Source organism: Nycticebus coucang, chromosome 11 (genome assembly GCF_027406575.1).
Source record: "Nycticebus coucang isolate mNycCou1 chromosome 11, mNycCou1.pri, whole genome shotgun sequence".
In the NCBI taxonomy this organism is placed as follows: Eukaryota; Metazoa; Chordata; class Mammalia; order Primates; family Lorisidae; genus Nycticebus; species Nycticebus coucang.
The window spans coordinates 108,993,118-109,137,296 of NC_069790.1; the positions used below are offsets into that span (position 1 = coordinate 108,993,118).

The window sequence follows — 144,179 nt, forward strand, 5'->3', positions numbered from 1 at the left end:
TGCAGCTCAATTTTCAATCGCCAAAATGTGGAAACAGCCTAAATGCCCACCAACCCAAGAATGGATTAACAAGCTGTGGTATATGTATACCATGGAATACTATTCAGCTATTTAAAAAAATGGAGACTTTACATCCTTCGTATTAACCTGGATGGAAGTGGAAGACATTATTCTTAGTAAAGCATCACAAGAATGGAGAAGCATGAATCCTATGTACTCAATTTTGATATGAGGACAATTAATGACAATTAAGGTTATGGGGGGGATGAAAAGGAGAAAGAGAGATGGAGGGAGGGGGTGGGGCCTTGGTGTGTGTCATACTTTGTGGGGGCAAGACATGATTGCAAGAGGGACTTTGCCTAACAAATGCAATCAGTGTAATCTGGCTTATTGTACCCTCAATGAATCCCCAACAATAAAAAAAAAAAAAAGTCTAAGGCATAATTAAAACACAGCCTATCTCTTCCTAATGCTCTGGATAATATCCCTCAAGCCCCATGGCTCTTCACCTCTGGGTTCAGAACCTGCCACCCTAACTGTGACCTGGAAAGCTGGGGAAGATTTGCAGAAATGCCTAGCTCATGTAAGCATGCATAACCACCCTTGACTCTCCTCACTGTGATAAATTCTCCTATCCTTGAAAAAAAAAAAAATGGGCAAAAGATTTGAACAAGCATTTCACCAAGAGGATGTATACATGTACACAGCAAATAAGTATAAGAAAAGGTGTTCTGGACTTGGCGCCTATAGCTCAAGCGGCTAAGGCACCAGCCACATACACCACAACTGGAGGGTTCAAATTCAGCATGGACCTGCCTAAACACCAATGTCAACTACAACCAAAAAATAGCCAGGCATTGTGGTGGTCACCTATAGTCCCAGCTACTTAGGAGGCTTAGGCAAGAGAATCACTTAAGCTCAGGAGTTGGAGATTGCTGTGAGCTGTGATGCCACAGCACTTTACCCAGGATGACAGCTTGAGGCTCTGTCTCAAAAAGAAAAGAAAAAGTGTTCTTCATTATTAACCACATGGGAAATACAAATGTAAATAGCAAGGAGATACCACAACAAATCTATTATTAATAGTATGGCTAAAATTAAAAATGTCAACAATACTAAGTGCTGGTAAAGATGCAGAAAACCGCAACTCACATGCATTGCTAGTGGGAGTGCAGACGGGGTCTAACAACTAAGTTCTTGAACTTGCCACCGTGCAAATTGGCAGTATTTGCAAACAAGTCAGTAAGGTTTCACATCTTCGATATATCAGAGTGTCAGAGCTCTGTTTGTGATGACGTGTGGCAGCGTCTTTCTGAGTGGCATTCATTATTGTTGTTGCTTGTTTTTGTGTGCTGTCTCAAGAATGTTGCCAAAACTTGGCAAGAGTGGAAATGAAATCAGAGACATGTTAGTTCAGGTCTATGGGGAGGATACACGAAGAAAACAGCAGTGCGCAAATGGATTAAACGTTTTTCTGAAGGGAAAGAAATCGCCACTGATGAAGAGAGGGCAGGGTGGCCAGTAATGACTAGAGATGATGAAAACATTGAAAAAATTCACCAAACTGTGAGCCTCCATGCCTGGCCCTGGAAATTTTCCATTTTGATGTTAAAATTCAACAAGTATGGGCAGTTCTGTAGAAATATGATTGGATAAAAAAAGACAAGCTCTAATGTTATGAATTGAGTGGGGAAACTGAGTGGGGCCTGTCTGTGTGGTTGGCCTTTCTGACCATCCATTCCTTCTTTTTGGCTGTGAGGCAGGACTCTTTATAGAAGGGGGTCTCATGACCTGCATTCAAACAAGGTAGGTCAGATAAATTTTCCATGGATAGTTTTTACACGAAAAGAGAGGGAGAAAATTAGGGTAAAATTTTTAGGTTTTATGGCTTATTTGACAGAAAAAGAGCTCCTGTTTTCATGACGTACCTGAGGGAAGCGCAATTCTAGTTTCTGTGGCTAGCCTTTGGGGAGAATAGGACTGAGAGATGAGAGGGCAAGGGAAGATCAGAAAAAACTCCTGAGTCGCAGCATAGTATTGGGTCTTCAGTCTGAAGGCTCCCATGTATCCATATATCCAGGTTAAATAAATTTGTATGCCTTTTCTCCAGTTAATCTGCCTTTTACTTATTTTATTTATTTATTTATTTTGAGACAGAGTCTCAAGCTGTCTCCCTGGGTAGAGTGCCATGGCATCACAGCTCACAGCAACCTCAAACTCTTGGGCTTAAGCAATTCTCTTGCCTCAGTCTCCCAAGTAGCTGGGACTACAGACATCCACCACAACACCCGGCTATTTTTTTGTTGCAGTTATCATTGTTGTTTAGCAGGCCCGGGCTGGGTTCAAACCCACCACCCTCGGTGTATGTGGCTGGCGCCCTACCTTCTGAGCTACAGGCACTGCCTACTTACTTATTTGTTTATTTATTTTGGCATATACTCTGACACTGTTGCCCAGGCTAGCATGCAATAGTTTCATTGTGTTACCTGCATAGACGTTCTTGCTAATATTCCAGAAGGGAATTTTAGGATGTGCACACAACTGAGCGATAGTGGCTAGTTTATTGAGTGAAAGTGGACAGGCTTAGGAACGGCTTGTGCAGAAGTCAGAGTACATGACTTAGGAAGGACTTGTGCAGAAGTCTCAGCTGCATGTGGTGGCTCAGGCCTGTAACCCTGCACTCTGGGAGGCCCTGGTGGGAGGATCCCCTTAGCTTAGGAGTTCAAGACAAGCCTGAGCAAAAGTGAGACCCCGTCTCTACTAAAAATAGACAAAATTGGTTGGACATTGTAGTAGATGCCTGTAAGTAACAGCTACTCAGGTGGCTGAGGCAGGAGGATCGTATAAGCCCAGAAATTTGAGGTTGTTGTGAGCTAGGCTGAGTCTCATGAAAAAAAGTGCATTCTCAAAAAGGAAGCAGAAAGCCATGAACTCCCAAGCAGTTGCTATTTTTTGTTTGTTGAAGTTGAAGAAAGTTGTGTGGTGAATGTTATACAAGGTGTCCCAAAAGTCACCATATATAGGGGGACTAGGAAATTGTAGCTAAATGTACCTTCATTTATAAAATATTCATTTCAAAATATTACCTATGTGTTTGCCACTTCTTCATAAAGTTTTGTAATGAATATCTTGTAAATTAAGGTACTTTAGCTACGACTTCCTTTTTTCCTGTACGTGGCAACTTTTGAGTAACTTTATACATGTGCAACACTGGGAAATTGATTACTCTTTTCCTCTCCTGAGGTCTGTTTGTTGAACTGCTGTTTGTTCAAGCCAGTTAAGTAACTTTTCCATTCCTTCGTCCCTTGCTCAGACCTAAGTGACTACCTATGCTAACAACAATCATAGCTGCAACCTCCTGGGCTCAAAGGACTCTCCCACCTCAGCCACCTGAGTAGCTAGAACTATAGGTGCATGCCATTATATCTAGCTAATTTTTTTTTTTTTTTTTAGAGATGGGTTCTCACTATGTTGACCAGGCTGGTCTTGAAATCCTGGCCTCAAGTGATCTTCCCACTTTAACCTCCCAAAGTTCTGAAGTTATAGGTATAAGTGAATACTCCCGACCTAATCTGTTTTTTTCAAGTTAATTTTTCCACAAACACTTGAAGGATCTTCCCTTTACCCCTACACTTATACATCATCTTGAGGTTCCAGAAAAATGGGAACTTCGGTCCTGACAAAAGAGATTATAAGAGGAAGGAAAAGAAGAAATCTATTGAGGGGCAATAAATGATTACAAGGGAGAAATTAGTAGGCTTGAAGGACATACAATGAGTGAGTGGTCTGGGACACAGTCCATTGGGCTTGCAGACCAGACAAGTGCTTGTGACAGAAGTCTGGGTTTGTTGATAGACTCTAGTCTTCTTTCCTGAGATATGTGTTCAATTAATGAAAGTTCTAGAAAGAGACCAGAAGTAATTGTTTTCTTCTCTGGTAAGTCTGGAATTAGGCAGATATGCCAAGTTCAGAGTCCTGTACCACCATATTGGGGGAGGTGTATTTGAGCCCCAATCCCAATAAAAACATAATGATAGAAGCTAGGTAGATGTGTTTCCTTTTGACTTCTTTTTTTTTGAGACAGAGTCTCACTATGTCACCCTCGGTAGAGTGCTGTGACGTCACAGCTCACAGCAACCTCTAACTCTGAGGCTTAGGTGATTCTCTTGCCTCAGCCTCCCAAGTAGCTGGAACTACAGGCACCCTTCATAATGCCCAGCTATTTTTTTGTTGCAGCTGTCATTGTTCAGCTGGCCCAGGCTGGGTTCAAACCCACCAGCCTCGGTGTATGTGGCTGGCATCATAAACACTGTGCTACGGGTGCTGAGCCTCCTTTTGATTTTTAATACTTGCAGAGAAGTGAATCTCTGGTGAAGTTCAATGGACAACTGTGCTTAGGATTTCTTGGAAAAAATCCATGCTTAGAATTTTTTTTCTGGGATAAAATAAATCCAGGTTGAGAAATAGATCTGTTAATCTCTTTTCTTTCATTTGGCCCCTCCTCTGGTCCTCCTTTCTTTGATTAAATAGGCTCTAGGACACCTTTTCAGAAAGACTCCCTGCTGTGTTCAGAATCATTCCTAGAAAATTGAAACCTCAGATTCTGTCTCCAAGATGTACCTCAGTGCTGTAAGTCACCGCATACCTTTAAGTGATGGAAATAGCATTCCCATTATTGGACTTGGTACTTACTCAAAACCGAACTCGGTAAGTTTTCCTCTATCAATAGCTATCTCTCTCTGTTTTGCTTTAACACTTGCCTAAAGCATAATCTGCAATTCATTTAAATTGGATCTCATAATAACGAAAACAACTGTTGAGGATGGCCATTTGCCTGATGGTATTGAGCCGAAGGTTAAATTAAATCGGTTAATGGTTAAAAATTTGTTTGCATTAGAGAATGAGATCTTTCTGTGTCCTTTAGTGAAGTTACTCCAGAGCCAGTTACTAAAGTGAAGCCTGTGAAATTTGTGTGTTTGTGGCTTCTTTTTTTTTTTTTTACCTTGGAGCATTTTTAGTTCAATCTAATAAACACTTAATAAATCCCTGCCATGCCTTAAATTATTAGACTACAGAAGCTTCAAATATAAAGAGAATAGTATCTGTATTATTTAGGGATTGAAAGAGGGCCAGCACTCTGGGAGGCTGAGGCGGGTGGATTGCCTGAATGCGCAGGTTCAAAACCAGCCTAAGGCAGAGCAACTCCTCGTCTCTAAGGCAAGAGAATCACTTGAGCCCAAGAGTTGGAGGTTGCTGTGAGCTGTGACACCACTGCACTCTACCCAGGGCAACAGAGTGAGACTCTATCTCAAAAAAAGAAAAAAAAAAGAAAATTGAATGGAGAAGGCAGACTCTTCAACAACTAATTGTAGAGCAATGACAATAAGGATGGATGGTATCCTAGAACTATAAAAGTATCGCTCTGAAAACATAGGAAAGAGAACAATTAAAATTGGCCATAGGACTGATGCTGTGGTTCACACCTGTAATCCAGGCATCTGTAATCTGCCTAGAGGCCCAGGAGGCAGGATCACTTGAGCTCAGGACTTTGAGACCAGCCTGAGCAAGAGTGAGACCCCTCTCTACTGAAAAAATAGAAAATTCAGCCTAGGCACCATACGGTGGGGGCCTGAAGTCCCAGCTCCTCAGGAGGAAGATCACCTGAACTCTGGAGTTTGGGGTTGCTGTGAGCTAGGCAGATGCCACAGCATTCTAGCCTGGAATGACTGAGGGAGACTCTGCCTCCAAAAAAAAAAAAAAAAAAAGACCATAAAGATTGAAATAGGCTTCCTTTATAACTTGGTAAAGTTTTAATTTATTAGAAGAATATCTTTCCTCATTTCATGCTGCTGATGAGAATAAACAGTGGCATGTGTGGAAATGCTACAGAAATTTGAGTGATCATGTATGAGGAAACTCTCTACAGCTAAGTATGAATTAGCCAGGCAGAGAAGTGAAGTCGAGGCAGGACGGATTAGGAGGAGGTGAAGTTTATATGCTATGTGCAGGGAAGGCCAGTCCCATAGTGGCTGACACGTGGAGTCAAGGGTGAGAGCACCTGATCTGAAAAAGCAAACTGAAAGTGGATCACCTCAGACCTTGAATACTTTACTAAGGAGTTGGGTTCATTCCATTGAAGTGAGAAATCATCTAAAGTTTAGAAGCAAAGAAATAATATCACCAGGACTGTGGTTTGACAGATAACTCCGGGGGAAGCATAGAGAATGGAAGGCAGAGGAAGAGAAATAAACTACCAATACCAAGAGTAATTACCACTTGTATCACAATCCTACAAGGTACTGTACTTGTCCACTGCTGTCGTTTTTGATAACGCAACTCTTGGGAAAGTTGTATGAGTCTGTGTCATTAGCCCCTTTCTCTTCTTCCTTTGTATACTGTCTGTATGACTTCATTCTCAATCTTGGCTCCAACCAAAGGTTTAATAACCAGAATCCACAGAGAACTCAAACATATAAGCAAGAAAAGAACAAGTGATCCCATCGCAGGCTGGGCAAGGGACTTGAAGAGAAACTTCTCTGAAGAAGACAGGTGCACGGCCTACAGACATATGAAAAAATACTCATCATCTTTAATCATCAGAGAAATGCAAATCAAAACTACTTTGAGATATCATCTAACTCCAGTGAGATTAGCCCATATCACAAAATCCCAAGACCAGAGATGTTGGTGTGGATGTGGAGAAAAGGGAACACTTCTACACTGCTGGTGGGAATGCAAATTAATACATCCCTTTTGGAAAGATGTTTGGAGAACACTTAGAGATCTGTTTTTAGATCTCTAAGTATAATTCCTCTACTAGTCATATACCCAGAAGACCAAAAATCACATCATAACAAAGGTATTTGTACCAGAATGTTTATTGCAGCCCTATTCATAATTGCTAAGTCATGGAAAAAGCCCAAGTGCCCATCAATCCACGAATGGATTAATAAATTGTGGTATATGTACACCATGGAATATTATGCAGACTTAAAGAAAGATGGAGACTTTACCTCTTTCATGTTTACATGGATGGAGCTGGAACATATTCTTCTTAGTAAAGTATCTCAAGAATGGAAGAAAAAGTATCCAATGTACTCAGCCCTACTATGAAACTAATTTATGGCTTTCACATGAAAGCTATAACCCAGTTACAACCTAAGAATAGGGGGGAGGTGGGCATAGGGAGGGAGATTGGTGGGATCTTACAAGGGTATATGTGAAACTTAGTAAATGTAGAGTGTAAATGTCTTAGCAGAATAACTAAGAAAATGTCAGGAAGGCTATGTTAGCCAGTGTGATGAAAATGTGTCAAAAGGTCTATGAAACCAGGGTATGGTGCCCTGTGATCGCATTAATGTACACAGCTATGATTTAATAAAAAAAAAAAAAAAGAACAGCAGAAAATTGGAGACAAGGCACACAAATATATTTAACATGTGCACAGAAAGAATCAGAATGATTGCCCATCTCCTAGTGGGGTTCAGAAGCTTATATACTATTGGGGTTCAAAGATCAATACTCCAAAATATGGTGTATTTCCATGCTGAGCTGAAGAAGACTCAAAGTTCCTCTGACCTTCCCCGTAAGCTCCCCCATTGTCTCTCCCAAATCACAGGATGACGTTGTTCTCTTGAGCTTAACAGATTCTCTTTCCTCAGCCTCCCAAGTAGCTGGGACTACAGGCACCCATCATAATGCTCAGCTATTTTTTTGTTGCAGTTGTCATTGTTGTTTAGCTGGCCTGGGCTGGGTTTGAACCTACCAGGTTTGGTGTATGTGGCTTCCGCTATAACCACTGTGCTACGGACAGCCTAATCTGCCTTTTCTGATGTGCTTTTTTAGTGAAACGTCAAAGGACTGAAAGTAAGTTTCCCTTGGACCCTACTGTACTATCCTGGCAAAACCGGTTATGGGAGGTAGCAAAAGAGAAATTCTGTTGAGGGGCATTAAAGGATTACTAGAGAGAATGAATGAATCCAGGAACAGAGATTCAGTTGCAACCAGATCTCTTTGACAGTGAAAGGCTCTAATAAGATGTGGTTACATTCCTGGTCCTGGAGGGGAGGACAATGGTTCTCCTTGGTGGGTGTGGATCTTAGACAGATAAAGGCTTTGGGAAGGTCTCAGAGAACTAGGTCCTTAGTTAGTTCAAAATGCCATATTTTCAGGTTTCTTAGCCCCAACCCTATGTTGTAATAATTGCTTCTCTGTGATCTTTCTCACTGGACTGTGACATCCATTAGGAAAGAGACCCAGGACAGTAGTATGTCAGGGGTGTCCTGCTAATGCTTGTCAAGTTAATAAATGATTTTGTAAGAGGATTTGTATATGCATGTGTGTATCAGAGGGCATGTAGTTGTAAATGGTTACAAAACAACAGCTAGAATTTTCTGAACACGTAATCCTATGCCAGAACCTCTTTTTTTTATTTTATTTTATTTTATTTTTTATTAAATCATAGCTGTGTACATTAGTATGATCATGGGGCACCATACTCTTGGTTCATAGAACCTCTTTTAAGTTTTACATTACATGCATTTTCTAATTTGAAATAGATAGCAGTTAACTCCATTAACAGATCAGAAAACTGAAGCATAGAGATTAAATAAATTCCTCCAAGAATTTAGCATTCCTATAATACTAAAGGACAGAGCTGGAATTTGAATGCTTTAAATTCCAGGCTATCTTGCTTTTTATGAGTATATCTTATGTCAATGAAGCTACATATTTTTAGCCATGATTTTCTATGTATATTTCTATTTCTTTTTTTTTTTTTTTTTTGTAGAGACAGAGTCTCACTTTATGGCCCTTGGTAGAGTGCCATGGCCTCACACAGCTCACAGCAACCTCCAACTCCTGGGCTTAAGCGATTCTCTTGCCTCAGCCTCCCAAGTAGCTGGGACTACAGGCGCCCGCCACAACACCCGGCTATTTGATTTTCTATGTATATTTCTGTATATGAAAGTATGTAAGAATGTGTGTGTCTGGGTAGACATAGATATATTCTGAAATTCTGTGAGGCTCAAGGGTCTGTGTCTACCAATAAGTATTATAAAGCACCTGTTATGTGCCTAGTAATATTAAATGCTATGGGTTGGAGATATTCAAAAGCAGTCACATGTCATTTCCCACAAAGAATTGTCATCTCCCACTTCAGAAGATAAGACATGCCACACTTAGAGAATTTGATGTAAGAGGAACACTATCAGAAAAGATCATACACACACCAACCACATTTGTGACCAGAAATATCACCAACTGTAAAGTATTACATGGGGTTTATGAGTATGTCTCATAAAGTCAGAAACTCTAATGTGAAGAAAAATATGTAACATGTTTCTGGAAGATTTGGGGTAGGGAAGGGGTAGAGCTGGAGTTTAGGGGAGTGGGGAGATGGAAGCATCTGAGAACAGATGCAAGGCTTTCTGTCCTAGGCCTCATGATTCACAAACTCTTTAGTCATCTGTGTCAGGGCTGGTGGGGCAGAGGATAGGATTGGTCATGCCCAATTCTACCACCCTGAAATAAAAGTACTAAGTTAGACTTAACTTCACAACCTTAGTCCTAGAGGTGGGGTCAGGTGCCTGAATTTGGCCCTCTCCACTTAGCACACTGAGATTGTTTTCAAAACCTTTCATCCCACAAGAGGTAGAAGGTCAATGACAGATTCATGTAAACTTTTTTTTAAAATTTCAGTTTAATATGAGGCAAGTGATTAGGTTACCTTGGTTGAGTTTGTCAGGCAAAGTCCAAGTTGTAATTTAACTCTTCACCCAGGAGGTATGCCAAAAGCCCTTACCTTCTGCCCCTTGGGTGAGAACACACCAATCCCCCCCTCCTATCCCCTATCCTTCCTTGAATTAAATTGTGTTTTTATTTTGTGTAGGCATGGAGTTGTTTCTCTATTGGTTTCATGTTAGATTCAGGTAGCTCTTTAACACATTTTGTTCATAGAGCCAAGTCTGTCAATATTTGAGATCCGTTTAGTTTGGATGTGGCAATTAGAGAGCAGCAGGGTGCATGTTCTGGGGGGCAGTATGGCTACTGGAGCAGAAGCTGGAGGGTCCCTCAGATTCCACCTTGTCGCTCTTCCACTAGAACATGTGGAGGCGGGAACTGTGGGAAAGAGCTTGGAAGAGCCATGTGAGGCCAACCAGACCAGCTTCTCCTGACTTAAAAAGATTTTTTTTTCCTCCAAATATGCTACTTTCTCATAAAGGTGCTTCGTGCCTGAGGATTCAGTGAGTTTGAGATGGAACCAACTTTTAGTGGCCCCAAGCGCTCTGTATTACCTTATTTGATCACTGAGGAAAACGAAAATGTTCAAATTGCCTGTGTGACTTTTCCCTATGAGAGCTTGCACACAGGATGGAATAGTCCTTAACAGCTATCCAGCAGGTATCCCTTCTTTCTGTCCCTCTCTTGATAGCTCCAACCGGGTGGGTCTGAGGGTGAGAAATTTGGGTCCTGTTTTATCCTTTCTTTTCTGCTTTGATAGAAATAAATTCAGTTAATGTCCCTGCATTTAATCAAAAAACTTCAGGTGGAACTCAAGAATGTTGCCTAGCAGGGAGATGACACAAATTCAAGACCAATGGTAACTATTTCGGATAACTGGCAATAGTTTAATACATATTTATCATGTGCTTACCATATGCAAGGATCAACACAATGAGCTGGATGCAAGGGACTTAATATCTATAAGAGGGGAGCTGGAATGCAGAAAAAAATAAATGCACAGATAACTAATGTATAAAGGGGAACTCAAGGGCCTTAAAAGAGATAATGCTTGCTCAAAGATAAAGGAAACAAAGAGCAAATCTAGTTAAGGGTACATCAAAGTGACTTCAAGCTACAGGGAAGAAGTGGCCTAGCAAGGTAGGATGGGGCATATTCCTTCTTGAGTGGCCCTCGCTGAGATTTCTGCAGCTGCATCAAGTTGTCAGAATTGGAGAGTGAACCAAAGGCTTTGCACTAGGGGCAAATGAGAAGTGAAGTCCAGGCTCTTAAGTAGCCACGAAGAGCATGAAACATCCAGGCGATTTTGCCCTGTAATGAATGCCAGTGCTCTCATTTGGCCGGACAGGACAGAAACTCAGGCATGGAGGGCAGGAGGAGCAAGGGTGACAAGTCTGCCCCGGCTCCTGGTGGCCGGGGAGCGAAGTTACACTTCGCAATCTGTGATCTACAATCTGCACAGAGGAAAGGGCTGGGCACCTTTACACCCCGGGGGACAAAAGTGGCAAAATGTCAAGCAGCAGTGACTAAACATGACTTCACTGTACACTGTTAAGTCTGTCTAGGTCAAGCGCAAGGCGCCTTCCGCAAGGCCATGGCAAAGAAAGCCCAAACACTTTTTCCTGTCCCTACAGGGGTGCATTGACTACCACACTATAAAAACCAATTTTTTTCCATAGGGCCATCATGTTTTATTAGGTCAAGATAAGTCAAGAGACCTGGGAGTTATAAATGCTTCCCAAGGCCCAGAGCTCAAAACTAGCCTAAGTTCAATACAGCTCCCATGGCAATTAATGTGTTACAACATGCCTCACTTTTTCCCAGCCTGTGGCTAATGCCCCTCCCCTTCCCAGCCAGGAGACCTTGTTCCACCTGGGGAAGGCAAAGCCTTGCTCTTATACCAAGTAATTTTTTCATATCTGTTTTTAAGCTGAAGACATGGTAAGGGTGGTCTCACCAGCATTACCCGAACAGGCCAGGCTGGAAGCATAAATAAATGGTCCTGGAGCTGAGCCTACAATTTATTCCATGTTCCCATTCTGATGTTTTATTTTCTTTCCTTCAAGAAGAGAGAAAAATGCAATCAACACTTTGGGGACTATTACAGAAGATACAGAAATTAGAGCTTCAGACATCTCACACACCATTCCACAGAGGGTGGCAGCTTCTCCATTGCAGCCAATTGTCATGTATAACCAAGGGTCCAGGGGTGACCTGATCTTCTAACATTTTTCAGAGAACATTGTAAAGTCATCATTAATTTTTAAGCCTGACAATTCATTCACATTTTGGATAATATCTGGATGGCATGTTGTCTTGTCCAGCTTGTGTTCAATCACAAATGTACCAAGCACGTTTTACAATGGATTTCCACTGACCCACCCAAATTTATGTCACCTAGCTCATGATGGGCAGCTCTGGCCACATGGGCACATCATGTCCCACAGTGAGATACACTATTTCTACAGGGCTGAGTAGCAATGTCATCAATGTAGATGGTATGACATTGCAATTCCCCCACCCCCCCACCAGGGCCTTCTGGGTCATATGGCCTAAGTGACATGGATGCTTATGGTAACACCTAGACCTTCTGCTTAGCCCTTTTCCACTCTAGGCTTCCTCAAACCTGGCAGTATTCATGCCACTCAGTAAATGGGTAGAAATAGTACCACGAGTGTGGAATATGTTGCATCTAGAATCTGAAAAAGCCTTCTGAGTATTGTGCTTTCTTAATGCTTTTACCAGTGTCTTGAAAGAACTTACATCAGGCTTCCAATAGTTCATTCCTGAATGCTTTGGTTTGTGTAAATTAAGCACTGCCCTTGTTGGCTGCCCATTTAATGTGCCCTTAGGATTGTCAGATTTAGCAAATAAAAATATGAGATAGCCAAGTAAATTTGAATTTTCAGATAGACAGTGAATGACTTTAAGATATAAAAATGTCCAATTTAATATTTGGAGTGTATTTATGCTAAAAGCTATTTCTTGCTCATCTGAAATTCCAATTTAACTGGGCATCCAATATTTTACCTGGTAGCCCTACCCTAGAGATTTCTTGTCTTTTCAACTGTCTCCAAAGCTCCCTGTAAGCTTTGGTCCCTGAGACCACTCGTTAAGAAAATTGTGCCCATCTCACATCCGAGGTTAAGTACTACCATGTGACCTCTATTATTTCAAATTCCTTAGTTCCTAATTTAATAATAAACCCAGTTTTACAGCACATCCCACAATCTGCTTTGGTCTACAGAGGACAGATGCAACTGAGCTCAACACTTCTGGTGATTGTGCTACTGAAGCATTCCTATCTCTTTGGCAAAGGGAGTGTCCTCTGGGCCCCGCTGCAAAACGTCCACCATTGGTGGGTTTTCTGGCATTACATGATGTGTCCTCTCTAGTCTGTCCTCTAGTCGGAGCTTGCTGACCATCTGCCATAGTATTTCTGGAATGTCTACTTTAGTGTGAATTATTTATTACGTTTTCCTGGCTTTCAAGAGCTATGCTGGTAGAACATTAGCATTTTTTTTCCTGAGGTGTTATATCATGAATCAGAAGATAGGTTCCCAAATCTACAAATTCTTTTACCCAGTCTGCATCCAACCTCTTTCTTGGTGCAGCACTCCCAAGGTCTACCCCACCTGTCCTCTCCTCCTCCCATTGCACATGTTGTCTGGTCTGCAGTTCCTTAAAGGTTTCATCCTCTTTCTGCGAAACCATCACCGCAGTGAAGATAATGAACACAGATGTCAACTCCAAAGTATTCCTCAAGCCACAAAGTACTTGTTCTTTTGAGCCAGTATTTACTTCTTTCACTCAGTATAATTCTTTCAGGATTCATTCACATCGTGGGTATCAATAGTTCATTCATTCCTTTTTATCACTTGGTCATATTCCATTCCATGGATAGACATCAGATTGTTTACCTAAACTTTTGTCTTATAATTTAGCTTGTGTCCTTCTTTGACAAGGCTTCTGTGAAATCTCCTGTCACAAGTAAAATTGACCAAATCACCCGAAGCCATAAAAGCAAGGGCAGACCTAGAATGAATAGAGTCTCCTTCTGGAAGAGGGAAGGCTCCACAGAGGCCAGTTTCTCCTGAAGATGGGATATCATCTTCCCATCCCAACAACATGAACTGGAAATGGCATCATCATAGCTCACTGCAACCTCCAATTCCTGAGAGCTCAAGTGATCCTCCTCCTGCCTCAGCCTCCCAAGTACCTGGGACCAGAGGCTCACACCACTATGCCCAGCTAATTTTTCTATTTTTTGTACAGACAGGGTCTCACTCTTGCTCAGGCTGGTCTCAAACCCCTGGCCTCAGGTGATCCTATCACCTCGGCCGACCAAAGTGCTGGGATTACGGGCATGAGGCACTATTCCCAGCAAAATGTGTTATTTTAGCTATAAAACAAAGTATGTGCATTTTTAATAATGATGATTAAAAGAAAGACCCACTTCTCTTTTCTCCAACCTCAACCTCCTTGTCATTTCAGACCCCTAAGGGGACCTGTGCAACATCAGTGAAAGTTGCCATCGATGTGGGGTACAGACACATTGATGGGGCCTACATCTACAGAAACGAGCATGAAGTCGGAGAAGCCATCCGGGAGAAGATAGCAGAAGGAAAGGTGCGGAGGGAGGACATTTTCTACTGCGGAAAGGTGAGATCTTACCTTGTACTTTCTGTCTCCTTATCTTAAAACCCTTCCTGATCCTATGTTGGACAAAAACAAACAAGAAAAGCTTTAATTATTTTATGTAACCTAAAATAGACAATGAAATCATCAGGAGAGTTTGTATTTCTGTTTTTGTCTTTTAAAACTGTAGAATGATTACAAATAATCCACCAACCTCTTTCCTGCCCCAAATAAAGAAGAGCTGGGGAGTATGCGGGTGGCAGAAAAATTTGATTGAAAATTAATGATGCACACCAATTGTCATTAATTGTCCTCATATCAAAATTGAGTACATAGGATTCATGCTTCTCCATTCTTGTGATGCTTTACTAAGAATAATGTCTTCCACGTCCATCCAGGTTAAATACGAAGGATGTAAAGTCTCCATTTTTTTTAATGGCTGAATAGTATTCCATGGTACACATATACCACAGCTTGTTAATCCATTCCTGGGTTGGTGGGCATTTAGGCTGTTTCCACATTTTGGCGATTGTAAATTGAGCTGCAATAAACAGTCTAGTACAAGTGTCCTTATGATAAAAGGATTTCTTTCCTTCTGGGTAGATGCCCAGTAATGGGATTGCAGGATCAAATGGGAGGTCTAGCTTGAGTGCTTTGAGGTTTCTCCATACTTCCTTCCAGAAAGGTTGTACTAGTTTGCAGTCCCACCAGCAGTGTAAAAGTGTTCCCTTCTCTCCACATCCACGCCAGGATCTGCAGTTTTGAGATTTTGTGATGTGGGCCATTCTCACTGGGGTTAGATGATATCTCAGGGTTGTTTTGATTTGCATTTCTCTAATATATAGAGATGATGAACATTTTTTCATGTGTTTGTTAGACACTTTATGGGGGCAAGACATGATTGCAAGAGGGACTTTACCTAACAATTGCAATCAGTGTAACCTGGCTTATTGTACCCTCAATGAATCCCCAACAATAAAAAAAAAAAAAAAAAAAAAAAGAAAGGAAAAGAAAATTAATGATGCATCTGGGGTCACTTTTCTGTAAAAGAACATTGGACAAAGCAAGAAGGGGAGACATCTCTCCTCTCCTTCTCAACTTGCAGATCCCGAACTCTTGCAAGAAACTCAGGGACTAATTAGCCCCCTGAGGGTTAGGGCAAAGCTTCTTCATTCATGGCATTTATTTAAGACAACTTAATGTGGGAAAAGCCCAATCTACAAAGCAAAAAAGATTGAGACATGGCAGGAAAGGAGGAGGTGGCTCATATTACATAAGCATTTGCCAAAGCTTTCTTTAAAATAAAAAAAATAATAATAACCTTTTTGCTTTGTGTGGGCCAATGTGTCCATAGATCACTCTTTTTTCCCACCTATCACAAAGTGCACCATTTTAAATCAGGGGTTTTTAGTGTGTGTGTGATACACATATATGCATTTTCAAAATCTCTTATATATATATTTATGCATATATATAAACTATTACCATTTTTATCACCTCGAAAAGAAACTTCAGGCTGGGCCTGGTGGTTTATGCCTGTAATCCTAGCACTCTGGGAGGCCAAGGCAGATGGATTGCTCAAGCTCAGGAATTTGAGACAAGCCTGAGCAAGAGCAAGACCTCATCTCCTAAAAATAGAAAAATTAGCCGGGTGCTATGGTGGGTCCCTGTAGTCCCAGCTACGTGGGAGGCTGAGGCAGGAGGATCACTTGAACCCAGGGGTCTGAAGTTGCTGTGAGGTAGGATAATGCTATTGCACTCTACTGAGAGCAATAGAATGAGACTCTGTCAAGGAAGAAGGAAGGAAGGAAGGAAGGAAGGAAGGAAGGAAGGAAGGAAGGAAGGAAGGAAGGAAGGAAGGAAGGAAGGAAGGAAGGAAGGAAGGAAGGAAGGAAGGAAGGAAGGAAGGAAGGAAGGAAGGAAGGAAGGAAGGAAGGAAGGAAGGAAGGAAGGAAGGAAGGAAGGAAGGAAGGAAGGAAGGAAGGAAGGAAGGAAGGAAGGAAGATCTCATCCCCATTAGTAATCATTTCCCATTTCTTCTTCTCCCCTAGTCTCTGATAACCACTGATCCATTCATTAACTCTATAGTTTTCCTACTTTGGGCATTTTATGCCAACGGAATCATACAATTAATGTTCTTTTGTGTTTAGCTTATTTGACTTGGTGCAATGTTTCTAAGATTCACCCATGTGAAGCTAAAAGCATGCATACTTAATAACCATATATTCCAGAAAACTTGTTTCATGTGACCAATATCACTCTTAACTAGACCACCATTGTTTGTGACAGATCAAAATTAAGAAGAACTCAAGGCCCATCAACACTGTATGGGCAAATGAATGGTGACATAGTCAAACATAACACATGAGTAACAATGAGTAAACACAGCTAAACACACTAGTGGGAATAAATTTCAACAACATGATCGTGAGGGGAAAAAAGCAAGTTATCAGTAGGATTCCATTTAGATAGAGATCAAAAACAGATATATTTAGGGATACATTATTTAGAGATAGATTTATAGATAGTAAAAACTATAAAGCCAAGCAAGGCAAAGATAAACATGAATTTCAAAATAATACGTACTGTTTACAAGCCCCCATAGTGGGCTTTTTGGAGAAGTAAGGCTTTGTTTCTTGACTTTGTTGAAGGAAATGGGGATTCCAGTAATAATTTATTATTTGTCTTCCATTTTTGTGTGTGTCTGTGCACTCATATAATTGCACTAGAGGATGGTGTTTTTAATAACAGTTTGTGTTTGTTTGTTTGTTTCTTTCTTTCTTTAAAAGAAAAGTGTTAAGATGACACCAAAATCATACAAATTAGGATGTTTAGCATTTTCATATTATTGGTTATTCATTACCTTGGCAGAAGTCATAGTAAGCAGAGTAGCATTTGGGGGAGAGAAAAGGGGTTAATAAAAAGTATTTCAGTACATGTAATTAACTCAGAAATGGTAATAATTTTTAGAACCAATATATTTTATTTAATAAAAGCAAACAAGCATAAATCAAAAAGACAAGTTCATAATGTCACAAATTTGGGGCAGGCACACCATGCAAGCCATTACATCTGATTGAGTCATAAAAATAAAGTAGTCAAAACATCCTTTAAATCCTATAAATTGTCCAAAAACCACAGTTGTGCATACAACCATTGCAGTTCAGCCAGAGCTTGAGAGGCAGTGTGGTTTAGTGGTTAAACTGACAGACTCTGGTGCTAGATCACCCAGGTCAGAACCCCAGATGTCCCTACTAGCTGTGAGTTAAGTGATTCTGTAAAATGAGGATAATAATGTTAATTTTAATGTCAACCATGTCTTTTTTTTTTTAGACAGAGTCTCACTCTGTTGCCCAGGCTAGAGTGCCATGGTATCAGCCTCATTTACAGCAACTTTGAACTTGTGGATTCAAGTGATCTTTCTCCTTTAGCCTCCTGAGTAGCTGAGACTACAGGTGCTTTCCACCATGCCTGGCTAAATTTTTTTTTTCTATTTTTAGTACAGATGTGGTCTTGCTTTTGCTTAGCCTGGTGTCAAACTCCTGAACTCAAGGGATTTTCCCACCTTGGCTTTCCAGAGTGCTAGGATTATAGGCATGACCCGTCATGCCTGGCCAACTATTTCTTAGTTACTTTGAGTTCACATTTACAAAGCACTTAAATACTATCTGGCACAAATCTAATACTATATGTTCTTATTTAATAAAAGTGAATTAAAATATAAAACAGAAGTTCCACATAGATGGGATGGCAGCAAAAACACCAAAGGGGCTCCCAGTAACAATTAAAACACATTTAATACATTTTCCCGCATCTCTCTCCATATTAAGTTTTCTCTGTGCTTTTAAGGCAAAAAAAAAAAAGAAAGAAAGAAATTCATTGTCTGACAGAGGAAAATATCAGACTTTTGCTTGCCCTTTCTGTGACAAAGAATACAAACATTCAAATATTCAAACATTTAAAACTTTTTCTCCAAGTGAATGACATGGTTGCTCCAAGGAGATGTACTAATTTGTCCCACAGGTCTTGGGATCCCTGGGGACCAGGTTTTACATACCTAAGGGTACACACGCTCCAGTATGAGAAACCAAGCCTTAATCCTTCATTATGTAATATTCTAGTGCTGTGGTCCCCAATCCCCAGGCCATGGGCTAGTACCAATCTGTGATCTGTAAGGAACCAGGTTGCACAGCATCCCCACCTGAGCTCTGCCTCCTGTATCACCATCCCCTGCCCCATTCACAGAAAAACTGTCTACCATAAAACCATTCCTTGGTGCTAAAAAGGTTTTGTTCTATGGCCTGTTATGACTGGGCAACACAGCAGGCAATGAAGGAGCTGGGAAGATGCTTCATCTGTATTTCATGAATACAAGGGATGAATACATCCCTTGAATCACCACCTGAGCTCCACCTCCTGCCCCATCCTGTCCTCCCACTCCCATCCATGAAAAACTTGTCTTTCATGAAACCAACCCCTGGTGCCAAAATTGCTGGGGACTGCTGCTCTAGAGATCAAGTAATTTCCTAGCAGAAATTGGCAGATTGTCCTGGGGTCTGGGTAGGACCAAATGAGAATAAAATAGTGTAAAAGAGAATCTAAATTTAGGCAAATTTAAAATTTTGCCAGGCACCACCTGCCACAATATGAAGGATTCATGGAAGCCCTACATATAACTAGAATCCTCATTCATTTAAACACACTTTCCATCAAAATGGCATAAAAATAAAGTGTCAGGCTAGGTGAGAACCAGTGGTTCTCAACCTTCTTAATGCAGCGATCCTTTAATGCAGTTCCTCGTGTTGTAGTGACCCCCAACCATCACTACAACACGAGGAACTGTATTAAAGGGACACAACATTAGGAAGGTTGAGAACCACTCTTCTAGAACATCATGTAAGTAAACCCACTTACACAATGAAGAAAGCTGAGAGCATTGAGGGTTCATTAGGAAATTTCCCAGGAAGATAGAAGACTTCATCACCAAATTAGGTACCCCGTGGTCAAGTAGATCTGTAAATCTCCTGTATTACATTCAAATAAAGTTATGCTCTGCCTGTAAAGAGTTTTATCAACTCATCCTATACTCAGATAACACTGCATCATCAACATATTTTCATGAAATGAAATGAAATGAGTGAATAAAATGTGTGAGTGCTTTGCAAGGAATAAAGGGCTGCCTTATTATAAAACTAGTGTTACGTGTAGCCCACCTCTCCCAAGTCATCAGGTGAGAGGAAGAGGGATCTGGACCTTTCTCACATGTGGATTATTGGTGTGGACGGACAGCTGGAGACGCTAAGTGAATTGGCAGATTGCTGTATATGAGGGGTAATTTAAAACCACAGACTCTGTTGTAGAGATTTTTCCCTGCTTGGCCATGCTGGCTGGCAGGACCCTCCCTTATGGAGGACAGCAGCTTGCAAATACTGGCAAAACCCAATTGACAAAAACTTATTCCTGAGCTGAGGGTGGCACCTGAAAGGAGAGCCACTCAAAACCACGGGGAGCTGGGCAACCCGATGGAAAATTGAAGGGAAGGGATCCCACCCAGGAAACAGACATTTTGAACTATCTGAAATGGCGGATGCCTTCCCCCAGAACAACAGGAGTGATTAAATAGACTGGAGCATTCCCAGTGGGGAATGTTGGAGGGGGCTGGCAGTTTAGGCTGCGTGGCGAACTGGCAGGTCCCAATTCAAAAGGGAAACTCAGAACCACAAAACTGAGAATAAGGTCCCTGAGCACTCCAGCGGCAGGAACCAGCTACAGCCATGGGACCCTTCAGCAGCCGTGGGACCTCCAGCAGCCACGCGAGCCGGCAGCAGCACCCTCCCCCACAGCCGATTGCAGTCGCCAGTCTGCAAGAGAACGTGGGAGCAGAGTGGAAAGATTTGTGAAACGTGGACACCTGCACTGAGTGGGGAGGTTGGATAGGACTTCCATCTGGAACAGAGCAGCTGAGGTTGCACAATAGTTAGGTGACAAACTTTTACAAAAACTCCAAAATGGCAATCGGCCAGGTAGGGTGGTTACCATGGTAACAGTATAAACTGTGAATCAGGTATGAGCCTAGGAACCACTCACAGTGCCACCTGGTGTCCAGAAAGTATACTGCATTATAAATATATTCCTACAAAAGTTGATCCCTACATCATACATATAGATGTATATTTCTTTTTTTTTGCCTCCTTCAACTTTATTTTTTTTATTTTTATTTTTTTATTAAATCACAGCTGTGTACATTAATATGATCATGGGGCACCATACACTTGGTTCATAGACCATTTGACACATTTTCATCACACTAGTTAACATAGCCTTTGTGGCATTTTCTTAGTTATTTTGCTAAGATATTTACATTCCACATTTACTAAGTTTCACATATACCCTTGTAAGATGCACCGCAGGTGTAATCCTATCAATCCCCCTCCGTCTACCCACCTCCCCCCTCCCTCCCCACCCTTTCCGCCTTCCCCCTATTCTTAGATCGTAACTGGGTTATAGCTTTCATGTGAAGGTCCTAAATTAGTTTCATAGTAGGGGTGAGTACATTGGGTACTTTTTCTTCCATTCTTGAGACACTTTACTAAAAAGAATATGTTCCAGCTCCATCCACGTAAACATGAAAGAGGTAAAGTCTCCATCTTTCTTTAAGGCTGCATAGTATTCCATGGTGTACATATACCACAATTTATTAATCCGTTTTGGATCGATGGGCATTTGGGCTTTTTCCATGACTTAGCAATTATGAATAGGGCTGCAATAAACATTCTGGTACAAATATCTTTGTTATGATGTGATTTTTGGTCTTCTGGATATATGCCCAGTAGAGGAATTATAGGATTTAATGGCAGGTCTATTTTTAGATCTCTAAGTGTTCTCCATATATCTTTCCAAAAGGAATGTATTAATTTGCACTCCCACCAGCAGTGCAAAAGAGTTCCCTTTTCTCCACATCCATGCCAACATCTCTGATCTTGGGATTTTGTGGTATAGGCTAGTCTCACTAGAGTTAGATGATATCTCAAAGTAGTTTTGATTTGCAATTATCTGAAGATTAAAGATGATGAGCATTTTTTCATGTGTCTGAAGACCGTGCACCTGTCTTCTTCAGAGAAGTTTCTCTTCAAGTCCTTTGCCAGCCTGCGATGGGATCCCTTGTTCTTTTCTTCTTGCTAATGCATTTGAGTTCTCTGTGGATTCTAGTTATTAAACCTTTGTCAGAGACATAACCTGCAAATATCTTCTCCCATTATGAGGGCTATTTGCTTGCTTTACTTACCGTGTTCTTGGCTATGCAGAAGCTTTTTAGTTTGATCAAGTCCCAATAGTGTATTTTTGAAGCTGCTTCAAATGCCTGGGGGGTCTTCCTCATAAAATGCTCTCCCAGACTGATTTCTTCAAGGGTTTTCCCTGCACTCTCTTCTAGTATTTTTATACTTTCATGTCTTAAGTTTAAATCTTTAATCCAGTGAGAGTCTATCCTAGTTAATGGTGAAAGGTGTGGGTCCAGTTTCAGTCTTCTGCAGGTTGCCAGCCAGTTCACCCAGCACCATTTGTTAAATAGGGAATCTTTTCCCCATTGAATGTTTTTAATTGGCTTGTCAAAGATTAAATAACGGTAAGTAGCTGGATTCATCTCTTGGTTATCTATTCTGCTCCAGACATCTTCTTCTCTGTTTTTGTGCCAGTACCTGTTTTGATCACTATCGATTTGTAGTATAGTCTGAGATCTGTAGCGTGATTCCTCCTACTTTGTTTTTATTTTTGAGTAATGCCTTGGCTATTCAAGGTTTTTTCTGATTCCATATAAAACAAAGTATTGTTTTTTCCAGATCTTTAAAGTATGACAGTGGAGTTTTAATGGGGATTGCGTTGAAATTATATATTGCTTTGGGTAGTATGGACATTTTAACAATGTTGATTCTTCCCAGCCATGAGCATGGTATGTTTTTCCATTTCTTAACATTCTCAGCTATCTCTTTTCTTAGAGTTTCATAGTTCTCTTTATAGAGATCTTTCACATCCTTTGTTAGATAAACTCCCAAATATTTCATCTTCTTTAGCACTACTGTGAATGGGATAGAGTCCTTAACTGTTTCTTCAACTTGACTATTGTTGGAATATATAAAGGCTACCAATTTATGGATGTTGATTTTGTAAACTGACGCTGCTGTATTCCTTGATCACTTCTAAGAGATTTGTAGTAGAGTCCCTAGTGTTTTCCAGATATACAATCATATCATCTGCGAAGAGTGAAAGTTTGATCTCTTCTGATCCTATGTGGATACCCTTGATTGCCTTTTCTTCCCATTAAACTTCCATTACAATGTTAAAGAGCAGTGGAGACAATGGGCAGCCTTGTCTGGTTCCTGATCTGAGTGGAAATGATTCAAATGTAACTCCATTCAATATGATATTGGCTGTGGGTTTGCTGTAGATGGCCTCTATCAGTTTAAGAAATGTCCCTTCTAGACCAATTTTCTTAAGTGTTCTGATCATGAACGGATGCTGCATATTATCAAAAGCTTTTTCCACATCAATTGAGAGAATCATATGGTCTTTGTTTTTAATTTGTTTATGTGCTGAATTACATTTACAGATTTACATATATTGAACCAGTCTCAAGACCCTGGGATAAAACCGACTTGGTCATGATGTATAATTTGTTTGATGTGTTGCTGGATTCTGTTTGTTAGGATCTTGTTGAATATTTTTGCATCTATATTCATTAGTGATATTGGTCTATAATTTTCTTTTCTTGTTGGGTCTTTTCATTTTTTGGGGATCAGGGTGATATTTGCTTCATAGAATGTGTTGGGTAGTCTTCCTTCTTTTTCTACCTTTTGGAACAGGTTGAGTAATATAGGTACTAATTCCTCTTTAAAGATTTGGTAGAATTCTGACATGAAACCATCTGGTCCCGGGCTTTTCTTTTTGGGGGAGGTTTTGTATGGTTGATGTTATTTCTGAACTTGATATGAGCCTGTTCAACATTTCCATTTGATTCTGGTTAAGTCTTGGAAGGTGACGTGCTTCCAAATGTTGGTGAATTTCCTTCAGATTTTCATATTTCTGAGAGTAAAGTTTCTTGTAATATTCATTAAGAATTTTTTGTATTTCTAAGGAGTCTGTTGTTATTTCATCTTTGTCATTTCTGATTGATGAGATTAGAGATTTTACTCTTTTTTTCTTGATTAGGTTGGCCAAAGGTTTATCTATTTTGTTGACCTTTTCAAAAAACCAGCTTTTTGATTTATTGATCTGTTGTATTATTCTTTTGTTTTCAATTTCATTAATTCTGTTCTGATTTTGGTTATTTCTTCTTTTCTACTGGGTTTGGGTTTGGAGTGTTCTTCTATTTCCAGTTGCTTGAGATGTCCCATTAAATTGTTAACTTCCTCTCTTTCCGTTCTCCTGAGGAAGGCTTGCAGTGCTATAAATTTCCCTCTTAGAACTGCTTTTGCGGTTTCCCAGAGGTTCTGATATTTCGTGTCTTCATTGTTGTTTTGTTCCAAAAATTTGGCAATTTCCTTCTTGATCTCATCTCTGACCTAGCTATCATTCAGCATAAGGTTATTTAACTTTCATGTTTTTGTATGAGTATGCAGATTCCTGTTGTTACTCAGCTGAAGTTTTATTCCATGGTGGTCCGAGAAGATGCATGGAATAATTTCTGTTCCTTTAAATTTACTGAGGTTAGACTTGTCACCTAAGGTGTGAATGATTTTGGATTAAGTCCCATGGGCTGATGAGAAGTATGTGTATTTGGTGTTGTGGGGATGAAATGTTCTGTACATGTCTGCTAAATCTAAATGCTGGATGGTTAGATTTAAATCTAGAATTTCTTAACGCAACTTTTTGTTGGAGGATTGATCTACCACAGCCAAAGGAGTGTTAAAATCTCTGACTATTATGGAGCTGGAAGAAATCAAGTTACTCATGTCTGTTAGAGTTTCTCTTATAAATTGAGGTGCATTCTGGTTGGGTGCATAGATATTAATAATTGAGATCTCATCATATTGAGCATTACCCTTAACAAATATGAAGTGACCATTCTTGTCCTTCCTTACTTTTGTTGGTTTAAAGCCTATTGTATCTGCAAATAAAATTGCAACACCTGCTTTTTTCTGGTTGCCATTTCCCTGGAATATGGATGACCATCCTTTCACCCTTAGTCTGTATTTGTCTTTTAAGTTAAGATGTGACTCTTGTATGCAACAGATATCTGGCCTGAGTTTTTGTATCCAGTCAGCTAACCTATGTCTCTTTAGAGGACAGTTTAAGCCATTCACATTAATGGAGAATATTGATAAGTTTGGTGAAATTTGGGGTATCAAGTTTTTCAAAAGTCCAGTGGACATTTTTAATCCTTTCACCATTGTGGAAGTTGGAGTTTGATCAGAAGTTTATGAGTGAGTTTACTTTTGTACTAGAGAATTGGGTTGGTCATTATGGAGGATAGGTCTGAGAACAACGTGAAGAGCTGGTTTGGTTATGGCAAATTTCTTCAACATACGAATGTCATTAAAGTATTTAATTTCTCCATCATAGATGAAACTCAGTTTAGCTGGATACAAGATAAGGGGTTGAAAGTTTTTTTGCTTTAGGAGATTAAAAGTCGATGACCACCCTCTTCTGGCTTGAAAAGTTTCAGCAGAGAGATCTGCAGTCATTCTAATGTTCTTGCCTTTGAAGGTAATAGTTTTCTTTTGCCTGGCTGCTTTGAGAATTTTCTCCTTCATATTAACTTTAGTGAAGTTAATTTTGATATGCCTGGGGGATGTCTTATTGGGGTTGAGTCGTGCTGGGGTTCTGAAGCTGTCTCCTATCTGAATTTCAGATTCTCTAGGCATGTCTGGAAAATTCTCTTTCATAATTTCCTGTAGAAGGGCCTCTGTGCCCATCGAGGTCACCTCATTGGTTTCTGGAATCCCAATTATTCATATATTGCCCTTCTTCTAATTATCCCAGAGCTCTCTGAGAGAATGATCTGTTTTTGCTCTCCATTTCTCTTCCTCTTTGAGAGTTTGGACCTTTCAAAGGCTTTATCTTCAATGTCAGAAATCCTTTCCTCTGCTTGCTTCATTCTGTTGCTGAGGGATTCCACTGTATTTTTCATATCTTTGAGGGCTGCAAATTCTTGCTTCAGTGTGTATAAGTCTTTGGTGGTTTTGTCTTTAAATTCATTACATTCTTGAGACAACTTTTGAATTTCTCCTTGGATTCCTAATTCTATTTCATTAATCTTGTCTGTAATCCAATTCTGAATTTGATTTCTGACATGTCAGCCAGTTGTTTATGAATGCGATCTTCAATTACTTCCGCCATATCTTTCCTTGGAGGGGGGTTGATCTATTCTGGTTATTCATGTTACCAGAGTTTTTCTGCTGATTCTGCCCCATGGTTGTTTTACTCCCTTTGATTTTTCCCCTGGGACTTTGTTGAGGGCCCGTGCAGTGTTGTGGCCTGAGAGACCAGGGCCCTGTCTGGTGTGGTTGGGCTAAGTGGTTCTGTCTTATTTTCAGCTGGTTTCTGTTTGACCCCAGTGAAGCATTTACTCTGGGTCGAAGTATCAGCTCTCTGAGTCAACACCACCCTGGAAGCTTCCCAGGTCTGTGAGTCACTTCAGGCAAATCCTTTACTCATGGGTGGTCTCCTATGGTTGCCCAGGGAGACAGTGGGTGTGGCTCCAGCTGCCTCAGGAAACTGCCACTCTGGTGTGGGTCTCTCCCAGCCTCACTCCTGCGCCCCAGTGTCAGCACTGACCAGCTGTAGATTGGGCACTGTCCACGCCCCAATAAGTCCCCCAAGAATCTGGACTCCTGGGGGACAGGCCTCCAGATTTCATTGGGAGGGCAGAGGGGAGCGCTGGGAGCCCAGATCCACCGGTAGCGAGCACACTCAGTTCCACTCAGTTTTTGCCTGACCACACTGCTGCCGCTCAGGCCTCCAGTTCACAGAGTGAGGGCAGGGGGTGGAGCACTGGGACCCCAGATCCACCAGTAGCGAGCACAGTCAGTTCCACTCAGTTTCTTGTCTGGCCGCACTGCCGTCGCTCAGGCCTCCAGTTTACAGAGGGAGGGAGGTGGAGAACTGGGAGCCCAGAGCCACCGGTAGTGAGCACACTCAGTTCCACTCAGTATTTTGCCCAGCCACACTGCCACTGCTCAGGCCTCCAGTTTATAGAGGGAGTGTGGAGGGTGGAGCACTGGGAGCCCAAAGCCACCGGCAGCGAGCTCACACAGTTCCACTCAGTTTTATGCCTGGTTATATTGCTGCCCAAGGAGGACTGGGAGTTCAGAGTTGTGGGCAAAGGCTATTTACAGATTTATACAGTTTTATACCTGGCAGGAGAACGCCTTGGCACCCTAGTATGGGAGATAGGTCCAGATTTCAGTAGGTCTCTCCCGTGGAGTGTAGTGGGAGGGCCTTTGATTTCTGCCCATTTGTTTGTGGGGCTCTTAAGCAGATCGGATGGGGGAGGGGGGACTTCAGTCCATCCACTTGGTGATGGGTTTTGTACCTTATTTATTTATTTATTTATTTATTTATTTATTTTAGAGACAAAGTCTCACTTCATGGCCCTCGGTAGAGTGCCATGGCATCACATAGCTCACAGCAACCTCCAACTCCTGGGCTTAAGTGATTCTTTTGCCTCAGCCTCCCAAGTAGCTGGGACTACAGGCGCCTGCCACAATGCCCAGCTATTATTTGGTTGCAGTTCAGCCGGGTCCAGGTTTGAACCCACAAGGGCTGGCGCCTTACCGACTGAGCCACAGGTGCTGCCTGGGTTTTGTACCTTTTGTTTGCATCCTGGTGGTTGCAGCTCTCCTCAGCAGGGTTGATGTGCGTTCATCTTTCTCTCTTGGTGCTGCTCAAATCCATCAGGTTACTTGCTAAATTTTCATCCCTTAACTCTCCTTCAGGATGGCAGCCTCTGTGCAAAGCTGGCTTCAGTCCGCCATCTGTCCCTTCCCCCCCCGCCCTTGTCCCCTCCAGCCCTACCTGTCCCCGCCCCCCCCCCACTGTATATTTCTACATATATACAAGAATAATATTTTTGTGGTTGGTGCCTTTTTTATTCTTTTCTCCATCTCTTTTATATTTTTTGCCATTTGAAAGCTTTACAGATTACTTAATTTCTCTAATCAAATTAGATCTAATTTTTATTTATTTATTTATTTATTTCATTAAATCATAGCCGTGTACATTAATGTGATCGTGGGGCACCATACACTAGTTTCATAGACCGTTTCACACATTTTCATCACACTGGTTAACATAGCCTTCCTGGCATTTTCTTAGTTATTCTGCTAAGATATTTACAATCCACATTTAATAAGTTTCACACATAACATTGTAAGATTCACCGCAGGTATAATCCCACCAATCCCCCTCCCGCTGCCCACCTCCCCCTTTCCCCCTCCCTCCCCTCCCTTTTCCCTTTCCCTGTATTCTTAGGTGTAATTTGATTATAGCTTTCATGTGAAAGCCATAAATTAGTTTCATAGTAAGGTTGAGTACATTGGATACTTTTTCTTCCATTCTTGGGATACTTTACTAAGAAGAATATGTTCCAGCTCCATCCATGTAAACATGAAAGAGGTAAAGTCTCCATCTTTCTTTAAGGCTGAATAATATTCCATGGTGTACATATACCACAATTTATTAATCCATTTGTGGATTGATGGGCACTTGGACTTTTTCCATGACTTAGCAATTATGAATTGGGCTGCAATAAACATTCTGGTACAAATATGTTTGTTGTGATGTGATTTTTGGTCTTCTGGGTATATGACTAGTAGAGGAAATATGGGATTGAATGGCAGATCTATTTTTAGATCTCTAAGTGTTCTCCATATCTCTTTCCAAAAGGAATGAATTAATTTGCATTCCCACCAGCAGTGTAGAAGTGTTTCCTTTTCTCCACATCCACGCCAACATCTCTGGTCTTGGGATTTTGTGATATAGGCTAGTCTCACTGGAGTTAGATGATATCTCAAAGTAGTTCTGATTTACATTTCTCTGATGATTAAAGATGATGAGTATTTTTTCATATGTCTGTAGGCGTGCGCCTGTCTTCTTCAGAGAAGTTTCTCTTGAAGTCCCTTTCTCAGCCTGAGATGGGATCCCTTGTTCTTTTCTTGTTTATACGTTTGAGTTCTCTGTGGATTCTGGTTATTAAACCTTTGTTGGAGACATAACCTGCAAATATCTTCTCCCATTCTGAGGGTTATTTGCTTGCTTTACTTACTGTGTTCTTGGCTGCGCAGAAGATTTGTAGTTTGATCAGGTCCAAGTAGTGCATTTTTGAAGCTGCTTCAATTGTCCAGAGGGTCCTCCAAATAAAAGACTTGCCCAGGCCAATTTTTCAAGGGTTTTCCCTTCACTCTCTTCTAGTACTTTTATAGTTTCACGTCTTAAGTTTAAATCTTTAATCCAGTGAGAGTCTATCTTAGTTAATGGTGAAAGGTGTGGGTCCAGTTTCAGTCTTCTACAGGTTGCCAGCCAGTTCACCCAGCACCATTTGTTAAATAGGGAATCTTTTCCCCATTGAATGTTTTTAATTGGCTTGTCAAAGATCAAATAACGGTAAGTAGCTGGGTTCATCTCTTGGTTCTCTATTCTGCTCCAGACATCTACTTCCCTGTTTTTGTGCGAATATCATGCTGTTTTGATCCCTATTGATTTGTAGTATAGTCTGAGGTCTGGTAGCGTGATTCCTCCTACTTTGTTTTTATTTCTGAGTAATGTCTTGGCTATTCGAGGTTTTTTTCTGATTCCATATAAAACAAAGTATTATTTTGTCAAGATCTTTAAAATATGACAGTGGAGCTTTAATAGGGATTGCATTGAAATTATATATTGCTTTGGGTAGTATGGATATTTTAACAATGTTGATTCTTCCCATCCATGAGCATGGTATGTTTTTCCATTTCTTAATATTCTCAGCTATCTCTTTTCTTAGAGTTTCATAGTTCTCTTTATATAGATCTTTCACATCCTTTGTTAGATAAACTCCCAAATATTTCATCTTCTTTGGCACTACTGTGAATGGGATAGAGTCCTTAATTCTTTTTTCAACTTGATTATTGTTGGTATGTATAAAGGCTACCAATTTATGGATGTTGATTTTGTAACCTGAGACGCTGCTGTATTCCTTGATCACTTCTAAGAGTTTTGTAGGAGAATCCCTGGTGTTTTCCAGATATACAATCATATCATCTGTGAAGAGTGAAAGTTTGATCTCTTCTGACCCTATATGGATACCCTTGATCACCTTTTCTTCCCTAATTGCGGTGGCTAAAATTTCCATTACAATGTTAAAAAGCAATGGAGACAATGGGCAGCCTTGTCTGGTTCCTGATCTGAGTGGAAATGAGTTCAATTTAACTCCATTCAATATGATATTGGCTGTGGATTTGCTGTACATGGTCTCTATCAGTTTAAGAAATGTCCCTTCTATACCAATTTCCTTAAGTGTTCTGATCATGAAGGGATGCTGCATATTATCAAAAGCTTTTTCCACATCAATTGAGAGAATCATATGGTCTTTGTTTTTAATTTGTTTATGTGCTGGATTACATTTATAGATTTACGTATATTGAACCAGCCTTGAGACCCTGGGATAAAACTGACTTGGTCATGATGTATAATTTGTTTGATGTGTTGCTGGATTCTGTTTGTTAGGATCTTGTTGAATATTTTTGCATCTATATTCATTAGTGATATCGGTCTATAATTTTCTTTTCTTGTTGGGTCTTTTCCTGGTTTGGGGATCAGGGTGATGTTTGCTTCATAGAACGTGTTGGGTAGTCTTCCTTCTTTTTCTACCTTTTGGAACAGGTTGAGTAATATAGGTACTAATTCCTCTTTAAAGGTTTGGTAGAATTATGACGTGAAACCATCTGGTCCTGGGCTTTTCTTTTTAGGGAGGTTTTGTAGGTTTGATGCTATTTCTGAACTTGATATGGGCCTGTTCAACATTTCCACTTGATTCTGGCTATGTCTTGGAAGGTGACGTGCTTCCAAGTATTGGTGAATTTCCTTCAGATTTTCATATTTCTGAGAATAAAGTTTCTTGTAATATTCATTAAGGATTTTTTGAATTTCTGAGGAGTCTGTTGTTATTTCGTCTTTGTCATTTCTGATAGATGAGATTAGAGATTTTACTCTTTTTTTTCCTGATTAGGTTGGCCAAAGGTTTATCTATTTTATTGACCTTTTCAAAAAGCAAACTTTTTGATTTATTGATCTGTTGTATAATTCTTTTGTTTTCAATTTCATTTAATTCTGCTGTAATTTTGGTTATTTCTTTTCTTCTACTGGGTTTGGGGTTGGAATGTTCTTCCTTTTCCAGCTGCTTGAGATGTCCCATTAAGTTGTTAACTTCCTCTCTTTCCGTTCTCTTCAGGAAGGCTTGCAGTGTTATAAACTTCCCTCTTAGGACTGCCTTTGCGGTATCCCAGAGGTTCTGATAATTTGTGTCTTCATTGTCATTTTGTTCCAAAAATTTGGCAATTTCCTTCTTAAGCTTATCTCTGACCCAGCTATCATTCAGCGTAAGGTTATTTAACTTCCATGTGTTTGTATGAGTATGCAGATTCCTGTTGTTACTGAGATCAACTTTTATTCCATGGTGTTCCAAGAAGATGCAAGGAATAATTTCTATTCCTTCAAATTTATTGAGGTTAGACTTGTGACCTAAGATGTGATCGATTTTGGAGTATGTTCCATGGGCTGATGAGAAGTATGCATATTCAGTACTCTTGGGATGAAATGTTCTGTAGATGTCTACTAAATCCAAATGTTGGATGGTTAGGTTTAAAATAAAATTTCTTTGCTCAGCTTCTTATTGGAGGATTGATCCAACACTGCCAAAGAGTGTTGAAATCTCCAACCATTATGGAGCTGGAGGAAATCAAGTTGCTCATGTCTGTTAGAGTTTCTCTTATAAATTGAGGTGCATTCTGGTTGGGTGCATAAATAGTAATAATTGAAATCTCATCATATTGAGTATTACCCTTGACAAATATGAAGTCACCATTCTTATCCTTCCTTACTTTTGTTTGTTTAAAGCCTATTGTATCTGCAAATAAAATCGCAACATCTGCTTTTTTATGATTACCATTTGCCTGAAATATGGATGACCATCCTTTCACCCTGATTCTATATTTGTCTTTTAAGGTAAGCTGTGACTCTTATATGCACAAAATATTTGGCCTGAGTTTTTGTATCCAGTCCTCTAACTTATGCCTCTTTAGAGGACAGTTTAAGCTGTTCACATTAATGGAGAATATTGATAAGTCTGGTAAAATTTTGGGTATCAAGTTTTTCAAAAGTCCAGTGGACATTTTTAATCCTTTTGCCAGTGTGGAAGTTGGAGTTTGATCAAAAGTTTCTGAGTGAGTTTACTTTTGTGGTAGAGAATTGGGTTGGTCATTATGGAGGATAGGTTTGAGAATATCCTGAAGAGCTCGTTTGGTTATGGCAAATTTCTTCAATATATGAATGTCATTAAAGTATTTAATTTCTCCATCATAGATGAAACTCAGTTTAGCTGGATACAGGATCCGGGGTTGAAAGTTATTTTGGTTTAGGAGATTAAAATTCGGTGACCACCCTCTTTTGGCTTGAAAAGTTTCAGCAGAGAGATCTGCAGCCATTCTAATATTATTCCCTTTGTAGGTAATGGATTTCTTATGTCTGGCTGCTTTGAGAATTTTCTTCTTCATATTAACTTTAGTGAAGTTAATTATGATATGCCTGGGGGATATCTTATTGGGGTTGTGTCGTGTTTGGGTTCTGACGCTGTCTGCTATCTGGATTTCAGAATTCCTAGGCATGTCTGGAAAATTCTCTTTCATAATTTCATGGAGAATGGCCTCTGTGCCTCGCAAGGCCACTTCAGCAGTTTCAGGGATTCCAATGAGTTGGATATTAGCCTTCTTCGAATCCAGAGCTCTCTGAGAGAATGGTCCATTTTTGCTCTCAATTTCTCTTCCTCTTTGAAAGTTTGGGAGCATTCAAAGGCTTTGTCTTCAATGTCAGAAATCCTTTCTTCTGCATGCTCCACTCTGTTACTGAGGGATTCTACTGCATTTTTCATGACTTTGAGGGCTGCAAATTCTTGCTTCAGTGTGTCTAAATCTTTGTTAGTTTTGTCTTTAAATCCGTTAAATTCATGAGACAACTTTTGAATTTCTCCTCAAATTCCTAATTCTGACTTTTGAATTGCTGCAAGAAGTTCTAATTCCAAATTTTCCTCCACTTAATTGATCTTGTTTGCAATCCAAATTCTGAATTCGATTTCTGACATCTCAGCCAGTTGTTTATGAATGGGATCTTCAATTACATCTGCCATATCTTTCCTTGGGGGGGTTGATCTATTGTGGTTATTCATGTTACTAGAGTTTTTCCACTGATTCTGTCCCATGATTGTTTTACTCCCTTTGATTTTTCCCCTGGAGCTTTGTCGAGGACCCATACAGTGCTTTGGCCTGAGAAACTGGGGCCCTGTTTGGTGTGGTGGGGCTAAGTGGTTCTGTCTTGTTTTCAGCTGGTTTCTGTTTGACCCTAGTGAAACGGTTACTCTGGGTTGAAGTCTCACCTGTGGAGAAATAACAGCAATTAAGTCACCCAGCCCACCACAGGCAACAATTGGAAAAGGAAAATCAAACCTTCCTACAACCACACACCCAGGGCACCACCTGAATAGTCCTCAGGTGATTGGCTCAGTTCAAAGGGTCCAAATCGATTGTCACAGTTAGCACCTGTCTCAGGTGGGAGAGTTTAAAAGGTCTCTGAGAACTGTATTACAGGGGTCTGGTGACTACTCTGATATGGCTTGCTCCAGTGCTGCGTGGAGTCAGGAGGAGCCACCCAGTCTGGGAAGGTTGATGCCTTCCTCCCCACCTTGTACTCTGTCACACCCAGTCACTGATAGCCCTGCAGTTGGCTGACCCATTTGCCTGTAGCGAGCAGATACTCCAGGGGTTTGAACCTGCCTGAATCACAAAGAAATCTGCCAGGCCTTTACGCTCTGCCTCTATCTAGAAGGAGGATGTGAGGCCTGACAGCCTCGGGTGCTTGGTGAAGATTTGGGGGTGTTCACTCAGGTCCAGCCCCACCCCTTATTGATGTTACTGACAGAACCAAACAGAACTGCTAAATTCCCCTGCAGAAGAGAAGCTGTTTTAAGTTCCAAATCCGTCTTTGCTCCTGCAGATTTGTATTAGGTTACCTGTCAGTTCTATCCTGCTGCCTTCCTTTGTCTATAGGCTGACAATCCCCTGAGGGCCAGGTGTGTCTTAGGCTCAGTAAAGCAGTCCTCTGGGTCATCCCCGCCCTGGGAGCTTCCCGGGTCTGTGAGTCGGTACCGCCTCAGGCAAATCCTTTACTCACGGGTTGTTGCCGACCTCCTCTCGTTGCCCAGGGAGACAGGGGGTGTGGCTTCAGAATATCCAGGAGTGAGCTGTATTGCTGCTAAAAGACAGCTGCTGCTCTGAGCCTCAGCGAACTGCTGCTCCAGTGTGGTTCCCTCTCAGCTGACTGTCCTCTCCTTGCTCCCACGCCCCCTGAGTCAGCATTGACCAGCTGCAGTTCAGGCACTGTCCACACCCCTTGAAAAACCACCCAAGAATCTGGACTCGTGGGGGACACGCCTCCATACCTCAGAGTGAGAGTGGAGGGGAGTGCTGGGAGCTCAGAGCTGCAGGCAGAGAATATATACAGTTTTCCACAGTTTTATGCCGGGCCATATTGCTGCTAAAAGATAGCTGGTGCGACGTGCCTCAGGGAACTGCTGATCTTGTGGTTCCCTCTCAGCTGACCGTCCTCTCCTTGCTCCCATGGCCTGGAGTCATCACTGAACAGCTGCAGTTTAGGCACTGTCCACATCCCTCAAGAAATCACCCAAGAATCTGAACTCCTGGGGGACAGGCCTCAAAACCTCAAAGTGAGAGTGGAGGGGAGTGCTGGTAGCTCAGAGTTGCAGGTAGAGAATATATACAGTTTTATAGAGTTTTATGCCTGCCAGGAGAACGCCATGGCACCCTAGTAGGGGAGGTAGGTCCAGTTTTTAGAGGGCCTCTCCCGTGGAGTGTAGTGGGAGGACCTTTGAACTCTGCCTGTTTGTTTGTGGGGCACTCTGAGACATTCTCATGGGGGAAGGGGTCCCGTCTGCTTGGTGATGGATTTTGTACCTTTTTTTTGGTATCCTTGGGGTCGCAGCTCACCTCAGCAGGGTTGATGTGCATTCTTCAACCTTCTCTCTTGGTGCAGCTCAAATCCACAAGGTTACTTGCTAAATTTTTGTCCTTTAACTCTCCTTCTGTACGGGAGCCTCTGTGAAAAGCTGGCTTCAGTCAGCCATCTTGTCTCCACCCTCTCTCTCTCTCTCTCTCTCTCTCTTTTTGTTCTGATTTTTCCTCACAATTTTCTTGGAGCAGCTATTGAAATTTTTATTATTTTTTTATACATATATTTTTTATTTCTATTTATTTCTACTTTTAATTTCTCCTTTCTTCTTTAACTTTTTCGTGAACATTACTTTTTTCTTTTATTTTCAATTATTTCATGATTATCACTATTTTTATTGTGGTTGTTTTTTGTTGTTGTTGTGAGTGTTGTCTGTATGTCTGTGTGTCTCTGTCTGTCTGTGCATCTATGGGCTTGTGTGTCTGGTAGCCTTTGTATCTGTCTATTTGCTCATTTGGTCTCAATGAGATTGGTGTTACAATTTGCAATTCTGAGCTCCCAGCACTGCCCTCCACTCTCACTCTGAGGTATGGACTCCCCCAGGAGTCCAGATTCTTGGGTGATTTCTTGAGAGGTGTAGACAGGACCTGGACTGCAGCTTGACAGTGGTGATTCTGCAGCACGAGAGTGAGGAGGCAATGGTCGGCTGAGAGGGAATCATGCTGGGGCAGCAATGCCCCAAGGTGCAGAGCAGCAGCCATCCTTAGCAATAACAAGGCCCACCCAAGGATATCCAACTGCCACTCTCCCTGTCTCCCTGGGCAACCAGAGGAGGCCAGGCATCTTCTCAGATGGCAACCACCATGCAACAGATCTGGGACTGAAACACAGGCCCCGTGACATAAGGGTTTGCCAGAGGCGGTACTGGCCTGGGTGGAATGCAGGGACTAGAAAATGAACACACAGAGCCAGGAAACTCCCAGGGCACAGCTGACACAGAGGACTGCTTTACTAAGCCTAAGACGCACCCGGCCCTCAGGGGATCATCAGCCTAGAGACAAAGGAGGACAGGAGACTAGAGCTGACAGCTAACCATGCTGTGAATACAAACCTACAGGAGTAAAGACAGGGCCTGAGGCAAAGGTTCTGGGAACTCAGCCCCTCTTCTGCAGAGGAATTTAGCAGGGACAGAAACAAACTCCCACAGGGTTGTTCTGTTCTGCCAGTAACATCAATCAAGGGCGGTGCTGGAACTGAGTGAACACCCACAAGCCTCCATCAAGTGCCAGAGGTTGAGGCCTCTGCTGGATAGAGGCAGAGAGCAGTGGCCTGGCTGAGCAGATACAGACTTCCTTGTGATTTAGGAAGGTGCAAACCTCTGGAGTATCTGCTCACTGGAGACAACTGACTGGGTCACAGCCGAGCGGGGCGAGCAGTGACTGGGTGTTGACAGAGCTGCAAGGTGGGGAAGGAGGCATTAACCTTCCCAGACTAATCTATTTGCTGGGTGGGTCCTCCGGACTTCACGGAGCACCAGAACAGGTCATATTTGAGTTGTCACCAGACCCCTGAATTCAGTTGCCAGAGACCTTTTAAACTCTCACACCTGAGACAGGTCCTCACTGAGACAATTGATTTGGACCTTTTGAACTGAGCCAATGGCCTGAGGACTATTCAGGTGGTGCCCTGGGTGTGTGGTTGTAGGAAGGTTTGATTTTCCTTTTCCAATTGTTGCCTGTGGGGGGAGGGGTGAAATATTGCTGTTATTACTCCACAGGTGAGACTTCAACCCAGAGTAACTGTTTCACTAGGGGTGAACAGAGACCAGCTGAAAACAAGAGAGAACCACTTAGCCCCATCTCATCAAATAGGTCCCCAACATCTCAGGCCGTAGCACTGCATGGGTCTTCGACAAGGCGCCAGGGGAAAAATAAAATGGTGTAAAGTAATCATGGTGCGCAATCAGCAGAAAAACTCTAGTAACATGAATAACCAGAATACATCAACTCCGTCCAAAAAAGATATGGCAGATGTAACTGAAGATCCCATTCATAAACACCTGGCCAAGATGTCAGAAATCGATTTCAGAATTTGGATTGCAAACAAGATTAACAGAATGGAGGAAAATTTGGAATTAGAAATCCGAAGAGCAATTCAAAAGTCAGAATTAGAAATTCGAGGAGAAATCCAAAGTTGTCTCAAGAATTTAATGAATATAAAGACAAAACCACCAAAGATTTTCATGCACTCGAGCAAGAATTTGCAGCCCTCACATATCTAAAAAACACAGTAGAACCCTCAGTAACATGGTGAAGCAGGCAGAAGAAAGGATTTCTGACATTGAAGACAAGGCATTTGAATGTTCCCAAATTCTCAAAGAAGAAGAGAAATGGAGAGCAAAAAATGGAACATTCTCTCAGAGAGCTCTAGGATAATTCAAAGAAGGATAATATCCACCTCATAGGAATCCTGGAAAGTGATGAAGTGGCCTCGCAAGGCACAGAGACCCTTCTCCATAAAATTATGAAAGAAAATTTTCCAGATATGTCAAGAGATTCTGAAATCCAGATAGCAGACAGTTTCAGAACGCCAGCATGACTGAATCCGAATAAGACATCCCCCAGGCATATCAAAATTAACTTCACTAGTGTCAATAAGAAGAAGAAACTTCTGAAAGCAGCTAGATGCAAGAAATCTATTACCTACAAAGGGAAAAATATTAGAATGACTGCAGATCTCTCTGCTGAAACTTTTTAAGCCAGAAAAGGATGGCCATCGACTTTTAATCTCCTAAAGCAAAATAACGTTCAACCCAGGATCTTGTATCCAGCTAAACTGAGTTTCATTTATGATTAAGAAATTAAATACTTTAATGACATTCATATGTTAAAGAAATTTGCCATAACCAAATCAGTTCTCCAGGATATTCTCAGACCTATCTATATTCCATAATGACCACCCCAATCCTCTACCACAAAAATAAACTCACTCAGAAACTTTTGATCAAACTCCAACTTCCACAATGGTGAAAGGATTAAAATTGTCCAGTGGACTTTCGAAAAACTTGATACCCAAAATTTTACCAGACTTCTCAATATTCTCCCTTAATGTCAATGGCTTAAACTGTCCTCTAAAGAGGCACAGGTTAGCTGACTGGATACAAAAACTCAGGCTAGATATTTGCTGCATACAAGAGTTACAGATAAATATAGACTCAGGGTGACAGGATGGTCGTCCATATTTCAGGCAAATGGTAATCATAAAAAAGCAGGTGTTGCAATTCTGTTTGCAGATACAATAGGCTTTAAACCAACAAAAGTAAAGAAGGATAAGAATGGTCACTACATACTTGTTAAGGATAATACTCAATATGATGAGATTTCAATTAGGAATAATTATGCACCCAACCAGAATGCGCCTCAATTTATAAGAGAAACTCTGACAGACGTGAGCAACTTGATTTCTTCCAGCTCCATAATAGTCAGAAATTTCCACACTCCTTTGGCAGTGCTGGATAGATCTGCCAATAAGAAGCTGAGCAAATAAATTTTACATTTAAACCTAACCATCCAACATTTGGATTTAGCAGACATCTACAAATCATTTCATCCCAACAAAACCGAATACACATACTTCTCATCAGCCCACGGAACATACTCCAAAATTGATCACATCTCAGGTCACAAGTCTAACCTCAATGAATTTAAAGAAATAGAAATAATTCCTTGCATCTTCTCGGACCACCATGGAATAAAAGTTGAACTCAGTAACAACAGGAACCTGCACACTTATACAAAAACATGGAAGTTAAATAACCTTATGCTGAATGATAGCTGGGTCAGAGATGAGATTAAGAAGGAAATCGCCAAATTTCTGGAACAAAATGACAATGAAGACATGAATTATCAGAACCTCTGGGATACCGCAAAGGCAGTCCTAAGGGGGAAATTTATAGCACTGCAAGCCTTCCTTAAGAGAATGGAAAGAGAGGAAGTTAACAACTTAATGGGACATCTCAAAAACTGGAAAAGGAAGAACATTCCAACCCCAACTCTCCAGTAGAAGAAGAAATAACCAAAATTAGAGCAGAATTAAATGAAATTGAAAACAAAAGAATTATACAACAGATCAATAAATCAAAAAGTTGGTTTTTTGAAAAGGTCAATAAAATAGATAAACCTTTTGCTAACCTAACCAGGAAAAAAAGAGTAAAATTTCTAATTTCATCAATCAGAAACAACAAAGATGAAATAACAACAGACTCCTCAGAAATTTAAAAAACCCTTAATAAATATTACAAGAAATTTATTCTCAGAAATATGAAAATCTGAAGGAAATTCACCTATACTTGGAAGCACGTCACCTTCCAAGACTGAGCCACAATCAAGTGGAAATGTTGAACATGCCAATATCAAACTCTGAAACCATACGAGATCTCCCTAAAAAGAAAAGCCTGGGACAAGATGGCTTCACGTCAGAATTCTACCAAACCTTTAAAGAGGAACTAGTACCTATATTACTCAACCTATTCCAAAATGTAGAAAAAGAAGTAAGACTACCCAACACGTACTATGAACCACACATCACCCTGATCCCCAAACTAGGAAAAGACCCAACAAGAAAAGAAAATTATAGACCGATATCACTAATGAATATAGATGCAAAAATACTCAATAAGATCCTAGCAAACAGAATCCAGCAACACATCAAACAAATTATACATCATGACCAAGTCGGTTTTATCCCAGGGTCTCAAGGCTGGTTCAATATACATAAATCTATAACTGTAATCCAGCACATAAGCAAATTAAACAACAAAGACCATATGATTCTCTCAATTGATGTAGAAAAAGCTTTTGATAATATGCAGCATCCCTGCATGATCAGAACACAAGAAAATTGGTATAGAACGGACATTTCTAAAACTGATAGAGGCCATCTACAGCAAACCCATAGCCAATATTGTATTGAATGGAGATAAACTGAAATCATTTCCACTCAGATCAGAAACTAGACAAGGCTGCCCACTGTCTCCACTACTCTTTAACATTGTGATGCAAGTTTTAGCCATCACAATTAGGGAAGAAAAGGCGATCAAGGGTATCCATATAGGGTCAGAAGAGATCAAACTTTCACTCTTCACAGATGATATGATTGTATATCTGGAAAACACCAGGGATTCTACTACAAAACTCTTAGAAGTGATCAAGGAATACAGCTGCATCTCAGGTTACAAAATGAACATTCATAAATCTGTAGCCTTTATATATAACAACAATAGTCAAGCTGACAAAACAGTTAAAGACTCTATTCCGTTCACAGTAGTACCAAAGAAGATGAAACATTTGGGAGTTTATCTAACCAAAGACGTTAAAGATCTCTATAAAGAGAACTATGTAATTTTGAGAAAAGAAATAGCTGAAAACGTTAACAAATGGAAAAACATACCATGCTCATGGCTGGGAAGAATCAACATTGTTAAAATGTCCATATTACCAGGCAGAGCAAGATGGCAGCCGAGTAACAGCTTCTTTGCATCTGGGCACCGTGAGTCTGGGGAGATAGGACTCCAGGCATCTCTGTCTAGTGGGATCTGCCTATCATCACCCCTGTGAGGATACAGAGAGTCAGCGAGAGACTTCTGGACCCCAAGAGGAGGACTAAAACAGTGGAAAAACGTCCACAGGCATGAGAACTTAAAGAGCAAGAGGAAGTGAAAGGAAAATTAGGGCAAGGAAACAGATAAAAGAAATCACTCATGAGGAAGAATCAGCAGAAAACTCCAGGCAACATGAAGAACCAGTCCAGAACAAACTCACCAAGGGACCATGAGGTAACTACTGCAGATGATTCCACCTATAAGGAAATGTTAGGAATGACAGAAAGGGAATTTAGAATACACATGTTGAAAACAATGAAAGAAGTGATGGAAACAATGAAGGAAACTGCTAATAAAGTGGAAAATAACCAAAAGGAAATCCAAAAACAGAATCAAATAAGAGATGAATGATATGAAGAATATAGAAAGGATATAGCAGAGCTGAAGGAACTGAAACAGTCAATTAGGGAACTTAAAGATGCAATGGAAAGTATCAGCAACAGGTTAGACCATGCAGAAGAAAGAATTTCAGAGGTAGAAGACAAAGTTCTTGAGATAACTCAGATAGTAAAAGAGGCAGAAAAGAAGAGAGAGAAAACAGAATATTAACTGTCAGAATTATGGGACTTTATGAAGCATACCAACATACAAGTTATAGGAATTCCAGAAGGGGAAGAAGAATGCCCCCAGAGGAATGGAAGCCATGCTAGAGAATATTATAAAAGAAAATTTCCCAAATATCACCAAAGATTCTGACACACTGCTCTCAGAGGGATATCGGAACCCAGGTCGCCTCAACTCTAACCGAGCTCCTCCAAGACACATTGTGATGAACCTGTCCAAAGTCAAGACAAAAGAAAAGATTCTGCAAGCTGCCAGGAGTAAGCGCCAGTTGACCTACAGGGGCAAATCCATCAGAGTGACCACAGACTTCTACAATGAAACCTTCCAAGCAAGAAGACAATGGTCATCTACCTTTAATCTACTTAAACAGAACAATTTCAGCCCAGAATTCTGTACCCTGCTAAGCTAAGCTTCAAAATTGACGGAGAAATCAAATCATTTATGGATATACAAACATTCAGGAAATTCGCCACAACAAGACCAGCTCTACAGGAAATACTTCAACCTGTTCTGCACACTGACCACCACAATGGATCAGCAGCAAAGTAAGAACTCAGAAATTAAAGGACAGAACCTAACCTCCACACTGATGCAAAAGATAAAACTAAGCATTGGAATCTCACAAAATAAGACGCATAGAATACTACCACACTTATCAATTTTCTCACTAAATGTTAATGGCTTGAATTCCCCACTGAAGAGACATAGATTGGCTGACTGGATTAAAAAACACAAGCCATCCATTTCCTGTCTGCAAGAAACACACCTGGCTTCAAAAGACAAATTCAAGCTCTGAGTCCAGGGTTGGAAGACAATTTTTCAGACAAATGCAATTCAGAAGAAAAGAGGAGTTGCAATCTTTTTTTCAGATACATGTGGATTTAAAGCAACTAAAGTCAAAAAAGACAAAGAGGTCACTTTATATTGGTTAAGGGAAAAACACAACAAGAAGACATTTCAATTCTAAATATTCATGCACCCAATTTAAATGCTCCCAGATTCTTGAAACAGACCTTACTCAGTCCGAACAATATGATATCTGATAATACCATAACAACAGGGGACTTTAACACTCCTCTTACAGAGCTGGACAGATCGTATAAGCAGAAATTAAACAAAGATATAAGAGATTTGAATGAGACCCTAGAACAACTGTGCTTGATAGACAAATATAGAACACTCCACCCCAAAGATAAAGAATATACATTCTTCTCATCACCTCATCGAACATTCTCCAAAATTGATCATATCCTGGGACACAAAACAAATATCAACAGAATCAAAAGAATTGAAATTTTACCTTGTATCTTCTCAGACCATAAGGCACTAAAGGTGGAACTCAACTCTAACAAAAATGCTCGACCTCATGCAAAGGCAGGGAAATTAAACAATCTTCTGTTGAATAACAGATAGGTGCAGGAAGAAATAAAACAGGAAATCATTAACTTCCTTGAGCATAACAAAAATGAAGACACAAGCTACCAAAACCTGTGGGATACTGCAAAAGCAGTTTTGAGAGGACAATTCATCGCTTTAGATGCCTACATTTGAAAAACAGAAAGAGAGCCCATCAACAATCTCACAAGCCATTTTATGGAATTGGAAAAAGAAGAACAATCTAAGCCTAAACCCAGTAGAAAAAAAGAAATATCCAAAATCAAATCAGAGATCAATGAAATTGAAAACAAAAGAATCATTCAGAAAATTAATGAAACAAGGAGTTGGGTTTTTGAAAAAATAAATAAAATAGATAAACCATTGGCCAGACTAATGAGGAATAGAAAAGTAAAATCTCTAGTAACCTCAATCAGAAATGATAAAGGGGAAATAACAACTGATCCCACAGAGATACAAGAGATCATCTCTGAATACTACCAGAAACTCTATGCCCAGAAATTTGACAATGTGAAGTAAATGGATAAATATTTGGAATCACACCCTCTCCCTAGACTCAGCCAGGAAGAAATAGAGCTCCTGAACAGACCAATTTCAAGCACTGAGATCAAAGAAACAATAAAAAATCTTCCAACCAAAAAATGCCCTGGTCCAGATGGCTTCACTCCAGAATTCTATCAAACCTTCAAGGAAGCTTATTCCTGTACTGCAGAAATTATTCCAAACAATTAAGGAAGAAGGAATCTTCCCCAACACATTCTATGAAGGAAACATCAACCTGATACCAAAACCAGGAAAAGACCGAAACAACAAGGAGAATTTCAGACCAATCTCACTCATGAATATAGATGCAAAAATTCTCAACAAAATCCTAGCCAATAGATTACAGCTTATCATCAAAAAAGTCATTCATCATGATCAAGTAGGCTTCATCCCAGGGATGCAAGGCTGGTTTAACATATGCAAGTCCATAAACGTTATCCACCATATTAACAGAGGCAAAAATAAAGATCACATGATCCTCTCAATAGATGCAGAAAAAGCATTTGATAAAATCCAGCATCCTTTTCTAATTAGAACACTGAAGAATATAGGCATAGGTGGCACATTTCTAAAACTGATTGAAGCTATCTACGACAAACACACCGCTAATATTTTACTGAATGGAGCAAAACTGAAAGCTTTTCCTCTAAGAACTGGAACCAGACAAGGTTGTCCTCTATCACCTTTACTATTCAACATAGTGCTGGAAGTTCTAGCCAATACAATTAGGCAAGACAAGGAAATAAGGGAATCCAAATGGGAGCAGAGAAGGTCAAACTCTCCCTCTTTGCTGACGACATGTTCTTATACTTAGAGAACCCAAAGACTCAAGCACAAGACTCCTGAAAGTCATCAAAAAATACAGTAATGTTTCAGGATATAAAATCAATGTCCACAAGTCAGTAGCCTTTGTACACACCAATAACAGTCAAGATGAGAAGCTAATTAAGGACACAACTCCCTTCACCATAGTCTCAAAGAAAATGAAATACCTAGGAATATACCTAACGAAGGTGGTGAAGGACCTCTATAAAGAAAACTATGAAATCCTCAGAAAGGAAATAGCAGAGGATATTAACAAATGGAAGAACATACAATGCTCATGGATTGGAATAATCAACATTGTTAAAATGTCTATACTTCCCAAAGCAATCTACCTATTCAATGCCATTCCTATCAAAATACCAACATCGTACTTTCAAGATTTGGAAAAAATGATTCTGCGTTTTGTATGGAACCGGAAAATACCCCGTATAGCTAAGGCAGTTCTTAGTAATAAAAATAAAGCTGGGGGCATCAGCATACTAGATTTTAGTCTGTACTACAAAGCCATAGTGGTCAAGACAGCATGGTACTGGCACAAAAACAGAGACATAGACACTTGGAATTGAATTGAAAACCAAGAAATGAAACTAACATCTTACAACCACCTAATCTTTGATAAACCAAACAAGAACATACCTTGGGGGAAAGACTCCCTATTCAATAAATGGTGTTGGGAGAACTGGATGTCTACATGTAAAAGACTGAAACTGGACCCAAACCTTTCCCCACTCACAAAAATTGATTCAAGATGGATAATGGACTTAAATTTAAGGCATGAAACAATAAAAATCCTCCAAGAAAGCGTAGGAAAAACACTGGAAGATATTGGCCTGGGGAAAGACTTCATGAAGAAGACTGCCATGGCAATTGCAACAACAAAAATAAACAAATGGGACTTCATTAAACTGAAAAGCTTCTGTACAGCTAAGGAGACAATAACCAAAGCAAAGAGACAACCTACCCAATGGGAAAGGATATTTGCATATTTTCAATTGGACAAAAGCTTGATAACTAGGATCTATAGAGAACTCAAATTAATCCACATGAAAAAAGCCAACAATCCCATATATCAATGGGCAAGAGACATGAATAGAACTTTCTCTAAAGATGAAAGACTAATGGCTAACAAACACATGAAAAAATGTTCATCATCTCTATATATTAGAGAAATGCAAATCAAAAAAACCCTGATATACCATCTAACCCCAGTGAGAATGGCCCACATCACAAAATCTCAAAACTGCAGATGCTGGCGTGGATGTGGAGAGAAGGGAACACTTTTACACTGCTGGTGGGACTGCAAACTAGTACAAACTTTCTGGAAGGAAGTATGGAGAAACCTCAAAGCACTCAAGCTAGACCTCCCATTTGATCCTGCAATCCCATTACTGGGCATCTACCCAGAAGGAAAAAAATCCTTTGATGATAAGGACACTTGTACTAGACTGTTTATTGCAGCTCAATTTACAATCGCCAAAATGTGGAAACAGACTAAATGCCCACCAACCCAGGAATGGATTAACAAGCTGTGGTATATGTATACCATGGAATCCTATTCAGCCATTAAAAAAAAATGGAGACTTTACATCCTTCGTATTAACCTGGATGGACGTGGAAGACATTATTCTTAGTAAAGCATCACAAGAATGGAGAAGCATGAATCCTATGTACTCAATTTTGATATGAGGACAATTAATGACAATTAAGGTTATGAGGGGGAAGCAGAAAGAGGGATGGAGGGAGGGGGTTGGGGCTTGGTGTGTGCCACACTTTATGGGGGCAAGACATGACTGCAAGAGGGACTTTACCTAACAATTGCAATCAGTGTTACCTGGCTTATTGTACCCTCAATGAATCCCCAACAATAAAAAAAAGAAAAAATTTAGATGTTAAAAAAAAAAAGTCCATACTACCGAAAGCAATATACAATTTTAATGCAATCCCTATTAAAGCCCCACTGTCATACTATAAAGATCTTGAAAAAATAATACTTAGTTTTATATGGAATAAAAAAAAAAACCTCGAATAGCCAAGACGTTACTCAGAAATAGAAACAAAGCAGGAGAAATTATGCTACCAGACCTCAGACTATACTATAAATTGATAGTGATCAAAACAGCAAGGTACTGGCACAAAAACGGAGAAGTAGATGTCTGGAACAGAATAGAGAACCAAGAGATGAATCCAGCCTCTGATCTTTGACAAGCTAATTAAAAACATTCAGTGGGGGGAAAAGATTCCCTATTTAACAAATGGTGCTGGTTGACGCCTGTGGCTCAGTCAGTAAGGCTCCAGGCCCATATACCGAGGGTGGCGGGTTCAAACCTGGCCCCGGCTGAACAGCAAACCAAAAAATAGCCGGGTGTTGTGGCGGGCACCTGTAGTCCCAACTACTCGGGAAGCTGAGGCAAGAGAATCACTTAAGCCCAGGAGTTGGAGGTTGCTGTGAGCTGTGTAATGCCATGGCACTCTACCAAGGGCCATAAAGTGAAACTCTGTCTCTACAAAAAAAAAAAAAAAAAAGGTGCTGGGTGAACTGGCTGGCAACCTGTAGAAGACTGTAACTGGACCCACACCTTTCACTATTAACTAAGATTGACTCTCACTGGATTGAAGATTTAAACCTAATACATGAGACTATAAAAATACTAGAAGAATGTGCATGGAAAACCATTGAAAAATCGGTCTGGGCTAGTATTTTATGAAGAGGACTCCCCAGGCAATTGAAGCAGCTTCAAAAATACACTACTGGGACCTTATCAAACTAAAAAAACTTCTGCACAGCCAAGAACACAGTAAGTAAAGCAAGCAGACAGCCCTCAGAATGGGAGAAGATATTTTCAGGTTATGTCTCCAACAAAGGTTTGATAACCAGAATCCACAGAGAACTCAAACGTATAAGCAAGAGAAGAACAAGTGGTCCCATCGCAGGCTGGGCAAGGGACTGGAAGAGGAATTTCTCTGAAGAAGATAGGCGCATGGCCTACAGACATATGAAAAAATGCTCATCATCTTTAATCATCAGAGAAGTGTAAATCAAAACTACCTTGATATACCGTCTAACTCCAGTAAGATTAGCCCATATCACAAAATCCCAAGACCAGAGATGTTGGCATGGATGTGGAGAAAAGGGAACACTTCTACACTGCTGGTGGGAATGCAAATTAATACATGCCTTTTGGAAAGATGTTTGGAGAACACTTAGAGATCTAAAACACTTAGAGATCCAAACCTGCCATTCAATCCTGTAATTCCTCTACTAAGTATATACCCAGAAGACCAAAAATCACATTACAACAATGATATTTGCACCAGAATGTTTATTGCAGCCCAATTCACAATTGCTAAGTCATGGAAAAAGCCCAAGTGCCCATTGATACACAAATGGATTAATAAACTGTAGTCTATGTACACCATGGAATATTATGCAGCCTTGAAGAAAGATGGAGACTTTACCTCATTCATGTTTACATGGATGGAGCTAGAGCATATTCTTCTTAGTAAAGTATCTCAAGATTGGAAGAGAAAGTATCCAATGTACTTCGCCCTACTATGAAACTAATTTTTGGCTTTCATATGAAAGCTATAACCCAGTTATAACCTAAGAATATGGGGAATGGGGAGAGGGAGGGGAGGGAGGGGGGAGGATGGGCAGAGGGAGGGTGATAGGTGGGATTACACCTGCGGTGCATCTTACAAGGGTACATGTGAAACTTAGTAAATGTAGAATATAATTGTCTTAACACAATAACTAAGAAAGTGCCAGGAAGGCTATATAAACCAGTGTGATGAAAATGTTTCAAATTGTTTATAAAACCAATGTATGGTGCCCCATGATCGCATTAATGTACACAGCTATGATTTAATATTAATAAAAAAATTAAAAAATAAAACTAGTGTTAACCTTAGTTAACTCTTCCCTCCCTCCACCCTGTTTTTTTTTTTTTTTTTTTTTGCAGTTTTTGGCTGAGGCTGGGTTTGAACCCACCACGTCTGGCATATGGGGCTGGTGCCCTACTCCTTTGAGCCACAGGCGCTGCCCTTAACTCTTCCCTTTTGGTCTTTTCAGCTGTGGGCTACATATTTGGAACCAGAGATGGTGGGCCCAACCTTGGAAAGAACTCTCAGAGTCCTCCAGCTGGAGTATGTGGATCTTTACATCATTGAAATGCCCATGGCATTTAAGGTGAGTGCAGACACCTAAAGGTTAGGTCTGTGCACCCTGGCAACCTTGAGCCAGTAGCTAATCATGTGAAGCTAGTTCATGACTTCACACCACAGAATGTCATTGTGTTTCATTACCTCAGATCAGAGAATACTGACCTAGCCTGACAAATGCCCAAAAAGCAGAGTCAGGCCTGGATTCTGAGTTCCTTGATTCTCATTTTAATGTAGTTTCTATTATACTAAGTTTTTATAACTAGAGTTTAAGCTCCCTCCTGCAAACCAACATGTAATACCCTGACTTTAGTCCAAATTTTAGTTTTCCAGCTTCTAGACACACCCTGTTTCTCCCTCACACAGTCATAAAATATCCCTGTACAATATAATGCAAACTAGCTACAAACAGAATATCTTCTACTCCCTCTAGGAGATAACTCAAAGAATAACCAGATTTTTAGAGACTGTTCTAAAACTAATTCAAATAATATTTCCTTATACTTTCTCAGTCTAATTTAACAAAATGCCCAGTGTACACAGGTGAAGGGCACTAACTGCTTTACAGTTTCATTGAGGGATGAAGAGACAGAGAAATAAAATTGACCACAGGTTCATAAGGTAAATCACATTCTGCTGGTGAGAAGGAACAAGACTTTCTTGCAACAAGGATTCCATTTTCAAGGCCAAAATTAGTGGTGGGAGGTAGGGGAGGAGAAACAACAGGACTTTCTATCATTACAGAAAGTTCCTTTAGGTAACCAATCTGACTGCCCCTGTTGTAGTTTGTTCTGTTCTGCTCCTGTTCTCTTCTTTACTGTTTAATCCATTGTGTTCATCCAAGACAAACTTTGGGAAAGATTGCCCTCCTGTGTCCTATTTCCTGGAGATAAGGGTTAGGAGAAGCTTTGCAATTGCCTTGGTAATCATAGGCTTTTGTTAGTCATGTAGTGGTTTCACCTGCAAGACTACTCCTTAAAGACTTGATTCCTTAATTTACCTGATGAAAAAAATAGAGAAGATTTAATAGGCTTTCAATTAATTTACATTCAGCCAACCCCATAAGTAATTAAAACTAGAAACCTTATAGGATAACATAGCTTATATCTTACCCTTGGACTATGAGTTTCTGCCTCTTAGTTCAGAGCCTCCTTGCTCTGCCCACCTGCCTATCCTCAACATAATGGCCTCTGTATTGATCTCTGGAATGAAATAATAGAAGACAGGAAGGCACAGATATTGTGCTCCTTGGACCCAATCTTCACCCCCACCAAACCATGTACCTTTGTTGGGCAGGGGATAAGGACCTTGCTTTCAGAGGGACCTTGAGAAATTTTATTCTCCAATGGCCCAATTTGGAAGCAAATTCACCTAATCTATTCTTATCTTAACATTGTTTCTTTTTACTTTTGTTCGTTTGTTTGCTGAGAGTTGGGGGACACAGCTGTTGTCTGGTGTCTGGAAGATAGGCCACAGACGTGATGTGGCTCAAGGGGAATAAGAAATCTTTCTACCTTTGGCCCTAGGAAGATAGTATTGGCAAAACCACCCTGAAGAATTTTTATATTTTGTTTTTATTCTTACTTAATTTTTCCTTAGTGTTTTTTGGTTTTGCTCTTTTCCATCCTATCCTAGTTTTGGCAGAGGAAGAGTCTGGATCTGCTTAGGCTTTTACTCTTTCCTCCCTGTTTACTCTTTCTTTCTTTTCCCCTTGTTTCTCCCTGCATGCTCCTTATCTTGCCCCTCATTTTGGCCTCACACCAAGAGGCCTATTCATTACATAAACTCTGAGACAAGGTACCTTGAAGCAAAGGAGAAACTGAGAAGGAAAAAGGCACACAAGGAAGTGAACAAGAAGAAAGAATTCATGAGGAGAAACCAACAGAAAAAATCAGGCATCATGATAAACCAAAATAGAGCAACTCCTCTGAGGGACCATGAGACAGCTTTCACAGAACACTCATCCTATAAAAAACTAATGGATCTGCCAGAAAGAGAATTTAAAATAAGAATGATTAAAACAATAAAGAAAATGGATGAGAAAATATAAAGACTCAACCAAAAGTCAGATGAAAAATATGTAGAATATAGAAAGGACATGGCCAACCTTTAAAAAATGAAGGCGACAATTAGGAAATGTAAAGATGCAATAGAAAGTATCCAAAATAGATTAGACCATAGAGAAGAAAAAACATCAGAGTTAGAGAATAAAGTCTTCAAGTTAATGTAGGTAGTTACAGAATCAGAAAAGAAGAGAGAGAAAGCAGGCAGGTGCTTAGAGAACTATGAAACTCCATGAAGTTTTCAAACATAGAGATAATAGGAATCTCTAAAGGTGAAGAAGATCATAAATGAAAACTTCCCAAGTTTTTATAAAGATCCTAACACACTCCTTTCAGAAGGATATCAAACTCCAGGTCATCTCAACTCTAACAGAGCCTCTCCAAGATACATTCTAATACAATGTCCAAAGTCAAGATGGAGAAAATTCTGCAAGTAGCTAGGAGTGTTAATTGACCTATAAGGGCAGAGCCATTAAGATGACAGCAGACTTTTCAAATTAAACTTTCCAAGCCAGAAGAACATGGCCATTCACCTTTAACATCCTTCAACAAAATAATTTTCAACCCAGAATCCTGTATCCTGCTAAACTTAGCTTCAAAATTAATGAAGAAATCGATTTTTTTGTGGCTCTACAAGCACTGAGGAAATTTGCCACAACAACACTGGCTCTACAGGAAATACTTAGACCGATTCTCAATACTGAACACCACAATGGATCACCACCAAAGTAAACACCTAGATGCCAAAGGCCACAGATTAGCTTTCACAATGGCACAAAGGATAAAACTGCACAATATACTATCTCATAATAAGACGAATAGAATTCCACCAAACTTATTGATACACTCAGTAAATGTCAATGGATTAGATTCCCTGCTGCAGAAGCACAGGATGGCTCATTGGATTAAAAAACACAAGCCATCCATATGCTATCTCCAGGAGATACACCTAGCCCTGAAGGACAAATCAAGACTTGGGGTTAGAGGATGGAAAACAGTATTTCAAGCAAATGGAAATCAGAAGAAAGGAGGGGGTTTGCAATCATATTCTCAGATACAAGCAGATTCAAAGCAAATTTGGTTAAGAAAGACAAAGATGGACACTTCATACTAGTCAAAGGAACAATACAAGAAGAAAACACCTCAATTTAAAATATTTATGCACCTAACTTAAGTGCTCCCAGATTTATGAAGCAGACTTTGAGGGATCTGAGCAATATGATATCCCATAACACCATAATAGTCGATGACTTCATCACCCCTCTGACAGAACTGGACAGATCTTCTAAACAGAAACTAAACAAGGATACAAAAGACTTAAACATGACCGTAGAACTAATGGGATTAATAGAAATATACAGAACACACCATTCCAAAGTAAAAGAATATACTTTTTCCTCATCAGCTCATGGCACATACTCAAAAACAGATCAGATACTAGGATACAAATCAAAACTCAGCAAAATTAAAGATAGAAATCATATCTTGTCTCTTCTCTGACCACATGGCTATAAAGGTGAAACTGAACTCCAACAAAAATGTTCATACGCACACGCAGTCTTAGAAATTAAACAACTTTATGCTGAATGATAGTTGAGTTCAGGAAGAGAAAAAAGAGAAAAATCTCCTGAAACATAACAATAATGAAGACACAAGTTACCAAAAGCTGTGGGATACAGCAAAAGCAGTCCCGAGAGGAAAATCTTTTCTGTTAGACGCCTACATTGGAGAAACAGAAAATGAGTGCATCGGCGCACTCACAAACCATCTTATGGAATTGGAGAAAGAAGAACAATCTAACCCAAACCCAGCAGAAGAAAAGTTATAGCCAAAATTAAATCAGAGATTAATGAAATTGAAAACAAAAAAAAAATTCATTCAGAAAATTAACAAAACAAAAAGTTGGTTTTTTGAAAAAGTGAATAAAATAGATAAACCTTTGGCCAGACTAACAGGAAACAGAAAAGTAAAATCTCTAGTAATCTCAAATAGAATTGATAAAGAGAAAATAACAACAGATGCCACAAAGATACATGAAATTATCTCTGAATACAAGAAACTCTACGACCAGAAATTTGACTATGTGGAGGAAATGGATCAATACTTGCAATTGCATCCTCTCCCTAGACTTAACCAAGAAGAAATAGATCTCCTGAGTAGACAAATTTCAAGCACCGAGAACAAAGAAACAATAAAAAAAAAAAAATCTCACAACAAAAAAATGCCCTTGGCCAGATGGCTTCCCACCAGAATTCTATCAAATCTTCAAAGAAGAGCTTATACCCATACAACAGAAACTATTCCAAAAAATTGAGGAGGAAGGAATCTTCCCTAACAAGTTATATGAAGCAAACATCACCCTGATATCAAAACCAGGAGAAGATCCAACTAAAAAGGAGAACTTCAGACCAATTTCGCTAATTGTTTATAGATGCAAAAATTCTCAAAATTCTAGCCAAAATAGATTACAGCTTATCATTAAAAAAATCCTACATCATGATCAAGTAGATTTCATCCCAGGGATGCAAGGCTAGTTTAACATACACTAATCCATAAACGTAATCCACCATATCAACAGAAGCAAAAATAAAGACCATATGATCCTCTCAAGGCAGAGGAAGGTAATAAAGGGTATCCATTGGGGGCAGAGGAAGTTAAACTCTCCATCTTTGCTGACAATATGATCTTATACTTAGAGAACCCCACAGACTCAACCACAAGACTTATGGAAGTGATCAAGAAATACAGTAATGTCTCAAGATATAAAATTAATGTCCACAAATCAGTAGCCTTTGTATATGTCAATAACAGCTAAGATGAGAAGCTCATCAAGGACACAATTCTCTTCTCAGTAGCTTCAAAATGAAATACCTAGGCATATATCTAACAAAAGAGGTGAAGGATCTCTATAAAGAAAACTATGAAACCCTAAGAATAGAAATAGCAGAACATATTAACAAAAGGAAGAACATACCATGCTCATGGCTAGGAAGAATCAACATTGTTAAAATGTATATACTTCCCAAAGCAATCTGAACATTCAATGCAATCCCCACTAAAATATCAACATCATTAGCCAGGCATTGTGGTGGGTTCCTGTAGTCCCAGCTTCTTGGGAGGCTGAGGCAAGAGAATTGCTTAAGCCCAAGAGTTTGAGGTTGCTCTGAGCTGTGAAGCCATGGCACTCTACCAAGGATGACATAGTGAGACTCTGTCTCAAAAATAATAAATAAAAAATAAATATACCAACATTGGCTCAGCACCTGTAGCTCAAGCAGCTAAGGCACCAGTCATATGCACCAGAGCTAGCAGGTTCAAATCCAGCCAGGCTTGCCAAACAACAATGACAACTACAACCAAAAAATAGCCGGCCATCATGGTGAGTGCCTGTAGTCCCAGCTACTTGGGAGGCTGATGCAAGACAATTGCTTAAGCCCAGGAGTTGGAGGTTTCTGTGTGCTGTGATGCCATGGCATTCTACCCAGGGTGACAGCTTTTGAGGCTCTGTCTCAAACAAACAAAAAAATACCAACATCATACTTTCAAGATTTGGAAAAAACAATTCTTAAATCTGTATGGAACCAGGACAAAAAAAAAAAAAAAAAAACGTATACCTAAGGCAATTCTTAGTAATGAAAACAATGCCCGGGGCTTTAGCCTACCAGACTTTAGGCTGTACTACAAGGCCATAATGATCAAAATAGCATGGTATTGGCACAAAAATAGAGACATAGACATCTGGATTCAAATAGAAAACCATGAGATGAAACTAAAATATTACAGTCACCTGATCTTTGATAAACCAAACAAGAATATTCACTGGAGGAAAGAATCTCTATTCAATAAATGATGCTGAGAGAACTTGATAACCACATATAAAAGATTAAAACTGGACCCAAACATTTTTCCACTCACCAAAATTGATTCAAAATGGATAGAAGATCTAAATTTAAGGCATGAATCAATAAAAATCCTCAAAGAAATTGTGGGGAAAATATTTGAAGATATAGCCTGGGGAAAAAAATTTATGAAGAAGACTCCAAACAATTGAGGCAATTGCAAGAACAACAAAAATAAACTAATGGGACTTAATTAAACTGAATATCTTCTGTACGTTTAAGGAGACAACAACCAAAGCAAATAGACAACCAGCAGAATTGGAAAAGATATCTGTATATTATGAGTCAGACAAAAGCTTGATAACTAGTATCTACAGACAATTCAAATTAAACAACAATGACAAAAGCCTACAACCCCTTATATCAATGGGCAAATGAGATGAATAGAATCTTCTCCAAAGAAGACTAGACAAACATATGAAAAATGGCTAACAAACATATGAAAAAATGCTCATCATCCCTAACTATCAGAGAAATGCAAATCAATTAGCCGGGCGTTGTGGCGGGCGCCTGTAGTCCCAGCTGCTCGGGAGGCTGAGGCAAGAGAATCACTTAAGCCCAAGAGTTGGAGGTTGCTGTGAGCTGTGTGAGGCCATGGCACTCTACCGAGGGCCATAAAGTGAGACTCTGTCTCTACAAAAAAAAAAAGAAAGAAATGCAAATCAAAACCACCCTGAGATATCATCTAACCCCAGTGAGAATGGCCCACATCACAAAATCTCAAAGCTACAGATGCTGGTATGGTTGTGGAGAGAAGGGAACGCTTTTATACTGGTGGTAGGACTGCAAAGTAATACATCCTTTTGGAAGGAAGTATGGAGAATCCTCAAAGAACTCAAATTAGACCTCCCATTTGATCCTACAATCCCAGTACTGGGCATCTAACCAGAAGAAAAAAAATCCTTTTATCATAAGGACATTTGCACTAGACTGTTTACTGCAGTTCGATTTACAATTGCCGAAATGTGGAAACAAGCTAAATGCCCACCAACCCAGGAATGGATTAACAAGCTTTGGTACATGTATACCATGGAATACTATGCAGCCACCAAAAAGGATGGTGACTTTGCATCTTTTGTGTTAATTTGGATGGAGTTGAAATACATTCTTCTTAGGAAAGCATCACAAGAATGGAGGAGCAAGGAGTTGAGAAGATGGCAGCTGAGTACAGCTTCCTTGCAACTGGACACAGTGAGACTGAGGAGAAAAGACTCCATGCATCTCTGGCTAGTGAGATCTGCCCAGAAACACCCCTTTGGGGACACAGGGAGTCAGCAAAAGACTTTTGGACCCTATGAAGAGGACAAAAGCAGTGGAGAACTGGCAAGTGGTTGCATGTGTTCGTTCAGCCTAATCCCGCCAACAACTGTAAGTATAGCAGCAGTGAGATTGCAAAGTGGAAAGGCTTTACCTGTGAGCTGTTTGGGTTTTTTTTTTTTTTTCCTTTGGACTTGGCACTCAGTTGAACTATCTAGGGAGAACTTGGACAAGAGTGTGGAGGACTTTGAGCATTGTCTAGGGCCCCAGACTGAGCTGCTGAGCCAGACGGAGCTAATAGTGTTCGGTTATGGGCTTCATGGAGCCCAACTGGGAGAACAGCCCCTGGCAAGCTCTGCCCTCATGGTTGCAGAGCAAGGATCAAGTAGCAGACCTTGGGTGAGTAATCTAGTGACTGAGCAGCCTAAAGGTGGGGACTGAGATGCCTTACAGCCTTGGCCCTCAGGGGCATAGTGTGAGACTGGTTTGGGCACACTGGGTAAGTGGACAGCCACTTCTGAAGTGATCCCAGTGACAAGTGCTTTCCTGGCAAATCTTCTGCTTAGCCAAGGTTAGCAGTTTAAAGTGCCTTTTAAGTGAACTGAAGAGAGATTTATTCTCTCCCCCCTGCAGGGTTTAAGAAATCAGCAGAAGCCTCCAGTCTCCATCTCATATAGCTATGTCAGCATTGGGATTAACATCTCATACCCCAGATCACCTGTTGCCCAGACAATATTCAGCAAGATATATATACTGCTTTGTTTTTGTTTTTAATTTCAACATTTTCCCTCTAGATTTTCCCCATTATTTTTCTCTTTCTTTTCTTTCTTCATTTTTCTAGTTTAAATATAATTTTCCATTGTTGCCTTCTTTAACAATTAGAACTTCATTTTTGCTAATTATTATTATTATTTGGTTTCTCCCCCCATTTTCGTTTTTTTTTTTTTTTTTTGCAATTTTGGCCAGAGCTGGGTTTGAACCCACCACCTGTAGCATATGGGGCCAGTGCTTTACTCCTTTGAGCCACAGGCACCACCCAAATTTTCCACCAATTTTATCCCATAAAGTTTTCTGTTTGCTTGTTTTGGTTTGATTTATAGCATTTTTGTCTTTCCTCTCTACTTGATGGAGGTGGGGTACTGTGTCTGAACAGGCTAGCAAAGAGCTGCTGACCTCAAGGGACCACCCAACCTGGCACCCCCAGAGGTTGGGGGTTTATAAGGTTAGGTCAAAGTACTCTACTATATACCTATACTGCTCCTGTCTTCCTCTTTCTGTGCCTCTGTTCTTTTTGTTGATATTCCCTTTTACTCACCCCCTCTCCTTTCTCTTTTTTCTTTTCTTTATTATTATTATTATTATTTTGCTTTTCTTTTTTATTTTTTCCCTTATTGCTCTTCAGTCTTCTCATCCTTCTGTCCTGTACAAAAGGACTCAACAAAACCCTAGTCCAGAGGCACAGTAACTTAAAGAGCAAGAGGAAGTGAAAGGAAAATGAGGGCAAGGAAACAGATAAAAGAAAACACTCATGAGGAAGAATCAGCAGAAATATCTTGGCAACACAAAAAAAACAGTCCAGAACAACCACTGCACCCCCCCCCACCCAAGGGACCATGAGGAAGTACTGCAGAGGATTCCACCTATAAAGAAATGTTAGAAATGATAGAAAGGGAATTTAGAATACAGATGATGAAAATAATGAAGTAAATGATGGAAACAATGGAGAAAACTGCTGATAAGTTGGAAAATAACCAAAAGGAAATATAAAAACTGAATCAAATAAGAGATGAATGATACGAAGAATATAGAAAGTATATAGCAGAACTGAAGGAACTGACGCAGTCAATTAAGGAACTTAAAGATGCAATAGAAAGTATCAACAACAGATTAGACCATGCAGAAGAAAGAATCTCAGAGGTAGAGGACAAAGCTCTTGAGATTACTCAGATAGTTTAAGAGGCAGAAAAGAAGAGAGAAAGCAGAACATTCACTGACAGAATTATGGGACTTTATTGAAGGGTTCAAACATATGAGTTATAGGTATTCCAGAAGGGGAAGAAGAATGACCCAGGGGAATGGAAGCCATACTAGAGAATATTACAAATGAAAATTTCCCAAATATCACCAAAGATTCTAACATACTCCTTTCAGAGGGATATCAGACCCCAGGTCGCCTCAACTCTAACAGAGCTTCTCCAAGACACATTGTGATGAACCTGTCCAAAGTCCAGACAAAAGAAAAGATTCTTCATGCTGCCAGGAATAAGTGCCAATTGACCTACAGGGGCAAATCGATCATGGTGACTGCAGACTTCTCTAATGAAACTTTTCAAGCCAGAAGTCAATGGTCATCTATCTTTAATCTACTTAAACAGAACAATTTCCAGCCCAGTATTCTATATCCTACTAAGCTAAGCTTTAAAATTGGCAGAGAAATCAAATCATTTACAGATATACAAACATTGAGGAAATTTGCCACAAGACCAGCTCTACAGGAAATGCTTCAACCTGTTCTACACACTGACCATCACAATGGATCAACAGCAAATTAAGAACTCAGAAATTAAAGGACAGAACTTAACTTCCACAATAATGCAAAAGATAAAACTAAGCAATGGATTCTCACAAAATGAAATGAATAGAACACTACCAAACTTATCAATTATCTCAATAAATGTTAATAGCTTGAATTCCCCACTGAAAAGACATAGATTGGCTGACTGAATTAAAAAACACAAGCCATCCATTTGCTGTCTGTAGGAAACACACCCAGCTTCAAAAGACAAATTAAAACTCCGAGTTAAGGGTTAAAAGATAATTTTTCAGGCAAACAGAATTCAGAAGAAAAGAGGAGTTGCAATCTTATTTTCAGATACATGTGGATTTAAAGCAACTAAAGTCAAAAAAGACAAAGATGGTCACTTCACATTGGTCAAGGGAAAAATACAAGAAGAAGACATTTCAATTCTAAATATTTATGCATCTAACTTAAATGCTCCCAGATTCTTGAAACAGACCTTACTCATTCTGAGCAATATGACACCATAATAACAGGGGACTTTACACTCCTCTTACAGAGCTGGACAGATCCTCTAAACAGAAATTAAACAAAGATATATGAGATTTAAATGAGACCCTAGAACAACTGTGCTTGATAGACACATATAAAACACTCCATCTCAAAGATAAAGAATATAAATTCTTCTCATCGCCCCATGGAACATTCTCCAAAATTGATCATATCCTAGGACACAAAACAAACCTCAACAGAATCAAAAGAATTGAAACTTTACCTTGTATTTTCTCAGACCACAAGGCACTAAAGATGGAACTCAACTCCAACAAAAATGTTCACCCCACACAAAACCATGGAAATTAAACAACCTTCTGTTGAATGACAGTTGAGTGAGGGTGGGTGAGGACCAGGCTCCTTATTCAGGAGAGCTTTCCTTAGGGGCTTCTGGAGCTGAGCTTCTAGGTCAGGGAGGACCTTCCTAGTATCCTGGAGGATGGTATCAAGGCTGAAGCAAGGCAGCCACAAGAGAGCCACTGTACTATGCTCTCCACTGTGGGCGTCACCCTCTGGTCTCTGAGGTTGCTAAATCAATGCCAGGGCTGGGACGTTCCCACTCTCAGAGGATGTCTGGGTGCTGGCCCAGGAAGAAATAAAAGAGGAAATCATTAACTTCCTTGAGCACAACAAGGAAGACACAAGCTATCAAAACCTATGGGATACTGCAAAAGCAGTTCTGAGAGGAAAATTTATTGCTTTAGATGCCTACATTCGAAAAACAGAAAGAGAGCACATCAACTAACTTAAAAGCCATCTTATGGAATTGGAAAAAGAAGAACAATCTAAGCCTAAACCCAGTAGAAGAAAAGAAATATCCAAAATCAAATCAGAGATCAATGAAATTGAAAACAAAAGAATCATTCAGAAAATTAATGAAACAAGGAGTTGGGTTTTTGAAAAAATAAATAAAATAGACAAACCTTTGGCCAGACTAACTAGAAATAGAAAAGTAAAATCTCTAGTAACCTCTATCAGAAATGATAAAGGGGAAATAACAACTGATCCCACCGAGATACAAGAGATCATCTCTGAATGCTGCCAGAAACTCTATGCCCAGAAATTTGACAATATGAAGGCAATAGATCAATATTTGGAATCACACCCTCTCCCTAGACTTAGCCAGGAAGAAATAGAGCTCTTGAGCACACCAATTTCAAGCACTGAGATTAAAGAAACAATAAAAAAGCTTCCAACAAAAAAATGCCCTGTTCCTGAAGGCTTCACACCAGAATTCTATCAAACCTTCAAGGAAAAGCTTATTCTAGTACTGCAGAAATTATTCCAAACAATTGAGGAGGAAGGAATCTTCCCCAACACGTTCTACGAAGCAAACATCACCTTGATACCAAAACCAGGAAAAGACCCAACTAACAAGGAGAATTTCAGGCCAATTTCACTCATGAATATAGATGCAAAAATTTTCAACAAAATCCTAGCCAATAGATTACAGCTTATCATCAAAAAAGTGATACATCATGATCAAGTAAGTTTCATCCCAGGGATGCAAGGCTGGTTTAATATATGCAAGTCCACAAACATTATCCACCATATTAACAGAAGCAAAAACAAAGACCATATATGATCCTCTCAATAGATGCAGAAAAAGCACTTGACAAAATACAGCATCCTCGAACACTAGAGTATAGGCATAGGTGGCACATTTCTGAAACTGATTGAAGCTATCCATGACAAACCCAGAGCTATTATTTTACTAAATGGAGTTAAACTGAAAGCTTTTCCACTTAGAACTAGAACCAGACAAGGTTGTCCTATGTCACCATTACTATTCAACATAGTGCTGGAAGTTCTAGCCAATACAAGTAGGTAAGACAAGGAAATAAAGGGCATCCAAATGGGAGCAGAGGAGGTCAAACTCTCCCTCTTTGCTGACGATATGATCTTATATTTAGAAAATCCCAAAGATGCAACCACAAGAATCCTGGAAGTCACCAAAAAATATAGTAATGTCTCAGGATATAAAATCAACGTCCACAAGTCAGTAGCCTTTGTATATGTCAATGACAGTCAAGATGAGAGGCTAATTAAGGACACAACTCCCTTCACCATAGCTTCAAAGAAAATGAAATACCTAGGAATATACCTAACAAAAGAGGTGAAGGACCTCTACAAAGAAAATTATGAAACCCTAAGAAAGGAAATAGCAGAGGATATTAACAAATGGAAGAGCATACCATGCTAAAGGCTGGGAAGAATCAATATTGTTAAAATGTCTATACTTTCCAAAGCAATCTACCGATTCAATGCCATCCCTACTCAAATACCAAATGGTACTTTCAAGACTTGTAAAAAATGATTCTGCGTTTTGTATGGAACCAGAAAAAAACCCATATAGCTAAGGCAGTTCTTAGTAATAAAAACAAAGCCAGGGGCATCAGCATACCAGATTTTATGCTGTACTACAAAGCCATAGTGGTCAAAACAACATGGTACTGGCACAAAAAGTAGAGACATAGACATTTGGAATCAAATAGAAAAACAGGAAATGAAACTAACATTTTATAACCACCTAATCTTTGATAAACCAAACAAGAACATACATGGGGGGAAAGAATCCCTATTCAATAAATGGTGCTGGGAGAACTGGATATACACATGTAAAAAACTGAAACTGGATCCACACTTTACTCCACTCACAAAAATTGATTCAAGATGGATAAAGGATTTAAATTTAAAGCATGAAACAATAAAAATGCTCAAAGAAAGCATAGGAATAACAGTGGAAGTTATCGGCCTGTGGAAAGACTTCATGAAGAAGACTGCCATGGCAATTGCAACAGCAAAAATAAACAAATGGGACTTAATGAAACTGAAAAGCTTCTGTACAGCCAAGGAGACAACAACCAAAGCAAATAGACAACCTACTCAATGGGAAAGGATATTTGCATATTTTGAATCAGACAAAAGCTTGGTAACTAGGATCTATAGAGAACTCAAATGAATCCACATGAAAAAAGCCAACAATCCCATATATCAATGGGCAAGAGACATGAATAGAACCTTCTCCTAAAGAAGACAGATGAATGGATAACAAACATATGAAAATATGCTCATCATCCCTAATCATTAGAGAAATGCAAATCAAAACCAACCTGTGATACCATCTAACTCCAACAAGAATGGCCCACATCACAAAATTTCAAAACTGCAGATGTTGCCGTGGATGTGGAGAGAAGGAAACACTTTTACACTGCTGGTGGGACTGCAAACTAGTACAACCTTTTTGGAAGGAAGTATGGAGAAACCCCAAAGAACTCAAGTTAGACTCCCATTTCATCCTGTGATCCCATTACCGGGCATCTACCCAGAAGGAAAAAAATCCTTTTACCATAAGGACACTTGCTCTAGACTATTCATTGCAGCTCAATTTACAATCGCCAAAATGTGGAAACAGACTAAATGCCCACCAACCCAGGAATGGATTAACAAGCTGTGGTATATGTATACCATGGAATACTATTCAGCCAATTTTAAAAAGTGGAGACTTTACATCCTTTGTATTAACCTGTATGGAAGTGGAACACATTATTCTTAGTAAAGCATCACAAGAATGGAGAAGCATAAATCCTATGTACTCAATTTTGATATGAGGACAATTAATGACAATTTATAACACTGTGGGGTAGGAGAAGGGGAGAGCAGAGAGACAAAGAAGAAGGGAGGGGTGGGTGAAAGGAAGAGCAGAGAGAGAGAAGGAGAGAGAGGGTGGGGTCTTGTTGTTGCCATACCTTTTGGGGGCAAGACACAATTGTAAGAGGGACTTTACCTAACAAATGCAATCAGTGTAACCTGGCTTATTGTACCCTCAATGAATCCCCAACAATAAAAAAAAAAAAAAAAGAATGGAGGAGCAAGAATCTAATGTACTAAATTCTCATATGAGGGCAATTGATGCTAGTACATGGTGGGGGGACTGGGAATGGGGAAGAAGAGAGAGGGAAGGAGGGGAGGGAATGAGGAGTTAGAATGTGTGACACACCTCTTGGGGGTGGGACACTATTAATAGAGTGACTTCACCCAGCAAATGCAAGCAGTGTAACCTGGGTTATTTTACCCTCAATGATTCCCCAACAATTAAAAAAAAAAAAAAAAAAAGAATGAGGTTTATTCACCATGTGCTTTGTGAAAATCACACAGTGATTTTCAGTGTCTCAATGAAGTTCAAAAACATTTATACCTGTCCTTTTGGATGGTAGGGGAAGGTAAGGAGTGCAGGTAATAGTGTTTAGGAGCAACAAATGTTGCTTGGAGGATGAATGGATGTGGGAAAGAGATTGACATATACATAGTTCTCTTTGCAAATTAAATTAACCTGAGTCAGGTACTCTATTTAAATGATTCGGGCCAAGACTGGTTGCATCTTTGACCTTTCCTGCAATATATTGAGATAAAGTCAGTTGCTTTTTTGAGCTTTTAATGGTCAATCCAGTTTAGGCAGATAGAGGGAAGGACCCCCCCCCCAATACTCTTTGATTTTGAATGACCTTTAATTCAAAATATTCTTTCTACCAAGGAGTCATATTTTGGGGTTAAATTTCATGAGCCCCTTCAAATGGGAGGAATATATTTACTTATCAATTAACGTAAGAAGCAGGTATTATGTTTAGAATGATTTGGGCTAGGTCTGGTTACATCCTTGGTTGGTTTTCCTGCAATATATTGAGATAACGGGTGGGAAAGGGAAGTCATTTCTAATTTTTGATGGGTTATTCCAGTTGATACAAGTAAGTCCTTCCAAGGGCCTGTAATTCAAAATGCTTTTTATACCAATGAGTTACATTTTGGGGAGAAATTTCTTAAGCTCTTTCAAAGTCTTTGAGTATTCTGATTCCCTCTATCCCTCATTACCATACTTCATTTCCAAGCCAACAGTAAGGTGTATTGGCTCTACTCCTAGTTCATGTGCTCATCCTTTCCCCTCTTTTCACCTCTACTGCTACAGCTCAAGTCCAAAGCACCATCAGCTCTTAGCTTTTGCAATAGTTTCTCATAGTTTTAAATAGTAATAATTGTGTCTTTTCTATATTGCTAGATACACAAATACTTACCATTGCATCACAATTGCCTGCAGTATTCAGTATAGTAACATGTTGTACAGGTTTGTAGCATAGAAGCAACCGACTTTACCATACAGATTTGTGTAAGTACACTTTATGGCACTTGCACTGTTAATAGGATGAGTGACCCAAACAAGGTCCTCAATCAGTTGAAGCTTATTAATCCAGAGCTTGAGGGCACATATCTGAGGCTATTGTTTTCTAAGAGATTTTCCAGTTTAATATTCATACATTTTGTTCAAGGGGGAAAGGCGTGTAGGAAGAGGAATGGGTAGGCAGTAAGGTACATGGTTATATTTTTGTGAGACTTTACTTGGTAAATTTACATTTTACATAAGATCAGATGAACCTTGGGACAAAAAAGAGAGTAATGGAGGAATCAATTATGCAGACTTCTCTGAGTAAGTGGAAGAATGATTGATCTTATCCTGTCTTTGTTCTGTACCTGGGAAGAAAAGTTTATAATTGGCAGACATTATCACTATGCAATCCGTGTAGAACAGGCTTTAGTTTTAGTATCTAGACTTAGATTATAGACCTAAAGTTAAACTGGGCATGTCCTTGTTCACTGGGGGTATACGCATCTTGAGAAGTTTCAAGGCCAGCAAAAAGTTTATTTTTCAATGGTTTGTGGGGGCAGACATACTGAGATGTCTGAGGCCTTTTGCCTTTCCTTGGGGGTCTGCCTAATGCATAATGCTTTGACACAAAGTAGTGTCATTCAGAAAGTGTTGCTTAACCTTCCTTTTGGCATAACCTTTTTGGGGGTACTGAGATTTTTTTATTTTTCTTTATGTTACAATGACAAAATTGCCTAGTAACACATTTCTCAGAATATATCCTTTTGCTAAGTGATGCATGACTGTGTATATACTACACATACAAAATGCATTATACCTATTATATAATTATATAGTATATAAATATGTAAACTTAAATTGCTTTTCCAGGACCAAGGTACAGATTGTCCCTGACTCACATTGGTTCAACTTACTAATTTTCAACATTGCAATGGTATGAAAATAATTCAATAGAAACCATACCTTCAGTTTTGAATGTTGATCTTTTCCCAGGCTACTAGTATGCAGTATGATACTCTCCCACAGCGCTGGGCAGTGGCAGCAAGCTGTGACTCCCAATCAGCCAGGGGATCCCAAGAATAATGACCTGTCACGGGTTGGTGGGTTTAGTGTATTAAATGCGTCTTTGACTTACAGTATTTTCAACTTGCAATTGGTTTATCAGGATGTAACTTCATCCTGAGTCAAGAAGCATCTATGTATGGGTATATTGACAATTCAGATTCTGTAATTTTAATTCCCAGATATAAATAAAATGAATTACATTTGTGCTTGTTTGCAGCCAGGAGATGAAGTATATCCTAAAGATGAGAATGGCAAATGGCTATATCATAAGACAAATCTGTGTGCCACTTGGGAGGTAAGTTCAAGTGCACTCCTATTTTATTTTATTTTTTACTTATTTTTGTTTTGAGACAGAGTCTCAAGCTGTCACCCTGGGTAGAGTGCCATGGCATCACAGCTCACAGCAACCTCCAACTCTTGAGCTTACGCAATTGTCTTGCCTCGGCCTCCCAAGTAGCTGGACTACAGGCACCTGCCACAAAGCCCAGCTATTTTTTGGTTGCAGTTGTAATTTTTGCCTAGCAGACCTGGGCTGGGTTCAAACCCGCAACCCTAGGTGTATGTGGCCAGCGCCCTTGCCGACTAAGCTACGGACGCTGCCTGCTCCTCTTATTTTAAAAAATTCTATTTTTAAACTGTGATTTGATATTCCTGTCATATTCATGAAGAGACCTAGTCTTTACTTTCAATGGAAAGTAGCAGGATAAACAAAGTAGCAGAATATAAAAGTCAGAAAAGGCACTTCTATTCATAAGTACAGGTATATCAAATAGATCATAATGAGGAAGTCTCCCAATATGAAGAAGGAAAGAATAAGATTTTTTAACATTAAAATATAAGAGATGTAAGTAATAAAATTAAAATTTCTAGGATCTATACAATAGGGGTCTTAGAACAAAAGCAAGAAAAAAATAGGACAAGAAGAAATATTTGAAAGAAAAAAACCAAAGATATTAAATGAATCATGGAATACAAAACAGGAAAGGTAAGAATACCACATCTAGTTGCATTTTAGTGATATTTAGGAATGGTCTGGGTGTAGTGGCAGGAACCTATAATTTTAGCTACTTGGGAGGCTGAGATGGAGGATCACTTGAGGCCAGAAGTTCAAGACCGCAGCACCCCATGATCACACTTGTGAGTACCACTATACTCTAGCCTGGGAAACACAATGAGATCCTGTCTTTACCACAGACAAACAAACAAAAAATAATACCAAACATAAAGAGAAAATGTTAAAACTCCCAGAGGATAGCAAGCAAGCCAATAAAGGAGGCAAAATGGAATAATAAAAATAATCAATCCAAGAGGAAACAGGAAAAGAAGAAAATAGGGAAAATAAACAGGTAGGAAAAATATAAAACAAATGGCAATGTGGGAGATTTAAACTCAGTGATATTGGTAAATCATGGTGCATGCAAATGGTCTAAGCACTTCCCACTAAAAGGTATAGTTTGTCAGAATGAATAAACATCAAGTCCCACTACATATCATATACAAGAAACTCATTTTAAATAAAAAGACACAAACAGGTTTAAAGTAAAAGCTTTTTCAAAATATGAAAGGATAGAAAAAGATATACTAGGCTAACATTAATCAGAATAAATTTGAGGTTGCTATTTTAATATTAACAAGAACCTTAGAGCAAATGGTATTATCAGGGATAAAAAAGGTTATTTTATAATGACAAAGGGGTAAGTCTTAAACATCTGTATTGGAAATGGAGGCAGGCTTTTCAGTGCTTTGGTGAGAATCCCAGGATATTCTACCTTGACTTTAATCCAGAATGTATGGAGATTTGAAGTTGTCTCAAATGCATTAATTTGAAGTTGTCATTTGCGATCTCAAGCAGTTAATCCTCTTCTAGCACTGACAAAGTCAATTCACCTGGCTTATGCACAGATGGGTTGAGGATCTATTCCTTCCCATTCAGGGGTCTTTTTGTGGTTGGAAAGTAATATGTTTAAGCTCTTTTGAAAGCTGCGATAGATGATCATGCCCCAGCTGGGAGAAAGAAGGCCCTGGCTCAGTCTCTTTCAAAATCTCTGCTAATGTTTGAGACATGTCAATAATTCCAATGTTCACATGACATACCCATAATTCTAGTTTGTCTTTGAATACAGCCAGTTATCTACTGACTACAACACAGTTGTCATTCTCCCCTGAAGTGACAGATTGAGTTTGTTAAGCGGATTGAATATGTCACACATGTAAGCAAGTTTTGTAACCCATTCTGTGTCATTTAAATGTACTGCCAGTGGTGACGGTTTTTCTAAAAGAAATCTGTGGAGCAGCTCTTTTAACTCAAAAACTCTGGCCAGTGATCTGTCTTGAGAAAGCCATCTCAGTTCTGTGTATAAAAGAAGATGCATGTGCCTTGCATCCATCTCTTCACAGAGCTGCGCAAACAGCTCACATGCCCCTGAGAGTTAGGGGCATGTTCTTAATATGTTTGATAATTTTAATTATATCCTGCAAAATATTACTTAGTTTGGATGACATTTTTTGGCTAGCCACCATTTCTCTATGGATGACACGGTGTGTAGACCCACATTCAGAAGTGACCTCCTTGATCTGAGTAGTGAAGCCAGGAAGCCATCCAGTCAGGACAGCCATCACTGCATACATGCATACTGATGCAAAATGACCAATTCAGGTTTCCTGATATGTGTCATTCATAGGCTCGAATACTTCTGTAGCTGTGATGGTGGTCAGAAACAAAAGTACACAGAGCATATCCTCATGCACATTCTCCTGAAAAAGACCACACTAAACCAAGCATTGTTGCCTGATTGTCAACATCAGTAGACTCATCAACCTGGTGACTCATTAATCCTCTCTAACAACTGTGTCTCAGTATCTCTGCTATTTCATCAATTCATCTAGTTCTGGTGCTAGCCAAAAGAAGAGCAGATGCCACCTTTTGAACTGCAGCCTCTCCTTAAAGTTCACAGCAATAAAGATCTACTCTTAACCAGTAGTAAAGGGCTTCTTAGCATTAGTTAGCAATGCCCTTAGCCATTAATAATGATGCTGTTGGGAGGCTGAGATAAGAGAATCACTTAAGCCCAAGAGTTTGAGGTTGCTGTGAGCTGTGATGCCATAGCACTCTACTGAGGGTGACATAGTAAGACTCTGTCTCAAAAAACAAACAAACAAACAAAAAAAGAATGATGCTGTCAGTGCAGCAGTGACGATAATGGTTATATTCGTATGAAAAAGTAGTTAGGGCTCAGTAGATCTACATTTTTACATAATAAGATAAGTGAACATTGAAAAAAAAGGAGCAGACAAAAGTCAATTGTGCCATCTTCTCAGATAGGGAGAGAAGTGAGTGATGTTATCTCTTCCTTGGTCTGCAGCTGTGGAGATAACCTTGTAATCTTATCAGTGTAATCTTATCAGCAGAGTAGGTTAACAGAACTCAGGTTCCAGAATTTATTTAGGCTGCACTCTTAAGGTTATATAGTTGGCATGCCCTTGTTATATAGAGGGATGTATATCCTGAAAGATTTAAGGCTATAGAAAATCAGAAATATTTTACCCCAAAATATGTCTTTGACTTACAGTAGAACCTCCATAGTTGATCACCTCCTTACATTGACCACCTCCTTAAATTGATCTAATTTTCATAGATTGGACATGCACCACATGTGCATCAGTATAGTAGGCCTAGTTCCTTATGTTGACCACCTCCATATGTTGACTAGTTTGTTACAGTCCCTTGGTGGTCAATTTGGTGGTTCTACTATATTTTGAGATGGCTGTCACAAGTTCAGCAGACAGAAATAATGTTACAAAGCTGTCTTTTGTGGAGGGAAATTTGTATCTGTGATTAATAGAGAATCCAACACCTTTAAAGGTCTGAAAAGAAACATTTACCATCTATTCTCTCTGAGAACTATTACCACTGAGGAGGCTTTGTCTGCTTAACAAGACCATCCTTGCCAGCCAGCCTTCTTTTCTTCTAGCCATAACCTGTCCTGGTACCAAAAACCTATTTGGTCACAGTCCAAGCCACATTCTTTGAAAGAAAACCTCTATACCTATTTGAGGAGTCGAGCATTCATTCTGCAGACACCTGTGAATATGTGTCGAACAAAATGTGCTTTTTTCTCCAATTAATCAGTCTGCCTCATGTTAATAATTTTTCAGAAAACTTTTAGGGGGCCAAGAGCCATGGTCGTAACAGGGCTAAGAGGCCATGTTCCTGTAAGCAATCTGTGAGGAAAGTGATGCGGAGAGGCAAAAGATCTTTGTTGTTGTGGGAACTTTGCTTACAAATAGTTAGGACAAAGAATGGTGAAGTCACAGCTACTGGTTTGGGCAGAGGATGGCAGTGCTACATCACTCAGTTCCCAGACTTAGTTCTCCCTTTGACACAATGAGTTTGGGGGGGTCCTGAAATTTTATTTTTCTTTCACAATATCAGATAACATAGGCTTAAAAATCAAATGTATTATTAGGGATAGAAAAGTACCTGGGGAGACTGAGGCAAGGGGATTACTTGAGGTCAGACGTTTGATTAGCTTAAACAACATAGTGAAACACCATTGCTACAAACAACAACAACAAAAATTACCCAGGTGTCGTGGCACATGTCTGTAGTCTTAGCTGCTTAGAAGAGTGAAGAGGGCAGATAACTTGGGCCCAGGAGGTCGAGGTTTCAGTGAACTATGATAGACCCACTTTGCTCCAGCTCAGGCAACAGAACAAAAGATTCCATCTCTAAAAAAGAAATAAACAAAAATTCACCAAAAAGGTAATACTAATTTTAAACATATGTACACCAAGTAAGGTATCTTCAAGATATATAAAGCAAATGCAGGAAGACACTGATAGATTCACCATTATAGTGGAATGTTTCTGACATACTTTTTTTAATTTCTGAGAATCCAAGAAAAGTTAGACCTAATTTTATATATAATATTGTTACTGAAACTGCAGGGTGGTTGGCCTAGGTCCAATTGCTCTTAGCACAAAGATCCAATTATTGAGACAATGAGGACTGCCAAGGAAGAAATGACTTTTTTAATACAAAAGATGTCTTGTGGGCTTGTGGGGGAGAAACCAAGAGACTCTTCCTTATCAGTCTTCCAGGCTTAGGGAGATCAGGGCCTTTTTAAGGAGGGGCCATGTGCCTTGTGGCAAGTTGGGGGTGTTAATATTTGCTATCAGGAAATCAGTCCTGGGGACTTCAGAACCTCAGCTCCTTTATCTTATAGAAAACCTATCATTTCTTGGAAATCACTCAAAAGACAATTAGTTAAAGGAGAGGATTTAAAAAATCCATATGGGTGTCTTAGAAATTTATTTGTGGATATCTATATGGATGAGAGAAGAGAGAGTTTTGAATCTAAAAATAGAAGAATACATATTTTTCACATACACCAAAACATTTATAAAAGTTGCTCAGGTACTATGCCACAAAAAAAATCAACAAATTTAAAAAGAAAGGATCGTTATTAATGTGCTGGCATACGCTATGAATATACAAGGGGAAGATATGGGATATAATATTTCCCAAACTCATTCCATCATAGAATGACTGCTTCTTCCCACCTACCCATCCCTCCCCACATTTTTTTCCTTCATAGGAATGCTTATTAACATTTCCTTTTTAAAGAATTAACAGTCATCCTTTTTATTCTTTTTTAATTTTATTTCAGATTGATATAAGGCTACAATTAAGTTACATTGTTTGCATTTATTACGTAGAATCCAAGTTGTAGTTGAGCCCTTCAGCCAGGAGGTATGCCATGTACCCCTACATTGTGCCTGTTAGATGGTAGCACACCAAACCCTCTCCCTACTCCCGCTCCCCCCTTCCGCTCCCCCTATTTGGATGTAGTTCTGTTTTTCTCTCATGAGAGCACGTATTGTTCATCTATTTCAGCAGTTCTCAACCTGTGGGCTCCTGTTCGCAACCCTCAGGAACTGTATTAAAGGGTTGTGGCATTAGGAAGGTTAAGAACCACTGATCTATTTGGTTTCACAATAGTATTGAGCACATTAGATACTTGCTTATCCATTCGTGTGATACTTAGGAGGATGCTTTCCAAGTCTATCCAGGTAAGCATTTATTTTTACTTCTTGGGAGGCTTCTTTCCTGACCTGTTTGCATTTACTCTACAGGCTTTGGAAGCTTGCAAAGATGCTGGCTTGGTGAAATCCCTTGGGGTATCCAACTTCAACCGCAGGCAGCTGGAGCTCATCCTGAACAAGCCAGGACTCAAATATAAGCCAGTCAGCAACCAGGTACAGCTGACCAGGCTCTCTAGGGGATTTTAGGGGTGTCTCATGTAGTATTTATTTATAAAAAGAAGCCTAAACTAGGAGTCAGGAAGTCTTGTGGTTACTCCACACAAATCTCATCATAGGACCCTGGGCGAGTCTTTATTTTTTATTTTTAATTATTATGCACATATAATTGTTATATATCTTTATAGGCTATAGGTGATGTTTTGATACAGACAAGCAATGTGAATTAATCAAATCAGGTAATTAGGGTATCCATCACCTCAGACATTTATCATTTCTTTGTGATAGGAACATTCCCATCCCATTCTTTTAGCTATTTTAAAGTATATCCTAACTTACAGTCGATTATAGTCACTTAGTTGTGCTAACAAACACTGTTCATTCTATCTAACTATATTTTTGCACCAATTAATCATGCCCACTTTATCCTCCCCACTACCCTTGCCAGCCTCTGGCAACTGTCATTCTATTCTCTGTTTCCATGAGATCAACTTTGTTTAATATTTAGCTACTTGTCCTTCTATGCCTGGCTTATTTCACTTAACGTAATGTTCTTCAGTTCCATCCAGGTTGTTGCAAATGGCAAGATTTCATTCTTTGGTGTGACTATACAATATTTCATTGTGTGTATGTACCACAATTACTTTATCCATTGATGGACACTTAAGTTGATTCCATATCGTGGCTATTTTGATTAGTGCTGCAATTGTCATGGGAGTGCAGATATCTTTTCAATATACTGAATTCCCGTCCTTTGGACACACACCCAGCAGCAGGACTGCTGAATCATATGGTAGGTTTACATATAGTTTTTTGAGAAAACTCTGTAACAATTTTCTACTAATTTACATTCCCACTAGCAGTGTACTAAGGTTCCCCTTTCTCCACATCCTTACTAGCATGCATGTTGACTGTCTTTTTGATAAAAGCCATTTTAACTGGAGGGAAATAATATCTCACTGTAGTTTTGATTTGCATTTCTCTGATGACTAATGATGTTGAGTATTTTTTTCATAAGATCATTCTCATGTCTCCTTTTGAGAAACATCCATTCAGATCCTTTGCCCATTTTTTTTAGATAACCCTATTTTTATTGATGTTTTTATTTTTCAATTTTTTTTTTATTAAATCATAGCTGTGTACATTAATGCGATCATGGGGCACCATACACTGGTTTTATAGGCCGTTTGACACATTTTCATCACACTGGTTAACATAGCCTTCCTGGCATTTTCTTAGTTATTATGTTAAGACATTTACATTCTACATTTACTAAGTTTCAACCTTTGCCCATTTTTTTTTTCCTATCCAGCTTTTGGAGTTGCTTATAAGATCTAGTTATTAATCCTTTGTCAGATGGGCAGTTTGCAAATATTTTCTCCCATTCTGTGTATTGGGAGAAACTTTACTGATTGTTTCCTGTGCTATGCAGAAGCTTTTTAGTTTGAGGTGATCTCATTTATCCAGTTTACTTTGGTTGCCTTGGTGTTACTCAAGAAATCCTTGCCCTGGGCAAGTCTTTTGACTTCTCCTAATTTATGTTACTTTAGAAAAAATATTTGAAAGTTCAAAGTAACCAAAATTTTTTGAAGAAGAAGAAAAATGATGAGCAGGACAAGATCTGCTAGATATTGAGACATGGTATAAAGTCTAAAAATAATGTAAAGAATCAACATACCAATAATTGGAGAATAACAAGTATCTTAAAATGGGCCCAAGTTGAATAAAAAAGATAATATAGAATAAAGTATCACAAGCTAATGGCAAAGAGATAAATTTTTCAGTAAATAGTGTGATAAAACACTTAGTTCTTAAGAATAGTTCTTAGTTCTATAAGAATAGTGTCAATGGAAACAAACATAGATCTCTGCCTCATATTATACTGCAATGTTAATGTCTCTTTCATCAGATGTAAAAGAAAGGAAATCGTTTGTAAATACAACAAAAGAATTTTAATTTTCTGGAGCTATTGATAGAAAAGAAAGCCATGAAAAAAATATAAAGAAAAGTTGGTAAATTTAATAGTATAAAAATGCTAAACTCTGGGTGGCGCCTGTGGCTCAGTGGGTAGGGCGCTGGCCCCATATGCCGAGGGTGGCGGGTTAGAACCCAGCCCTGGCCAAACTGCAACAAAAAAATAGCCAGGCATTGTGGTGGGCACCTGCAATCCCAGCTACTTGGGCAAGAGAATCACCTGAACCCTGGAGTTGGAGGTTGCTGTGAGCTGTGATGCCACAGCACTTTACCGAGGGTGATAAAGTGACACTCTGTCTCTAAAAAAAAAAAGCTAAACTCTAAAAATACCAGGGAAAAATTAAAGAGCAAACAAATAGGTAATAATATTTTTTAAATCTAATTTTAAAAGACTTATATCCTTATGAAGTAAAAGTGAATGAAAAAAAACCAATAAGGAAAAAAAGCCCTATGGCTCAACAGAAAAAATGAACAGAAATTCGCAAAAGACAAATTGCAAATTGGTAAACATGAAAAATTTTCAATTCACTATTAATTAGAGGAACTTAAATTTAAGTATGATTTTTGTTGCACATAAACTGGCAAAGTTTTTTTCTTATTTGTAAATATAATGCTCCATGTCAAGTGATGAAGTGCTAATGAGTATCAGTTGGATCAGCCTTATTGGAAAGCAATTTGACAATATGCATTAAGAGCCTTAAAAAATGGGGAAAAAAATGAAACAACACGGTATAAAAAAATTAGGGGAATGATTAAATAAATTATTATAAGACATTTATATTATGTGAAATCTTAGCAAAAGATGTTCTGGAATCATTTTGGAGTAAGAATAGTGAACAATATATGAAGAGAAAAGGCAAGGAAACAAAATGTAATATACAGTATAGAGAAGATTATTAAAGAACTTTTTAAGTATATAAAATTATATTCAACTACACAGCCTTAATTTTGTGCTCTATTCTCCAATGTAACCACACAGGTCGAGTGCCACCCATATTTCACCCAGTCAAAACTCTTGAAATTTTGCCAACAACATGACATTGTTATTGTTGCATATAGCCCTTTGGGGACGTGTAGGGATCCAAACTGGTGAGTACCTCTCTTCAGAAAGTATTTCCTTTTGTATAGAGTATGAGGCTAATATAAATAACTGTATTTGATTAGAATGACTTTTTTTGGCCATGTGATATTAGGAAAGTAACTTAACCTCTTTAAGTCACTATTCATTCATGTATGTGAACTAGAGCTCTCCAAAGTATTGTAAAAATCAATTACATGGTATGTATGAAATTACTTATCAGTGCCTAACATAAAGGAAATAATCAATAAATGTTAATTTAGGTCAGATGGGGTGGCTCGCACCTGTAATGCCAGTGCTTTGAGAGGCCAAGGCAGGAAGATCACTTGAAAGCTTGAGGTTAGGGGTTCAAGACAAGCCTGGACAATACAGTGAAATCTTGCCTCTAAAACATAAAAAAAAAAAAATTAGTTTACTTTTTGACAAAGGCATTTCAATGGCCATGTTTCAAAAAAAATTTTTTTATGGTTTCTGAGCTTTATTTTTTTATATATTATAATTTTTTTTATTGTTTAGAATTCATTGAGGGTGCAAAGAATTATGTTACACTGATTGCATTTGTTAGGTAAAGTCCCTCTTGTAATTGTGTCCTGCCCACAAGAGGAGTGCCATATACTATGTCCTCCTTCCTCCTCATGTTTCAAAATTTTTGAACCTTTTGAATTTTGTATTCCATGTGATACATTTCTGATGGTGATGTGTTCCGCAGATTTAAGCAGAAATCTTTCTACACTAAGATGATTCTAAGAGTTGTGCCTCTGTTTCTCCCACTTCAGTTTTCCTGCTTTTCCCTTTATACCTACCTCCTACCCAGTTCTCTCTGCAAGACTCTTCCAAAAGAATGTTATTTACTCTCTGAAGGAGGCAGCTCCTTCATCTTCCCTTACTCTCTTGAGACACTGAGACACTCTTCATTCAATGAATTCTCTGCACTCAGAGAAACTGGCTATAGGTGACCTCAGGCATCCTGGTAGGAGACCAGCTGAATGGGGAGACAGAGGAGTTGGGTGACTGATTAACCCTTGATTCTCATCCTTCAGGCTAAATATGATGCATGTTTTGATTTTTATTTTAAAGGGTGAACATGTCTGTTCCACCTTTGCTAAAGGATAAACTTCTAAATTCACTGGGGGGAAAGTACAATAAGACAGCAGCTCAAGTTGTTCTGCGTTTCAACATCCAGCGAGGGGTGGTTGTCATTCCCAAAAGCTCTAATCCTGAAAGGATCAAAGAAAACTTTCAGGTAAGAGAATTGCTTTCGTAAATGTGAAAAAAAAAATAGCTATATTTGTTGGTTTTGCTTTTAGGGAAAGTTCCATTCATCTTACTAAGAAACTAGTAAGGCTTTCATATTTTATTTTATTTCAGCTCTTGATCCATGATGTCCATATCTGAATGTAATTGTAGCTAAATTTGAGACATTTCTAATATTTCAGTGATTGCTCATGACTTGCACATTATCCAGCTATATTATGTCTTCCATTTCCTTATTTACTTTTTTTCTTTGTAAGTTAACATTGCTAATAAGCTGAATTGACTCTTGACATTACCTACTTACTTCACCACCACAACAGAAATAGAATGAATAAAATTTTTAATTCATAATAATCAAGGTTTTACCTTCTTAGTAGCTCTGATAGAAGTTGAGGACAAATTTGAAAACTATTGAAGAGGTTCATTTAGATTTCATGAGTGCTAATTGCCTTTATTCTCTCTACAAATGATCCATGAACACCATTGTAACTTTTAGGTAAGAAAAGAAGCCACTAGACAAAGGAGCAATTGGTTTACTCTACTAGCACCGAAAACTTAACTGCTAGGCAAATACAACCACATAAAAATACCATATAAATGAATTATCTATTGGTTAATAATTTAAATTTCATAAGTAAATTGTTTAGTTCTATTCATAATTAAAGATAAGTAAAAATGAGATAAATGTAAAATGACAGAAAGTAAAAATGAGATATTTGTCTCTTCCCAAAGGAAAGTAATCAAAATGTTTGATAATATTTAAAAAAGAAAGCACTTTCATGTACTATTGCTCTTAATGTTAATTGGCAAAAGTTGAAGGAATAGGATATATTTTTCCAGATTCATCAAAACTCAAATGCACATACTGCATATCTCACTCATATATGGAATCTTAAAATGCTGATTATGCAAAAGTAAAAAACAAAATGGTGGTTACCAGAGGCTAGGGTAGTTGTGGGGGATGGGGAGATGTTAGTCAAAAGATAAGTAATTACAGTTAGATAGAAGGAATAAATTTCAGAAGAGCTATTATATAGCAAAGTAAGTAAGTTAATGATGACATAGCAGGGGTCCTCAAACTGTGGCCCATGGGCCACATGAGGCGGTGTGATTGTGTTTGTTCCCATTTTGTTTTTTTACTTCAAAATAAGAGATGTGCAGTGTGCATAGGAATTTGTTCATAGTTGTTTTTTTTTTAAACTATAGTCCGGCCCTCCAATGGTCTGAGGGACAGTGAACTGGCCCCTTGTTTAAAAAGTTTGAGGACCCCTGAATATAATATATACACAGAGAGTGGATGTTATGTGCTGTTACCACCATGGGGGAAATGGGAAATAGCTAAATGTACCTTTACTTACAAAATATTAATTAAAAAGTCTTATAGAATATTTACATTTTATAAAATATTTCTCATTTTCCCTACATATGGTGGCATTTTTGGACACACTGTATATGAGGTTATGTATTTGTTAATAACCTAGATTTAACCATTCCAAACTGTATATATGTTTCAAAATGTCATGTTATACCAGTGATTTTCAACTTGCGTACTGTGAAAAATTTTAAAGATAATTAAGTGAATTATTTTCAAAAGAAATTCAAAGCATAGTAAGTATATGCTCTTTTTTACTTTGATCAACACAATTTAAATGTGCCACGAAAGTTTAACAAAAGGTGAAGTGTGCCATGAGATTAAAAAAAGGTTGAAAAATACTGTTATACATAATAAAAGCATACAATTTAAATAATTAAATTCAAATGCACATATCCACTGACTCAGCAAAATGACTGTGTAGATGTATTAACATACATAGGCATGTGTGTACACACATACATATGTTTATTACAGCATTATTTATAATTTTCAAAAAAATAGAAACAATTTTCAATAGGATTCTATAAAATACATCATGACATATTTGTATACTGAAGGTTTTTTAGACACAGGGCTCTCACTCTGTCACCCAGGCTGGAATATAGTGTCACCATCATAGTTCACAGCAGCCTCCACCTCATGGGCTCAAGTGATCTTCCTGCCTTAGCCCCCCCATGAAATATTATAGTCATTTAATGATGTAAGTACTAACATGAGAAGGTATCTATGATATTAGATGACTATCTTTGGAGCCTTTTTGCTACTATATGATGGAATGCAACTCAAACTTAAGCTAAAAACAAAAAAGAGAGAGACAGAGACAGAGGTGAAGGATCAAGCCTATAATCTCAGCAGTTTAGGAGGCTGAAGTGGGAGGATCACTTGAAGCCAGTAGTTTAAGTGTGGGCAACATAGTGAGATCTCTGTCTCTAAAACAAGTTTTATTGATAGCTAGGCATAGTGGTACACACTCATAGTTGTAGCTACTTGGGAGGCTGAGGCAGGCAGATTACTTAAACCCAGGAGTCAAGGCTATAGTGAACTATGTTGGTGCCACTGTCTCCAGCCTGGGTCACACAGTAAGATCTCACTTCAAAAGAAAGAGGAAGAAAAGAGATATAATTTTATCTCTAGGGTGGCAGAGAATTCCTAACACCTCCAGATTAATCATTTACTATTCCTCAGTAAAGATGACCACAAATAAAGCCTTCTGTCAGGGTCTCTATCAGTGAAGATTGGCCTTTTGTGAGTCACAAACCATCCTCATATAAATCTTTGTGACCAGTAAGTAGGATGCCCTTATTGGCCTCCTGGGCTATGTCTCTCTCTATTCCCTTGCTGAAGGAGGTGAGGTTATGTGCTAAAGGTGGTGAGGTCATGTGTCAAGGCCACATTACCAGGGTAATGAGAGGAAAGGAAAGTTCATAAAAGGAAAAAGGGAGATTTTGCTATTAGCAAAAAAAGGAAAGTACGATAAAGAGTTTTATCAACTGATAATACTTTAACATTTACCAAAATGCCTCATATTAAAAAGTAGGTGACATAGATTTCCACAGTCTTAAAAAAGTAAGAAATCAACCACATGACTAATATGTAGGTTCATTAAAAATATATAAATGTTAATAAAGGGCAATTATATAACCAGAACATAAATAAAGTGTCAAAGCTAATGAAAAAAACAAAACAATGAAAATTTAATTGGAATAAAAAGGCAGAGGAGACATGATAAATGATGACAGAAAGGAAAGGATTTAAAGGATAAAACTAAATGAAAAGTTTAAAAAAATAAGCAAATTTAGCTACTTGGGAATAATTTTTAAGCATACAAAGGCAGTAGTCTAGAATCAAAAGCTCAGCATCTTATGTAGAAACAATAAGAATTTTTCATATTTGAAATTTTGTTTCATATTTGGAAGTAATGTATGGAGTTTTCTGCAAGATGTCCTCAGCAGGATTGTCTCAAAGAAGGTAAAGGGCAGACAGACTGTCCAGCTCCATATTGAAGGGCAGCAGCCCCCTCAACACACACACACACACACACACACACACACACACTAGTACGACTCATCTTAGACATTTACAGAGATGCTCATACATCTCCTGAAGAGCTCCATCTTTGACAAACATTAGCTAAATGTTCTGTCTTGTATTTTTATTATTTCAGATATTTGACTTTTCTCTTACTGAAGAAGAAATGAAGGCCATTGAAGTATTAAATAAAAATGTCCGTTTTGTGGAATTGCTCATGTAAGTTCTGAGGATCATAAATTGGGTACTGGAGTATTGCAGTGTTAATGTCAACAAACAGGGATCATATGATGAACCCTGACCTATATCCATAGACAGCACAAGGGCAAAGCATGGTGGGCAGCATATTCTGAATATTAACACACTTGGGGGAAATACTTCCACTATCAGAACTTCTAAACTTTTCACCCTATTGAACAGAAGAGTCCTTGGCTCAGCATCTGTAGCTCAAGTGGCTAAGGCACCGGCCACATACACCTGAGCTGGTGGGTTCAAATCCAGCCCAGGCCTGCCAAACATCAATGAAAACTACAACCAAAAAATGGCTGGGCATTGTGGAAGGCCCCTGTAGTCACAGCTATTTGGGAGGCTGAGACAAGAAAATTGCTTAAGTCCAGGAGTTTGAGGTTGCTATGATGCCACAGCTCTCTACCCAGGATGACAGCTTAAGGCTCTGTGTAAAAAAAATAAAAATAAAAAAAGATTCTCCAAAATTGATCATATCCTAGGCCACAAAAAAAAAAAAAAAAACCCTCAACAGAATCAAAAGAATTGAAATTTTATCTTGTATCTTCTCAGACCATAAGGCACTAAAGGTGGAACTCAACTCTAACAAAAACGTTCAACCCCACACAAAGGCATGGAAATTAAACAACCATCTGCTGAATGACAGCAGATGTGTGCAAATTAAACAGGAAATCATTAACTTCCTTGAGCATAACAACAATAATGACACACGCTACCAAAACCTGTGAGATACTGCAAAAGCAGTTCTGAGAGGAAAATTTATCGCTTTAGATGCCTACATTTGAAAAACAGAAAGACAGTGTATCAACAAACTCACAAGCCATCTTATGGAATTAGAAAAAGAAGAACAATCTAAGCCTAAACCCAGTAGAAGAAAAGAAATATCCAAAATCAAATCAGAGATCAATGAAATTGAAAACAAAAGAATCATTCAGAAAATTAATGAAACAAGGAATTGGTTTTTTGAAAAAATAAATAAAATAGATAAACCATGGGCCAGACTAACTAGAAATAGAAAAGTAAAATCTCTAATAACCTCTATCACAAATAATAAAGGGGAAATAACAACTGATCCCACAGAGTTACAAGAGATCATCTCTGAATACTATCAGAAACTCTATGCCCAAAAATTTGACAATGTGAAGGAAATGGATCAATATTTGGAATCACACCCTCTTCCTAGACTTAGCCAGGAATAAATAGAGCTCCTGAACAGGCCAATTTCAAGCACTGAGATTAAAGAAACAATAAAAAAGCTTTCAACAAAAAAATGCCCTGTTCCTGGTGGCTTCACACCAGAATTCTATCAAACATTAAAGGAAGAGCTTATTCCCATACTGCAGAAATTATTCCAAACAATTGAGGAGGAAGGAATCTTCCTTTAGGCTAAGGACTCTGAGAAGAATTAACTCATACTATTCATATGCTAAAACAACAGTAGCATCTTTATTGAAAAAACATATTTATTTTTCCTAAAAATAAAGATCACATGAGCACAAGAATATGAGGTTGCTGTGAGGGAGGCTGACACCACTGCACTGTAGCCTGGGCAACAAAGCAAGACATTGTCTGAAGAGTTTGAGAGAGAGAGAGAGAGAGAGAGAGAGAGAGAGAGAGAGAGAGAAAAGAAGAAGAAGAAGAAGAAGGAGGAGGAGGAGGAGGAGGAGGAGGAGGAGGAAAGGGAAGGAAGGAAGGAAGGAAGGAAGGGCGGGAGGGAGGAAAGAAGAAAGAAAGGCCAGTTTCTGGGAGAGAGGCATGATAATGCAGTAGAAAGAGCACTGGAATGGAAACTAAGAATCTCAAGTTTCAGAAAAATAATTTCTTACCAACAAGATGTTAGATTCTAGCTCTACCTATTAACTGATTACCACAATCAAAATTCCTTACACACTTTCAAAATGTTGCTATGTCCAGCTAACCTACTGAAGTGACCCCTTATTCTCTAAATATTGCAGTCCTTTAAAATAAAAGTTTACACATGTACACAATACACACATCCACAGGTACACTTTTATACACACACAAACATACACAAACATTTTTTCTTAATTATTGTCCCCATTGGTCTTTATTCAAATCACCTGGATCTTTTTTTTTTTCAGTCTTCTTTTTAAATGTGAATTTAGAAAATACTCACTAAGATAATTCTTATAGTTTAGATGTGATCTTGTTGGTGCCACCAATTTTCATGAGTCATAAAGTGCTCTGACTGTGCTAATCTTGAATTTCTGAATTAATAAAATAGCTTCTTGGAAACTTTCTTGTAGAAAAATTGTTTGACATTAAAAGGAACCACGCATTCTCAAGAACAAAAAGTAAACGCAAGCACATAATGCTTTGCTGAAATTAACAGTTATGGGTTAATTAATAGCTCTTAAAGATAAACAATGTCTATTGAATAAATACTGAATTGTCAAGTTAAGAAGAGATAGTACAATGTAATCAATCCACCAAAGTACTGATTTTTTCACAGATAGTTGGTGACATTAGTCAGTTTGACATTGACATATCAAATACCGATTTTAGCAAGACTGGAGAAAAAATAACTCACACTGGGAAATAACAGGAAAAAAATTGAAATGTGGAACAAAGATTAGGCCCCATTAATCGTGTATCATTTAGGGATGCTGGCTCACTGTTCTTTTCTATTTTTCATCCAATTGATCTTTGACATTTGAGAGCTTTCTAAAAATATATTTTACTTTAAAGTTCATGATACTTGAAGAAAACTAAATGTTGCATGTCTTCCATGACAGGGACACACACACACACTTGAGACCTTTTATGGACTGTTTGACCATTGCTAGTTGGGAGATAAATTCTCTGTCTCCACCATCATCATCATCATCATGGAAACTTATTTTGATAGTCATCACTTTTCTAGTTCTCAAACTTTCAGGAGGTCTAATGAAGGGGCAAGTGAAAAGGCCAATAAGGAGAGGGTAACACTGGTAATTAGAGTTCAGAAGAGAAATGTTCATGAAGTTCATTGGAGTAAGGGATGGCTCATGTCAAGAGAGAAGGAGGGAGGGAGGAGGAGGGGAAAGGCCAGCAAACATAGACAGACATGACTGAACTCCAGTGTTTTTGTTCTGTGTGAAATATTGATGTGGCAGCAACCAATACTCCCCCAGCCCAAACACACACACTTACATGCACAATCAGAATGCTGTCTAGAGCCTTAGGTAAAGATTTGGTCTTGAGGGAAGACAAGAGAATAGCATAAGGAAGAAACAACAGGGGGATGAATAAGAGGGGGCAAGGTAGTCAGTGAAATTCTCACAGGATGCTGATGACACTACACAGCTGCACAATCTTGAAATTTTTTCCCTTTGGGGGAATTGTTTTGTAGGTGGAGTGATCACCCTGAGTATCCATTCCATGAAGAATATTAAATTCAGAGAGTTCCTGGGAAGATGCTTCTTGCCTGTGTGTATGCAAGGATGTTGGGATGGGTATTCAAGGATGTGGAAATGAAAGGGGTTTTACTATCCTTAAAGCAGTGATGGAAACATGCTTAACTTTTGTGTAGTAGAAGGGATTTTTACTCAATCACATTGAAAGAAAAATATTTAAATCTGTTGAAATAATTACTGAGAATTTATCAGCTAATATTTTATCAGATCAATGTCTTCTAGGTTTCAGACAGAAAAACATTAGACTTTAGAAAAGACCTCAAAAGCAACATATGAAGACCAGTGACTCATGAATATGGCTGCTACCATTGGTAGTCTGAGTTCTTCAGCAGTTAATAGGACTACAGAGGAGGTGGAGAGCCAGCCTGTGGAAGTGTGCTGGCAATGGCCTTGATGTCTGAACCATTGATTATATGCATATTAGAACAGCCATAATAAGGTTCAGATGTGCATTATTGCATTAACAAGCAAGTAATTTACTGCATCTTGAGTAGAGTGAGAGAGGGCTAAGTGTAGAAAAGTCTTAAAATAGAGCTAAACACTACCGTGCTCAGCAAAGCCATAATGATTTTGTTTTCATTTGTTTCCATCCAATGTGTATTTTTCTGACTTTTTCCCAGCCTGAAGGATGGATATTTCTTTGTTCTCTCTTGCATCCTTAGAGGGCCTGAGTTTCAATACAACTGGCATCCATACTTGTACTGTCTTACACTCTTGCCCACACTGATCATAGAACCAACACTTTGTGAAGTGGTTTGAAATAACCAACATACACAAATAAAAACCTACATCGTAAATTTATTCAAAGACAGCTATTTTATAAAAGAAGGCATTCAAAATGGATATTTTAGGGGACACTTGAAAGAACAAGTTTTATAAATTTATTTTACTTAGGACTTTAAGAGTGTTACTGGGATAGCTGTGAAATTGTGAGAAAGTAACAAGTTCAAAAGAACACTGATAATTTTACTGTATATAAATTTTTAAAGAGTGGATAATACTATTAGAATTCAGCAAGAGAGATGTACCTATTTTCAATTCAACTAGAGAAAAATATATTTTATTCATTCATATGAGGTCACTCCTACAGGGCAAGAGAGTTCTTTAAAAAATTATGTTTTCCCAAGACCAATTGCTTATGGATACTCTTCAGTGACCTGAAGACATTTCTGAGAAATTATGACTTTAAAAATGTCATCTATATTCATTGACTGTTTCCATTGATTCTGATATTAATATTTATAATGTTACAATCTAGAAAATATTTTGTTCATAAGAAATAATAAAGTTTGATCATTTGTTTCACCACATGAATCTGCATTCTATTTCTAAGGTGGGGGTTGAGGGGAGAATCATCTGAATCAAACAAAATTAAAAAGCATTTGATTGAGTTCCTAATGGAAAGAGAGCAAAGAAAACTGGGTACCAGATGGATGAAGAGAAACTTAAGTTGTGTTCCCTGTTGTCAAAGCCTTTCAAAATACTTCAAGGGGGATGGTCTAAGCGTGGGAATAGAGACAACACTATCTTGAAAATAGGGTCATTGTATGTGTAATTAAGGTCATATTGATTCCTCACAAAAGAAGGAAATATGTAGACACAGACAACACAACACAACAGGGAGAAACTATGTGGAGATAAAGGCAGAGATCATGGCGATGCTTCTACAAGCTGAGAAACACCAAAGATTGCTGACAACCACCAGAAACAAAGAAGGAAGGAAGGAAGGGAGGGAGGGAAGGAAGGAGGAAAGAAAAGGAAGGAATGAAGACATTCTCCCTCTGCCCTCATAAGGAATCTGAGATGTCCTGTCTACACCTAGCTCTCAGGCTTGTAGCCTCCAGAATTGTGCAACAGCAAGTTGCTATTGTTTAAGCTACCCAGCAAGTGGTGCTTTGTTACAGCAGCTGGGCAGACTAATGCACCATCCCTCAGGCAGACTTTCTGGCTTCTCCAGCTGACATTAATATCAAAAATGGCCTCACCCAGTCAATGCTTTTCTGAGTCTAGGTAGTGATAACCAACAATCCAGATCCTTCTGGGGACTTCTGCAATCACAAAGAGATGTTTGATAAATCCATCTACTTTATCAATGGCCTCTAGTCAGCTATGGGGTAAGATATATCAACAGTGATGCAACCAGCCTCAGAGAAAAAGACACCAAGAGCATTCCATGCTTGCAGGGCCATAAAAGCCACTGGACAAGGTGTAGAGCAAGATGGTGGATTAGGAATTGCTCCTTATTAGCCACTGGTGGTGAGACAGGAAAAAGAGAACTACAGCCACCTCTAGCTGGGAGAACTTAATCCAGTGACATCACTCCAAGGGCACAGGGAAGCAGTGGTGAACTCCAGAAGCCAGCAAGGAGGTCTGGAGCTGAGGAAAACTAGCACAGAAGGCAAGTGCTTGTGTACAGGCAAGGGCTGGCTGGCCAAACTTCATGCAAAGAACTGGGGACAAGAAAGGGCTGCCTGTATTTTTTTGATTTCAGACTAAACTGCTCACTGGAGCTGCCTTGGAAGACTTAAAAAAGTGAGTGAACTCAAACAGTCTCCAGAGCCCTGGATTGAATACCTGGTGGGGTGAATCTCCCATTGGCTTGACTACTACCAGGTGCCACTATTGTGTGAAGGCTGTGTCAGCAGAATAGTCCACAAGGTTATAGTGTATGGCCAGTTCTGGCATGATTGCTGAGCAACCATCCTTGTGATAAGCTGAATGGACCCTGTACCCCTCAGAAGGCCAATTCGTTGACAGGCGACATTGTTTGACATGACTCCTAAGGAAGCTGGTGAGAGTTTTAGGATCCCAATTGCATGGGGATGGCATGCTGACAACATGACCAGAACCTGACTGAAGGCGGATAAGTCAGGAAGATTGAATCTCCTCTACAACTAGAAAGTGGCTACCAGCCCTCAATATACATATAAAAAGCAGCATATGTGTTTTCTGTCTCTCAACACTATAACATCTTATGTGCTCGCACATGCACGTGCACACACACACACACACACACACACAAAGAATGGGCAAAAAGTTTATGTGCAATTTAATATAGCGTACAAATTAAACTTGCACATGAACTTTACGGCCACTGTTTGTGTGTATACACACACACACATATATATATTTAGACCCAGTATGTGTGTGTATATATATATATTTTGGGGGGGAGGGGTTCATTTTTCATAATTTCCCAATTTTTTTCTTAGTTTTTTTTTCTTTTCGCTTTTTGTTTTTTTGTTTTTGGTTTTTTCTTTTTTTTAACTTGGTTATACTTTCATTTTTTCATTTTCAGTTTCTTCAATAGCAAGGGCTCCTCCATTCTTGTTATGGTTTTTCAGTCCCTTTTATTCTTTTTTCCTTTTCTACTTCTCTCCTTTTTTCTCTTTTGGTAGAGATTTTTCTACTTTTCTCATCTAGCCCACATAAATTTCTCATACAATAGCTAATATATTCCTTTTTTTCTTTATTTTATATAATTGTATTTTCAATTTTCTTTATTTTTATCTTTTTTTATTATTCTTTTCTCTGAATGCTGTGAGGTCACAGCATCGGTCTAGCTCAGGAAGGTCATAAGCTCAAGGTCTAGGATCATAAGCTCAGGGTCAAGACAATATTGGTAGGTCACCACGGCAACATACTTTCGATATTTTTTGTTGTTGTTGTTGTTCTATATTTGCCAGAGGTGGGGGTCTTGCTTTTGCCCAGGTTGGTAAAAACCTCCTGACTTCAAAGGACCCACCTAACCTAGCATCCCCAAATCTAGGTGTGATCATAGCACCCTACCATTTCTCCTATCACTCTTTCTCTTTTTCTATCCTTCTTCTCTCCTTCTCTTCAATTGCTTTCTTTTACCCCACCTTCTTTTTTTTTTTTTGCAGTTTTTGGCCAGGGCTGGGTTTGAACCTGCCCCCTCCAGTATATGGGGCCAGTGCCCTACTCCTTGAGCCACAGGTGCCGCCCTTTCCTTCTTTTCCTTCTTTTTTTTTTTTTTCTCTTTATCTTTCTTTACTTTCTTTCTTCTCGCTTGGTACCCTTTTCTTCCTTTTGGCCTTACACGTAAAGTCCGCTTCAACACCTAAGCTGTGAGACAAGGTAACTTAAAGTGAAGGAGGTAGTGAGAAGGAATAAAGTAGAGGGAGGAAATGGACAAGAAGAAAACACACATGAGGAAGAACCAACAGAAAAATTCCGGAAACATGAAAAACCCAAACAGAGGGAATTGACAAGAAAGTGGAAAAACAAAATCAAAAAATGGGTGAAAGATATGAAGACTGTAAAAAGAAGATGGAAGAGCTTAAGGAATTGAATGTGTCAATCAGGGAACTTAAAAATGCTGTAAAATTATCAATAACAGAATAGACCATGGAGGAGAAAGAATCTCAGAGCTAGAAGATAAAGCTCTTGAGCTAACCCAGGTAGTTAAAGAAGCAGAAGAGAGAGAAAGCAGAGAATTATGGGACTTCATGAAGCAGTCAAACATATAAATTATAAGTATCCTTGAATGGGAAAAAGAATGTCCCAAAGGAATGGAAGCCCTATTGGATGATATCATAAATGAAAATGAAAGATTCTGAAACACTCTTTTTAGAGGGATATCAAACCCCAGCTCATCTCAAGATGAGCATCTCAAATAGAGCATCTCTAAGACACATTGTCATGAACTTGTCCAAAGTCAAGATGAAAGACAAAATCCAGCAAGCATCCAGGAATAAGCACCAATTAACCTACAGGAGAAGATCCATCAGGGTGACAGTGGACTTTTCAGCTGAAACTTTTTTATTTTTAGTTATTTATTTATTGAGACAGAGTCTCACTATGTCACCCTTGGTAGAGTGCTATGGCATCACAGCTCACAGCAACCTCAAACTCTTGGGCTTAAGTGATTCTTTTGCCTCAGCCTTCCAAGTAGCTGGGACTACAGGCACCCACCAAATGCCCGGCTATTTTTTTTGTTCTTGTTGTAGTTGTCATTGTTGCTTTAGCTGGCCTTGGCTGGGTTCAGACATGCCAGCCTCAGTGCATGTGGCTGGCACCCTACCCACTGAGTTATGGGTGCTGCCTTAAGCTGAAACTTTTTAAGCCAGAAGAAAATGATCAGCTACCTTTAACCATCTTAAACAAAATTATTTTCAGCCTAGAACTCCATAACCTGCCAAGCTAAACTTCAAAAGTGAAGGAGAAATTAAATTTTTTACTAGTATTCATACATTGAAGAAATTTGCCACAACAAGACCAGTTCTGTAAGAAATAGATCTATTCCCCACATTGACCATCACAATGGACCACCAGCAAAGTAAAGGACAAAACCAAGCTTCCACAATGGTGCAAAGGATAAAACTAAGCAATGAATTTTCACAAAATAAGATGAATAGAACACCACCACAATTATTAATTATCTCAATAAATAATTCCCCACTGAATTCCCCACTGAAGAGGCACAGGATGACTAACTGAATAAAAAAGCACAAGCCATCTATACGCTGCCTGTATGAAACACAACCTAATCTTGAAGGGCAAAACAAGACTCAGGGCAAAGGAATGGAAAACAATATATCGGGCAAATGGAAATCAGAAGAAAGGAGGGGTTGTGATCTTATTTTCAGATACAAGTGAATTTAAAGCAAATAAAGTTAAGAAAGGCAAAGAGGGTCACTTCATTCAGGTCACGGGAACAATACAACAAGAGGACATTTCAATTCTAAATATTTGTGCACCCAACTTAAATGCTCTCAGATTTATGAAATAGATCTTGATTGGTCAGAGCAATAAGATATCCCACAACATCACAATAGCTAGGGACTTTAATACCCCTCTTACAGAGCTGGACAGGTCCACTAAAAATAAACTAAACAAAGATACAAGGGACTTAAATGCAACCCTAGAACAATGGGCTTAATAGACATATACAGAACACACCATCCCAAAGCTAAGGAATATACATTCTTGTCATCAGTCCATGGAATATACTCCAAAATAGATCATATCCTAGGATACAAATCAAACTGCAACAAAATAAAAAGAATTGAAATTATATTTTATATCTTCTCAGACCACAAGGCAATGAAGATGAAACTCAACTCCAACAAAAATTTTCATCCCCACAAAAAGGCTTGGAAACTAAACCTTATGCTAAATGACTTTGGGTCAAGAAAGAGATGAAAAAGGAAATCATTAATTTCTTTGAGTATAACAACAATGAAGCTATAAGCCATCAAAACCTGTGGTACACTGTGAATCAATCCTAAGAGGGAAATTAATCATATATATACCTATATCTAAAAAACAAAAAGAGAGCACATCAACAACCTAATAAATCGTCTTAAGGAAATGGAAAAGAAAAAGCAATCCAATCCCAAACTTAGCAGTAGAAAACAACCAAAATTAAATGAGAAATAGATGAAATTAAAAACAAAAGAATCATTCAGAAAATTAATGAAACAAAAGTCAGTTCTTCGAAAAGGTAGTTTTCTTTGAAAAGAGGTTATCTCTGACTATTATACAAAACTCTACACCCAGAAATTTGCCAATGTGGAGAAAATGAACCAATACCTGGAATCACACTATCTCCCTGGACTTAACCAAGAAGAAATAGATGTCTTTAACAGACCCATATCGAGCACTGAGATCAAAGAAACAATAAAAAGTCTTTCAACAAAAGAAGCTCAGGACCAGATTGCTTCACACCAGAATTTTATCAAACCTTTAAAGAAGATCTTATACTTATACTGTAGAACTTATTCCAAAATGTTGAGAAGAAACTTTCTCCAATACCTTCTATGAAGCAAACATCATCTTGATACCAAAACCAGGAAAGGACCCAACTAAAAAGGAGAACTACAGACCAACTTCACTAATGAATATCAATGCAAAAATATTCAGTAAAACCTTAGCCAATAGATTACAGCTGCACATGAAAAAACTTATACATCCTGGGCACCACCTATGGCTCAAGGAGTGGGGCGCCGGCCCCATATGCTGGGGGCGGTGGGTTCAAGCCCATTCCTGGCAAAAAACTGCAAAAAAAATTATACATCCTGATCAACTAGGCTTCATCCCAGGAATACAAGGCTGGTTTGACATATGAAAATCCATAAATATAATTCACCATATCAACAGAAGCAAAAACAATGACCATATAATCCTCTCAATAGATGCAGAAAAAGCATTTCATAAAATTCAGCATCATTTCCTAAAAAGAACACTTAAGAATATAGTATAGGTGGCACTTTGATTGAAACCATCCACAAAAAAGCCATAGCTAATATCATACTTAAAGGAGTAAAACTGAAAGCTTTTACACTTAGAAATAAAACCAGACAAGGATGTCCAGTGTTGCCACTACTATGCAATAGTTCTGGAAGTTCTAGCCAATGCAATCAGGCAAAAGAAGGATGTAAAGGGCATTCAGATGGGAGCAGAGGCGGTCAAAATCTTGCTTTTTGCTGAAGATATGGTCTTATACTTACAGAACCCAAGACTCAACCACAAGACTCCTGGAAGTGATCAAGAAATACAGTAATGTCTCAAGGCATGAAACCACTGTCCACAAATTAGTAGGCTTTGTATATGCCAATCACAGCCAAGATGAGAAGCTCATCAAGGACACAATTCCCTTCACAGTAGCTTCAAAGAAAATTAAATACCTAGGAATATACTTAACAAAAGAGGTAAAGGACCTCTACAAAGAGAATTATGAAACCCAAAGAAAAGAAATAGCAGAAGACATTAACAAATGGAAGAACATACCATGCTCATGGCTGGGAAGAATCAACATTGTTAAAATGTCTATACTACTGAAAACAATCTACAGATTCAATGCAACCCCATTAAGACTCCAACATTATACCTTGAAGTACTGGGAAAAAAAATAGTTCTTCATTTCATTGGAACCAGAAAAAAAAAAAAAAACATACAGCCAAAGCAATTTTTAGTAATAAAAACAAAGCAAGAGGCATCACTCAAACAGGCTTTACAAGTCGACAGTGATCAAAACAGCATGGTATTGACACAAAAATAGAGACATAGACATTTGTAACCAAATAGAAAACCAAGAGATGAAACCAGTCTCATATAGCCATCTGAGCTTTGATAAAGCAAACAAAACCATATACTAGGGGTGAAAATCCCTATTCAATAAATGGTGCTAGGAGAAGTGGGTAACCACCTATGAAAGACTGAAGTTGGACCCACACCTTTCACTACTAAAAACATTGCCTCAAGACAGATAAAAGATTTAAATCTAAGACATGAAGCAACAAAAATCCTAGAAGAAAGTATGGGAAAAACTCTTGATGCTGTCAGCCTAGGGAAAGATGTTATGAAGAAGACTTCCATGGTATTGCGACAGCAACAGAAATAAACAAATGGGACTTAATCAAACTTAAAAGCTTCTGCACAGCTAAGGATACAACCATTAAAGCAAATAGACAACCTTAAGACTGGGAAAAGATATTTGCGTGTTACAAATCTGACAAAGGCTTGGTAACTAGGATCGATAGAAAACTTAAGTTAGTCAACAATAAAAGAACAAACAATCCTATATATATCATCGGGCAGGAGACATGAATAGAACCTTCCCTGAGGAAGACAGACAAATAGCTAAAAAACATATGAAATAATGCTCATCATCCCTAATCATCAAACAAATGTATGCCAAAACCACCCTGAGATATCACCTAACTCCAATAAGATTAACCCACATCACAATGTCCCAAAATTGCAGATGCTGACATGGATGTGGAGAAAGGGGAACACTTTTACACTATTGGTGGAACTGCAAACTCATATACTCTTTTCAGAAGATGTATGGAGAATCCACAAACAACTCAAATTAGATCTCCCATTTGATGCCACAATCCCCCTACTGGGCATATACCCACCCCCCAAAAAAAATCATTTTATCATAAACACATTTGCACTAGATTTATCACAGCTCAATTTACAATTGCCAAGATGTAGAAATAACCTAAATGCCCATCAACTCAAGAATGGATTAACTGTGGTGTATGTATACCATGGAATACTGTTCAGCCATAAGAAAAGATAGTGACTTTATATCTTTTGTATTAACCTGGATGGAGCTGAAACACATTCTTCTTAGTAAATTATCACAAGAATGGAAAAGCAAAAATCCAATGTAATCAATATTATTATGAAGCCAGTAGATGATCTAATTCACGCCCACATAGCAGGAAAACTCAATTAAATTCAAGTTGGTGGGAGCAGGAATGAGGAGGGAGTGAGGAGGAGGGATTTGTGTGCTCCCTTCCTGAATCTGAACTGTAGCCTTCATATTTCTACCTCTAGGTACCAAATCCCCAGGTTCTCATTTAACTTCTTCTACCCTAGTCTCCACCTCCCTTTCATGAGAAACAGGCTGAGAGGGTGATTTGGGAAAAGGCTTTTTACAGTGGCTAATGCCTCCTCTGGCAAGAGGTAGGGTGTTTCCCCCTTTCTCTGGACTGTTTAGGGTCTCAGCTCCTGCTCAGGCTGCCCTCCCCGCATTTATTAATGCTAGTTGGCTTACGGTAGGAGTTTCCTTTTGCAAGGCAAGTGACTGCTTGATTCAGTAGTCTTCAAAACAAATTAGATTTTCATGATAAGGCCACATTCTCTTAATTCTTTGTCTTCTGCACCTTTCACTTCAACCAAAACTTGTTTCCTTTTTTCAAGACATAATTGAAGGCCGCAGGAATCATCTAACATAAACTCAGCTCATAACAGAAACCTGAGTCCAAGTTCCAAAATCTAAGAGTTTAACCTGTTATTTTAAGCTACTGGCAAAAATGTCCAGATTCCCACTGAGGACTGTACACCCCACTATGCTTCACATAAATTAACTAAGTTCACTCCAAATTTCAGGTGTATTCACTTTTCATATCCCACTTCCAAGTAGCTATTTTAGTTGCTAGTGACAGCACCCTAACTCAGATTAGTTTAAGCAGAGTGAATTCACTTTCTCACAGGACTGAAGTGCAGAATTAAAAATGGCTTTAAGCAGCTTAATAATGTGCTCACAACTTCTGCCCATTTTTCTACCCCTTGGACTAGCTGTTTCCAGCAGCAGACAAGAGAACTTCCACCAACTTCAAGTTCTCCTATGACCAGATTAGTAACCCAGCAGAAACCCAGATTAGTAACCCAGCAGTAACACTACCCCACACTCCCTGGCTAGAGTGTCATAGCATCACAGCTCACAGCAACCTCAAACTCTTGGGCTCAAGCAATTCTCTTGCCTTAGCCTCCCAAGTAGCTGGGACTACAGGCACCCGCCACAACGCCTGGCCACTTTTTTGGGAGGGGGGGTTGCAGTTGTCATTGTTGTTTGGCAGGCCCAGGCTAGATTCGAACCTGCCAGCTCTGGTGCATGTGACTGGTGCCCCAGCCACTGAGCTATAGGCACCAAGCCAAAACCCAGTCTTTTATAATAACTCTGCTAGGGAAATTATCCCAGGAAGAACTTTAGCCAGAAAGCATCATGATTGAAATAATCACTATGGCTTGGGGCAGTCTGAATAGCAGGACCTCAGACAGAAGCTCATCCCCTTAGCAGAGGAGAAAGACAAGGGAGCTGGAGGGGGAGAGGGGTAATGGAAGGCAAGGGGCAGGAAGAGGTGGGAAGGGAAGAGCATGGAGAAAAAAGAAAGGTTTCAGGCTGCCCACAACCCCACCTGAATCACAAAGAATGGGTCCCCCAAGTAAGCGAAGGAATTCTGAGCAGACAAAAAAAGAGAGGTCCACATAGGGACTTACAGAGTATTGAAGTATTGGATTTTAGCTTCCTGTTTCCAGATTCCCACAAAAATGGCACAGCAGAGATCTCCATCAGGACTGAAAATCAGAAAGGCTGACTAGCTAGAAGAATGTATAACTGATAAGAATCTGTCAAAGTATAATTTTTAAATTAAAATTATGATTCTCATAAATACAAAGTGAGTATACAAGTATATTAATGATTTAATTATCTCATTAATGATGGGGGCAGCAAGATAACAAGATAAAGTGAAATATTTGGAGCAGCATGAAGAAAAGATGCTTGAATCAGATTGCTCATTTAGATCAAAAACTGGTTAGTGTCCTGAAGGGTAACAAAACTATGTAACTTTTGAGTTTGCCTTTTCTACCAGACATAATTTACTTCTCCACCATAAACAAACCATTAGCGTTGTTGTTGGACAATGCTAATGAGTTCTGTGAGTCCTTCTTTCAAATTGTTGAACCTATAGGCAGTCTTGGAGACCTCTTACCACAAGCAATTATCAACAAATCAAAGACACAAGAATGATTTACATAATCAAGTTAATTAGCATATTCATCATTTCAACTAGTTATCTTTAAAAATTTTTTTTCTTTTGTGTGTGTAGTGAGCATACTGTCACCATGCTATAAATCAGATCTCCAGAACTTATTCTAACTGCAAGTTTGTACCCTTTGACCAACATTTCCCTGTGTTCCCACCCCTCCCCATACTTGGTAACCACCCTCCTACTGTCTGATTTTGAGTCCAACTTCTTTAGATTCACATATAAGTGAGATCTGATAGTATTTGTTTTTTTGTGTCTGACTTATTTTACTTAGCCTAATTTCCTCCAGATTCATCCACCTTGTTACAAATGGCAGGATTTTCTTCTTTTTTAAGGCTGAATAAAATCCCATTCTATATACAGATGTGTATATATGCCATGATTTCTTCATCCATTCATCCACTGGCAGACATTCAGATTGTTTCTGTTCCTTGGATATTGTGAATAATGCTGCAATGAGCATGAAAGTGCAGATGTCTATTGCTTCAAGATCCTGATTACAAGTGGGAGTGCAGGATCATATAGTAGTTCAATTTTTAATTTTTAAAAAAATCTCCATATTATTTTCAATTGTGGCTATACCATTTTATATTCCCACCAATAGTGTATAAGAGCTCCAGTTTTTCTGCATTTTCACCAACACTTGTTATCTTTTGAGTTTTGTATTTTTGTTTTCATAACACTCTAACAAGCATGAGGTAATAATATTTCATTGTGGTTTTGGTTTGCATTTCCCTGGTGATTATTGATGTTGAGTGCCTTTTCATATACCTATTGACCATTTGTATGTCTTCCTTGGAAAAATGTCTATTCATATCCTTGGCCAATTTTTTTAATCAAGTTTTTTTATTATTATTGAATCATAATATTTTTAAAATGTATTTTGGATATTAATCCCTTATTAGATATTTGATTTGCAAATATTTTCTTCCATTCTGTAGGTTGCCTTTTTGTTTTGTTGATTGTTTGCTGTGCAGAAACTGTTTACTTTATTATTAATCCACTTCTTTATTTTTGCTCTTGTTGATTGTGCTTTGGGGTGTCATTGCCAGGATCTGTGTCATGGAGGTTTTCCCCTGTTTTCCTTTAGAATTTTTACAGTTTCTGTTTTTACATTTAAATATTTAATCCATTTTAAGTTGATTTTCATATCTAATTTTCCCAACAGTATTTATTGAAGAGATTAATCTTTCTACATTATGTATTCTTGGCAGGTTTGACTATGTAAGTGTGGGTTTATTTCTGGGCTTTCTATTAGATTCCATTGATCTATGTGTCATTATGCCAGCAACATACTGTTTTGTTTACTATAGCTTTATAATATAATTTAAAATTAGGACGTGTAATGCCTCCAGCTTTGTTCTTTTTGCTCAAGATTGCTTTAGCTATTCATGGTCTTTTGAGTTTCCATAATAAATTTAAGAATTTTTTTCTATTTCTGTGAAAATTACACCAAAATATTGATAATAATAGCATTAAACCTGCATATCACTTACAAGGAGTATCTTTTTCTTTGTGTTTTCTTCAAATCTTTCATTGATTCATTAATATTTTATAGTTTTCTTTCTTTCTTTTTTTTTTTTTTTGAGACAGAGTCTCACTGTGTTACCCTCGGTAGAGTACCCTGACGTTACAGCTCACAGCAACCTCAAACTCTTGAGCTCAAGCAATTCTCTTGCCTCAGCCTCCCAAGAAGGTGGGAATACAGGCACCCGCCACAATACCCAGCTATTTTTAGTTGCAGTTGTCATTGTTGGTTAGGTGGCCCGGACTGGGGGCTGGGTTCTAAACTGCCACCTTTGGTGTATGTGGCTGGCACCATAACCATTGTGCCATGGGCGCCGAGCCAATATTTTATAGTTTCCAATATACAGATATTTTATCTTTGGTTAAATTTATTCCTGAAAATTTTATTGTTTTTGATGCCATTATAATTGTGATTGCCTTCTTAATTTGTTTTGCATATAGTTCATTGTTAATATAAGAAATAGAAATGATTTGTATATGCTGGTTTTGTATCCTAAAACTTTATTAAATTAGTTTTCATTACATCTAATAGTTTTTTGGTGGAAATGTTAGTTTTGTCTATATGATATCAAGTCATGGATCTGGTTAGCAAAGTTTCCAGGAATGAAGCAACCAGCAAAAGGGGAAGCTCCAGTGGCAGCAGCAAACTTCCACAGCCCCATGACCAATATGCCTGGAAGGCATGATACTGACATCAGTAGGGATTTCGATGGCAACAAGGCACAAGCTTCCAGGTCCTCTTCATATTTGTGGTGTAGATGTCATCACTTTTCCTCTTGTAGATGCACTGTTCCAGTTGGAAGTCAAGGTTGGTGCCACCTAAGTGGTTTCCTGCTGCAAAGAATTTGAGGACATCTTCCCCCTTCATTTTCAGGACATCAAATGCTCCAGGGATCATGAAAGTTTCCCTTTAAAGTACATCAGGAATCCAGAATAATGCTGCCATACAGACCCCTCACTGTAGCAAGGAAGGGCTATAGTTACTTTTTATTCATGCTGAGCTCAGATAATATTGATCAATGTTTTTAATATTTTATGAGATTATGACCAGATGTATTCTATTTTAAAATATTGAGTTGAATATAATGGACATATAGTCATATGTTATAGATTTTTATCATCATGTATTAGAAAAGTTATTGTGACCTTTATTCTTTTACCACACTGGTTCTTAAATGGGAGCAATTTTTCCCACCCTCCTCCAAGGGACATTTGGCAGTGTCTGGAGATATTTTTGATTGTTACAACTAGAGTAGGGGACATAGAGGTGGTATTAGCATCTAGTGGGTAGAGAGCAGAGATGCAAAGACTCTGCAATGCACAAGACAACTCCCCACAACATAGAATTATCTGGCCCCACATGCCACTGGTACTGAGATTCAAAACCCTGCTAACAACAAAAGTCTTTCTTGATAGATGTTCAAATGTGCTGATTCCTAATGCCATAATATCAGCTCATTGCATATATCTGAAAACTAATCCATTAAGCTTCATTTCTATAGTACTGAAAGCAGTGGTTTTCAACAGAGTGCTGTGAGAGGTGTGCTGCAAAAATTTTTAAAGATCATTAATTTATTTTCAAAGAAGTTCAAAGCATAGTAAGTATATATGTATATACGTATATATATATGGGGTATTTTTACCCTTTTTTTAGTACTCTTTTTAAATTATTACTTTTTTTATTGTTGAGGATTCATTGAGGATATAGAGAACCAGTTAACACTGATTGCATTTTTTGGGTAAAATCCCTCTTATAATTGTGTCCCACCTCCAAGAGTGTGTTACACACCATGACCCTCCACCCTTCTTCCCTCTCTCCACTCCCCCATTCCCCCATACCCAACCATGTACTAAATCATCAATTGTCCTCCTGTCAGAATTATATACTCCTTTTTTTGATCAATAAAATTTAATGGATGTTTAACAATAGGTTCAAGTGTGCCATGAGATTAAAAAAAAGAAAAGGTTGAAAAACACTGCCTTAAAGTAAGCAGCCCATCCTTTATAATTCATCTTTTTATGCATTTTATCTTTTTTCAGACTTTTAAACTGAAAAGGAGTTTCATACCATTCATATTTGAGTATAAAAAGCATGGACAAATGAGTCCCAGTGAAAATGAGTTCATGCAAGAAACAGAAATTATAAATTATACATTATTTTCCCCGTGTAAGTCAAGATAAAATGGCTCTAATAAATAACAGATCACTATTAAAAGATGGAAGGAAGCTGAGAGATTAGATTAAACTGGTAATCCATTATTCTCCCTATCCCAAATTTCTTGAAATAACTACCCAGAAAACCAATTAAAAAGACCAAATTCATACCACCTCTAAAATAAAGGGCCCTATCATGAAATCAAAATCCACAAGGACAGTAAGCAAAAAGATTAGATTGACAAAGCAGTAAGAGCAGAGAAAACTGCAGGCTAAAGCACTTGCAGTAAACAGCTTCTGTAGAGATAAGAGCAATTTTAGACTCGTTCCAACAACGTTGGAGTTGATTAAAAATTTAAAAAGTAGATGATTTTAAGGAATCATCAGATAATTCATTAAAGATAAAGAGCTGCACTTACGAAGTTACACCAATGACCTCACATTCTGCTAGTGTCATCCTGCCGACCCACAAACAGTTCCAACAGCCATGCTTGTTCTTCAAGCTGGATCCCATGTCTTTGTAATCAAAGCAAATACCATACCTAAAGAAGACAGGAAACACAAGTACTAAGCTAGAGCAAGAAACAGAACACTGCCTGGGGTAATTTCAAAGAACCACACAAAAGGCAGAAAGGTAAAAAAAGAAAAGAAAAGAATGAAGCTGATTCTGGTATTTATGTCCAGGGTAAAGCTATGCAGTGGGATGGGGGAAGACAGGACAATAGAAGGAAGAAACAGCAACATGCATCAGTATCAAAGGGGTCCCTTACTTACAGAAGGACTAATGCATTATGACTATGTCATGCATAATTATCCACCTAACACCTCCATGGGGAAAGCAAAGAAACCAATGACATGAACAATCAATCATCATGGAAACCCTAAGACAAGATTTCTTCTCTTGCCAGTTCCACCTGCCTTCTGGGAAAAGAGCCTTTGAAAGGATATATGCAATAGCAGGATCAACTGTGGAAAGCTGAGAAATGATTGTAGCACAAGGATCACACCAGCCAACCGCAAAGAAGATCACAACAGCTTTGCCTAAAGTGGCCTTGGGCAACTAAGAATCTAAGAAGCAGAACCACAAAAAAAAAAAAAAAAAGACAAGGCTCCAAATACACTGATCACAACCAGAATTCCAGCCAGGAGCATTCATCAAAGGTGCATTGGCATGAAAGGACTATCCTTATGCATAAGTGTCTTCAGTCAAAGCTGTACCTGATTAGCACCTTCAATTTCCACCTCTATTCTTATGCTCTCTGAACTGGACACAGTATTTCAACTTGGTTTTAGATGACTTTGGGATGCCTCCTACATATTTATATCCTTTGAGATAAGTCTCTGAAGACAGATTTTCACAATGTAATGCAAAAGAATAGCTCTCTGTTGGCTCATGGTGACCTTGAACATACCCCCATACGGCATGTAGGCAAAGGTTGAACTACAGCTGATCTGAAGTCTTGGCTTCTGAAACAAGAGTGCATGGAAAGCTTTCAAGTAGCCCATTTCTCACGCACCACCCTCTCTGCCAAGGATGCTATAATGGGGCAGTATCATCTCCTCCTTGCTTCTGATGAGGCATGAGAATTTCTGTCAATTGCACAACAGAGCAGTAACTCCTAGGACAGGATGTACTATCATGCATGCTGCAGTCATCTGGTCCCAAGTTGGGGGGCGTTGCCCTACACAAGGGAGTAAAGATAAGATATTGTCTTATTATAAAGGACATAGAAACTGAAAAAAAGAGAGAAATTATGCTACTATATTCAAAAGAAAATCGGGCTGGGCACAGTGGCTCTCACCTATAATCCTAGCAGTCTGGGAAGCCAAGTGGGGATTGTGAGACCCCCTCCCTACTAAAAACTAGGAGAATTAGCTAGGCATTGTAGTGGGCACCCGTAGTCCCAACTACTGAGGGGCTGGGGCAGGAGGATCATTTAAATTAGGAGTTTGAGATTGCTGTGAGCTAGACTGATGCCACAGCACTCTAGCCTGAACAATAGAAAAAAAACAAACAGGGCGGCGCCTGTGGCTCAGTTGGTAAGGTGCCGGCCCCATATACCGAGGGTGGCGGGTTCAAACCCAGCCCCAGCTGAACTGCAACCAAAAAATAGCCGGGCGTTGTGGCGGGCGCCTGTAGTCCCAGCTACTCGGGAGGCTGAGGCAAGAGAATCGCTTAAGCCCAGGAGTTGGAGGTTGCTGTGAGCTGTGTGAGGCCACGGCACTCTACCAAGGGCCATAAAGTGAGACTCTGTCTCTACAAAAAAAAAAAAACAAAAAAAACAAATAAATAAAAAGAAAAAGAAAAAAATCATAAAATGATAATTACTTAGATTTTAGTAATGATTCTCCCTGAGGGTCCTGATGGTATATGATTATATGTCTTTAACTGGTCAATATTTTTTTGAAATGGTCCTACTCTGTTGCCCCAGGCTACAGTGCCATAGCAACCTCAAATTCCTGGGCTTGACTGATCCTCTTGCCTCAGCCTCCCAAGTAGCTCAGACTGTAGGTGTGCTCCACCACATCCAACTGGTTTTTCTATACATATATATATATTTGAGACAGAGTCTCACAATGTCATCCTCAAAGGAGACAGCTCACAGCAACCTCAAACTCTTGGGCTTAAGAGATTCTCTTGCCTCAGCCTCCCAAGTAGCTGGGACTACGCCCGCCAGACCCCTGGCTATTTTGTTGTCCACGTTGTTGTTGTTGTTGTTGTTGTCGTCGTCATTGTTGTTTAGCAGGCCCGGGCTGGGCTCAAACCCACCAGCCTCTGTGTGTACCCTACTCACTGAGCTACGGGTGCTGGGCCTGGTTTTCTATTTTTGGGTGGGGGGGTCTTGCTCTTACTCAAGCTGGTCTTGAACTTCTAAGTTCAAGCAATCCACCTACATCAGCCTTCCAAGTGCTATAATTATAGGCATAAGCCACCCCACCTAGCCCTGATCAATATTTTTAATAGAACCTAACACTTGTTTCCATGTTAATTTGCTGCTTTGTCATACTTATAGAAGAACTGGTAAAATTTTCCATTTTGTAAATACAATTTTTAAGCAAACATATACCTTATTGACCTCTAGGAAAATTAATAAACCAAATTAAATGATTTCTTAAAATTTGGCCTGACATAGTGAGTGGTTCATGCTATAAATCAGAACTCTGGGAGGCCAAGGTAGAAGGATCAATTGAGTACAGGAGGTTGTGCTGCAGCTCCAAGGACTCTGAGGCAGGAGTGGCTGCGGTGGCGGCAGCCGGTAGGGTGGACTTGAGGAAGACTGGGGGAACCCCGTGGTTCACTGTCATATGACAAAGGCTTTGCCGCAGTTCATTGTCCTCCCTGTGTACTTTCCATTTGCCTTCTTGGGGAATTTGGAGATTGTATTTTGTGAATGAAAAGGAACTCACGGAGGGGAGACAAGATGGCGGACTGAAGCCAGCTTTCAACAAAGGCTCCCGTCCAGAAGGAGAGTTAAGGGACAGGAATTTAGTAAGTCTCCTGGTGGACTTGAGCCTCACCAAGAGAGAAGGCTGAAGAACGCACATCAACACCGCTGAGGCAAGTTGTGATCACAAGGACGCAAACAAAAGGTACAAAATCCACCACCAAGCGGACGGGAGTCCCCCTCCCCCATGAGACCGGCTCATGAGCCCCACAATTGAACAAGCGGGCAGAAATTAAAGGCCCTCCCACTACACTCCAGGGAGAGACCTTCTAAAAACTGGACCTACCTCCCCTACTGGGGTGCCGTGGCATTCTCCTGCTGGACATAGGGCTGAATAAAACTTTGGGAATCCTTTGCCGGCAACCCTGAATCCCCGGCGCTCCCCTCCCGCCCACTGAGGTCTGGAGGCCTGTCCCCCAGGACTTCGGATCCTTGGGTGATTTCTCAAGGGGAGTGGACAGTCCCCGAGTTGCGACTGGTCAGCATTGATTCTGAGGCGCGCAAGTGAGGAGAGGGCACCGGGCTGAGGGGGAGTCACGCCTCGCGGCACTTCCCTGCGGTGCAGTGCACCAACCCTCCCCGGGCAACATTACGGGGCCCAAGACTGAATAAGACTCTAGCTTCCCCGCTGAGAGCTGAGAACCCCTACTCTCACTCGGGTCTGAGGGCCTATCCCCCAGGAGTTCAGATCCTTGGGTGATTTCTTGAGGGGAGTGCACAGTGCCTGAGCTGCGTCAGGTCAGCGCTGACTCTGGGATACGTGAGCGAGGAGAGGGCACTCTGCTGAGGGGAAATCAAGCCTTGGCGGCACTTCCCTGCGGTACAGTGTAGGAGCCCTCCCCGGACCGTAGTATTGCGTAAAACTGAATGAAACTCTAGCACCCCCCCACTCCCAATCGGGGTCTGGGGGCCCATCCCCCAAGAGTTCTGATTCTTGGGGGATCTCTTAAGGCGTGTGGACCCAGCACAAACTGCGGCCGCTCAGTGCTGACTCTGGGGCGCGGGACAGAGGAGAAAAGGGTCGCCTGAGTGCCCACACCAGAGCAGCAGTTCCCTGGAGGTAGATCAACAGCCGTTTTTTCTTTAATGGCAGAACGCTCACTTCTGGATATTCTGAGGCCACACCCCCTGTCTCCCTGGGCAACCAGAGGAGGCCACCGGTGACACGGCTCACAAACCCGGGAAGCTTCCAGGGCGGGGCCGACCCAGAGAGGTGTTCAGACGCAATTCTCCAGCAGCAAAGACGTTTGAACTCAAAACAGCCCATCTTCTGTAGGCGACGACAGGAACAGAGACAGAACCTCACAAAGTTGTCTGTTCTGTTCTGTTCTGTTAGCAGCATCCATCAGGGACGGGGCTAAGCCTGAGTGAACACCTCCTTCCCATCACCTGCATCAAACACTCAAAGATGTCAGGCCCCATCTCCTCCTGCTAGATAGCGGCAGTCTGCGGGGGCCTGGCAGACTTCCTTGCGATTCAGGCAGGTGCAAACCCCTGGAGTGTCTGTTCACTGCAGGCAACTGGGTTAGCCATCTGCAGAGATACCAGTGACTGGGTCCGACGGAGGGGCAAAGTGGGGAAGGAGACGTCAACCTTCCCAGACTGCTCTGTTTGCTGGGTGGCTCCTCCTGACTCCACGCTGCACTGGGGTGAGCTGTGTCAGAGGAGTCACCAGGCCCCTGTGATCCAGTTCCCAGAGACCTCTTGAACCCTTCCACCCGAGACAAGTGCCGATTGAGACAGTTGATTCGGACCTTTTGAACTGGGCTAATAGACTGAGGACTCTTCAGGCGGTGCCCTGGGTGTGCGATTGTAGGAAGGTTTGATTCTCCTTTCCCAACTGGGGCCAGAGGTGGGCAGGCCGGGTGACTTAATTGCTGATTTTTCCACACAGCTGAGACTTCAAGCCAGAGTAGAAGTTGCAATAGGATCGAACAGAAACCAGCTGAAAACAAGACAGAACTACTTTGCTCCACCACACCAGACAGGGCCCCAGTTTCTCAGGCCACAACACTGTACGGGCCCTCGATAAAACCCCAGGGGAAAAACCAAAGGGAGTAAACCATGGGGCGGAATCAGTGGAAAAACTCTGGTAACATGAATAACCAGAATAGATCAACCCCCCCAAGAAAAGATACGGCAGATGTGATTGAAGATCCCATTCATAAACAACTGGCTGAGATGTCAGAAGTCGAATTCAGAATTTGGTTTGCAGACAAGATTAATAAAATGGAATTAGGAATTCGAGGAGAAATTCAAAAATTGTCTCAAGAATTTAACGAATTTAAAGACAAAACCACCAAAGACTTAGACACACTGAAACAAGAACTTACAACCCTCAAAGATATGAAAAATACAGTAGAATCCCTCAGTAACAGAATGGAGCAAGCAGAAGAAAGGATTTCTGACATTGAAGATAAAGTCTTCGAACGCTCCCAATCTCTCAAAGAGGAAGAGAAATGGAGAGCAAAAACGCATCACTCACTCAGAGAACTCTCAGATAATTCGAAAAAAAACAACATAAGGGTTATAGGAATTTCGGAGAATGATGAAGTGGCTGCCAAGGGCACAGAGGCCCTTCTACATGAAATTATGAAAGAAAATTTTCCAGACATGCCGAGAGAATCTGAAATTCAGATAGCAGACAGCTTCAGAACCCCAGCACGATTCAACCCCAATAAGCCATCTCCCAGACATATCATAATTAGCTTCACTAAAGTTAACATGAAAGAGAAGATTCTCAAAGCAGCCCGGCGAAAGAAAACTATAACATACAAAGGTAAGAATATTAGAATAACTGCAGATCTCTCTGCTGAAACTTTTCAAGCCAGAAGAGGCTGGTCATCAACTTTTAATCTCCTAAAGCAAAAAAACTTTCAACCCAGGATCTTGTATCCAGCTAAACTGAGTTTCATCTATGATGGAGAAATTAAATACTTCAATGACATTCATATGTTGAAAAAATTTGCCATAAGTGAACCAGCTCTTCAGGATGTTCTCAGACCTATCCTCCACAATGACCAACCCAATCCTATACCACAAAAGTAAACTCACTCAGAAACTTCAGATCAAACTCCAACTTCCACACTGGCAAAAGGATTAAAAATGTCCACTGGACCTTTGAAAAACTCGATACCCAAAATTCCACCAGACTTATCAATACTCTCCATCAATGTGAATGGCTTAAACTGTCCTCTAAAGAGGCATAGGTTAGCTGACTGGATACAAAAACTCAAGCCAGATATTTGTTGCATACAAGAGTCACATCTCAACTTAAAAGACAAATACAGACTCAGGGTGAAAGGATGGTCATCCATATTTCAGGCAAATGGTAATCAGAAAAAAGCAGGTGTTGCAATTTTATTTGCAGATACAGTAGGCTTTAAACCATCAAATGTAAGGAAGGACAAGAATGGTCACTTCATATTTGTTAAGGGTAATACTCAATATGATGAGATCTCAATTATTAATATCTATGCACCCAACCAGAATGCACCTCAATTTATAAGAGAAACTCTAACAGACATGAGTAACTTGATTTCCTCCAGCTCCATAATCGTTGGAGATTTCAACACTCCCTTGGCAGTGTTGGATCGATCCTCCAGAAAGAAGCTGAGCAAAGAAATCTTAGATTTAAACCTAACCATCCAATATTTAGATTTAGCAGACATCTACAGAACATTTCATCCCAACAAAACTGAATACACATACTTCTCATCAGCCCACGGAACTTACTCCAAAATTGATCACATTTTAGGTCACAAGTCTAACCTCAGTAAATTTAAAGGAATAGAAATTATTCCATGCATCTTCTCGGACCATCATGGAATAAAACTTGAATTGAGTAACAACAGGAATCTGCATACCCATACAAAAACATGGAAGTTAAATAACCTTAAGCTGAATGATAGCTGGGTCAGAGATGAGATTAAGAAACAAATCACCAATTTTTTGGAACAAAACGACAATGAAGACACAAACTATCAGAACCTCTGGGACACTGCAAAGGCAGTTCTAAGAGGGAAATTTATAGCACTGCAAGCCTTCCTCAAGAGAACGGAAAGAGAGGAAGTTAACAACTTAATGGGACATCTCACGCAACTGGAAAAGGAAGAACATTCCAACCCCAAACCCAGTAGAAGAAAAGAAATAACCAAAATTAGAGCAGAATTAAATGAAATTGAAAACAAAAGAATAATACAACAGATCAATAAATCAAAAAGCTGGTTTTTTGAAAAGGTCAATAAAATAGATAAACCTCTGGCCAACCTAATCAGGAAAAAAAGAGTAAAATCTCTAATCTCATCAATCAGAAACAACAAAGACGAAATAACCACAGACTCATCAGAAATCCAAAAAATCCTTAATGAATATTACAAGAAACTTTATTCTCAGAAATATGAAAATCTGAAGGAAATAGACCGAAACTTGGAAGCACGCCATCTTCCAAGACTTAACCAGAATCAAGTGGAAATGTTGAACAGACCCATATCAAGTTCAGAAATAGCATCAACTATACAAAACCTCCCTAAAAAGAAAAGCCCGGGACCAGATGGTTTCACGTCAGAATTCTACCAAACCTTTAGAGAGGAATTAGTACCTATATTACTCAACCTGTTCCAAAATGTAGAAAAAGAAGGAAGACTACCCAACACGTTCTATGAAGCAAACATCACCCTGATCCCCAAACCAGGAAAAGACCCAACAAGAAAAGAAAATTATAGACCAATATCACTAATGAATATAGATGCAAAAATATTCAACAAGATCCTAACAAACAGAATCCAGCAACACATCAAACAAATTATACATCATGACCAAGTCGGTTTTATCCCAGGGTCTCAAGGCTGGTTCAATATACGTAAATCTATAAATGTAATTCAGCACATAAACAAATTAAAAAACAAAGACCATATGATTCTCTCAATTGATGCAGAAAAAGCTTTTGATAATATCCAGCATCCCTTCATGATCAGAACACTCAAGAAAATTGGTCTAGAAGGGACTTTTCTTAAACTGATAGAGGCTATCTACAGCAAACCCACAGCCAATATCATATTGAATGGAGTTAAATTGGAATCATTTCCACTCAGATCAGGAACCAGACAAGGCTGCCCATTGTCTCCATTGCTTTTCAACATTGTAATGGAAGTTTTAGCCACCACAATTAGGGAAGAAAAGGCGATTAAGGGTATCCATATAGGGTCAGAAGAGATCAAACTCTCGCTCTTCGCAGATGATATGATTGTGTATCTGGAAAACACTAGGGACTCTACTACAAAACTCCTAGAAGTGATCAAGGAATACAGCAGCGTCGCAGGTTACAAAATCAACATTCATAAATCGGTAGCCTTTATATACACCAACAACAGTCAAATTGAAAAAGCAGTTAAGGACTCTATCCCATTCACAGTAGTGCCAAAGAAGATGAAATATTTGGGAATTTACCTAACAAAAGACGTGAAAGATCTCTATAAAGGGAACTATGAAACTCTAAGAAAAGAAATAGCTGAAAATGTTAACAAATGGAAAAACATACCATGCTCATGGCTAGGAAGAATCAACATTATCAAAATGTCCATACTACCCAAAGCAATATATAATTTCAATGCACTCCCTATTAAAGCTCCACTGTCATGTTTTAAAGATCTTGAAAAAACATTACTTCGTTTTATATGGAATCAGAAAAAACCTCGAATAGCCAAGACATTACTCAGAAATAAAAACAAAACAGGAGGAATCACACTACCAGACCTCAGACTTTACTACAAATCGATAGTGATCAGCATGGTATTGGCACAAAAACAGAAAAGTAGATATCTGGAACAAAGTAGAGAACCAAGAGATGAATCCAGCTACTTACCGCTATTTGATTTTTGACAAGCCAATTAAAAACATTCAGTGGGGAAAAGATTCCCTATTTAACAAATGGTGCTGGGTGAACTGGCTGGCAACCTGCAGAAGACTGAAATTGGACCCACACCTTTCACCATTAACTAAGATAGACTCTCATTGGATTAAAGATTTAAACTTAAGACATGAAACTATAAAAATACTAGAGGAGAGTGCAGGGAAAACCCTTGAAGAAATTGGTCTGGGTGAGTATTTCATGAGGAGAACCCCCCGGGCAATTGAAGCAGCTTCAAAAATACACTACTGGGACTTGATCAAACTAAAAAGCTTCTGCACAGCTAAGAACACAGTAAGCAGAGCAAGCAGACAGCCCTCAGAATGGGAGAAGATATTTGCAGGGTATAACTCTGACAAAGGTTTAATAACCAGAATCCACAGAGAACTCAAACGCATCAGCAAGAAAAAAACAAGGGATCCCATCGCAGGCTGGGCAAGGGATTTGAAGAGAAACTTCTCTGAAGAAGACAGGCGCACGGCCTTCAGACATATGAAAAAATGCTCATCATCTTTAATCATCAGAGAAATGCAAATCAAAACTACTTTGAGATATCATCTAACTCCAATGAGACTAGCCTATATCACAAAATCTCAAGACCAGAGATGTTGGTGTGGATGCGGAGAAAAGGGAACACTTCTGCACTGCTGGTGGGAATGCAAATTAATACATTCCTTTTGGAAAGATATATGGAGAACACTCAGAGATCTAAAAATAGATCTGCCATTCAATCCTGTAATTCCTCTGCTGGGCATATACCCAGAGACCAAAAATCACAACATAACAAAGATATTTGTACCAGAATGTTTATTGCAGCCCAATTCATAATAGCTAAGTCATGGAAAAAGCCCAAGTGCCCATCGATCCACGAATGGATTAATAAATTGTGGTATATGTATACCATGGAATACTATGCAGCCTTAAAGAAAGATGGAGACTTTACCTCTTTCATGTTTACATGGATGGAGCTGGAACATATTCTTCTTAGTAAAGTATCCCAAGAATGGAAGAAAAAATACCCAATGTACACAGCCCTACTATGAAACTAATTTGGGACTCTCACATGAAAGCTATAAACCAGCTACAACTTAACAATAGGGGGAAGTTGGAAAGGGGGGGTGGGTAGAGGGAGGGGAATTGGCGGGATCACACCTGTGGTGCATATTACAGGGGTATTTGCGAAACTTGGTAAATGTAGAATGTAAATGTTTTGGCACAGTAACTGAGATAACGCCGGAAAGGCTATGTTAACCACTGTGATAAAAATGTGTCAAATGGTTTATGAAGTGAGTGTATGATGCCCCATAATCATATCATTGTATACAGTTATGATTTAATAAAAAAAATAAATAAATAAAAAAAAAAAAGGAACTCACTTGTCCATTAAAAAAAAAAAAAATGAGTACAGGAGCTCAAGACCAGCCCTGTCTCTTCAAAAAAATTAAACAAAACAATTAAATGGACATGGTGGTACATGCCTATAATCCTAGCCACTTGGGAGGCCGAGGCAAAGACACTCCCTTGAGCTCAAGAGTTTGAGTTACATTGAGCTGTGATTGTGCTACTGCACTCTAGGTAAATCTAAAAAAAAAAAAAAAAGAAAAGAAAAAAGAAAAATTAATGGAGCAAGTTCTCTTTTTTTTCTCGGATAAATCTTTTAGACAGAAGCAAGTTCTTATTATCCCATAGAAATAGAAATGATATTACTATAGCAAATGTTAATATATTTGAAGAAGAATTTAAAGATTTCTAGAGATTTTTTTCTCTTTTTTGTGTTTTAGGCTTTTTTATTTTCTTTCGTTGCTTTTTTTTTATTTCTTTACTTTTTTTTGTTGTTGTTGAGACAGGGTCCCACCCTATGCCCCTGAGCAGAGGGCAGTGGGCATGGTAGCTCACTGCAACATCAGACTCGGGCTGCGGGCACCCTGCTGCCTCAGCCTCGGAGCCACTGGGATTACAGGCGCTTGCCACGGTGCCTGGCTGGGTTTTTCCATTTTTTTCATGAGTCAGGGTCTCACTGTCGCTCAGGCAAGTCTCGAACTTCTGAGCTCAAGCAATTCTCCCTCCTCAGCCTCCCACAGTACTAGGATTACAGGCGTGAGCCACCACGCCCGGCTCTTTTTTGTGTTTTAAATATACTGTCTCTAAGAAAAAAACACTATCTTGCTAAAGTGATAACATAAAAAAAAAGTTCTTAAAAGTTTAAGTTTAAATAATGGCCCTGGTTTCTGGGAAACAGGATAGCAACAAAATTGTCTCTAAATTTAAAAATTGTAATAACTGATATATAGTTATATCAGGAAAAATTTTATGTAATAATCCTCAAGATTATTCCTTGAATAAATTAAACTGGTTTAATAGTTTTGTAGAAATACCTGTCTTTTCTCTAACCTTACCAGGATAAAATTATTTACCATATTTTCTTATTTTAACAAATCATGGATTATTTTTAAATATAAATGATGATTAATTGGAGTTTTCCAAATTTCCTCTACTAATGTTACTGATCAAATAACCTAAATTAATTTAAGATTATGAATTGGCTTGGCACCTATGGCTCAGTGGCTAGGGCTCCAGCCATGTGCACCAGGGCTACTGGGTTCAAACCCCAGTCTGTTTGGAACCCTGCCTGACCAACAACAACAGAAAAAATAGGTGAGTGTTGTTGTGGGTGCCTATAGTCCCAGCTACTTGGGAGGCTGAGGCAAGATAATCACTTAAGCCCAAGAGTTAGAGGTTGCTGTGAGCCGTGACATCACAGCACTCTACAATGTGTGACATGGTGAGACTCTGACTCAGAGGCTTGGTGCCCATAGCTCAGTGAGTAGGGCGCCAGCCACATACACCGAGACTGGCAGGTTCAAGCCTGGCCCAGGCCTGCTAAACAACATGACAACTGCAACCAAAAATAGCTGGGCATTGTGGCGGGTGCCTGTAGTCCCAGCTACTTGGGAGGCTGTGGCATGAGAATCTCTTAAGCCCCAAGAGTTTGAGGTTGCTGTGAGCTGTGATGCCACGGCCCCCTACCAAGGGCAACATGGTGAGACTCTGTCTGGGAAAAAAAAAAAAAAAAGATTATAAAATATTAAAATTATGTGTCAAACCAAATTAAATTATAATAGATAATAATTTATAAAATATATTCTTTCAATGCTATTAATCACACACATTTAATGTTTCGGCATAAATTATAATTTCCAAATCCTTAGTTTTAAGATCTTAAATTGATATTAAATTGAGTCAATTATTGAGCCATATTCATATACCTGGAAATTTTCTAAGTACAATAAAGATATAGAATATTGGCCACCAAACACCTTTCTCTCTTATTTTCATAAGAATTTTAGTATGGCCATGGGGATGAAAATACCTTTAAATGACAAAACATATGCATATTTTTGCCACATTAAAATTTAATGAGATTATAATTAGTGCTTATAGACAAGCAGAATTAGATAGTTCTTGCTTCTCTGCCTTTTAAATTTCTCTGTATCAGGAGGATAAAAAAGTTCATTGTTGTAATGTACGATTTCAAATCCCTATCTTGGAAGCCTGATCCTTAACAGTACTTTTCCTTTCTTACAGAGTAAAGTAATTTCCGATCTCTGGGCATTTCTAATTTTGCTAAGCCTCCTTTCATTATTAATTTATAAAAGTCAAAGTTATGTTTGTGAGTACTAATTACTGTATAAAATGCTAAACTTGTGTCATCCTAATTTTTCTGATACTCAACTGTGATGCAATCTTAATGTGATGTTGTTTGATATTAAGATAAACCAAAGTAATTTCCAGGTGGGTATAGGTTGAGGTGGCAGCATAGCTTGAGGCCAGGAGTTTGAGACCATCCTGGGCAACATAGGAAGACACCATTTCTATAAAAATATATATAAATAAAGGCCAGGCCCAGTGGCTCACACCTGTAATCCTAGCACTCTGGGAGGCTGAGGCCAGTGGATTGCTCGAGCTCACAAGTTCAAAACCAGCCTGAGCAAGAGTGAGACACCGTTTCTTAAAAAAAAAAAAAAAATAGGTGGGCATTGTAGTAGGTGCCTTTAGTCCCAGCTACTTGGGAGGCTGAGGCAAAAGAATTGCTTGACCTCAAAATAGCCGGGCGTTGTGGCGGGCGCCTGTAGTCCCAGCTACTCGGGAGGCTGAGGCAAGAGAATCGCGGAAGCCCAGGAGTTAGAGGTTGCTGTGAGCCGTGTGACGCCACGGCACTCTACCCGAGGGCGGTACAGTGAGACTCTGTCTCTACAAAAAAAAAAAATAAATAAATAAATAAATAAAAAGAATTGCTTGACCTCAAGAGTTTGAGGTTGCTGTGAGCTATGATACCATAGCACTCTACTGAGGATGACAAAGTGAGACGCTGTCGCATAAAAGTACATATATAATTTTTTTTTTTTTGAGCCTCACTACGTCACCCTTGGTAGAGTGCCATGGCATCACAGCTCACAGCAACCTCAAACTCTTGGGCTTAAGCGATTCTCTTCCCTCAGCCTCCCAAGTAGCTGGGACTACAGGCATTTGCCACAATGCCTGGCTATTTGTTGTTGTTGTTGTAATTGTCATTGTTGTTTAGCTGTCCCAGGCCAGGTTCAAACCCACCAGCCCCGTTGTATGTGGCCAGTGCCCTAACCCCTTAGCTACAGGTGCCTAGCATATATATAAATTTTTAAATCAAGGTAATTTCTAAATATTTTATTAAAAAAACACTATGCTGGCCAGGCGTTGTGGCTCACACCTGTAATTCCAGCACTTTGGGAGCCCCATGTGGGAGGATTGCCTGAACTCATGAGTTCAAGACCAGCCTGAGCTGGAGCGAGGCCTTGTCTCTAAAAATAGCCGGGCATTGTGGCAGGCACCTGTAGGCCCAGCTACTCAGGAGGCTGAAGCAAGAGAATTGCTTGAGCCCAAGAGTTAGAGGTTGCTGTGAGCTATGATGCTACAGCACTCTAATGGAGGCCACAAAGTGACTCTGTCTCAAAAAAACCCAGAACACTATACTACTAGTAAGTCATTCTATTCATATAACCCTAACTCAAACATACTGTATTACCAGAGATTTAGGAATTAAATTAAGATCTAGGATTATAATAAATATGCCTTTATAGTTGTTCATGAATTTGTTATGCTATTGAGGAAGGAGAAATAAATCTTATACTTCTGAATGATCCTGAGAAAGCAGCAGGCAGCTGCAGAAGAACTCCTCCTCCAAAGATAAGAACAAAGTTTACACTGAGCTAAAATAACCTTGAAAAAAACTAGTTGATAAATAACAGCACCCTGGTTTCTTGACAAATGCAATCATTAACTCTTTGTACTCTTTGTCGTAACTGTAACTATGCAACTGACATTGAGCTGAAGAAGAAAGTATAAAAGAGTTTGGAAAGAATTATTCCCTAGAACTTAGCATTTTACGACTTGAGGCACCTGAGTTCTCAATGGCAATTAAAGGTTCCTTCTTGTTGATGTAAGAGTCTGTCAGTTTTAATTCCCTGTTTTCCTGCAACACTGTAAAAATAAAAGCATTTCTGTCTTTGTGAAGTCTGATAAAATTATTGAAGATAAGTCAACATTCAAAGAAAAAATAAACCTCTCAATTATTAAGCTTAAAGCCAATTAAGAAAAAGCATTATCTATTACTATGCAAATCATCATTGTATCAATAGGTTTGCTGTTGGTATTTAATGAATAAATATTTGTATGGCACTTAAAACAGTGCCTAGTACATATAAATACTAAATTGGTGTTGGTTGCCAGCATTTTCCCAGGATAAATAAATCAGACAGAATCTATTCATCTCTATTGTTTTGCTAATAGCAGGAAAGCATCCAGGCCACAGCTACCATTTGCTTTGGAAAAGCTCCTAAACTGTGTTGGTCCCTTTTGTAGCACTATAAAGGGACACCTGAGACCAGGTAATTTATAAAGAAAAGAGGTTTATTTGGCTCAGAGTTCTGCGGGCTATACAGGAAGCATGGAATCAGCATCTGCTTCTAGTGAGGGCTTCATCGAGCTTCCAGTCAAGGAAGAAGGTGGGGTCGGGGGAGCAGGCCTAAGAAGGAGCAAGAGGGAGGAGGAGGAGGTGCTGGCTCTTTTAAACAACCAGATCTTGAGAACTGAAACATGAGAACTCACTCTTACCTCTGGAAGGGTACCAAGCCATTTGTGGTGGATCTGCCCCCATGACCCCAAACACCTCCCAACAGGCCCCACCTCCAACACTAGAGATCAGATTTCTTTTTCTTTTTTTTTTTTTTTAGATAGATTCTCACTCTATCATACTAGGTACAATGCTGCAGCATCATAGCTTACAGCAACCACAAATTGTTGGACTTGAGCAATCATTTTGCCTCAGCCTCCTGAGTATCTGAGACTATAGGCATGCACCAGTATGCCAAACTAGTTTTTTCTATTTTTAGTAGAGACAAGGTCTCACCCTTGCTCAGGCTGGTCCTGAACTCCTGAGCTCAAGCAATCCATCCACATTGGCCTCCCGGAGTGCTAGGATTACAGGTGTGAGCCACAACCCCAACTCAAGATCAGATTGAAGGGGCCAAACATCCATACCAAATCAATGTTCTATTGAATCCCACTTCTCTAATATCAATTATTTAGGAAAAACACTTAATCTGTCTTTTCCTCTCTGCTCTCACACCACAATAATCATCAACAAAAAAAGAAGATTTCTGTGAACAAATGTAGGGGGTTTTCCTTACACACCAAGCAGCCATCATTAGCTGGGCTCTAATCCTCTAATTCAATTCTGACACTGTGTACTTGGAATTAAGATCAGATCCCACAGGGTGAGGGAAATTCTCTGGAATTTCTCTGATGCACCAACTTCAAGTTTGGGTTCCCATGACCTCTTTTAGGATGAGAACTCATAGTGTGGGATGAAAAAGAATTCTCAAAGTAAAAATTAGAATAGAAAGAAGCAAAAAGTTTATTTTACTTTCCTCTGAGAGAAAGGAAAGGGCTCATAATGAAAGTGAAAGAAAAAAAGAGTGCCAGCCCCAAGGGTAAGGGGTTTTTATTTCGGGTTATAAATGGTAAAAAATAAAAATAAACATTATTGCTTCAGACTGATAGCAAAAAGCAACTGTGAAGTTGCTGAGTTTGCTTTTTGTTCTTTTTTCTCTCTCCTCTGTGAGGCTGGCTTATCATGGTCCTTACAATGTGGTTCTGGCAGATGTGGAGGAAGGGTCACACTCCTATCTGTTCAGGGTTCTTTTTCAGCACTGTAGAAACAAACTTTCACAGAAGTAAGCCACAGCTGGTTAATCTTAAAGACAATGAGTTAGGCGACAGGTGATTAATCAAACAAGAGGCTGTGATCTGTCTTTTTACTTTCTGTTTATTTTTCTCTATTAGGCAGTTTATTATCAATGCCATGCTTTCAACCCCCTCTTTAGGTTTGATTAATTTTCTGGAGCACCTCACAGAACTCAGGGACACACATTTACCAGTTTCTTATAAAGGGTATTGCAAAGGAGCTGGACGAAGAGACGCATAGGGCAAGGTATAGAGGAAGGGATGAAGAACTCCCTGGCCTTCCCAGGGTACAGGAACCTCCATAAGTTCGGATATCCAGAAATTCCCCTCCTTTTTGGAGGCTTCACTCCATGAGCATGATTGATAACAGGGTAGAAATGTAATTAGACAAAAAGCAAATTTCTAAACCCAGTAAAACTTATCTGTTCCGAGTTTTCTTGGCTTCTATGCAGCATTTCTTCTTCTAGGGTATGGGGCAGGACCCTCTCTGGAATGAGGGCCTTTTGACTCACAATCACATGAAAGTCTTTCCTGTGGCTTGGCGCCCATAACTCAGTGACTAGGCACTGGCAGGTTTGAGCCCTGCCCAGGCCTGATAAACAACAATGACAACTGCAACAGAAAAATAGCTGGGCATTGTGGTGGGTGCCTGTAGTCCCAGCTACTTGGGAGGTTGAGGCAAGAGAATCACTTAAGTTAAGAGCAAGAGTTTGAGGTTGCTCTGAGCTGTGACACCACACCACTCTACCAAGGGCGACATAGTGAGATTCTGTCTAAAAAAAAAAAGAGTCCTTCCTTGTGCAGTTGAAAAGAGAACAGAAGAAGGTCAGAGAAAGAGAGATGTTCTCTTTCCTGAGGCTTAAAGTGCTGCAACTTTATAGCAAAAGACTATAACAAAGCCTCTGAGAGTTGTGAGTAGAAACAATGGATGAAAAGTAATATATAAGTATATATCATAACACCATGCCATGCTCTGTTAGTCCCCAAGAATCTTTACAAACTTCAGGGAAGACTGGGTGATATAACTGATCAGACCTGCCAGGGAACCTTACTCTTGGACTTCCATGATGAGTATTGGGCCTGATTCTTTTCATACTGGTTGATGACAGTAGTCAAAACCTAAGGGAATCTGTATTCTAGAATATACCCCAGATGAGCCACACTCAGGGAAGCATTAGCACTTGATAAGTAATAAGAGCAAATACATTTTGAGCATTTACATGCATCATCTCCTTACTCCTTGAAAGAGCTCTATGAGGTATTACACCCATTTTACTGATATGCAAATGAAACTCAAAGAAGTTATAATCCAAAATTCTCATAACTTAAGCAGTAGAGGTAGGATTCAAACCCAGAGTTTTTAAATCTCAAAACTGATATCATTCAGTGTTCTCAAAGAGTGGGCTATTATTCTCTCAGGGTTCCAACTGGATATCTTAATTTCAGACAAATGATTCTATTTGTTATCAATAATTGTCACACAGGTGGTCAACAGGCTATTCCTATAAATGCCATGGCTCTAACATATGTATTATTTATCATGCACCTACTTTTTTCAGCCTTTAAGCCTCTGGTAAGCTGTCCCTTTGAATATAGTGATATTCCAAAATCTTATCCTATCCAGTAACTAGGATACTGTTATGTGCAAAGTTATTTGTGACAAGTCATTGGCTAGTAGAACTACTGTCATGGCACACTTAGTCTGGATTCCTCCCACTAAGGTTATTTTCACTTCATAGCTCTTCTGTTTCTCTTAGGGAGCCTTCAACAAAGATAAAAATAGAAATCTCTGCATAGCTCACCCAGGAGTGAAGAGGAATCCCAAAGCCTTTTCAGGGAATCAGCAAGGTATATCACAGCAACAATAAAATGATTTGCCTTTTTCATTGTGTGGACATTTGCTCTCATGATGCAAAAGCAATGGTGGTAAAACTGCTGGATTCTGAGAAAAATTCTAGGCAGCAGCCCAGGAATCATTTTATTTGCCACCATACACTGGCAAAAAAAAAAAATGGTAGTTTCACTTTAAAATGTCATTGATGAAGCAGGAAAAAAAGGAACAATTTTATTAAATTTTGAACCTTGAGTATAATAATTTTAATATAAAAAAGAGACTTTTATAGCCAACAAAAAGAGAGTTATTTAATCTAGCTTTGGGAAGGAAAGAAAAATTAATGATCAATAGAATCATGTCTTATTTGTAATTTTTATAAACCCCCAAAAACTGAAGCTGTAAGGCATGGACTAAAACCCTGCCTAAAGAAGGCCATTTGGAAATTTATAAATAAAATTCATTCTATTGTTTTAAGCTTTCATATATATTTTAATAATTATTTATTTATTGAAAAAGTGTGGTCAGCCAGGCATGGTAACCCATCATTATAACCCTAGCACTCTGGGAGGCCAAGATGGGAAGTTCCCTTGAGCTCAGGAGTTCAAGATCCAAGAATAAGACCTTGTCTCTACTAAAAATGGAAAAAAGTGGCCAGACATTATGGCTGGTGCCTGTAGTCCCAGCTACTCAAGAGGCTGAGGCCAGAGGATCCCCTGAGTCCGTGAGTTTGAGGTTGCTCTGAGGTAGGCAGATGCCATGGCACTCTAGCCAGAGCAACAGAGTAAGATTCTGTCTCAAAATAATAATAATAATAATAATGTCAAATTGAAACAGTCCCTTGCCAAAAGACTAACATGTGGATATAAAACCTTATAGATTTTGATTTCCTGTTTGAAAATAAGTTCAGTAATCAGTAATGATGAAAGCTCACTTTACTAGTAAAATTTTGTTTTTTTCTTTTGAAACAGAGTCTCACTTTGTTGCCCTCAGTAAGTGCCATGTCATCATAGCTCACAGCAACCTTAAATTCCCGGCCTCAAGCAATTCTCTTTCCTTAGCCTCCCCAGTAGCTGAGACTACAGGCATCCGCCACAGCGCCTGGCTATTTTTAAAGATATGATCTCAATCTAGCTCAGGCTGGTCTCCAACTTATGAGCTCAGGCAATCTGCCCATCTTGGCCTCCCAGAGTGCTGGAATTACAGGCATGAACCACCATGCCCAGCTCACATATTTTTTTTTTAATTTATGGAAAGTACTCACATTAAACTGAAACTTGGTCCACATCATCCTCAAAGCTCCAGGAAGAAAAAAGAAATCTAATGATACTTTAAAGTCAATACTTCCCATCCTCCAAAGGAGCTTACTCTCCCTTGGTCCAAAGTATTACCTCTAGCCTGAATGATAAGGGGATGTAACTTCAAAATCTCTTTAAACTGTCTATGAAATTGTTATTAAAATTCTCTTGAGACCTGGCTGGAGGCTTGTACTGACAGATTTTGCCTTAGTACATTCTGGCCTCACTGGGTATTATTATTTAACTAATTTATGTACTTAATTATATACCCAGCAGAAGTCAGCCACACATCCAGAAGGGATACCAACAAGATACCACTAGAGATTTCTCAGTTTAGAAGTACTACAATACAGATGAGCCTTAAAGACGTTATGCTAAGGGAAATAAACCATCACAAAAGGACAAATATTGTAGGATTCCACTTATAGGCAGTTCCCTGGGTAGTTAAATCCATAGAAACAGAATGTTGAATGGTGGTTGCCAAGAACGGAAGTGAGGGAGGAATGGGAGTTATTATCGTTCAATGGATATGGAGTTTTCATTTGGGAAGATACAAAGAAATGGATGGATCATGGTTGCAGAAGAATATGAATGTACTTAATGCCACTAATATGTATGCTTAAAAATTGTTCAGGCTGCAGTGAGCTGTGATCATTCCACTGCACTATAGCCTGGGCAGCAGAATGAGACTCCCATCTCTAAAAAATAAAAATGATGTTTTAGTGGTTAAAATGATCAATTATGTGTCACATATATTTTACAAAAAGAAGTAGAAGAGGGGGGAAATAAGAGGAAAAGGAAGAGAAATACTTAAGATTCTAAAACTTTGACATCCAAATTGGCTGGAAATATGACCCTGACATCCACTAACAGGACCTAGAAAAAACCCACTGCCAGGGCGGCACCCGTGGCTCAAGGGAGTAGAGCGCCAGCCCCATATGCCAGAGGTGGTGGGTTCAAACCCAGCCCCAGCCAAAAACTGCAAAAAAAAAAAAAAAAAAGCCACTGCCAAAGCTGACAGCTTCCTGTGAATTCAGTGATTTAAGATTCTGCAGCAACTTGGGGGCACCCATAGCTCAGTGTTTAGGGCGCCGGCCACATGCTCTGGGGTTGGTGGGTTCGAACCGGCCCAAGCCTGCTAAACAAACAAACAAAAAATATAGCCAGCCATTGTGGTGGACTGTCGTCCCAGCTACTAGTAAGGCTGAGGCAAGAGAATCACTTGAGCCCAAGATTTTGAGCTATGTTGCCCTGGTACTCTAGTGAGGGTGACAAAGTAAGACTCTACCTCAATAAAAAAAAAAAAAAAGAAGATTCTGCAACTCAAGATAAGATCAAGTATAGGCAAAGAAAAACCAACATCTTCAAATCAAGATTTGTGATCATGGACGGCGCCTGTGGCTCAGTCAGTGGGGCGCCAACCCCATATACTGAGGTTGGCAGGTTCAAACTTGGCCCAAGCCAAACCACAACAAAAGAATAGCCAGGCCTTATGGTGAGTGCCTGTAGTCCCAGCTACTTGGGAGGCTAAGGCAAGAGAATCACCTAAGCCCTGGAGTTGGAGGTTGCTGTGAGCTGTGATGCCATGGCACTCTACCAAGGGCAACAAAGTGAGACTTTGTCTCTAAAAAAAGCGATTTGTGATCAGGATAAAGGTTTAAACTTAGGTTTTAGTAGTTATTCCTTCTTCTTTTTCTTACCTTCTTACCTTCCATGCTAATCCTTTTTGGGATTTGTGCCACTATCCATTTCCAATTGTTGAATTTGCTTTTCAGCCTCCCAAATTATTTAAAACAAAGTCTGACATCAAAATTTACCAGCAGAGATCTCAAGACTCTAGATTTCACTGGTTTCTAGTAAAGATTTTACTCTAGCAAGAAGTTTCCAAACCAGAACATATAATCCATAGTTTATTTCTAATGACACAAATAATGTTAAAATACTCAATAAACACACGTACAGAGCAGCTTATTGAACTAAATGTGGGCAAATTATTGTCCCTGTTAAACCATTAAGTTCCCAAATGTTGCTCAAAATATGTATGCTCTGCTTCCCTGCCTGATAGATAGCCTGGGGCTAAAATGTTGCAGCACCATCATTCTGTTATTCCCCATTGACACCCAATTAATATGACTGTATCTAAAAGAGACCTTTCTGGTTAAAACTATTTTATTAAGCACTTGTTTGACCAAAAGGAGGGAGTTGAGAAATTCCTACAAAGGGGATTGTTACAGCTCCTGCCCAACTGAGGAAAAGGCGCTCACAGAAGGATCTGGACAATGTTACCCTAGAGACAACTTTCCATGTATACTCCATGATGACAAAGCCATCTGGAGAAGCCACAAACCAATGAGATTCTTAGGCAGCCCTAGTCCTTCTCCAATGACAAAATGTGCGGCCCATACTGACCCCTTCACTAGCTGCCAGCTATCTAGTGAAGCCGTGAATTAAGATTTTCACATTGAATGTGAAGTTATTTGACAATAGTCTTCTTAAGTTAAGGGAAACTCCAGAGCACCGATTTTCAACCGGTGTGCCATGAGAGGATTTTAGGTGTGCCACAAAAATGTTTAAAGATTATTAATTAAATTATTTTCACAAGAAGTTCGAAGCACAGTAAGTATATTCTTTTTTAAATCTTTTTTAAAAATCAACATCATTTAAGTGTGCAATTGAAGTTTAACTATAGACTCAAGTGTGCCATGAGATAAAAAAGGTTGAAAAACATTGCTCTAGAGCAATCATTGTTTTTAAAAAGTACAGCTAATAAGTCAATAAGTGGTGATAAATGGAATCATAAAAATATCCAGTTAATCAAAATAAGGCAGATAAAGAAGATAAAAGGAACAAAGAGCAGATGGAGCACTTAGAGTGTTATAGCAAGATGGTAGAGGCAAACCCACTCAAATTGGAATTACATCGAGTGTAATTTATTTGAGAATTCAAAATAAAAGGAAGAGATGGTCAGGCCAGATAAAAATGTAAAACACACTATATGATGCCTATAGGAAACTCATTTTAAATATAAATATATACAGAGGGTGCCAAAACATGTATACACATTTTAAGAAAGGAAAAAACTATAGCAAATTATAATATTAATATATACCAATAATAAAAGATAAATACAAATCACATTTGACTTCTGCAATTACAAGGGGTGTTCAAAGTATATGCATAATATAATACATAATACAAAGATAACAGCTCTTATCATATGTATACATTTTTGGCACCCCCAGTATTAGAAAACAAAATAATAAGATTGCTTTGCACCTGTTACATTAGAAAACTGGGGGATATTGACCTTAATAAACTGCCAGCGAAAATGTATGCTAATACAGTCCTTCTGGAGGGCAGTCTGATACTTAGCCAAATTAATTCTATGCATAACTATAGTCCAGCTATTCCACATACCTGGGTACTTACCCCAGAGAAATTCTCACCCATGTCCAGAAGGCTGCGGGCATAAGGCTGTGCATGGAAGCGTAGATTATTGTGGCGAGGTGTTAGAAGCAATTTAGGTGCCATGGCTGGGGAGAGGTCAAGTAAATGGGATAAATACATACCATGGAATACAATGCAGCCATAGTACTATTTTTAAACTATAGTGCTAAGTGGAAAAAAATTAACAGAATAAGAAACAGAACAAGATCTATAAAAAATACCTACATAATATAATTTACATAATTGGAGAGATGAGTTTTAAACAACATTATGCTATAAACAAAAGAATATGCGTTTAAAATATTGGAATGTAGAGGGATGAGAAAATTAAAAAGGGATAAAGGAAGTCAGACACATGTGCCTATAGTCCCAGCTACCTGGGAGGCTGAGGTAGGAGGATCTCTGAAACCAGTTCAAGGTCAGCCTAGGCAACATAGCAGGACCTTATCTCTGAAAGTTGTTTTTCTTTTTTTAATTTTAAAAAGGATGAGAAAAATATATATATATATACATACAAAAAAAAAAGAAGAAGAACCTCATGAAGTTAATAATGATACTTTGCCATAAACTAAGGCAATAAACATGAATGTGCAACCTTAAAAAATATAAACCTAAGCTGGGTGTAGTAGCTTATGTCTGTAATCCTAACAGCTTGGGAGGCCCAGGTGGGTGGATTGCTCAAGATCAGAAGTTTAAGCCTGAGCAAGACTGAAACCCCATCCCTATACTAAAAATAGAAAAACTAGCTGGATACTGTGGTGGGTACCTATAGTCCCAACTACTTAGCAGGCTGATGTAAGAAAGAGGATTGCTTAAGCTCAAGAGTCTGAGGTTGCAGTGAGCCATGATACCATAGCACTCTACCCAGAGTGACAGAGAGTCTTGTCTCAAAGGAAAAAACTTAAGGCACATGTTCAGCCCTCTGTATGTGAAGTCCAAGTAAGAAAAATATATACAAAATAATGTGCTAGCTGTCAGATCTATCAGAAGCTTATACATCCTCCTAAAATTATATATATTGTCTCTATTTTTCTAATAATTTCTAGTTGTTTGGCCTTTTGTTTTTAAATTTAGATCTTTAATTCATCTGAAAATATTTTTGTATCTGCTATACAATATACTCATAACTTTATACTTTTTAAAATGGAGGTCCTGTTGTCCTAATGCTGTTTTTATTCAAGGGGCTATTATTTTCTTACTCATCTGAAATGCTGCATTTACCCTACACTTTACTCCCATATGTATGTGAGCCTATTTCTGGCTTATTTTTTATTTCTCTGACATATTTGACATACTACTCTACCAAAACTACTAATTAGTGTTGTTGTATGATATATTTTGGTATCTGTTAGGTCCTCCCTCGCTATTATGTTTTTTCCAAAATTTGTTGATAATTATTGTTTTTTTTTTTTTCCTTTCAGCTGAACATAGAAACTTTTCAAGATCTTCTGAAAATGCTACACTGGAATTCTTTTTGAATTGCATAAAGTTTATATATTATTTTAAGAAACAATAACAGCTTTTTATATTAAATCTTCCCACTCAGAAATATGGTCTATCTCTGTGTTCAGCTCTTGTTTTATGTCCTTCAGTAAATTTTATACTTTTTGTCATGTGGGTTTAAGTGTTCCTATTTTCTTGCTTAATTTATTCTTGGGTAATTTACAGCTTTATTGCTACTATAACTTTTTAATGCTTCTATTTCTAACTAGGATGCTATTATTTTAAAAAGCTATTTTTTTTACTGTTTCTAGAGATAATTCTAAATTACCTTTTTATTTATAATGGTTTATTTTTTTAATTTGAGTGTCTTGAGTTTTTAATTACCTGAAGGTGATAGGTGATGGGTCATTATTTTCCTTCCAAAGTACTAGGGAAAAAAAGAAAATTTACATTCAACTATTTTTATTTTATTTTATGTATGCACACAAATGAGCAGAATGTTTACATAAAAATCAGAAAAATTTGAAGAATTTACTTCACCAATGTATAAGGTAAAGACTATATCCAGAAGCAAATGTAAATAAATTCAGCAAAACATTGTCCAGAGACAAATATATACACACACAAAAAAAAATTAAGCAAGTTCTATGAGCCATATACAATACTTATACATATAATAAATGTATGCAGAATTTATACCAATAAGCCACATTTTATCAACTACAGGCAATCTTTCATATGAGACCACAAAAATAGACCATGTAACCTAAAAGCATGCAAAGAAATCATAATAATCAATGGGAAAAATCAAAATTGTTTGTGATCTTTAAAATTTTGTCAAAACATTTAAAACATTCTCATTCTTGACTATAAGTGTATGGTGAGTGTGACAAAAAGCACTGCAATATTTATTTAGCATGCTATAATTAAGCATTTTAGAAACATTGAAAATTTAAGTGTTTTATTTCTGGGGTGGCACCCATAGTTCAGTGGATAGGGCACTGGCCACATACACTGAGGCTGGCAGGTTTGAACCCAACCCCAGCCCTGCTAAAACAACAATGACAACTGCAACAAAAAAATAGCCAGGCATTGGGGCAGGCACCTGTAGTCCCAGCTACTTGGGAGGCTGAGGCAGGAGAATCACTTAAGCCAAAGGGTTTGAGGTTGCTGTGAGCTGTGATGCTACTGCACTCTACCCAGGGCAACAGCTTGAGATGCTGTCTCAAAAAAAAAAAAAAGTTTTATTTCTTTGTTAAAAACTCATCAATGAAAATCTGAAAGAAATTGACCAATACTTGGAAGTACACCACCTACAAAGACTCAGCCAGAACAAAGTGGAAATGTTGAACAGGCCTCTATCAAGTTCTGAAATAGCATCAACTATATAAAATCTCCCGAAAAACAAAAGCCCCAGACCAGATGGCTTTATGCCAGAATTCTACCAAACCTTTACAAAAGAACTAGTACCTATATTACTAAACGTCTTCCAAAATATAGAAAAAGAAGGAATACTACCCAAAGCATTCTATGATGCAAACATTACCTTGATCCATAAACCAGGGAAAGACCCAACGAGAAAAGAAAATTATAGACCAATATCACTAATGAATATTGACGCAAAAATATTCAATAAGATCCTAACAAACAGAATCCAATAACACATCAAAAAAATTATACACCATGACCAAGTGGGATTTATTGCAGGGTCTCAAGGCTGGTTCAATACACATAAATCTATAAATGTAATTCAGCAAATAAATAAACTAAAAAATAAAGACCATATGATTCTCTCAATTGATGCAGAAAAAGCTTTTGATAATATCCAGCATCCTTTCATGATCAGAACACTTAAGAAAATTGGTATAGAAGGGACATTCTTAAACTGATAGAGGCCATCTACAGCAAACCCACAGCCAATATCGTATTGAATGGAGTTAAATTGAAATCATTTCCACTTAGATCAGGAACCAGGCAAGGTTTCCCATTGTCTCCATTGCTCTTTAACATTGTAATGGAAGTTTTAGCCATCACAATTAGGGAAGAAAAGGTAATTAAGGGTATCCACATAGGATCAGAAGAGATCAAACTTTCACTCTTTGCAGATGACATGATCGTATATCTGGAAAACACTAGGGATTCTACTACAAAACTTTTAGAAGTGATGAAGGAATACAGCAATGTCTCAGGCTACAAAATCAACACCCATAAATCTGTAGCCTTCATATATACCAACAATAGCCAAGCCAAAAAAAAACAGTCAAGGACTCTATTCCTTTCACAGTAGTGCCAAAGAAGATGAAATATTTGGGAGTTAATCTAACAAAGATGAAATATTTGGGAGTTTATCTATAAAGAGATCTCTATAAAGAGAACTATGAAACTTTAAGAAAAGAAATAGCTGAAGATGTTAACAAATGGAAAAACATACCATGCTCATGGCTGGGAAGAATCAACATCATTAAAATGTCTATACTACCCAAAGCAATATATAATTTTAATGCAATTCCTATCAAAGCTCCATTGTCATATTTTAAAGATCTTGAAAAAATAATACTTCGTTTTATATGGAATCAGAAAAAAACCTCGAATAACCAAAACATTACTCAGAAATAAAAACGAAGCAGGAGGAATCATGCTACCAGACCTGAGACTATACTATAAATCGATAGTGATCAAAACAGCATGGTACTGGCTGACACATGATCTACAGACACATGAAAAAAAGCTCATCATCCTTAATCATCAGAGAAATGCAAATCAAAACTACTTTGAGATATCGCCATGTAGGATAATATTTAGAAATAAACATATCCTACATCAAGCACACAAAGTGAATTCAGTGTGAGTTTAAAATGACTTGCTTTTCTTCCAGAGGCTTAAGGGACCTGGACCCCCCTGGGACACACGCAGAGTTGGCTTGCCTGGAGTTAAACATTCCACAAGTCCATTCTCTGAAGCTGTGCACCCCGTGAAGCCTGAGATCAAACGGCATGCCTCCCTTCCTCAGAGATACAGGCCAGAGGGTTGACGTATGTTAACAACATATTGTCAGAGGTCTATAGGTACTCTGCCCTCAAGGAAAGACACAGTCATTACTTTATACTGAGTAAACTGAGTGAATGCTTGAAGATATTCTTCTATTAACTCTGTTCCCCTATGGCTACTTTCTTCTTTGTGATCTTTCTTTAGATACCTGTTAAGGAATTAGTCAATGTTTAGAAGAAGAGGTTTACTACAAAGGTGATTATATTGATATGATAACAATATATTTCCTTTCAAGTTAATTTCAGTTAGATAAAATAAGATAATGATGAAACTAATAGATAATAGATTAAGTGTGTACGTGACTAGAAAAGTATAAAGTCAAAACCTGGAATAAAGATTTTTGCTACACGCCATGTCATTTCGTGCAGTCTGTTTCTTGATTTAATAATTACAGGAGCGAGTTTACACCCACGGCAAAGCTGCTGTTTGTTCACGCAACACCCCAGTAAGAGTAGCCCACATAACAAAATCCCAAAACCAGAGATGTTGGCGTGGATGCGAAGAAAAGGGCACACTTCTACACTGCTTGTGGGAATGCACACTAATGCGTTCCTTTTGGAAGGATGTTTGGAGAATACTTAGAGACCTAAAAATAGACCTACCATTCAATCCTATAATTCCTTTACTAGGTATATACCCAGAAGACCAGAAATCACAATATAACAAAGACATCTGTACCAAAATGTTTATTGCAGCCCAATTCATAATTGCTAAGTCATGGAAGAAGCTCAAGTGTCCATCGACCCATGAATGGACTAGCAAATGTGGTACATGTATACCATGGAATATTATGCAGCCTTAAAGAAAGATGGAGACTTTACCTCTTTCATGCTTACATGGATGGAGCTGGAACATATTCTTCTTAGCAAAGTATCTCAGGAATGGAAGAAAAAGTATCCAATGTACTCAGCCCTACTATGAAGCTAATTTATAGCTTTCATATGAAAGCTATAACCCAACTATAGCACAAGAATATGGGGAAAGGGCCAAGGGAGGGGAAGGGAGAGGGGAAGTCAGGGTGGAGGGAGGGTAATGGGTGGGGCCATACCTACGGTACATCTTAGAATGGGTACAGGTGAAACCTACTAAATGCAGAATACAAATGTCTACATATAATAACTAAGAAAATGCCATGAAGGCTACATTGAACAGTTTGATGAGAATATTTCAGATTGTATATGAAACCAGCACATTGTACCCCTTGATTGCACAAATGTACACAGCTATGATTTAACAATAAAATAAATAAATAAACAAAGTCAATACCAAAAAAAAAAAAAAACTCATCAAGAATAGACTGGATAGTTTTTGCCTTTTTCTCATGTAACTTAAGATACAGTACAAAGATCTTTTTCGTGCTTTGGGGAATTATGGTACTCTTTTCTAACTTTGAATCAGATACTAACACTTTTCCCTTGTGTTTTCATTGTCCCGAAATATCTCTGAGTGTTCCTTAAGTGAAATGTTTTTGCTGATGTCACTTTCTCTGGGACATTTGTATCCTTTTTCTCACAAATATTTTTCCTCATTCACCTTCACCAAATGCCTCTATCTAGTGTCTCCTGAATTCAACATTCCCACCATCAACAATATCTTCTACAAATCCATTCATGTTGGATTCAAATTTCATTCCTAGCATCATGATTTATTTTTTACTCCATTATTATTTTTTTCTGCTTTCATCTTTATTGGCCAACTCTCATTTTAATCATCCAGTTTTGTGAAATATTGGGTTTATCAGTGGGAAACAAAGAAGCAACACAACTACATGCTTTGCTGCCTGTGTGTGAATAGAAGAACAGATTCACATAAAACAGACCATAAAACAACCCAGGTGCCCATTAGTGGATGAATGGATAAATGAAATATGGAATATTATTCTACATAAAAAGGAATGACGTGAATGGTGAAATATTATTTTTATGGTGGAATATTATTCTTTCATAAAAAGAAATGACTTTAGATACATGCTACAATATGAACCTTGAAAACATTATGCCAGGAAGCCAGTCACAAAAGACCACACATTATGTATACGTGAAATGTATACATGAAATGTCCAAAATAAGCAAATTCATAAAAATAGAAAGTAGATTACTGGTAGCCTAGAGTTGGGGGGTACAGTGAAGTGGAAAGTGATTGCTAATGAGTATGAAATTTCTTTGCAAGTGATTAAAATGTTCTAAAATTTATTGTGATCATGGTTACACAACTCTGTGCAACTAAAATTCATTGAATTGTACATTTTAAATGGATAAATAATATGATATGTAAATTATACTTCAACAAAGCTGGCATTAAAATTTTATTGCCCAATAATTTAAATACTTATGGGAGAGAAGGCAGATAATCAACACCTTAGGAAGCTGTTCAATGCTTAAGAAAAAAAAAATGATTTAGTAAATTATGATAAATCATCTAAATGAAACATACAGTCTTTAAAAAATGGTAACCATAAAGATTAAAACATGGAAAAGTGTGTATAGCATAATGTTAGGTGAAAAAAGTTGAGTGCAAAATTTTATCTACCCAACAAATGTTAATGTGTTCTCTCAAACACAGTTCAATATTGTTATCTTTGTTCCCTCATTGCAGGACCTACATTTCCAAAATGCACTAGTTCCTCATCTCCCCAAAGTGAGGTTATTTGAAACCATACTATAAAAAGCTAGCTTATTGTTGCAGGAAAACAAGGCCTGATGAAAAGAAAGAAACACACTAACACTCATGTTCAAAAGAGGAAGGGCTTTAATTCAGCCAGGGGAAGCCACAGAGATTACAGTCTAAAACGGCTGAGCTCCCCAGCTGGCTCTGTCCTTTCCCTTTTATAAGGCTCCTTGACCATAGGTCCCCTTCTCATTAGTCAGTTTGAATCAAACTGGAGAAGGTGGGTGCAGTCTTTTACAGATGCTCAGGCTTTTACAGAAGCAGAGGTAAGCATTAGTGTTAAGGTCCCAGGAAGTTAACTTTTTACAAATTACTAAAAGCTGAGTCACCAAGGGGAGGACTTTTTAGGAGTGTCCTTGAACTCCTGTGAGAAGCCTTTTGTCCTTTCAGACCTCACTTTTCTCTGGTATCCTCTCTGATTATCATTCCACAAGAGTTCATGTAAAAAAAATATGAAAACTTATAAAGAGCTATTCTATACATAATGAAATTTCCCCTTGCATTTATTATCTATATGTACATACATACATCATATATATACACAGAGAGAGAGAGAGACTGTCTATACACACAGACATAGAGATTTTATTTAAAAGATATAAATACAAATTTTATTATAGGATCTCTGATTATTTTCAAGCTAGAAACATTCCATCTTAAAACAGGGTGGAATTCAGAGCTTGGGGAGGTTCCGGAAGCAACCTATGAAAGAATGTAGCTGGCATCTGTTCAGTCCAGCAGCCAGAGACAGAAGATACTTGGAGTCTTTTATACAGACAGATGTAGGTTTGAATCTGTTCCAAAACCCATAAATCACAGAAGCTTGGGCTATTTAGTTTGCCTCTCTGTCTCTGAACTTTGGCTTTCCCACCAGTAAAATGGGAATAATAGAGTTTTTGAAAGTGTTACTCCACAGCTACTTGGGAGACTGAGGCAAGAGAATCGCCTAAGCCCAGGAGTTAGAGGTGGCTGTGACCTGTGACACCATGGCCCTCTACCGTGGGCAAGAAAGTGAGCTCTGTCTCTAAAAAAAAAACGATTTTCAGTTGACATAATGCATTCTATAAATTCAAATTCATATTTACTTCTTATAAAGTCAACTAATTAGAACAGTGAGGCTATTTTAATGAGCTCAAAAATTACAAAGAATAATTCTAAATGTTATAGCAATTCCTAAAGCAAATTTCTTTCTCTCTTTTTTAATTGCATAGTATTAAAAATTCTGACATAGGCTTGGCACCTGTAGCTCAATGGCTAGGGCGCCAGCTACATACACTGGAGCTGGCAGGTTCGAATCCAGCCCAGGCCTGCCAAACAACAATGACAACACCACCCAAAAAGTAGCCAGGCATTGTGGCGGGTGCCTGTATTTCCAGCTACTCGGGAGGCTGAGGCAAGAGAATCACTTAAGCCCAAGAGTTTGAGATTGCTGTGAGCTGTCACATCACAACACCCTGTGAAGGGCAACATAATGAGACTGTGTCTCAAAAAAAAAAAACATAAATAAATAATAAAATAAATAAAAATCATGATGTAATACAGTAATAGTTGTAAAGAGTATAAGTTTTTTTTAATTTTTTCACTATTTGATTTATTTACTGTGGTGATAATTGTTTCTTCTGCAGTGGTAAAAATGACACCAAAATAAACAAAGTTTACATGGTCAGATCATTAAGATAAAGTCAGTACTCAGTTTTTTAATAGGTGAAAAAGAAATTGGAAAGGAGAGTAACATGGCATGTTTAAAATTGAATTACTAGCAATATCTTACCCTAATTGATGCCTTTATCATGAATATAAAAATCAAACACAAAGTCCTCAGAATGCAGAGGGCCTAAAATTGTTACAGGATATTATCATAATATAGCATGTTGTATATTTAGTTGCTAGTACACAGCAGCCCCCAAACATGGTGAACAATCTCAAGGAGTCTCAAGATGAGTGCTCTATCTCTGCTTTTCATTGTGGAACAGTAAAGAAATTATTACAGATTCAGAATCCATTTCTTTCCATTTAGTAATTTTAAAGACTGTCTCATATATATATATATATATATACACACACACATTTATACGTTATTGTATATAAATAACATTTGTACACAATTCAACAGTAAAATAAAGTCATATAGCTATTATTTGCCATATACCACTTTTAGAAGGAAATAGGTTTCTAAGGAGTCTGGATGGCTGAAAAATGGTATAATCTCATGTTCTGTAATTATTGCAACCAGCATTTTAAGTATGCTGCTACTGCAATAAAGTACTCCAGACCTATCAGATTTGGGCAACAACTTGCCTTAAAAAGAGGGCAAAATATAGGTCTTTGAAAATGAATATCCACATAGCAGTGTTTCCATGAGAGAATTGGAATTTTTTTAAGATTGTTTCTGTTTCCTTTCTCCAGCTGAACCCCTGCTTTAAGTCATAGGCTATAATCCCCCAAACCTTCTATGGACGAGTTGAACAATACAAACATTGCCACACATCCAAGGCCAGTTGTGTCCCTGAAGAAGTATGGCCACAGCGCTTCTCTCCAATGGAGGACACCCAGGACCTGCTTTTTCAGGCTGAGAACACCAGGTGGCATGTGGTGGCTGAATCGGAGTCTGGGTAACTATGGCAACCAGCCACCATTCCAGCTCTGCAGCTGCCATCTTTTATCCAAAGCAGTGTTTTGTGCGCACTGGGGGTTTTGCTTTGAAATGGTTGTACTATATGCTTTCCATTCTTCATATAGTCAGGGTTCCTACTTCTGGGAGGAGAATTTAGGTGCCAGATAAATAAATACCTCGGATCAGTTGCATTCGTTTTATTTCCTGTGCATTATTCATGTGTTTGCATAAACTCATCTATACACTGATACTTGAGAGGGCCACACCTTCCACCGCAGCCTTTCTCTAGGGAAGCTAGACTTCACTGACGGGAAATGAACGATGGGGCCAGTGAGTCCACTCTCCTCCCTGGGCCAAGGTTAAGAATAAATGTGAATTCCCAGCTCAGTGCTTGAAATGGTTGTAGGTACAATGACTCTGAGAGCTGCCTGTACCTAACGGATGTCTGCCAGAAATCTCACTCATCTATACACAGAAGATGGCTGTTCACCAATCCACAGAGAGGATGTATATGACATAAATAGTATCTTCTTACAAAATTCGTTTTGTATCTGCCATGCAATAACAAACCAAATATTTGTAAGTTGGAAACTATCCCTTTCTTTTATATCAGTCAAAAGCAATCAGATTTTCTAAGTTAATCGTCAGGCATTGCCCCTGGTGATTGGCAGTATATCACAAGCCCTGCTGCCAAAGTCATTCTCTTTGCTACTGGGAAGGGGAAGAAAGCTGAAATGAGTAACGTTATCCAAACGTCTTCCCTACATTTGAAAAAGGCTTTGGGCTTGAACCCGGACTCATTTATAAACACATCTTTAATATAAAGACTGCTTCATATTTAAGCATGGTATTGGTCCTCACTATCTGTTACAGAGACCGTATCTTAAATGTGTATTCTTTCAATGAAAGGTCCTTTTCACAGAATGAAAATCCTGTTAAAAACTCATTATTGTATGTCACATGAAAAATGAAGAATTCTCATGGCATATGTAATATAATCATGAAGAATGAAAGAAAGGAACTTCAGCTTGGAAATGACTGAAAAGAAAATAAATGAATATTAATAACTGTGAGAATTTGAATGGATTTTTTTCTTCTTCCCACATTTATAGGTTTTCTACTTTTTAATCAGAATTTATTACCATGTCAGGAATGTCTGAAAGTATTAACTGTTGTATTTTAAGGTAGCTTTTAATTTTTAAAAGCAATTTCATTGTTTTTCATTTATCGTGTTACAAATGTAAAATGTTTAGCATTTTATTTGGAAAAAAATCATTTGAAAAAATGAACTTCCTAAACAAAATTATTTTGTTTTATTTACTTATTTTTTTGTTTTTATTTTTATTTTTATTTTTTTAAGATAGAGTCTCATTCAGTCACCCTGGGGTTGAGTGCTGTGGAATTATTACTCGCAGCAACCTTAAACTCTTGGACTCAAGTGATCCTCTTGCTTCAACCTCCCTAGTAGCTGGGACTATAGGCGCCAGCCACAATACCCAGCTATTTTTAGAGACAGGGGTCTCGCTCTGGCTCAGGCTGGTCTTGAACTCGTAAGCTCAAGCAATTCACCTGCCTCGGCCTCCCAGAGTGCTAGGATTACAGGCATGAGCCACCGTGCCTGGCCCAATAAAATTATTTTATTTTATTTTGTTTTTTATTATCTTTTTTTTTTTGAGACAAAGTGTCACTATGTCACCCTTGATAGAGTGACTTGGCGTCACAGCTCACAGCAACCTCAAACTCTTGGGCTTAAGTGATTCTCTTGCCTCAGCCTCCCAAGTAGCTGGGAATACAGGCACCCACCACAACGCCCAACTACTTTTGGTTGCAGTTCTCATTGTTTAGTAGGTTCGGGCTGGGCTTGAACCCGCCAGCCTCAGTGTATGTGGTCAGAGCCCTACTCACTGAGGTATGGGCGCCAAGCCATCCAACAAAATTATTTTAATTCATTTTAACTGTTATATTACAATATGCTTGCTCTAATAGAAAACAAACTTTTCAAAATCTATATGTATAAAACTACTATTAAAACCATTAGTATCTGGTATTCTCTCTGAATTAAAATATTATTGAAGGGTATCAGAAAAGGGGAGTTATTATATTTAATTTTAAGTCAAACCCTATTTTCTGCTGTTTTATGAAAATAGCAATTGACAAGAGGCATTTTATACATATATATACATGTATAACATTGAGGAAAGCTGCGTATAATTTAAGAAAATTACTCACTGAGTTTTCACACATATTCTGATTTTATACTAACACATTTTTTACTTCTCTCTTTTCCATCTTTTGTTTAAAAATAAGGAGAGGGAGAAGGAGGAGAAAAAGGAGGAGGAGGAAAATAAGAAAAGGTTTTTATAAAATTGCACCTAGACACATAGATAATCCAGGCTGGGTAACGATCTGGTGCCACTTCTTAAATATTCGTCCACTGTAGATGTAAAGGATCCCATGTCCCTGACTAATGGAAGGATGAAGAGGATCACTGGTGCAAGTGTTCTACCTACATTGCTCCTCCAGAGCAGTTCCACTGTGGAGTTTGTGACCAAAGACCATAATCACATAAGGAGGGGACTGTGATGCTGTTTTAAATGTATGGTTGAGGCTTAAACCGATACTCCAAAATATGGTGCTCTGACTGCTAAACTGAGGAGGAAGGCTCGGGGTCTCTCTGAAACACAGGATGAAGTTGTTCTCTAAAGTTTCCTTATCTACCTAAAGTCCAAATCCATCAAGAAAGAAAACAATATCCTTTGGTCCCTTCCCTGAGTTTTCATTAACTGAATTCATAGCATGGGGAGAAAGACTGAAGACTTTCAACAAATATAAACAGATTTCGTCACAAACACTGTCTGCTCTGTGGGCCCAAAAGGCTTTGTCCCAGGTCATTTCAGTGTTACTGCTCAACTGGGACCCTTTTCCCCTGCTGAGATAAATAGACTGAGACAATGGAAGTTGTACCAGAGAAAGAGTTTAATATTGCAAGGCACCAGGTGTGGAGGTGGGAGAAATTTCTCAAATCCATCTGCCCTAGAATTGGGGAGCTAAAATTTTTAAAGATGGTTTGGTGAGCAATGGGCTAGGAACTTAGGCCTGCTGATTGGGTGGGGATGAGCTCATAAAGTTGGGAAGCAGAAATTGTCTTCTTGACTGAGACAGTTCCTAGGTAGAAGGGTACCTGTTGAATGGGTTCCCACACATGGTCACTGGTCCAGTTGACATTAGTTGGTTCCCCCAAATGCAGAGTCTGGAAAATATCTTAAAGACCAGTCTCAGATTTTATAATAGTGATATTAGTGAGGAAATCACAATGAGATACATGACACTTAACCCATAAGCAGTTACAACAGTAGGGAAGTTAGGGCACACTTTAACTTTTAGTTATTTCTATACTTTGATAGAAATCAGATTTTTATCACTATTTCTGCCTTATGGACTTTTTACTTTGATATAGGCAGTTCAATATGTTCTTCGAGGCCTTTGAATTCTCTTAAAAATCACTTATTATTCCCCTAAGACCATACTCAAGTTTCCATCTCCATTTCCCCTAAGAAGGGTATAATAAGCATCTGTATCTCATTGAGTTATTGGGTATTCATTCTCCTATGATTGCCCATTGCTATGCACATTAAAATAAATCTGTGTGCCTTTTGTCTTATTAATTTGCTTTTCGTAAGTTGATTTTTTCAGTGAACTTTCAAACAACGAAAAAGAAATTTACCATCAGCCCCTACCATAACTAAGCCAATTTGGCCATACATAATTATTAGTTGCTTTTTGATAGAAGCAGGTGAAAACCACAGAGACTTCACTTCCAGATGGCATGTTATGATATAATGGAAGCAAGTTTCAGATTCATTCTGCCACATGTATAAAAAAATTAACATATTAACATATATCAAGTCCCCCAAATGGCATTATAACCTGTTTTGTGAGCTTGATAAAGTCTTAGCTTCTTAGCCTTTTAGTGCTCTAGCAGAACTTGATAGGCTTTAGAGATAGGAGAGCAACATTCTACCTTTGGGGCAGGATTGAGCTACCTCTAAGTTAGAGTAGAGTGGAAAATTCTCCCATTATAGCTTAGAATGTCAGATGTAGAGAGATAATCCAAACTGCATAGACAGTTAGGCCATGTGGATTTCTAAGTTCATTTCTGCAAAGGCAAGAGTATCTATAAAACATTTTTAACCAATTCACATAAATTGAACTCAGTTTTCCAGTAAAAAAATAAAGTCATTTTCAACTTTCGTTCTGCTAATTAACAAAGCCCCTGGATTGATAAGAGATAAAGATGGCTGGAGCCAAAACTTAATCCTTCTGAAATGTGGCTTCTGAGTTGAGGATTTCAAATGTTAACCTACCCTTCCAGGAGTATCTTCCCTGAAGGAGTCTAGGAAAATCACCCCAAAATATGCAGCATTGATATGCTGATTACTTCAAACTGAAGTTATTTGGGAAACACTCTGGGTACAAAGGGGCTTTTCTTGAATTTCCTTTATCTAACTAAATGCAAGTTCTCCGGGAGGAAGCCAATTGTCATGAAAATCCTCCCTAGGAATGGTTATCTATCAGGGAAGATTAACACACTATAAGAGGCAAAGCTACCAGAGACTGGAAGTTGTCACCTCATGCAGACAGGCTATTAGCTATTCTTCAGAAGGCCTATTTCTTTCTTTTATTATTATTATTATTATTATTTTTGTAGAGACAGAGTCTCACTGTACCGCCCTCGGTTAGAGTGCCATGACATCACACGGCTCACAGCAACCTCTAACTCATGGGCTTACGTGATTCTCTTGCCTCAGCCTCCCAAGCAGCTGGGACTACAGGCGCCCGCCACAACGCCCGGCCCTATTTCTTTCTTTTATGATTATTTACTCCCTCCCACATTGCCTGTGTACTTCCCTCCCCTCTTTCCTGTGAAGGGAGATTTTACATCTCATTGGGTTACTGGGCTGTCACTTATCTTTCTTCTGATACCCCTGCACATGTTAATAAAATACGTGTCCTTTTTCTCCTGTTAATCTGTCTATTGCCAGTTTATTTTAACAGACTTAAACACTCAAACTTTTGGAAAGGGAGAGGGGATTCCCTTCACCAATACCACACAATCAGGACTCATCGAATGCCACAACTAAGCATCTCTAAGAATAAAAGTAACTAGAACACATCATATCACATTATCCATGCTAAAGCATTTTAAATACAAAGACATTCCAATATACAAATACCTTTATTTTTTCTCATGATGATTTCTCAGGGATATTCTGTTTTATATTTCTCCAACTCACTTGTGGAAGCACCAGTATCCCTATAATCATAGAAGATGAGGCTCACCACTAGACTTTAAGAACATTTGGGCCAGGCACCATGGTGCACAACTGTAATCCCAGGAGACCAGCCTGGAAAACCTAGTGAGACTCTATCTCAAAATCATCATCATCATCATCATCATCAAGAAAAACACTTAAGACCTGGGGACTGCAAGGGGAACCCAAATCCATTTTTGCCTTAACTTTAGCTGTTAAGAACAAAAACACCATCCTCTCAGTGAAGTCATGACTCCCAAAGAGAGGCTGGATGCTGGGAAAGGATCCTTCTCCAAGTCTGGTTTATCACAACCTCCTAGAGAAATAGCTTCTCCTTCCTGTTAATCCTCCCAGAAGAGAAAATTACTATTCACCTTCCAAGACTCAGCATTCTTAGACTGCATTCCCACAAGGATTTCTCTCCGCCTTCTGTATTTTCTCATTTTCTTGCCATTGATCAATAACAAAGGCTTTTATAACACTACCACTGCTTTGCCTCCTACTCCAAGCATAGAAACCCCTTCGCTCTTTGCCTCTAGGCAGATCTGTCTATTGCATCTCACAAAAGAAAAAGAAAGAAAAAGTGGAGAAAGGAATGTCTAGCCAGAAGCTTTCTTTTGCATCTGTATGCTTGCTGGCCTCTGAATCCCCTGAAGCAGTGAAAGGTAAATAAGCCTTTAGTCTATTCTTCCTTTGTTCTCTGAACAGAGAATTTACTCCCAAGGAGATTTTCTACTCAGATTAGACTTGAAGAGGCCTTTTTTCTTTTTTCTTTGCTTAGATGATTTGAACTGATAATTTGCATCTACAAAGGAAACTAAGAAATATTGAATGACTACTACTTCCATAGAAGACACTGTGGAAGCCTTCCATTTGATAATCTCGCCTCTACTCTCAAAGTGAATAGAAATCCAAAAGCAAAATTTTTCAGGGCCAAGTTCTTTCTGAAATTGTCTCTGGATAGCTCTTTCTATCAAAGAAGACAATCAAACAAATTTTAAAACAACACTCCCCTTTTGCAGACTAAAAAAAAAAAAAGATCTATATAATTTTAACAACAGCAACGAAAATTTATTCTACTCATTACTACAAACAAAAGAACTGCAAGATAGTAAAGGCTCAGGTGAAAAATCTCACACAACTCCACCATCTCATAAAGCATAGGATCTTTTAAACAAAACATATGCAGTTTATTCCCAGTAAGCTAAAGGAAAGTTTTGCTTTCCTTTATTAAACCAGAATAGACCTTCATAAGGGAAATAATATAATGAGACTCACCACAACTGAAATAAAATAGATAAAATAAAGAGATGATAAAGATGAAAGGACAGCAGGCATTACCAAAGAAATCAGAACAAATGGAACAGAAGCAAAATCAAAGTTATAATACAAAAAAAAAAAATCTATCAAAAGAAAACAGATAATGGATTGCGAGAGATCATCATATTGTGGGGGAGGGGGATGTGAACAAAGAGCAGTGCTCATACATACCTTGGGAATAATTTTAAATTCCAAACACAAAGGCAGCAGGGACTCTGCAGATGTGAATAAGCCCAGGAGCTTTCTATTGAAGAATTTATGAGGTTCTCTTAGCCCCTTCATCTAGCACCTAATAACAGTGTCACCTTTGCCTGAAAACTATTCTGCTCCCCTCAAGCACAACCATCAAACACATTATAAAAGGAGAGCTTTAGGCTTCAGAAAACACCAGAAATAATGACAGAGTTCTGTGGAAACCAGAAAGTATTAGCTTTGATTTCATCACACCGACAATAGTGATAGAAATGTAAGTTACAGTTATTTTTAACAAGAAACTTGATGAAATTCAAAATGCTGGCCATTACCTTTCTCAGTACAACTGAAAGTCGGCTAAAGAATATTTACCTTCTGGTGAAAATCTTGAAAAAAAGAGAGAGAGAGAACTAGGTAGGACCAAAATGTTACCAATTGAATATATATGTTTGCCTCTGCTTATCCAAAAATTTCACTGAGCATAATGAGAGGGGATACCTGGAAAAAGTAAGGTCTAAGAGACCCCAAGGATACACCTGCAATGTCCTTCTCATGGTGACTCAGCTGTTAGGAATTTGTAGACTTAACTTCCTGGGCCCTAGGAACTTCCACTTCTGTCAAAGCCTGTGGTTCTGTAAAAGCCAGAGCCCACTTCTCCAGCTTGATTCAAACTGACCAGTGAGAAAGGTACCCAGGGGCCAGAACTTTTTGACTGGGGATAAAAAGGAGAAGACTAAACCACTCTGGGAGAGCGCCCATTTTGAATTCTCCTGCTCCACCAGCTGAAATAAAGCCCTTCCTCTTTTATACAGAGTATTTGGGTGCTCTTTCTCTCCATTGGGCCTCATCTTCCTGCAACAATAATAGTGATGTAGTATGGACCATAAACTCCAAAGGGCAAAAAGAATAGGAGTAGAGGATATAAGGTCTCAACCAAAAATTGGCAGTTGGAATGAAGATGAAAAATTGGTAACTGGCCTACCAGACCAGAGTGCTGTTAAAATAATTTAATGGAAGCCAGGCATGGTGGTGTACATCTGTGATCCTAGCTTCTCCAGAGGCCAAGGCCTGGGGATGACTTGAGCCCAGGAGTTGGAGGTTGCAGTGAGCTGTGATTGTGCCACTGCACTCCAGCCTGGGCAACAGAGTGAGACCCTATCTCTAAAAACAATAATAGTAATAACAGTAATAATGATAATAATTTAAAGGAAAGCCATTAGAATAAGGTGGTTCTAATATCCTGGGTTCTCAAGTAAATAAACTAAAACCAAACTCAAATATGTCTTTTGCAAATGACAAGCTTAAAGGAAACTGAAACTTAAGCTTAAACAGTAAAAAACTGCAAAATAACCTCTAAGAATGAACTTTCCACTACAATGATCCAAATAAGTCTCCAGATCCATTTTAACCAATCAAATATTTTCTTACTTTGATTCTATATTTACTTTATAAAAGCCTTTCCCTCATGCTCCTTTAGTCTAGTGCTATGGTCTGGCACAGTCTGATTTATAAATTGCTGTTTGCTCAAATAAACTCTCTAAAATTGTAATGTGCCTCCATGTATATTGTAACAGTTCTGAAACCAAAGTGCCTAAAAGTGAAACAGCCTGTACAAATTAATGAAGGGCTGCAAGGTGAGAGTTAGAACTAGGGTCCCAAAACTCTGAGGACTCAGCTGAAATAATGACAATAATCAGCAACTGTCCCCTCACTTGCTTGATAATGATCCCTGTTCTCTGTTTGTTTCTTTACCATGGAGTCATGCACAGTTGTCAGTTATAAAGATTCTTTTTTTTGAGGCAGAGTCTCACCTGTTGTCTCGGTAGAGTGCCATGGCATCACAGTTCACAGCAACCTCAAACTCTTGGGCTCAAGTGATTCTCTTGCCTCAGCATCCCAAGTAGCTGGGACTACAGGCGCCCACCACAACACCCAGTTATTCTTTTAGAGATGAGGTCTTGCTCTTGCTCAGACTGGTCTCAAACTCCTGAGTTCAAATGATCCACCTGCCTCAGCCTCCTAAAGTGCTAGGATTACAAGCATGAGCCATGACGCCCAGCTGGTTATAAAGATTCTTAACTTTTTCTATATAGAATATCATGTTTGGAACCTAGTGGTAGTTTTTGAGGTATCTTCCAGGTCCTGCATACCAATGACAGACCCACTCAGGCAGAGGAACTGACTCAACTGGTGTTGGATATCCCACCCAAGGAACTGCATTGCAGTGGCTGACCCACCCAGGCAGCAGCCATACCATGGGACTGATGGCTCCGTCCCAAACCCAGCCAATAAGTAGATGCTGATTACCTAATTCCCTGCCTGTCAAACTGTCTTTAAAAACCCTGATTCCCCAGTTTTCAGGGAGGCAGATTTGAAAAGTTCCTCCTGTCTCCCCATTTAGGATTATGCAGAATAAACTTTTTCTCTGCTGTAAACCCTACTGCCTTTGGGTATTGGCTTTCTCTTGAGGAGCAGGCAGATGAACCTGCTTGGGCTATAACAAAAGGAGTCCAGGTGGGTATATGGAAGTGGAGAAGGATCTAAAAGGCAAGTGGATTCATAATGCTGAATCTCAGAAAGTCTTAGGAATTTGGAGCACCAGGACCCCCCCACAGGTGGTAATGCAAGTGGATCTAAAAATAAGGAAATTATTTAAAATCTGTTTTAAAGTCACTGGGGGAAGAAGAGCCCAAGCTGAGCAGTGGTGACTCCTATGTGTGGGGCTTGCCTCAGTTGGAAGATACCTCACAGATGTGGCACAGAGCTGCCTGGCAGAGAGTAACCGGGAAATGAAAACAGCCCTGAACTCCTACTTCGAGCCACCTATGAATGACAGCACCTTGGAAAGCTACCCTTAGACCTCCATCAAGTCACACGAAGGGAGACCCCAAAAGGAAACTGGTAGGAAGATTTTATGACCATAAAAATGAACACCTGACTAAGTGCCCATAGCTCAGTGGTTAGGGCATCAGCCACATGCACTGAGGCTGGTGGGTTCGAACCCAGCCTGGGCCTGCTAAAAAAAAAAAAAAAAAAAAAAAAAAAAGCCAGGCATTGTGAGCAGGTGCCTGTAGAACACCTGTCCAATTTTCACAACAAATAAAAGCTGTACAAACTGAAAACCAACAATCCTTAGGACCATCAGAGAACTGAGGTCACAGGGCAAATTCCAATATCAAAAACTGGAGAGACAAGTGAATCACAGCTTACTGGGAGCAGTAGCTGCTGGAGATGAAGCCAGTAGGAACACTTACTTTGTAGCTAATTCCTAGAGATTGATCATAGACTTACCTGAGAATTAAAAACTGTTAGGGGCCAGTCTGAGGGGGCACTCCTGATACTTTCAGAGGGTTACCTCCAGAATTCTCACCAGGTTCTCACAGTGAAGAGCACAGAAAAATCCCTCTTGCTTAGGGGAGGGGGAGACAAAAAGTGAGCTCTTTGAATTCACCCGGAGAGTTGTTCTCCATAACAAAAGCCTTCCCTCAAGAGAAATTACTTTGCCAGAGCCTAATCTGAGCTTGGGGAAGGGCAGTCAGACAACTACATCTTCTCTAGCTTTCCAGTCTCACAGAAAAGGAGAGGGGGAAAGCAGCTAAAAAACTCTCCTGAAGATCACAGCCCAGAGACACAAGCCCACTTAAATAAAAAATAAAAAAAGAAAAGAAAGAAATGGAGATTTCATCATAAGATTTGAGAATGCTTTCCCTTCATAATATCTTACCACAATATCAACAGGGTCCCTGTATAATAACAGTGGACTATAACTGATAGTGGTGGAAGATACAAGTTCTATTTTAGAAGTTTCTAGGTAAACACTAAGGTAGGAAAGACAAAAAAAAGAAAGCTAGAGGAAATTAAAGTCTCTGACACTGCTGCAGCAAACATTAAACACACCCTAACTCTAGCCAGATAAACATAAAGCATCATACTAAAGGCTCATTTGCCTCAGTTCTGATTACCCAACACATCATGTTCTTCAACAACAAAAAAACATGAAACAGGCTAAATGGGAAGAAAATACACAGTCTGAATATGTAAAGCAAGCTTTCAAACCAGATTTAGAGATTTTGAAAGTTTCAGGCCAGAAATTGTATTTATTTATTTACTTACTTATTTAGGTCTCACTCTGTTGCCCAGGCTAGACTGCAGTGGCCTGATGACAGCTCACTGAAACATCAGACTCCTGTCCTCAAGCTATTCTCCTGTCTCAGCCTGCTGAGTAGTTGGGACTACAGGTACATACCACCATACCTGCCTGATTTTTTTATTTTTTGTAGAGATAGGGTTTCACTATGCTCTTCTGGCTGGTCTTGAACTCCTGACCTCAAGTGATCCTTCCACCTTGGCCTCCCAGAGTGCTTGGGTTACAGGCATGAGCCACCACATCTAGCCAGAAATGTTAAATAATTATGATCAATATGCTAGAGGCTCTAATGGAAGAAGACAACAACATATAAAAACACATAGGTGCAACAATGACAAAAATAAACAAATGGGATTTAATTAAACTGAAAAGCTTCTGTACAGCTAAGGAGACAACAACCAAAGCAAATAGACAACCTACCCAATGGGAAAGGATTTTTGCGTATTTTGAATCAGACAAAACCTTAATAAGGATCTATTCAGATCTTAAATTTATCCACAAGAAAAAAAACCAACAATCCCATACATCATGGGGAAGAGAGATGAACAGAACCTTCTCTAAAGAAGACAGACGAATGGCTAACAGACATATGAAAAAATGCTCATCATCCCTAATTATTAGAGAAATGCAAATTAAAACCACCCTGAGATATCATCTAACCCCAGTGAGAATGGCCCATATCAAAAATCTCAAAACTGCAGATACTGGCATGGATGTGGAGAGAAAGGAACACTTTTACACTGCTGGTGGGACTGCAAACTAATACAACCTTTTTGGAAGGAAGTATGAAGAACCTTCAAAGAACTCAACCTAGACCTCCCATTTGATCCTGTAATCCCATTATTGGGCATCTATCCAGAAGGAAAAAAAACCTTTTATTCTAAAGACACTTGTGCTAGACTGTTTATCGCAGCTTAATTTATAATTGCTAAAATGTGGAAACAGCCTAAATGCCCCTCAACTCAGGGATGGATTGGCAAGCTATGGTATATGTACACCATAGAATACTATTCAGCCATTTTTTAAAAATGGGGATTTTGCAGCATTTGTATTAACCTGGATGAAGGTGGAACACATTATTCTTAGTGAAGCATCTCAGGAATGGAGAAGCATGAATCCTATGTATTCAACTTTGATATGAGGACAATTAATGGCAATTAATTATATGGAGGGGGGTGGGAGAAGGGGAGAGCAGAGAGAGAGAGAAGGAAGGAGGGGTTGAGGGAAAGGAAAAGAAAAAAAAAAGAAAATAGTTACTAATTCTCACATAAATTGGATTTAATTTTGACCAAAGTACATTATTTGAATAATAATTTTTAATTCAACTTGTTGATATATTGTTTAGGATATAGCATTCACATTTATAAGTGAAATATGTTTGTAATTTCCCTTTATAATAATATATTTTTTCCAATTTTAATATCAGGTATATCCAAATTAAGTTGAATGATTTTGAAGTATTTCTTCTTTTTCTATTGTCTATAAGATTTGGCATGATCTATTTTTTGAAATTGTATTCTATTTTTATATAAATATTAGTTGTCTATTTTTTGAGACTTTAAAAAAACAAAGAAGTTAACTGATGACTCCATACTGAACCTCAGAATCAAAGCATTCTGATAGACATACTTTTATCTGACAATGTGAATGTTACTTTTTTTGCATTATTATTATTATTGCTCAATATTTTGTTACAGCAATCGTCTGATTTCTTTTCCAAATGTATTTATCTTCGTTCATTCTTTATGAGGTTTTTGTTTCTAGTCCTTAAACAGCTGTTGCTGTTACTCCAGCTGTACTTGGGTGATGACGCAAGGGGGGACAGCACACCATGCGTACAGTAATGTTTTTTGTTAGATAATTTACTAGCAATGCTGACCTTTCTCTATGTCCAACTTCCTCTCTTTTTTTTTTTTTTTTTTTTTTTGAGACAGAGCCTCAAGCTGTCAACCTAGGTAGAGTGCTATGGCATCACAGCTCACAGCAACCTCCAGCTCCTGGGCTCAAGCGATTCTCCTGCCTCCGCCTCCCAAGTAGCTGGGACTATAGGTGCCTGCCACAACACCCATCTGTTTTTTGGTTGCAGCCATCATTGTTGTTTGGTAGGCCCAGGCTGGATTCGAACCTGCCAGCTCAGGTGTATGTGGCTGGCGCCTTAGCTGCTTGAGCCACAGGTGCCGAGCCCAACTTTCTCTTTTTTAATAAGAGTACCAGTAACTGAAATAGAGTCCACCCTAATATACTATGATCTCATTTTATCTTGATTAAATCTGCAAATATTTTATTAACAAATAAGATCACAATCCCAGGTACCAGAGATTAGGATTTCAACATATCTTTCAGGAGACACAATTCATAACATAACTCATAACACCTTTTCAACTAACCATTCTATTTATTCTAACTTGCTTTTTCTTCTCTTTCCCTCCAGATGTCACCTTAGCCTGCTTCTTTGAAGCCAAACGAGCCTTTTCTAAGTAATGCAACTGTTATAGGAAACACCCATTCTGATTGTCCTCCAACCCAGACCCAGTAAAAATATTTACTTCATTGTGCTTGCCTACCTCCTCAAAGTAGGAAACTCTACACTATTTTGTACTTACATATTAAATTTGATGTCCAAATGATATGATCCCAGAATAAAAATGGACAGAAGAAATAATCATGCAATTGAAAGAATATGTGGTTTGAAATTAGAAAACCTTGGCATGCACCTCTATTTCTAGCTACTTAGGAGACCAAGGTAGGAGGATCACATGAGGCCAGTAGTTCAAGTGTAGCCTGGGCAACATAGAGAGACCCCATCTCTACAAAAAAATAGAAAAGTTAGCCAGACTTGGTGGTACACACCTATAGTCCTAGCTACTCAGGAAGCTAAGGGAGGAGGATTACTTGACCCCAAGAGTTGGAAGTTGCAGTTAGCTATGATGATACCATTACACTCTAGCTTAGGTAACAGAGTAAGAGACTGTCTCAAAAATGGATTAATTTTAGGAAAATCCCTGAGTTCCACATCCAGTACAATCTGTTTGGTTAAAAAAAAGAAAGAAAGAAAGAAACCCTAGTTCTTCTAAATTCTAGTACAATATTCCTCCCATAATTTCAAGACTAAAGGCTCTACTGAAAGACTTGGGGCAGGACCCCCCACTCTGCCCTGAGCGATGACGACCTCAATTAACCGCAAGAGACGGTGCTTGATGCAAACAGCAAGAGGATTTTATTCCAGCATGCTGGGGCTTGACTCGCAACTCTTTTAGGAGCCGAGGAGTCAAGCCCTGAACAGCAGGTTTTACAAGCTTATAAAGGCAAAAACAAAGTAGGGAGGGGTAGCAGACATAGCAGGGGCTTTAGGGAGGGGTAGCAGAC

At 39.0% G+C, this 144,179-nt stretch overlaps 1 protein-coding gene across 1 annotated transcript; it reads left to right on the top strand.

Moving 5' to 3' along the window:
- Window positions 1–4,513: 4,513 nt before the first annotated feature.
- AKR1D1 (aldo-keto reductase family 1 member D1) lies at window positions 4,514–83,175 on the top strand. Its single transcript, XM_053608618.1, has 9 exons — window positions 4,514–4,707; window positions 14,236–14,403; window positions 47,640–47,756; window positions 64,458–64,535; window positions 70,376–70,498; window positions 73,455–73,564; window positions 74,631–74,796; window positions 78,347–78,429; window positions 81,809–83,175. Exons 1-9 carry the CDS (start codon window positions 4,615–4,617, stop codon window positions 81,849–81,851), a joined length of 981 nt encoding a protein of 326 aa, XP_053464593.1. The 5' UTR covers window positions 4,514–4,614; the 3' UTR covers window positions 81,852–83,175.
- The last annotated feature ends 61,004 nt before the right edge of the window (window positions 83,176–144,179 follow it).

Excerpts from the sequence above, each read along its gene's own strand:
- AKR1D1 (XM_053608618.1), top strand. The coding sequence starts at position 4,615 with ATGTACCTCAGTGCTGTAAGTCACCGCATACCTTTAAGTGATGGAAAT. Across the intron at positions 47,757-64,457 it reads AAATGCCCATGGCATTTAAG|CCAGGAGATGAAGTATATCC; the intron begins GTGAGTGCAGAC and ends GCTTGTTTGCAG. Across the intron at positions 70,499-73,454 it reads ATAAGCCAGTCAGCAACCAG|GTCGAGTGCCACCCATATTT; the intron begins GTACAGCTGACC and ends GTAACCACACAG.